At 40.0% G+C, this 144179-nt stretch overlaps 4 protein-coding genes across 26 annotated transcripts; all 4 read right to left on the bottom strand.

The window, feature by feature from the left end:
• On the bottom strand, positions 7573-7962 carry LOC109838849 (glycine-rich protein 5-like). Its single transcript, XM_020407279.1, has one exon. It carries the CDS (start codon positions 7960-7962, stop codon positions 7573-7575), a length of 390 nt encoding a protein of 129 aa, XP_020262868.1.
• Positions 23840-55615, bottom strand: LOC109837640. Of its 9 annotated transcripts, none has more exons than XR_002246366.1 (16): positions 55489-55615; positions 50458-50495; positions 49825-49909; positions 48445-48550; positions 48274-48344; positions 46207-46276; positions 44941-45003; positions 40471-40542; positions 40260-40361; positions 38987-39064; positions 27447-27569; positions 26802-26918; positions 26153-26209; positions 24987-25097; positions 24834-24881; positions 23840-24226 (listed from the first exon to the last, which is right to left on the bottom strand). XR_002246366.1 is itself a non-coding variant. In XM_020405964.1 (15 exons), the coding sequence occupies exons 2-14, from the start codon at positions 50462-50464 to the stop codon at positions 25035-25037; spliced, it is 1014 nt and encodes a 337-aa protein (XP_020261553.1). In that variant the 5' UTR covers positions 50465-50495; positions 55489-55615; the 3' UTR covers positions 23840-24226; positions 24987-25034. The 9 variants fall into 9 exon arrangements, 6 of the variants coding, with proteins under 6 accessions (XP_020261553.1, XP_020261556.1, XP_020261557.1 ...); XR_002246367.1 differs by having other exon boundaries at positions 24987-25074; XR_002246368.1 differs by having other exon boundaries at positions 24987-25074; positions 38987-39061.
• On the bottom strand, positions 56461-63384 carry LOC109837639 (probable protein phosphatase 2C 33). Its single transcript, XM_020405962.1, has 5 exons — positions 62834-63384; positions 60282-60665; positions 60081-60198; positions 57323-57546; positions 56461-57196 (listed from the first exon to the last, which is right to left on the bottom strand). Exons 1-5 carry the CDS (start codon positions 63077-63079, stop codon positions 56783-56785), a joined length of 1386 nt encoding a protein of 461 aa, XP_020261551.1. The 5' UTR covers positions 63080-63384; the 3' UTR covers positions 56461-56782.
• LOC109837637 (probable pectin methyltransferase QUA2) lies at positions 73506-79108 on the bottom strand. Of its 15 annotated transcripts, none has more exons than XR_002246355.1 (7): positions 78807-79108; positions 78505-78557; positions 78349-78426; positions 78193-78269; positions 77542-77944; positions 77168-77452; positions 74510-74992 (listed from the first exon to the last, which is right to left on the bottom strand). XR_002246355.1 is itself a non-coding variant. In XM_020405959.1 (3 exons), the coding sequence occupies exons 1-3, from the start codon at positions 77542-77544 to the stop codon at positions 74363-74365; spliced, it is 360 nt and encodes a 119-aa protein (XP_020261548.1). In that variant the 5' UTR covers positions 77545-78186; the 3' UTR covers positions 73506-74362. The 15 variants fall into 15 exon arrangements, 1 of the variants encoding a protein (XP_020261548.1); XR_002246361.1 differs by lacking the exon at positions 78505-78557 and having other exon boundaries at positions 77542-77614; positions 77901-77944; positions 78193-78241; positions 78349-78452; XR_002246354.1 differs by lacking the exon at positions 78505-78557 and having other exon boundaries at positions 77542-77614; positions 77901-77944; positions 78349-78452; positions 78807-79105.

Here is a 144179-nt window from a genome sequence, read left to right as displayed (position 1 = left end):
AATGGGCCTTCACACGTTAAACCTTTTTACATTTATTTATCAAAATTTTGCCATCGTTTTGTCTTGAGTGAGAAAATAATGCTATAAATACATTGCTATCACCAAAAAAGTCTTTTGCTTTACCACCAACATTTCCATATCACAAAGTGTTAACATTAGACTATGACAACCCACAAGGCAGTGTATAATGTTCTAGGATTTATATCAAGTAATTTTCTTTGTACCATTGGCTGTCTCCCTTTCATATTACACCCATTTATACATACCCTTGACCTCGTTACTTATTCAATATCAAGATTTAAGATCCTTTTTTAGATATTTTGCAATTCTTCAAAATTCCTTGTCGAGACTGTATCATTATATTTTTTTAAAATTTCTACAAAAAATTCTTTCTATTTTTATCGGGCTTGTAGAATATCGACACATCGTAATATTTTAAAGTCATTTGTTCTTGGTGACTTGCATCCGGAGTACAGAATCAAGTATTACTAAAAAATATTTAGCTTCTTTAATTTTTAAACTATTTACACATTTGATTTTAGAAGTAACATACTTATCAATTCATTATTGACATGCTATGGACCAGATAATGATAAATGAATATTCATCTTATGGTTAATACGTCGAACAATGTTCTTTCATTTACCGGATTTCCCATTCTTGCAATCATTTCAATTAGGCCTAAAAAATTTCCATTATTATTTTGATAAATTCTCTCATTTGTTCCTCGAAATTGCCAAGTTATGTTTAGCAAGATATTTTAACAACTAAATTTATTCTTTGTAATTACTTTCTTCCAATGTTCCTTCTCTTTATTAATTTGCTTTCTCTTTTTTGGGGGGGGAAATATTTTATCGATTGTTTTATTTTTCTTTAAATCTTATTGCGTAAATCAAGCCAAAGCTACTCATGTTAATGGATGTGCTTCATTACGTTGTTTCATTGATCTTTAAGCCTAGCACTAAGATGTTGCCAATATTAAACCTTCATTTATTAAAAACTTTCTTAAAACCATCTTTTAAACATTTACAACAAAATAGAATACTTTTATCGATATCTTTTGAATAAACTAACCATTCCCTATCGCCATTTCTCTCCAATTGATAAATGCCTAGTGCTAAAATGCTGTAAGATAAACATCTTCCTAATTTATCTTTAGGCATCTTTTTTCGAACTAATAGATTCTTTTATAGGGTCATTTTTAGTAAATCATCTCTAGATTTTGTGTCCAAATTATCCCAATTCTTGCCCGATCATAAATTATTTAAATTATGGCATGCGCACTTGATTAGGCTTAGTCATTGCCTAAAATAATTTTTATTTTTTATTTTCTTTTTCATTGTCAATAATCATTTTCTTTCTGATTTCTGATCTCATTTTTACTTTCATTTCATTTTCATTTTGATTCTCATTTTCATTCTCATTTTTCTTTTCATTCTTATTCTCATTTTCATTTTCATTTTCATTGTTCAATATTCCATTTCATTTCTGATTCTGATTCACATTTTTACTTTTTTATCATTTTCATTCTTAATTTCTCTCATTTTCATTATCATTTCCATTTTCATTCTGATTTCTCATTTTTCAGATCATTTTCTATTTTTCACTTTTTGATCCATCAACATTTTCATTATCATATTCATTCAAAGCCCAAATCCATTAATGTTTTTCATTTTTTCAATTGATTTTTCAACTAATCTTGTGTTTCCTCTACAATGTTAATTTATCAAGCGCTCCACTTTGAGTTTGGATAAATTGTTCAATTTTTCTTTTTTTTTTGCGTTTATCATATCCAGAAAGATTACTTTCTTGGAGCATTTCTATAATAAAACAATAAATACTACAATCAAATTGAAAGAAGCCGAAGATTCGAACAATACAAACCTGACCAGAGACTTCTTCGACGACGTCGGTCTCCAACTCTCCTTTGATCCGCTGAAGTTTAGAGCCAAAAAGTTTTATTTATGGAACCAGTTTAACAAATCCTGCAATAAACAAAATATGTGCCGAAACAAGAGTTGAGTACTTCTGGTTCATCTCAGTTAAGTTATACGTTTCAGAAATAACCACTATTAATCCACTCCCGACCGAGACTTTCCAGTCATGACAACAACATCAGACTAATAATTCTGCAAAATAAACACATATATTGCTGTGTCACAAGTACAGTGCTGCAAACTTAATTTACAGACTTAACAGGTGTACACATTAAAAAATCTATTCTGCATCCTCAAGAAGTGAAAAAACACATTCTTTATCAATTATCAGAAATGTGGTTCAGTTGTTTGTACACTCAATCAATAGCCAATTTTGATCCTGCACTACCGAAAATTAGGATTTTTTCAAAAACTAAAAATTAAATATATGATGCAATATTTTGAAGCAAAAAAAAAAACAAAAATTTGCTTTTTAAGTTATAAAGTTAGAAAATTGTACATACCCCTCCATATTCTGGAGAGTTACCTCTTGATGATCCTCGAGGGTTTCGCGGGCGACGATCAGTGGGGCACCCAGCCAAGCGAGGGTTCGGCGGGTGACGAGCGCGATGTCTGGCGATCGTGGGCAGCTGAGCGATCATGTTCGTGTGAGGCAGCGAGTTTTGGTGGCCGATCCCAGTGGGCAGCCGAGCGACGGGGTCCGCGCGTCGCGAGCTCCGAAGGCTTGGCGGAGGCGAGCGTAGCGGCGAGCGTCTTGGCCGACGAGGCGAGGCGAGCGGCGAGGTCTGGTAATTCCCCGGTGACGGCGATCGCGGGGACTGTCTGTGCAGAAGAGAGGAGGGGCACGCGTCCAGACGGAGAGGAGAGGGGGTCGGATGGATTTTGCGGTGGCTGAGCTTTTGGCGATTGAGGGTTTAAGCCTTGAAGGGATTTTAGTGGTTTTGAATATGAATGAACGACCGAGATTCAATTGAGAAGTAGAATGAACATGGTAGATATTATAGGTGAAGGGATATTTTGCGGGCCCCCTAATTTTTGGGGCCCTGTGCGGTCACTCATTTTGCACAAGCCAAAGCCTGGGCCTGGCAGCCTAAACGCTTGTAACCACGTTTTGCCAAACCATGACCTTAACAATACCGTTTGGGTGAGAAAAACAACTATTTTGGCCATGTGTCGTTGGGGCTGCCTTAGGTTTCAACGCGTAGCCCCAGTGGTTCGTGACTATTTGGCCCATCTGTCCAAATAATTTTACCCATGGGCCAAGTACTTTTTTTTGTTTTGTGTTTTTATGTACAAGAAGACCACAGTGGCCCAAATGTCCTGAGCAAAAGAGTAAGAATATTCTATAAAAAATCTCAAAAACTATATATGCATAAATTGCCATTTAATTGAGAGAATAAGTTTATTCGTGTAAAAACCTCCGTGAAAAACTTAAAATTATAATTAGAACCGTTGAAAATTAATAAATTACCATTTTTTTGATGTTAGTTTATCTAACAGAGAGTTTACTATGCCGATTGTGTGAGGTGTTAGCGGTTCTCAAACTTCTCAACGGACCTGTTCTTGAGCTGATAGACCCATCTTGCCATGAATAACATAAAAGACGGTCACGAGTTAGGATCTCAGTTGCGTTCCTCGACGGTCAAGTTTGTTATCAAGCTTGAGTTGGAGAAGTTAAGCTTGCAGAGTCCTTTAGGGCAGATTTTTGCTTACCTAAGCAGCACCATCACTCCCCTTTTATAGCCGAATCTTAAAATGGAAAATGGTAATTTAGGTCGATTCGAATTTGTGCGGTCATTGCGCGTTTACTTACAGGTGTTGGCTACTGATTGGGAATGAATCACCCAGGTATTTAATGTGATTGGTGACGCGGCGTGCGCGCGTACCGCATGAGGTCCTGATGAGCCATAAGCTTTTGAGGTTGGAGGTAATTGATGATTTTGATCATACGATTTTAAGGCAATAAAAATTACCTTCCCCTATCCCAAAATTGAGAAGTTCGCCTGCAATTACTTCACGCTGGCATGCTCCAATATCGTAATAACAAAAGCCCATTTTGCTTGTTCGCCTGCCATCAAACAAGCTAAGCTCGCCTGAACGTTTGATTCGCCCAGGTGATGAAGCGAAGTACACCTACGCAGAGTGGACTTCACCCAGCAAAGAACTTGAGCTCGCCTGACACGTTCAGTTCACATCCTGGCCAAAATTAGTTCGAATGAATGCTTAGCTCCGCCGCCCATGAACCAACGCTCGCCTGCAGAGAGTGTTTCGCATGCCGTTGAACAAAGCTCACCGACAGGGTCTAAGCTCAGCCTGAATACTCCTGAGGCTTCGCCTGACAACCCTCGCCTGTTCGCTATAGCTCGACATGCAAGCCTCGTCTGAGCATTTACTCGCCCTATGCTAAGCTTGGACTAGATCCGCCTGAGTGGTTAAAACCACTTCCACTGGTTGAGGGATTTGGGTATGGTTCTCCTCAGCTATAGTTGTGAGAATAGTCACTTCTCACGATTTAGGGAATGGTTATGCGTCACTCCTCAAACTATAATTGTTGTGCGAATTGGTCACTTCCACAATTTAATGGATTGATCATGACTCTTCCTTTAGCCATAAATAGCATGTTAGGCTACATGAAAAAGGGAGGCTCTCGCACTGAACTTGATTTTGCGATCATCTTTGAGATCACATTCTTGGCACTTGTTTGAACTCTTTTGGAAACCGGCGTCTTTTTGGAGATTTAAAAGAATTCGAATTTTTGCCTCTTGACATTCGGCCTTGATTCAGTCTTCGGGTTGTAATCGTAAAACTCTTCATCTTAAGTATTGCTACCACACCGCTGGAAACTTGCCCGGCCAATCTCGTTTCAAATCGTCCATGAGAATTTAAACTCGTGACGAGCATCGGTGATGGCATCCTATCGCTACCAAGAACCCACATTAAATCAAGATATCGAGATCGCCAACCAATTCTATTCGCTTCATGTAAAATGCCTGATTTATTGCATTTGTAATACAATTTTAATTAATACAAATTCAGAATTAAATTTTACGAGCCGACATAATTTAATCGATGGCGATCCAACTTTTGGCGGGCGCGTCCGAGGATGCTACATCCATTTCGACGTTCGTCTTAACTGTCGAGGTCGACGAGTACCGCCTGTTTAGTCGGCCGCGAAGGTTGTACGCCAAGCGTACATGGTCGAGTATTAAAAGTGCGCGGGTCGGCTTAATGGCAGTGGCGTCAAGGCGTATTTTCCCGCTTTCGAACTGGCGAGCGAAGTCGACAACACCGCCTTTTCTAGTCGAGTCTCGCAAGTTGTCATCCCGACCTTTGGACCGCCTTAGATCGTCCCTGCTCGCGCGTGAGACCGAACTGAGGATTAGTAAATCAAGGGCACCATGATCGGTTTTGTAGAGCGCGGATTGATACTTAGAATATTCATGGCGAATATAAGACACCATTATTATGATGTTTTTCTACCAAAAGTTATTTAGGAGGTTAAGTGAGGGAAACTAAAAAAATCCATTCTGATTATGTTGTTATTTACGTTATAGGGGGAAAAACTCCAAACTAAAGTTTATTTACTTTTTGGAGGAGCAACATCCAATACAAAATTCAGGTACAATTTAAATTTTATAATGAGGGTAATTTCAAAATTTTTTAGATGAAAAACCATAACAAAAAAGGAATTCATAGAGAACAAATAAATTAGATATACAAATTAAAAAAAACCAAATCAACCCATGCGAATATATATTCACTATTCAATAAATAAAAGTTGGAAGAAAAAGACATAAGAAGAAAACGGAAGACGAAAATATTGAAGAAAAGAAAAGAAAAAAATAACTGAAAAAATAAAAGTAAAAGAGAGTTGAAAACATGATCATTAAATCTTCTTAATTATGGAAGTTACAGTTTAATTAGTATTGTAAATATTTAATATTTGATTGGCAGAATTTTTAGTTATGAGTAATTTTAATTTGATGAGAATTTTTACATGAAGATGGTGATCAGATGCGCGAAGGATAGTTATAATTTGATTAGGATCAAGAAAAAAATTAATATTATACTATTAGAATTTTCTAATTATAAATAGTTTTAATTTAATGAGAATTTCTAGGTGAAGATATACAGTACTAGGTGCATGCGTGTCATTTTCTAAATAGAATAGCAAACCACAGACTTCTTTTTATTGTATACTCAGGAAGGATTTCAAGTGATCTGTTGTTGGGTGCGTTTGAGATGTTGACAATTTCGAACATGTATTCCGTGTTTGTTAGTACCGTACTTTATGTCCCCTCGTTGCAACCCTGAGACTATAGACAAACATGCAACAACTCGTTCGGCTTGGTTAATTAAATCCATAGGTAATTTGTTATGGGTTGAGATTCCTAAAACTTTGTTTGTTTCAACAATATTTTGGGATTTGGAATACTATAATTTGTAATATTTTTGTTTGTTTTAAACTTTTTAGAATTTGAAATCTATAATTTGTATAAATCTTTTGAAGTCCACCTCACATCCCACATGAAAAAGAGGATTTTACTAATCCTTAAATATATTATTATTTTTTATTATTTGGGGATTAAAAAAACCCCACCCAAAAAAAAAAAAAAAAAAAAAAAAAAAAAAAAAAAAAAACCTAAAGGTATTCTGATTCCAACAGGGCATCTAAACAAAGGAGGGCAATAGTCTCAGCCAGTTGGGACTCCTTTTCCTACCAAGATTTAAACCAACTCCCTAATTGCTTTTGTGTACGAGGACTCCCCTAAAAGTTCGCATAAATACCCCCCAGCAGCTTCGCCCCAGGATCATAAGCAATACGTTCTCCTCCTCGATCAAGCAGCGCTGCAGCTTGGTTGTTGAAGGCGATGGCCTCCTCCTCCTCCAAAGTTTCGGTGGCGCTCGTGGTGACCGCACTGTGCGTGCTGCTGCTGCCCCAAGCAGCTCACGCGCACTTCTGTGGCGCCGTACCACCACAAATTGGCCACGCCGTCTGCCACCGCTCACCACCAACATAAAAGGCCGCCTCGCCAGCTGGCTTTTTCACAGGGCGCACCGCTCCTTAGACCGTCGTATACCACGCTGACGACTCCGCGGGCCAGATATGCGCCCGCATTCAATCCTCCGTCCGCCGTACTCCGCCGACATCACCGTCCGATGCTCCTTTCGCCAACCGCCCACCGGCTCGTCGCGCAGTACGCGTCCGAGGCTACTAGCGCCATGCACACAGCCCCCTTCGCAGCGTCGCCGTCCGCGATTCCTACTCCGTCGGTCGCCCCCTCGCGTCGCCTTTCCGGGGGGGGTGCCTGCCCTCAGCCTCTAGCTCGCTAGCAACTCCAGCCGCAGTCCCCACTCCACTCTCTCGCCTCCGCCTCCACGCGCAAAACGCACGCTCCGAAAGCATCGTCGAGTCCCCACAAGACGTCTGCCGCGCTCCTACCCAAGAATCCCACGACCCCGTCACCCGCCGCCTATTCGCGCCGTCACCTTCCGTGGTCCCTACCCCACTACCGACTCCGTCGCCATCACCGTCCACGGTTCCTACCCCGTCACCCGGCCCTTCGCCATTGCCGTCACCTTCCGTGGTCCCTGCCCCATCACCGTCCGCGGTTCCTACCCCGTCACCTGCCCCTTATCGAATGCCATCACCGTCGGACGAGGTTCCTAGTACACCATCACCGACGCCTTCGCCTTCGCCATCCAAGACTCCGCCCCCAGCACCAACCCCATCCCCACACCCATCGCCGTCCAAGGCTCCTACTCCATCAGCCACCCCTTCGCCATCGCCGCCGCCCGAGGTTCCGCCCCCATCCCCGACCCCGTCGCCATCAGAAGCACATCCCCCATCATCACCGTCACCACCAAAGGCTCCTACTCCACCACCATCACGACCACCGTCAGCGGCCCCACCCTCATCACCACCATCGAAGGCGCCACCGAAGACTCTGCCTACACCACCGAAACCGCCGTCACCTTCGTCGGCTCCATCGCCACCTACAACGCCGCCGCAGCAGCCGCCCATCCGTGCCGACCCCCTTCCGATTAACCTGCAACAACTACTTTAACCTCACATATATTCTGAATTATATTTATCCGCGACCCCGGAACGAACAGATGACGAATCTGCACGGTTCCGCCCTCCGGCTCCGGCTCCAGAACCCCGGCTGACCAGTCCATCGCAGCGACTGTCCGCCTCCGACCTCGCCAACAAGTTCCTCCTTCACGCTGAGACAACAACATATCTATCTCGTCGACAGCCTGGCCGTTTGCCGTGGGTTTGGGAGTCGCGCTGCTTTTTTTTCTTCTGCTTGCTCTTCTGGGAGTAGTGGCCGCCCCTGCGTTCTTCTCTCGTTTTTGACTTTGCTAATTTTTTTGAGTGACGGAAGGGTTTCAGATGACTGAGCTAGCTAGCGCGAATTCCTCTTCATTTGTTTGAATTTTTATCTTCGGCATAGGTTTTGTCGTGAGTTTAAGGTGATACACTAGTGTAAATTTCTCTTCACGTATTTGAATATTTTTTATTTATTTCGGACATAGTTTTGTCGTGAGTTTATTACGCGTATTGTGCATGGTTACGTGATGTTTTATTGCTGATGATATAATGCTACTGACACCAAGAACCAAGCGCGCGTGTGAGGGTTATTTTTTTAATACATTATTGCGTTAATTGCTCCCTTATATTATGAGTATTTGCAAAAGTACTCTCCAAATCTTAGTATTTACAAAAGTACCCTTCAAATCATCAATTCTGAAAAAATTAGCCTCAAAGTAATTAATCATCAACTTTAATAAGTTAATTTCTAATTGCAGTGTAAAAATTATCAACAATATAGTGAAATTTTAAGCATTATGTTGAAGATTTGTTGATTATAGAGATTTGTTTTTCCTCACCAAGTCGATAACTTGCTAGATGGTTTTGCAAACGCTAAGATTTAAAGGGTATTTTTGAAAGTACCCATGACTTAAAAAGTATATATATGCAAAATAACTCTATATTAATATGTTGCAACGAAGAGTTATATCTCTATAAACGTTATTCGGATCACAAATTTCTAATTTGCTTTCTTCAGATTAACTTCCCTTTGGTACAACCACGTCGGCCTGAACTTCTCGAATCAAAGACATCTAAATGAAGATAACAGTTGGGGAAAGTTTTATTGGTTGGCATTACCAAGTTTAGAAAGAAGAGATTAGTATATTTATATTCTTGTAACACTATACAAAATTTATTTTTATTATTAATTTCTCATCTACATTAAGTTTAATCAGAGCCCTTAATTATTACTCCTTTTTACCCAGAAATCTGTTATGGACTTTAATACCGCAATTTCACCAATAATAAAAATCCTGTATCGTGTAACTTTCCATGGTACTTTGTAATCGAAATATATAAACCAAACTACATATTCAATTTCTAAAAGCGAAGTTACCAAGGACTTTGTTCAGCTAAAAAGAACGACGTCACTCACTTCATGGTAGTGGCATAAATAATTCATGAAAATGTATACTATTCATAGTAAAGTTATATTTCAAGTTAATTGATAAAATTATTCCAACAACATTCTCTTAACAGAACTGAACTGTGGAGACATACACCCTTTCTAGGCTTCATCTGCATCACACTCATTGCCTTCTTTTCTTTGAGCTCTGCCATTTGTTCCCCAGCGTCTGCAAGGTTTTGAAAATCAAAACATTAGGTTTAGACTTATATTTTCCATTACATTATTGATAATTCGGTTCGTATAGTAATCTAGATTAGTGATGCCGCTTAATTCGAGTAGCAAATGCTGTCATCTCCATTCTCATATGAACCTTCCTAGTCTAAATAATTCTTAATAGGGAAAACTTAACAAACTTCTTGATGAGTGAGATGATCACTGTTCTTGATTAATTTATATATGTTGGGTTGCAAAACGAGCAACAAACTATGTTAATCTACTTGAATCCAATTGACTCCAAATGGTTTAGTCCTATTGACTCGTGAGTCCAAACATATTTATCTATATATCCATCTATACCCTGCTCAAGAGAGCGGGACTATATCTCATCACCATATATACTATATATATATATATAATTTTTATATATTATATATATTATGATATATTATATATATATATATATATGTAGAGCAGAGAGTGAGAGAGAGAGCAAGACTCCTATCAACTTAAGTTGATGTCCACCAAAGTCTCATAGCCACACATTTATTATATATAAAACACCTTTTATATAATAGCAAAGGATCCGCTAAGCAATATGAGCCTGGTTAAAAAGCTTTGGTGTTGGCACACTGACCTCCCTATCCACTTAAGTGACGACCAGTTTTCAAAACCTGTATATATATATATATATATATATATATATATCATATATATATAATATATAATATTATATATATATATATATATATATATATATAATATATGAATTTAAACTTACAAAATTAGGATTGAATTGGAAGCGATAGAAGTACTAAAAGGTAGGGAGAGGACCTTGTCATCACTAACCCTTAAACTACTACATCGCTTCCAAACCTCCTAGAGAAACTGAAAATTAAGTATAACTTAGCTGAACTTTTAGCTATATAAACCTTCCAAAATCAACAAAACCCAATATAACACATAGTGAAAAGTAGGGATAACTAAGAACTTAAGTAGACTGTTAACACAAGATAAGAACTGAGAGACTGAAATATGATGGAGCATAAATTAGTTCCCTACGGAGAAGTTGTCACCCACTGCATCATCCACACCGCATTTGGTCTGATCCTTCAAGCCCAACTCGATTGCAGCCTTAAGCAACCTGGTTGCTTTTCTGCTCCTAGAAGCTCCTGTCCAGAATAAGGTAAACCGAGCAACGTTAGATGCTATTAGTTGTGAAGTAATTGGAACTTCGTTGAATATGAGGTTGTTATGACGATTCCATATCCACCAACAGAAGCATGGAAGGAGGACCCTCCAAAGAGCTCGGAGATCGTTACTGACCAGGAAGTTACCCTTAACTAAAATCAGGGAATCCACACCCTGAGGCCAGTTCCCTAAGGTTTCTTGAGAGAGAAGGATGAACCATGCAGCTCTAGTGAAGGGGCAGGTGATGAATAAGTGATCATGAGACTCTATATCCAGGTTGCATAGAGGGCAATTGAGGTCACCAGTCCACCCTTTTTTGGACAAGATATCCCTGATTTGTAGTCTTCGTTTACTGAGGATCCAGCAAAAGACCTTGACCTTCAATGGGACTAGGGATTTCCAGATGAAGTTGTGGAGATGAAAGAGGGTACCTCCGTGATTGAGGATAGAGTAGGACTTGACTGTATAGATGCCCGATGGATGATATTGCCACCTGATACTATGTTGGATAGAGGCTCCCGAGGGCTTGATAAGATCAAGGAGAGAGTGGAGCGCTGTAATTTCAGATCTTTCCTCTGCTGAAGTACCTCTTCTAAGGATAGGGTGCCACCTCCAAGAGTTGTGAAATATGAAACCTTGAGATTAGGTGGAACATGTGCGGGAAAAAGCTAGTTGATGAGCCCTAAGGAAGAGGTTGCTGAGAGAGTTGGCACATGATCATTTGTCTACCCAGAATCTGCAAGTATTGCCAACACCTAGATCCCATCGAACATGACTAAAGAAAGTGTGGTGAATAGAGTACAAGTCATGGATCAATTTAGAACCTTTGGGAGGATTTCAAATAGGGTTGGAATTGTTGATTGAATATATGGAGAAGATGACTTTGTAATGTAGGAATTTCTATCAAGGATTTTCCGAATCCATTTGGAGGAGAGCTTGGTTGAATGTTTGCATATTGATGATGCCAAGACCACCTTCTTGTTTGGCTTTATAAATGTTACCCCATTTAACGAGACATTTTGTATTAGATGTCTGTTGATGACCATCCCATAGGAAGTTACACCTGATTTTGTCAATAGCCTTGATGAGCCAAATAGGTAATTTGAAGAAGGACATAAAGTATAGGGGAAGAGAGAACGGAGTTGAGTAGAGTAAGTCTACCTCCAATGGAAATGAATTTATTTTTCAAGAGAGCTAGTTTTTTGGAGAAAGAATCCAAGAGGGGTTGCCATTCACGTCTTGTGAGAGATCCTCTCTTGAGTGGGAGGCCAAGGTAGGTGAACGGGAGGAAGCCTACAGAACAATTTAGGATATTTGCTAGACGGACTCCTTTGTGAGGACTTTAACCAAGGTAGAAGAGATTTGTTTTGGTGTAGTTGACGTATGAGACCAGAGATGTTGATAAAGATGTAAAGGATGAATTTGAGGGTGATAATATCTCTTGAGGAAGCTTTGCTAAAGATTAGAGTATCATCAGCGAATTGGAGGGATCTTATAGAGTTGAGCTCTGCTTTAAGGTTGAGCTCAAAGAGGTCCCCCGAGAATACACTAGTCTTGAGCATCTTGTTAAGCACATCAACAATTAACAGGAACAGCATTGGGAAGAGGGAATCATCCTGCTTAAGACCTCTTTGGCACTTGAAGAAGTTGGTAGGGGAGTCATTGACCAGCACAACAGATTTAGAAGAAGACATGGCATGATAAATCCAAAGGAAAACTTATGATTAAAGCCTCTGGCTTTGAGGAGAGAAAGAAAAAAGTTCCAGTTAACACAATCAAAGGCTTTGAAGAAATCCACTTTAATAGCACACAATTCCTTTTTGCCTAAGGAGCATTGGTTAATCATTTCATGGGCTAGAAGGATGGAGTTGAGGGAGGACTTGCCGCTTTGAAAAGTTGTCTGAGAACAATCAATGAGAGATGAGAGAAAGGGGCTGAATCTGTTTGCTAGAATTTTGGTGAAGATTTTGAGTGAACCGTTGATCAGACTTATAGGTCTGAGATCTTTGGGATTATTCGCACCATTCTTCTTTGGAATGAGGCAAATATAGAAGTAATTGATGTTGTGGAGAAGATGAGCATCTGAATGTACAGATTGGATGAAAGAGATGACATCATGTTGTATGGTGGACCAGAAACTTTGAAAAAAGAGTATGGGTAGGTCATCCGGCCCTGGAGATTTGTCTAGGTGGAGGTCAAAAATCGCCTTCTTGATTTCATCTAAGGTGAATGGAGAGTCCAAAGATGATAGGTCGATAAAGTTGGATGGATAAAAAAGATTCCAATTGACCTCAAGCTTGGAGTCTGCTTTTGAGAAGAAGAGGTTAGAGAAATATTCATAGAAGGCCTGTTTAATGTCTTTGTCGGAGCAAAGGTGGGTGTTGTTGATGTAGAGGTGAGGAATGAAGTTTTTTCTTTTATGGGAAGGAGGCTGATTTGTGAAAGAAAGCAGTATTATTGTCTCCTTCTTTGAGCCATTGAATCTTGGATCTTTGTTTCCAATGGATTTCTTCGCATGTTCTTTCAGATTAAGTCTAAGCTGAGATTCTAGATTAGAGAGGACTCTAGATTCCTCTAATCGATCGAGGGAGTCTAGTTTGGCTGTGACCAGTGATTTTAAAGGCGCAACGAGGCGCGCGCCTCGGGCGCGAGGTGCTTCAGCGCAGTGGAATAGCGCCCCGCAGCAGGTGCGGGGCGCTACACTTTCGCCGGGCGCGCGCCTGGATAGCGCCCCGCTGCGCTTACCGCCTTTGACGAGGCGCGCGCGTGAAGAACAGGAAGAAACCCACTTTTATTCTGTGGGTTATTGGGTATAAACCCGCTTCCCACTTAAACCCGACTTCATTTTAGGGTTCTTTCGCTCCTTCTCCACTCCCGAATCCCGATTCCTTTGTGGCGATAGGCGACGACAAGCGGTGACAGGCGACGGCGATCGGTGAGCGGCGACTATGAATTTAAACTTACAAAATTAGGATTGAATTGGAAGCGATAGAAGTACTAAAAGGTAGGGAGAGGACCTTGTCATCACTAACCCTTAAACTACTACATCGCTTCCAAACCTCCTAGAGAAACTGAAAATTAAGTATAACTTAGCTGAACTTTTAGCTATATAAACCTTCCAAAATCAACAAAACCCAATATAACACATAGTGAAAAGTAGGGATAACTAAGAACTTAAGTAGACTGTTAACACAAGATAAGAACTGAGAGACTGAAATATGATGGAGCATAAATTAGTTCCCTACGGAGAAGTTGTCACCCACTGCATCATCCACACCGCATTTGGTCTGATCCTTCAAGCCCAACTCGATTGCAGCCTTAAGCAACCTGGTTGCTTTTCTGCTCCTAGAAGCTCCTGTCCAGAATAAGGTAAACCGAGCAACGTTAGATGCTATTAGTTGTGAAGTAATTGGAACTTCGTTGAATATGAGGTTGTTATGACGATTCCATATCCACCAACAGAAGCATGGAAGGAGGACCCTCCAAAGAGCTCGGAGATCGTTACTGACCAGGAAGTTACCCTTAACTAAAATCAGGGAATCCACACCCTGAGGCCAGTTCCCTAAGGTTTCTTGAGAGAGAAGGATGAACCATGCAGCTCTAGTGAAGGGGCAGGTGATGAATAAGTGATCATGAGACTCTATATCCAGGTTGCATAGAGGGCAATTGAGGTCACCAGTCCACCCTTTTTTGGACAAGATATCCCTGATTTGTAGTCTTCGTTTACTGAGGATCCAGCAAAAGACCTTGACCTTCAATGGGACTAGGGATTTCCAGATGAAGTTGTGGAGATGAAAGAGGGTACCTCCGTGATTGAGGATAGAGTAGGACTTGACTGTATAGATGCCCGATGGATGATATTGCCACCTGATACTATGTTGGATAGAGGCTCCCGAGGGCTTGATAAGATCAAGGAGAGAGTGGAGCGCTGTAATTTCAGATCTTTCCTCTGCTGAAGTACCTCTTCTAAGGATAGGGTGCCACCTCCAAGAGTTGTGAAATATGAAACCTTGAGATTAGGTGGAACATGTGCGGGAAAAAGCTAGTTGATGAGCCCTAAGGAAGAGGTTGCTGAGAGAGTTGGCACATGATCATTTGTCTACCCAGAATCTGCAAGTATTGCCAACACCTAGATCCCATCGAACATGACTAAAGAAAGTGTGGTGAATAGAGTACAAGTCATGGATCAATTTAGAACCTTTGGGAGGATTTCAAATAGGGTTGGAATTGTTGATTGAATATATGGAGAAGATGACTTTGTAATGTAGGAATTTCTATCAAGGATTTTCCGAATCCATTTGGAGGAGAGCTTGGTTGAATGTTTGCATATTGATGATGCCAAGACCACCTTCTTGTTTGGCTTTATAAATGTTACCCCATTTAACGAGACATTTTGTATTAGATGTCTGTTGATGACCATCCCATAGGAAGTTACACCTGATTTTGTCAATAGCCTTGATGAGCCAAATAGGTAATTTGAAGAAGGACATAAAGTATAGGGGAAGAGAGAACGGAGTTGAGTAGAGTAAGTCTACCTCCAATGGAAATGAATTTATTTTTCAAGAGAGCTAGTTTTTTGGAGAAAGAATCCAAGAGGGGTTGCCATTCACGTCTTGTGAGAGATCCTCTCTTGAGTGGGAGGCCAAGGTAGGTGAACGGGAGGAAGCCTACAGAACAATTTAGGATATTTGCTAGACGGACTCCTTTGTGAGGACTTTAACCAAGGTAGAAGAGATTTGTTTTGGTGTAGTTGACGTATGAGACCAGAGATGTTGATAAAGATGTAAAGGATGGATTTGAGGGTGATAATATCTCTTGAGGAAGCTTTGCTAAAGATTAGAGTATCATCAGCGAATTGGAGGGATCTTATAGAGTTGAGCTCTGCTTTAAGGTTGAGCTCAAAGAGGTCCCCCGAGAATACACTAGTCTTGAGCATCTTGTTAAGCACATCAACAATTAACAGGAACAGCATTGGGAAGAGGGAATCATCCTGCTTAAGACCTCTTTGGCACTTGAAGAAGTTGGTAGGGGAGTCATTGACCAGCACAACAGATTTAGAAGAAGACATGGCATGATAAATCCAAAGGAAAACTTATGATTAAAGCCTCTGGCTTTGAGGAGAGAAAGAAAAAAGTTCCAGTTAACACAATCAAAGGCTTTGAAGAAATCCACTTTAATAGCACACAATTCCTTTTTGCCTAAGGAGCATTGGTTAATCATTTCATGGGCTAGAAGGATGGAGTTGAGGGAGGACTTGCCGCTTTGAAAAGTTGTCTGAGAACAATCAATGAGAGATGAGAGAAAGGGGCTGAATCTGTTTGCTAGAATTTTGGTGAAGATTTTGAGTGAACCGTTGATCAGACTTATAGGTCTGAGATCTTTGGGATTATTCGCACCATTCTTCTTTGGAATGAGGCAAATATAGAAGTAATTGATGTTGTGGAGAAGATGAGCATCTGAATGTACAGATTGGATGAAAGAGATGACATCATGTTGTATGGTGGACCAGAAACTTTGAAAAAAGAGTATGGGTAGGTCATCCGGCCCTGGAGATTTGTCTAGGTGGAGGTCAAAAATCGCCTTCTTGATTTCATCTAAGGTGAATGGAGAGTCCAAAGATGATAGGTCGATAAAGTTGGATGGATAAAAAAGATTCCAATTGACCTCAAGCTTGGAGTCTGCTTTTGAGAAGAAGAGGTTAGAGAAATATTCATAGAAGGCCTGTTTAATGTCTTTGTCGGAGCAAAGGTGGGTGTTGTTGATGTAGAGGTGAGGAATGAAGTTTTTTCTTTTATGGGAAGGAGGCTGATTTGTGAAAGAAAGCAGTATTATTGTCTCCTTCTTTGAGCCATTGAATCTTGGATCTTTGTTTCCAATGGATTTCTTCGCATGTTCTTTCAGATTAAGTCTAAGCTGAGATTCTAGATTAGAGAGGACTCTAGATTCCTCTAATCGATCGAGGGAGTCTAGTTTGGCTGTGACCAGTGATTTTAAAGGCGCAACGAGGCGCGCGCCTCGGGCGCGAGGTGCTTCGGCGCAGTGGAATAGCGCCCCGCAGCAGGTGCGGGGCGCTACACTTTCGCCGGGCGCGCGCCTGGATAGCGCCCCGCTGCGCTTACCGCCTTTGACGAGGCGCGCGCGTGAAGAACAGGAAGAAACCCACTTTTATTCTGTGGGTTATTGGGTATAAACCCGCTTCCCACTTAAACCCGACTTCATTTTAGGGTTCTGTCTAGGGTTCTGTCGCTCCTTCTCCACTCCCGAATCCCGATTCCTTTGTGGGGATAGGCAACGACAAGCGGTGACAGGCGACGGCGATCGGTGAGCGGCGACTGGCGACGGCGATCAGCGACGACGAGCGGCGACGGCGATCAGGTACGTTCTCCTCAGCGATGTTTTTTCTGCTTTTTTTTCTTTTCGTTTTTGTGTTTTCTTTTTTTCTTTTCTTTTCTTTTCTCCTTAGCGAGTTCTGTGTTCTCGTTCTTTTTCTTTTCTTTTTTCTTTTCTTTTCGTTTTTTGCGTTCTCTTTCTTTGCTCCTCAGTGATGTTTTTTCATTTGTTTTCTTTTCATTTTTTGTTCTCTGCTTTTTTTTTCTTTTCTTTTTTGTGTTTTCTTTTTTTCTTTTCTTTTCTCCTCAGCGAGTTCTGCGTTCTTGTTCTTTTTCTTTTCTTTTCTTTTCTTTTTTTCTTTTCTTTTCGTTTTTGCGTTCTCTTTCTTTGCTCCTCAGCGGTGTTTTTTTCGTTTGTTTTCTTTTCTTTTTCTTTCTTTTTTTGTTCTCTTAATTAAGGACAACGAACATGTGTTTTCTTTTTTCTTTTCTGATGTTCTAAAATCTGAGTTTTTAGTAAGCTGACTGTTAAGTGTAAACTATTAATTAAGTTCATATTTAATGTTAACTAACTCATTATTCCTAGCTGTTAGATCTTAATATAATTTTTTTTTATCGCTCTTGACTGATAACTGTTTTTTTCTTTGGCTTAATATCAAAATGTAGAGTCATGATATTATGAACTAATTGCTTGCTTCTTATTAATACATATCAGTCATAATTGTTAAAAATTTTCAAGCTTATTAATGTAGTACTTGTGCTACTATTTGATTTCCTGTGTAAGACTGCGAGTATTGAGTCTTGCTATTTGAGCTAGGTGTAGTGCTACTAGTTGGAAGTTGAAACTTAAAACTTGATTTGCCATTTGTAACCTGTGAAGAGGAAAATAAAACTTAGTAATATAGTTGTTAGTGATGCAATATACTAGTATGTAAGTTTGAATAATTTGCATAATTGAATGAAAATTAACGTATAAGTTTTGTGTGCCTCGCTTCACTCGGGCGCGCGCATCGCATTGCGCTTTGCGCATGTGCGCATAAACTGACTTTGCGCGCCGCACTGCGCCTCGCGCATTGAAAACACTGGTTGTGACATTGCGTTTGTGATGATTTTTGGATCCAAGAAAGTGTTTTTTCCACCATTTATTTCTCCTACGAATGAGCTTAAGCTTAAAGGGGCGGGAGATCGATTGTTCTCTATTGAAGGAGAAGGAGTTCCAACATGAATGAAAGGGGGTGAATGATGGAAAAATAAGGCAGGATTTTTCAAATCTGAACACTAGAAAATGCTGGGGGCCTCCTGAGTCTAGGATGATGGGGACAGTGATCAGAGCATGGAGATTGGTAAGCGAATTGTATCAAATATGGGAAGTGGGTTTCAAAGTCTAGTGAAAGAAGGAACCTATCGAGCCTAATTAGAACAAAATTGGCTCTTAGATTGGACCAAGTGAATTTTCTACCACTGAGGAGGAGGTCAATGAGTTGGATAGAATCGATGAGGTTTTTGAAGGAGAAAATATCTCTAATGGAATCAGATCTACCACTTCTCTCTTCTAGACTTGAGTCATGTTGAAATCGCCAAAGACCACTCAAGGCAAGGAGTAAGAAGATCTAATCCTAGCAAGTTCCCACCAGCAGACCTCACGATCTTCTATATCATGTGGGGTGTATATGAAAGTAGCTACAAATTGCCAGTTGGAAGGTCTGTGAATAAAGACTGCCGTCACAGAGAAAATACCAATGGATGAGGAGCAGGAGAAGATAGACTCGTTCCAACCCAATAGGATACCCCTCCTAGATTCAGATGCTTCTAAGGAAATCCAAGATGTAATACTAATACTCCCCAGACTTTTAAGGATATTAAGTCTGATGGAATTAAGCTTGGTTTCCTGGAGACCCACTAGATCTACTTTAGCGAATTGGATACAGTCTCACTAATCTACGTTTAGTAGGGTTGTTTAACCCTCTCACGTTCTAAGATCCGATCCTCATTTGAGGATTGGAGGGGACCAACTTGGGAAGAGAGGGCAGTTAGGTTAGCTTATCCCCTTCTTTCTCCATGGCTTGGATCTCTACCAAACCTAAACGGTCAACCGGTTCTTTGATGCCATAATTGATAGATATGTCGCATAATTGTTGCAAATTTAGCGAATTAATGTGTAGGGGAGGAAGAGGAAGATTTACCCTTAGAGCCACCTAGAGGGAAGCTCCTCTTCATAATTGAAAGGTGCTTCCTGTAGGGAAGATGAGCCAGCATTCTTCTGGATGATTTTCTCCTTGATTTCTTCTTGACATTCTCAAAACCTGGGGGAGGGTCGGAGGAAGATGCAACATCCATGGAGTCGGAGGAACTACTGATATTAAGAGGAGAGTATGAGAGCTGGGGATGTGGGGTACAAGGGAGACTTCTGCTTGGTGAGGGAATGCAACTGTAAGAAGATTCCAGTAATCTTTTGTGATCCTAATTGGGACCCCCTTACAGACGACATCTATGAGCTCAGGCTGGACCACCTCCTGGTAAGCTGGGAGTGGAATATGGGGAGAGGTGGGGTTGAGCGTGACTAAAGTGGTCCCCCAACATCTGCCATGGGCTTTTTTTCCTTTAGGGTCCAAGGATGCCCCTCTTTACGAACAAAATTTTCAAAGTACTCCAAACATTTTCCTTTCCTTTCAAGAAGAGGTTTGCCCACTACCTTAAGCTGGACCGTACCCTCCATCAAGTGCACATCGTCAGGGGATGGATACCAAAAAGTAATTGTTTTAGGGATCTCTGATATATCTCAGACGCTGAGCATGACCTTGCATTCTTTAGCATGTTTTTTTATCATGACATTATCGAAGACTGTAATGACATCTCTTATGTCTTCTAACAGCTGCATGAGAAACTCCGAATCCCATAGATGGAAGGGGAGGTTGATGATTTCGACCCAGACATAAACAAACTTGGGGAGAGCATTGAGCCATATCTTCTCTGACCATGGGGAGAAAACTCCACCAAAGTTACCCATGTCAAAATACTCCTTAGAGCATGCTAGATCTAGAGTCTCTTTGTTAGGGAATTGAATGAAGTAGGATGAAGGGGAGGTTCGTCTGATGTCGTACTTTCATCCGTTTACCTTGAGATGGAACTCCAGATTTTCAATGAGCTCTTCATAGGATGAGTTACCTACTTGCAATTTGAAGAATCCATAATAGGAACATGGCTCTATGTTACTAATCATTGAAGGGGGCAAGGTGATGTTAGGGATGAACAGGGGAGGAGGAAACATAGAGTTAGGAGTGATATTAAACAAAGGAGGGTTGCTTTTGTTGGGACAACAAATCGATGTGTGACCGACTCTGTTACAAGCGAAGCACTTGAGATCACCTAGGAAACCATTTATTGCCATATGTGCTTTATCTTTACAAAGAAAGCACTTGAGGGGTTTGGGAGGGTGATGAAGGTGAATGGAACTGAAGGAGGACTTGGGTCTCTTGGATCGTCTTTTGTAGGACACTTTGATTCAGCCTTCTTTTGGAAGAGGGAGGATCCCCTTTTGAGGGGAAGGGATGGAAAGATGAGACGGGGGAGACTGTATGCCCTTAAAAAGATTTGCAAAGGGGGAGAAAAGGGGTGGTGGGTGTTGGTGGGGTAGAGGATTTGGCTGGCAGTGGGTTGATGGGGTAATAGAGAAGGTATTACTGGGAGGAGGGGGAAGAAGGGGAAAGGCAGTTTCGGGTGGAACTGTGAGCGGAGGGGCTGACTTGGGCGGCACTATAGACGGAGGGATAGGAGACAGAGGAGTAATGGTGATATTACTGTTGTTGAAAGAGACCATTCGTCGCTTTGGGAATCGCGCCGCCGCCTGTTCGCTTCTTCCGCCTGGTCGCCTACCTAATTGCCTTTTCGCCTCCATCCTATAATCCTCATCACCGGATTTTGCTAGACCAAACATATACTTAAGTCAAACACACACTTAAACTGAATGGATGTGTAACTCCTAACGATATGCTTTTTTAGATTTAGATTCTGTAACCTTGGATATGCACATGAGCAACTGTGAGAACATGGCAGTTATGTCGTGCAAGTACAAGAACAACATTGAGAAAACAATGGATAGATCTACAAGAAACCAATAAACTTGTCGTTGACTCTATTTGGAATTTCATGTGGAAGTATAGAGTAGGCCTGGCCACTGGTTTGGTTTCAGTTCTAAACCTTGTTTCTTCAGATATTCTGGTTTTTATTTCTATAAATGCATTACGTAGATCACATTATTAACATTGCCTTGGCGGATGATGGTTGTAATGAAGAGAAAACTGATCCAAGGTTGCCATGTGTTTTTTGGGAGCGCTTTGCGATCAATAGAGTGAAAAGGCCTAGATGGATGATCAGAATGAAAGAGAACTTTTCCAGGGTTGCCATACATTTCCTAGGATGCTTTATTCAGTAGGACATATACATTCTTGTTGAAGAATAATAGGCCAAACTAAGAAAACTCACGTGTTGATCCGCAATATTAGAACTTCGTGATTGTGCTTTTACAAGATAGGAGTGGTCCTGTAGGCAGGTCCCAAGATGGTGGTGGTGGCCCTGCACAGAATAGAGGCCGAGAACGATATTTAGGGCTAAGAAAGGAGAGAGCGAGAGAGTCTATGGAAGGAGAAAATGAGAGATAGTCAACTGAAAGAAAAAATTGAACTTAGGATGTACTGTCTCTTTCTGGAAATGAATAAGTTCCCATGTAATTGGTTTGGCGCGTTATGAGCTGGTTGTGATAGAAAACGATACCTGTCAAGGCAACACTAATTTCAACAAGGTTTTCGGATTGTCGGTGGAAACCCTGTCTTCAACTGTATGGACTACAGAGCAAGGACCAGGGATGAGATAATCAGGCACGGTTTCCAGGTAAACCAAGAAGGACCATCTGATGACCAGTATAATTGGGTCGCTTATGGCCAACATCACCGGTTCAACCATAACGAACGTGATCATTTGCATATAGATCTTCATGCAAATCAAGAAGTACCGTCGGACGACCGACGTAATCGGGTCACTTACGGCCAACATACCGGGGTTCAACCATAACGAACGTGATCATTTGCACATCCGGTCAAACAGTAACGAGACCGACCATAGGTCGCCTGATCAGGTTGACAGGTTAGACAAATAGAACCAGCACACTGGCTAGAGCCCAACCATAAGTCGAATGTAATCAGCCGCACATAATTAATGCCCAACTAAATTTAACCTAACAACACATGATCCCGAACAAGACCCCTGTATTTCATCAGGCTGCGTCCCCGCAATCAAATCAAAAAGGGATTCGCTGAATAATGAGTTTTTTTTTCATAAAAAACAAAAGAAATACTAAACAGAATTATCTTTACCCAGAAAAGCATCAATCATTCATCCTTGAGGACCTCATCCGCACGGGCGGCGGCGGAAGAGGGGTCGGCGGCATCAGCAGCGGTTCTCGCGGCGTCTTCCTCCTTCAGAATCTTCTCCATGTCGCTCAATCTCGTCCTCACGACGCTGGTGATCAAAACTGAGCCCAAGAAAGCAAGGGCCAAAAGAGTTCAGTTACTAGGGTTTAATGGGGGGCGAGATGGGGGGGTGTAATAAAAGAGTCTTACTTGCGGCGGTGCCAAAGGTCCAAACCCAGAGGATCTTGAGGCCGGGGCCTTTCTCGCTCCACCGCGTCACCATTGAATTTCTCCGATTCGATTCGATTCGGTTCAGAGCTCGGTGGTGGTGGTGGTGATGATGAGGATGGGCTGCGCTCTCCAACTTCTGCTCACAGTCGTCGGGAGCGGGCCTCTTGTCAGGATGATGGGCAGTCTTAAGGTTTTAAAGTGATGTGGGCCTAGGTAAACCCAGCAGCCCATTTAATCGAGATGGCTTTTCACATGTAACATGTACTGGGCCAGGCCTTACTTGCCATGCTATCATTAGAAGACGAACCGCGTCGAGCGAAAATAGCCTGACAATTTCATCCTTAAGTAAGTGTAATTTTGTTGGAATTTTGAGAATAAAGTTAAATTCTTCAAGTCATTTCTCATTTTAACTTTGATACCACACTGTTCTTTTGCCCAAAAATATTTCACTTCGTTTTTCACTTTTACCCCGAAGTTCTTTCTTGCCACAAAAAAAAAAAAAAAAAAACCCTCTAAACCCCGAAGTTCTTTCTTGCCACAAAAAAAAAAAAAAAAAAACCCTCTAACGTTCTTCGATATTTAACTTCGATGCTCTAAAGTTCCACAAAATTTAACCTTTGATCCCTAAATTTCAGTAAAATTTATTTTTTGACACCTAAAGTTCAGTGAAGTAGCAAATCAGTAAATTTTCTTCTTTTCTGAACAGGTGCGTCTGCCTCCAAGAAGGCTATCAAACTGAAGAATATCCTCCAATCATCGGGCCTCCCAGAGATTCTGGAATCAAGTGGAGACAGCAACAGGCTCCCATGATAATTCATCTACCCTTCAGCTTGCCAGCAGAAAGCCTTTCCAAGGGCTCCTTTTGGTTTTTCTTTTGTCGTTATGATTTTGGTAAGTGGGTGGGAACATTGAAGATGTCTCCTTATCGGTGACGGCAAGGCAGATCAAATTGTCTCCTTACCTGTGAAGAAGTGCATAAACAACTCAAACGTAAATATTTGTCTTCTCAATGGAAATGCGAAGCACACAACACTCGAAAGAAAGCAAGCAGATCAAAATGCTGCAATGAGTCGGAAAGCTGCAGCTGTTGCAAAGTTAGTCTCTACCTTAGATGAAAATAAAATATCATCCCTACACATTTTCACATGATAAATTTCTTCACGTTGTTATATTGAATTCAGTTGTGTCAATGTTCTGTACGTCCTGCTGACATTTCTGCTAGATGTATCCTCGACCTGACATACATTCAGGCCACGACACGAATGTATACGTTCACACTTATATGCGTGGTGTCTTCGCAGCACAAATCCTGATCGCCAACCATGACCAAATACTGATAATCTGAAATGTGGAAGTTTGGATGTGCCACATTAATGTCATACCAACAATGAGCCTGAAGGGGTACCCTTACATCATCCTCCATTCACTCGCGAAATCATGATTGACGTGGTGTTCTTCGCTTAACTTAGTACCTGTCAATTACAAATATGAAATATTTGTGAAAAATAAACAGGAATTATTACACCATTTTATTTGTTTGAGTAATTATGATTCTGTAATTACAAATATTAGTAACTACAAATCTGAAATATAACTTTATTTTTTGTTTTATTACATGTGGGTGGTTGAACTGTACACTAAATAATGACGGAATCATCAGAATATCAGGAATTAATTCGATGTGGTGTCCCTTCACTGATGAATCTGAAAAAGTGACAGATAATCTTTGCCCAGAAGGAGAATTTTCTATTTCAATTCAGTTGTCAGGACTAGCAGATCCAACAAAATTCATTGTGCTGAAGAATGACCTTGGAGTTCTAGAAAGAGCAATAGGAAGAAAGTAAAAACTTTTCTGTTATTGTTGTCCACCTGAAGAAGTGTTGCCAAATGCAAATGATTTTGTATTGTTGATTTTCTGAACCTTCTTGAAATCGTTAGCAAGACTACTTTATTTATTCTCTAAGCTGCCATTAACTCATTAACAAAGTATAGTTACTCTTGATTTCAAAACTGTCTTTACATATTACAATACATGTTATATGTAGTTTTGATAAGCACTGATACAAATGCAAAAAATACTTGTGATGCAGCTGCGTAGCATTGTAAAAATCTTCTGATCCTTGCCCCCTATTAAAAAAAGCGTAGAAGAAATAAAAGAAAAAGGATCAATCTCACCCAAACTACACATTTTATAGATAGCTTCACAGAGAACAATAGGAAGAAGAGATGTACCCAGGTGCTCTTCACTACATACGGACTATTTCTATCTGGAATATCGATCTACAAGTGACTTTGCTTTCTCTGGAGCAAAAAATTTTGCCTGCATATAACATACAAAAATGGCTGTCACAAGACATTTTCCTGAAGAGTGGTGCTACTGCTAGGAGGACCCAAATAAGGGACAGATTTAGCGGACAGGTGACATGGCGTATACAGCTGTTCATTGAGTCATAAGCATCATTGGTAATTCAATGCATCATCTCTTCCCATCTATGATTGCTGCAGTCCCGAAAAACTTTTTTCCCAAATCCACCACCATCCATGATGCCGCCATCGCGCTATCATTGTCTAGTCTATCATCATATGATTCGTACAATTCGATCGCTGTCAGCATTCAATTTAAAGTTTTGGATTCTTATTTCTAGCATTCTATTGTCATGGAAGTTACAACAGCCTCATAAAATCACTCCCTTCTCCTATTGACTGCAGAACAATCGCTCTTCCTTCTCCTTTGCTAAAACAGACTACATTTTATTGAGCTTCATAGAGTGCAGAACTTGCTTTCGTATGATACCAAATTAGCCTATTACCCAATTTGCCAAGAAATAAATCTTAGATCTTGATGGTTGAGCACGCCACAAGCTCTTCCTTGTCTTTACTTATGAACAGGAAGGGGAAAATTGTTTTTTCTATCTTTTTATTTTTGGTTTGAGAAACTTGAACTTATGATAAAATCAAGTTGGAGGACATTGTTAATCTGAGGACAAAGTATGAAGGGCTACCAGCTGATTGCAAGAGAAATCAATGGTGAAATAGAGGGAATTAGTACGAAGACATTTGAGTAAAGCTCCAACTTCAAGCTCCCTGTAGCAGAGGTTAAAAGATTACTGAAACGTTAGTTGTTAGAGGCCTTTGGGGTAGGGATGGAGAGAGGGGAGTTGCGAGAGAGAGAAACTTCAGGAGTTAACTTTCCAGCATGGAATTAAAAATAGTGCAAATAATTTCCATGTCACCTGTCCCTTAGAATGGTCCCATATTTTGGGTCCAAAAAGAATTATTCTTTCCTGGAAATAACAACACATAAAAACTCCTATTTTTCAATGAATTCACAAAGGCATGCTAGAGAATTATAGTTATAATTTCCGGAAAGAAGTGAGAAGAATGAGAAAGTTCCATACCTGAATAAACATCCTTTCTGCATCGCCAAGTTTACCATTTTCTTTTAATATGATTCCCTGATACGGAAAAGAAGCTTCTATCATGAAATAGGTATATCAAAGATTACAAACCGTTCATTATTACCTATTTCAAGTGAGTTACATAATAACTTAAATATCAGAAGTGGAGGATGCACATGCTGCCCTTGTCAGTGTGAAATCTTAATAGATTTCTAAGCGTTACTGGTTTCTTACAGCCAAATATAATTGTTGTTTCTAAACTTCCTACCACATTTCACATTAAAATTCTGAAGCTATAATGAGGCAACAAATAGGAGGAATATCTAGAAGAATATTCAGTGGAAAAAAATTGAAGATAATAAGAACATGTTGTGGAAGAAATCCATCTTAGCTGTCAAATGGACTGAAAGGGGAAATCTGAAGAATCTCTAAAGGAAAATTACGAAGCAACCTTGGTAATTATTCAACAGCATAGTGATGACAGTTAAGTTGAAGAGGATATTTACAGAAAGAAGTATAAAAAAACCCATATACTTTTGTTTATCGTATGGTACTATAAGTGATGACCATGGCTGTGACAGTCATTTGTAAGTGAAAATTTTACATACCTTTTCAAAGAAATAACAAAACATGGATATTTAGAGTGCACCTTAGCCAAGTAACCACGGAAGTCATTTGGATACTTGGAAATAAGCTGATCGTAAACAGCAACAGCATCACTAACATGACCCCAATCAGAATAAGCCTTTCCTAGAAGCAACTCAACCTGCATATGAAATGTTAAATTAACATCAAAATATTTTTTTTTGCTACAGAAAGATATATCTATATGTATGTATAATTGTTTTATTTTAACCATAGCTGTTTTGTCAACTCTTATTTGATAATACAGGTTTATCGTAAACAAACTATATTACTTGCAAGCAGGAAGACCATGAATCCAGGCTACATCATTATCCTATTACAACTGCCGCAGGGCCTGTACCATTATAGAGGTGGTCCCCACCACATGGTCCCTAGAGTTCAAGACTTGTCTTTTCAATTCTTTCTAGTAGTTAAGACACTGTCCCTGCTACAGTCCAATTTCTTCCTGATACTATTGTGTACACTATATGGTCTAGCCTGATAAGAAGGCATGACATTTTGTAGGAAACAGATGAGGCAACAGTGCTATAAGCATGTTTTCCTGAATCATGGTATGTTATTGGTTAAAGATCCACAAATAAAGAAACATATATGAACTTAGAAACAGTCATTCATAACATTGAGTACACTTCTAAGTAGAGGCCTTTACCTGGACTGGATCAACCTTCTGCATTGTCTGCTCCAGATTACTGCTTGCATCAGGTAAAATATTGGAGGCATCAGAACTGCCACCATTTAACTGCCCTCTAGATGACAAAAGGACTTGAACAGCCTACAACATTCACGAGCTGCAATGGTGTTATATACAAAATATGAACCATAAAAATCGACATATTCTATTACATGTGACAATAGCCACAGTTTTCAAAGGACATGGATAATTCAGTCATTATGCTGGAGAAGTTCCATCTGTGTAATGAACAATAGAAAACCTCAAATTCTGACAGAAACAAGAGAAGTACAGAATTAGATATACCTCTAGTATGCATGTAAATAAATATATGAGTTTTGGGGGTTGGTATACCTCCATGCTCATAGCTGGTGTGTTGCTGACATGATGTAATCCAAACCGCCACAATCCAGTATTCCAGATCATTAACATATCCAGATAATACCTAACAATCTGAATGTGTGTCATGTCAGCTATGCACCAGTCAGGAGCATTGATGATCATGTCAGCTATGCAGCAGTCGGGAGCATTGATGGTCCCCCCCTCACCCCACCCCTCCCCTAGGAATTGTAATCATGCTTGACCTACATCCACTAGGAATATAAGGTGTTAACCACATACATTTACGATTTAGTCTAACACGCATCCGTACGGACACGTACCCATACCCGTATCCAAACTATTTAAAATAGTGGTCATACATTTTTCGAACGTATATCCTACACTTCATATCCATTTCTTGATAGTTGTTGGACATAGGTCAGATTCAGATTCTGAATTATGATTTTGACGGAACATTTAGATGTCTAGTTCAAAAACTATTTTTCAATTTATAATCCACTTAATACAAGAAACATAAACTTTTATAGGAAATTTAATTCTCATCCTTGTCCTTATATAATTCTCATCTTTGTCCTCATATAATTATTAATTCCAATATATAATATGTGTATATAAATATTTATATAGTTGTGTCTGTGTACCCTACTTTTTACAAATTTATCGTGTCTCGAACCTATACTGGTACCGATACCTGTACCCATACACATACCCATACCCAGGTAACAGAGGTCTAAACCATCTTGACATTTGATTAGTTCATCCTAAACATTTTGTCACGTCACGCCTCGTTTGGTACGCGGGAATGGACAGACTTGGGAATGGAATGGAAGAAGGAATGGAATGGATTGCATGTGGGAATGGAATGGTCATTCTCATTCTCTTGTTTGGGTGCATTCGTAGAATGAAGCTAGAATGAAAATCTCATTCACATTCCCATGTTTGGTATCATTAGTACACAAGTGAGAATGAAATCTCATTTTCTAATAATGCCCTTACAATAACATAGATTTAAAATAAGATAAAAAATAAACATTAATGATAATAACTAAATAATTTTATATACGCATATGTTATATTAATCTAGGTATGTGTTATACTAATGCTCGTGTTATCCATCAGGTGTATGTTTCGTTTATATTTTTTAAACAATACTCGCTATTTCTTAGTCTTAAAAATTAAAGAAAAATAAAAAAAAAGATTATCGTATCTTTCATAGGTCCAAAAAAAAAGAATGATATCCACAATCCACAGTTCTAGATATATAAATTAACTTATTTGATAAAGTATCAAAATCACTCAATTCATAATAGCAAAAATCCATAAAACAATACCAACTAAAATAATAATTTTCGAAATAGCAAAATGATATACTAGCCTAAATTGTCAATCTAAAATTGTCCACTTGCATAGGCCTCACCCAAACATTCTTTATTATTAATATGGATATAATTGAAAAATACCTAACTAGTTTTTGATTCTCACTTGAATGGGAATGACCATTCCTTATCTTCTCACTTGGAATGCTCATTCCCACAAATAGTGGGAATGATCATTCCTAGGGAATGGTCATTCCAACATCTAAAATATTGGTGTGTTTGGTATGAGGGAATGGGAAGTGGGAATTGCATTCCATTCCTCCTCATTCCAGCGTACCAAACGAGGCGTCAAAGATTGAACAATTGCTCAGAGTGCATGAAAACATCAAATTGCCTATATATTTGTTCCTCTTAGTTATATGGGATATAGGATTATTTCTTCGAAAATTTTGTTAACATTGTTCATTATATTTTTACTTGGTTTTTTATATATAGCATAATTCCTTAACTTATTTAGGAGAACAGCTCAACCCACTATAGTTTCTCTAGCAGAAATAAACAAGTTTTGACCAGATGAACAATATAGGCTTGACAATATATTTTGGGATTCTCTTTGAGATGGATACCTCTAGACTATTGATACTTGGAAGTTATGGACATGATCATAAATGCCTTTAGGATTTTACAGGCTAAATTATGTATAGCTTTAAGATTCTACTATCAAATATTTGAAATATATATTTGTTAGAAATAAATTTACTATATCGTGCAATTTGGCTTTTATGCTAACTTGTCGTGGTTTTTAGCTTTTATGATAAAAATTTTATAAAAATCATATGGGTAAAATAGTTTTGCTTGGTCAAACCTAGCTTATTCAGATAAGCTTGTAAGCTAGTTTTTCAAAGTTGGAGAAGCCCAACCTTTTTAAATAGGACATAAAAGCTAGCTTACTTGGAATGTTATCAAACATGTAAGTATGACAAAGCTAGCTTAAAAGCTGATTTGACAAAAAAATAAGCTCCCTCACAATTGTTTTAAAAAGCAGTCTGCGCACCAACCTAAGCCTTCACAGTGCTTAGACCGCCCAACTAGATCCTCGAAGCGCTTAAGGGAGCATGAGTTGCTTATGCAGATCGATTTATATAAAAAATGGGTATATTACTCGCTTAGGCATAATAAGTAAATAACGGATGAAGAGAATGAGTCAAGTCAAAATGGATCGGACCAAAACTTTGTATTCAAGTCCATCTTAGGTAGACAATGAGTGTAAGATTTTGAATATTTGAGAAGTATCCTTCTCTATTGATGCTAAAAACATCTACGTCCCGCTTAAGCGCTCGCCAGGGTGCCTGGGCACTAGGTGCTTGGTCTGGCACCTGGAAGCACCTAGCACTTCCTAGAACATTGCCCTAAACATCCTCTTATGATTTTGGAAAGAATTGATGATTGTAATTATTCCGTCATTGGATGTTGTCATGTACTTGAGTAAGTGATCTCATAATTCTGTCAGCATCAATATTGCATTGTCACGAGAAAGGATAATAAGCTTCCTAAAAGTTGAAAAAGGCATCTGAAACTTCTGGCAAGATAAAACTCCTGACAAAATGCGTACATCTTATGGTCAAGAGAAATAACAAAAATCTATTAAAGGAAAAAGTATTATCTCCATTATATCTAGAGTTATTAGAAAGCATGGACATAGTTGAAATTAGTATTTGCTTCCATAATGACTTTTAAATAAATCATCCTGGTATATATAAATTATTTTCTGATGAAACTATACTTGTGTAAGTTTTTTGATTTATTTCTTACTCTTATCTGTAGGATTCCACCTTCAAATAGGTTAACAAACCATGCTCAAACAAACCATTTTCTGCAAAACAGTGTTTGGCGTATTTGCACATGCATTCAAAGAAAATGGTTATGTTATCCTATTATGCCTACAGGCTAAAGGAAATGCCCCAAGTATTTTAAAGTATTTTTATTGGACTCATAATGAATGATATAGTAGAAGACTTGGATCTTCTATTACCTAAAATAGACTAGGGGTGGAAATGAACCAAATAATTAACAAATAGTTCGATAATTGTTCAAGTTACTATTCGGTCATATTCGATTCAGTAGTTAATTTATCTCTAAACAAATATTTTTTAATATTTGAGTTTACTAACGAATAGAATTTAACCAGATGTATATTCGATTTGTTTCTCTATCAAATATTTGTTTAAATTTTGATCACTTAATATTTATATTATTGCACATATAATGTTATATTTTTAACCTACTTATCATTTCTACTTGAGTTTTACGTACTATATATATATATATATATATATATATATATCATAAAGGAATAATTTTTATTTATGAATTTAAATACTATTTGAAAATCAAATTCTCTAGCGGAATAAATATGCTTTGATATTCGATAAGTATTCGTGAATATTCATGAATATTTATCAAATACCAAGTATTTGAGTTTGAATTCGAAACTCCATATATGAATATTAGAGTCTGCATTCGAATTCGATAATTTTAAACAAATACAAATACGAACGCTTTAGTATTCGATTCGATTCGATCGTTTACTACCTAGAGAGCATTAGCTAGAAGAAGCCCTTACGTACATTATCAATATGATGTGCAATACATATATAAACTAGATATCCACATAACGGACTCTATTATTACTTTTGATGCACGATCAGTTAATCATAATCTTCATCTTGTTCCAACATTTATGGCTAAAAGTCATTTTGTTATGCAGCATGATATGTGACAAAAACAACACTTCAAGGAATAAGAGGCCTCCAACAAGGGTGGGTCCTAGGATACATGGGTCTCCTACAAGAAATCTCAGTGCAAAGAATAAAAGTAACTTAAGGACGAACTAGGGGAGTATTTAGGCAAGAAACTTTCAACCAGAACAAATATTGCACTACTTTATGCGTAAATAGAAATTTCCAATGGAAAGAGGATTCTAGCCCACACAAGTTATATTCTCCAAACATCATGACGATGGAAGCAGGGAGGCAATTCGATAGGCGATTGGAGAGGCGATCAGGAAATTCAAATTTTCAGGCGACGGTTCGTGTCCCTAGGCAGAGAAAAGTCTCCTTCAGCAACGGTAAAGTCACTATCTCTCATCTGACGCCTATCCCCGAGTGCCACTCAAACCAGCTTCTCAACCTTCAAACTCACCTATTGTTTTCTCTTTTCCCCCTCCTCCCTCAAATACTACTCTCTCTAAGCATCTTTATACTCCTGCTCCACCTTTTTCTTCTTTTGCAAATCTGTTCAAGAGCCTAAATCGCCCCTCTACCTCCTCCCCTAAGCCGGCCTCTTCCTCCAAGGGCATTCTCCCCCTCCCTCCTCCTTCAGAAGAGGGCTGGAAGATTGTCTCATGTAGAAAACGTCCTAAGCCATCTCCTTTTCCCCCTCTCCCTTCTAAACCCCTCAGGTGTTATCTCTGTGGTGATAAAAGACACATGGCAAAGAACTGTTCTTTGGGCGATTTTAAATGTTTTGCTTGTAATAGGGTAGGCCACACCTCGGCTACCTGCCAAAACAAGAAGAATCCTCCTCTCTACAACATTACCCCTCCAACTCCTTCCCCACCCCCTCTCTTCATTCCCAATATAGAATTGCCCCCTTTTGTTATCAGTAATATGGAAGAATATTCCTCCTAAGGCTTCTTTGAGCTCCAGGTGGGCAATCCATCCATCTCTGAACTTATAGAAAATCTTGAGTATCATCAAAATGTAGAGAACTGGACATTCAAAATCAAGCGTTCTTCTCGCTCCTTCTTTCTTCAGTTCCCCAATGAGGACACTCTAGCCTTAGCGTATTCTAAAGAGTTTTTTGATATGGGTTCTTTTGGAGGTGTTTTCTCATGTTGGTCAGATCAAAAGGGACTTAAGGTCCTGCCTAAGTTCATGTATGTTTGGATCGAGATTCTGGAGCTCCTCATTCATCTATGGGACTTCGAGTTCATCTCTAACCTGCTTGGGGACATCGGAGATGTCATCACGGTCTCTGATGACGTTATGATTAAATCGAATGCTAGAGACTGTAAGGTTATGTTGGGTGTTCGAGACCCCTCTGAGATTCTCAGATCGGTGATTTTTCGTTGTTCCTCTCCAGATGATATCCACATTCTAGAGGGCTCTATGCAGCTCAGGATAGCGGGTAAACCTCTACCTAGCCATAAAGATAAATGTCTGGAATATTTTGAGCTCTTCGTCAGATTTGAAGGAGTCCCTCCATCATCATTTAAGACTCATATCTCTTAGAAAATCGTCTTCAGAAGCTCAAAAGGCTTCGGTGGAAGGTAATCATCTTCTCCCAGATTGTCCTCTTATTCCCCCTTATTCTAAAGGTAAACAGGTCGTTCAAGCGGAGGGTGAACCCTCTCAGACTTCTCCTAAGGGCTCTATGGCCCCCCCTCCATCGCAGCCCCCTCTTCCTAAGCCGGCATCAGTCCATGATGAGCTCATGAAAGTCACTTTCAAGAGGGTCCCCATCAAGATCATCAGAGCATCATGGGCTATGTTATCTGCTACTATCCCCGATCTGGCTGTGAATTCTTCAGTTGCCTCATTCCCTTCCAATGATACTCCCCCAGTAATGGTTAGTAGCTCCTCGGATTCTTTGGATGGGGCATCTTCCTCCGCTCCCCCTCCAGGCTTTGAACATGTCAAGAGAACCTCCAGGAAGATATCGTCCAAGAGGATGCTGGCTCACCTCCCCCACAGGAAGCATTTAGCCATCATGAAAAGATGTTTCCCCTATGTGGTAAGGGTAAATCTGCATCCTCATCTTTGCCAATTTCTTCTAGTAGTCTCGACAAGCTCTAAGATATAGCTATTAACTGTGGCATCCTAGAACCGATTGATCCAGCAGGTCTCTCTGACATTCAAGTCATGAAGAAAGAAGGGTCAATACCCTTACCATAGAGATAGTTTGATTTTTTGTTTATTGGTTTAAGTTGCTCCAAGTTGGGTCATTTTCTTTAGATATGAAGATAGGTTCATGGAATGTCAGAGGTCTTAACAACCCTGCTAAACATAGATTAGTGAGAGATTGTATCATAACTGTTAAGTTAGACCTTGTGGGGCTTCAGGAAACTAAGCTCTCTTCCTCCAATCCTAGAACCCTTTTCAGTTTGGGAAGTAGTAGATTTTCCTGGTCTGTTTTAGATGCCTCAGATTCTAGAGATATAACGTTAGGGTGGAAGGAGTCCTTATTCAACTGCTCTGACTCCAATATAGGTATTTTTTTCTGTCACTGTCTTTCTCACCCATAAACCCTCTAACTGGGCTTTATGCCCCCCATAATAAAGAAGATGTCTTCCTCACCCATAAACCCTCTAACTGGGCTTTATGCCCCCTATAATAAAGAAGATAGAGAAGTTTGTTGGTGGGAACTTGCTAGGATTCATCAATCCTTATCCTTGTCATGGGTGGTCTTTGGGGATTTTAATGTGACCTTAAGCCTTGACGAGAGAAGTAGTAGAATTGGTTCTATTAGGAAGATTTCTACCTTCAAATCGCTCATCAATTTTATCAATCTTTCTGATCTTCCTCTAAGTGGTAGAAAGTTCACTTGGTCTAACCTTAGAGCTAATCCATCTCTTGTCAGGTTAAACAGATTTCTTATTTCTCAAGACTTTGAATCTCAATTTCCTCTTTTGGTTCAATTTGCCTTTCCTTCCACGTGCTCAGATCATTGTCCCATCATTTTGGACTCAGGGGGTCCTCCTCCATCTAAAGTGTTCAGGCTTGAAAACTCATGGTTTATCCATCAATCATTCTTTCCATTTGTTCAATCTTGTTGGTCTTCTTTCTCTGTCCAAGGTGAACTCCCAGCTCCTTTGCCCCTTAAGATCAAACTCATTAAAAGAAGAATCAAGTGGATGGTCAAAAATGTTCTGGATAACATATCCCTGTCAAAATCTAAGGCTTCTTCTAACCTTCATTATCTTAACTGTCTTGAAGAAACCTGACCTCTCTCTGCTTCTGAACTTGCCTCTAGAGTTGAACTCAGAGTTCTCTTGTTCTCCCTTGCTAAAGAGGAAGAGATTAAATGGAAGCAGAGATCCAGGATCTAATGACTCAAAGAGGAAGATAATAATTCTGTTTTTTTTCATAGAGTAGCTTCCCATCGTAGAAGAATCAATTTCATCCTATACCTTTTTTATAATAATCTTTCCCTGACGTCAGCCCTGGATATCAAAAAAAGCTTTTCTGGATTTCTTCTCCAATCTCTTCAGTGAGCAACCGGCTTCCAAATTCAGTATTAACTGGAATTATCTATATCCCTCTAATCCCACTTGTCTGTCCTCCCTGGATGATCCATTCTCCAAAGAAGAAATACATAAGGCTGTCTTTGACCTTCATCGAGACAAATCTCCAGGACCGGATGGCCTCCCAATGTGGTTCTTCCAGAAATTTTTAGTTGTTATTCAAAATGATGTCACATCCTTCATTCAATCTCTTTTTTATGATGCTAGACCCCTCCACAACATTAACTTTTCTTTTGTTTGCCTCATGGCTAAGGAGGGAGCAAGTTCACCATTTGATTTCAGAGCCATTAGCCTTCTTAACAGCTCTGTTAAGATTTTCACCAAAATCTTAGCCAACCGTCTCAAACCCCTTATTCTTTCTCTGGTTGATCAATCTCAATCAGCTTTTCAAAACGGCAAATCATCTCGACTCTGTTCTTCTAGCCCACGAAATGATCAACAGCTGCTCTTCAGGGAAAAATGAACTTTGCACAATTAAAGTGGACTTCTTCAAAACCTTAGATTGTGTTAATTGGAGTTTTCTCTTATCTCTCCTCAAAGCCAGAGGATTCAGCTCCATATGGTGTCACTAGATCTCCTACATCCTCTCCTTTAAATCTGTAGTTCTTGTTAATGGTTCACCTTCTTTCTTTTTTCAATGTCACCGTGGCCTTAAACAGGGAGACCCCCTCTTGCATATGTTCTTTCTGTTGGTAGTGGACGTGCTCAATAAGATGATGACAGCCAGTTTCATAGTTGGTGATCTTCAAATCTTAATCTTAAAGGAGAGCTCAACTCTATCAGGTCTCTCTAATTTGCTGATGACACCCTCATTTTCTGCAAAGCTGACACTAAAGATATTTTCACCCTCAAATCTATCTTGTTCATGTTTGAAAACATCTCTGGTCTCCACATTAATCTATCTAAATCCACCCTCTTCTATTTTGGAAAAATTCATAGCAGAGGTGTCCATTTGGCTAATAAACTCAACTGCACTATCGATTCTCTTCCATTCATTTATCTTGGTCTCCCCCTCAAAAAAGGTTCATTGTCTAGAACGTAATGGTAACTCCTACTAGATTCTTTTTCGAGAAAGTTGGCATTATAGAAAAACAAGTCCCTTTCCATAAGGGATAGACTCACGCTGGTGAATTCAGTTCTATCCTTTTTCCCGTTATACTGTATGTCATTTTTTAAACTCCCTAATTGGCTTCTCAAGGCTATGGACAAAATTAGAAGAAACTTTCTTTGGGGTTCCTACCAACAATTTTCAAAATCTAAAACTTTGGTGAAATAGAGTATTGTTTGTAAAGCTAAGGATGAAGGAGGACTAGGTGTCATTAATCTGCAACCCTTTAACTTAGCTTTGTTATCTAAATGGATTTGGAAGATCCTTGACAAAGAATCCTATATTGGTAAAGTGATCATGTCTATTTATTCTGTTAATAGCTCTAACCACATAACTAACCCCCCTAAATCTTCAGCTTCTAAACAGATTAAGGACTTATTCTCTATTCATGATCCTTTCTTTCACTTGTTTCAATGGAAACTGGGGGATGGTAAACTTTGTAGATTTTGACAAGATAAATAGTTGAGGGACAACACCCTCAGTAGTCTGTTCCCCAGAGTGCATCAGCTTGCTTTTGCCAATTCCACATCCACCAATTATCAAGGCTTTCTCATCAATAATTCCTGGAAGTGACACCCAATTATCAAAAGAGGTAACTCTGACGATAACAGAAACCAGATTGACCAGCTATATCTTAAGCTTGAGTCTGCTAAATCACCAGAAGTAGCCATCAGAGATGAAATTACCTGACATCTCCACCATTCAGGCAAGTTTACAGTCAAATCTCTCTCCTCTTTTCTTAACTCAGGAGGTACATTCTCCCACTTACAAAATTTTATCTAGAAGTCGCCTACTCCGCTTAAGGTCAAGATCTTTTGATCCCTGAGTTTGCACAAACTAAACACGAGATGTCTTAGTTAAGAAGGGTTAGACGGGGGATACAGTTTGCCCCATGTGCAGTTCAGATACTGAAACTCACGATCACCTGTTCAATGATTGTTCCTTTACCAGATCGGTTTGGGCCCTCCTCATCCCAAATGGTCAGTCTGGTTACTGACCACAGGGGATTGACTCTCTAATCACTACTCAAGGTGATTTCTTCCTCAACAAGAACATCAAGACTATGGAAAGTCATCCTCCCCTGCATGTCCATGTCTATGAAAGAAAACAGGAACATCCAGTAATTTCACGTTCCAAAATGATGTTTGGGTTCCCAACATCCCCTTCAAATGAAATATGAAAAAAACTAATTCCATCATCAAAATACAGATAATAATACAAATTGTAGTTCTTGTAGGGTCTTGAGTATATGATAAGGTCATTCAATACTCCATGTTTTACCTTTAAGGCTGGAGTTATATATAGATATAGAACAATTTTTCAAAACAGATCCCTTTAGAGTTTTATTTTTCAAAATCGACCGGTTTTTTTTTATTTACCAAAACCGACCCGATTTTATGATTAACAGCCTAATCACCATCCTAAATAGTCGGGGTTGCCAATCCTAAAAAGTCGGGGTTGGCAACCCCGACTATTTAGGAGGGTAAGGCTGGAGTTATATATAGATATAGAACAATTTTTCAAAACAGATCCCTTTAGAGTTTTATTTTTCAAAATCGACCGGTTTTTTTTTATTTACCAAAACCGACCCGATTTTATGATTAACAGCCTAATCACCATCCTAAATAGTCGGGGTTGCCAATCCTAAAAAGTCGGGGTTGGCAACCCGTCGGGGTTGACAACCCCGACTATTTAGGAGGGTATTAAACCCTGATTAGATGCCTTAAACACTAAAAATTAAGGTCCTAAATAGTCGGGGTTGCCAACCCCGACTATTTAGGAAGGTGATTAGCTGGTTAATCACAAAATCGGGTCGGTTTTGATAAATAAATAAAAAACCGGTCGATTTTGAAAAATAAAACTCTAAATGGGGCTGTTTTAAAAATTTGTTCATAGATATATTTGTACTATAATATCATCTGCTTAGACATTGAAGAGTATGATGCAAATGTAACCTTACTTTTCTAGGAACCAACCACCAAAATATGGAGGTGTCATTGTTACATAAATAAAGAGCTGATTCTGTTGATAAAGAAGCAAAATGTCCCAGGGCCCTAGGAGTTCACATGGAGATTTAGGACAACTCCTAGGGGAATTAAGCTGTTAAGATTGAAGTTTGACCCTGTGCACAACAGCTGAATCTTATCGAGGTATCTAAGAAAAAATTAATTCTGATTTCTGATTTGGCCAATTATTCCCTTCAACTGGGGAACTATACAAATAAAATGAAATATCAGCATTGAGTAAAATATAGGTCTAATGAAGTCCGACTTGCCACACTCCCGATATCAAATGATTATAGAGATTATTCAACGGTAGTTGACAAACTTGGGAATGATATAACATATCAGAACAATAAAGCATATATAACATATCAGAACAATAAAGCATATATAACATATCAGAACAATAAAGCATATAAATAAACTATAGCAATTTGGAAACAAACCTCACTAGGCTTTTTTGCAGCGAGCAATGAGTTTGTGAGCCCACGAAGAACTTCAAAATTGATACCATCAGAGGCCTTCTAACCAAAAACAAGAGAGGAAACAATACAATTATCACGAACAGCAGATCAAAGAGGGAAAATAAATAAAGAAATATTGTTGACGTGTGGCTCAAAATTAAGCGGTGCAAAGAAGCAGCAACAACGGAAGACGGTAACAGTAGCAGAAAACAGCAGTGGTAGCATGACCAGTGGTGGGGCTGGCTGGTCCCACTGGTGGGCGACTGGCTGGTCCACCACCAATGGGATTTTGACGGTGGGACCTACTGGTCTTACTGCCCGTCAGACAGTTTTTGGGTGGTCTGGCCCCCTGTGGGACTGCTCGGGTGTGTTTCTGCACAGTTAGCACAGTTAACATCCTATTGACTGAGATTTTATGGTTCTACCCTATGAAAAGGGGTATACTCTCAGATGTAGGATTTCAGGATGAGAAGAGAGAGGGTAGCCAAAAAGAAAGAGACCAAAAGGTCAAACTGTCAAGGTCAAGAAAATGAAGAAAAAGAAAATGAAGAAAAGGAGACAACTCTTGTAAGGGTTCACAAGAGAAAAGTTATTATTCTTGTGAGGAATTACAAGAAACCGGAGAGATTACTCTTGTGATGTGTCAATAAGAGAAAAAGTAATCATGCATCTTCTTCTTGAAGTAATAAAAGCACTCTCTCCTTCTCCCGTGAACATAGACACGTTGCCGAACCACGTAAATTTTCTTGTGTTTTATCTTATGACTGTTTGTTTGTTTTGATTCTTTCCCACAAAACCCAAAAGTTAAGTTTGTGATCTAAAGTAAAATCCTTACAATTGGTGTCATAGCGATACCAGTTGAAAAGCAAGATCCCTAAGGATCCTAACAATTATACTAGGTTTGACAGGATGAGCAATTGTTTTGAGCAATATGGATGTAATTCAGCACACTGTTTAATGTTTCTCAAACATTTGTTTATTTACTTAGTTTGAGTGGTATTAATGTAATACTACATTTGAAAGAATGAACAATTTGTTTGAGCAATATAGATGTAATTCAGACATTGTTTAATGATTCTCGAACATTTATTTATTTACTTAGTCATAGACCAATGAGGTAAAAAAGCTAAACTAGCTTGCGCAAACTATGGCAAAACCATTTCTAAAATAAAGTGATAACCATGCCATAATAAATGTTTTATCTAGTGTAATTGATCTCGCTAACTATGGCCTGGTGAAAAATGAATATACTAACGGATAAAGCAGTTCTATATGTTGAAGCGCTCCCTTCAAAATCCTTCAGCTCATACTTCACTTCTCCTAGTAACCGAAAAGCTTCAATGTCATTTGGTCTTTCCTGGATATCAAAAGAGGAAAAAAAAATATCAAAAACTTCATTTGAGGACTAAGATCACGAATACTTATCAACAGTATTTGTTTGCAGTGGGATAAATACAAATTCAAACCTTTATCAACTTTTCAAGAAAAGAAGATGCCGGTTCATATTCTCCTAACTCTGCCAGAGTCACTGCTGCACCCTACAGAAATTGCCAAAACCACGTACAAATTGCTAGCAAAACAAACTAACAAAACAAACTGTGACAAGAGTAACAAATTTTTGAAAATAGTAAAAAGCAAGACGGTATGAAATAGATCTCTTAAAATTAATTTAAGCATTGTACAAAAATACAAACATTCGTACCCACTCTAAAATTCAGAGTGGTCACACAGGACATGATGAGAATGAATTAATTGGAAAACTATTATTTATCATAAACTTCCAAATGTGCAGCATGAGATGCATTGTTAAATTGGGAAAACTATTATTTTTCATACACGTTCAAACATCATTCCATTTACATAGATGTGGTCTTTGAAGCTTTTTGTTTAACATTGAACTAAAGAAAAAAGGACGACAAAACACACTAAATCAACTAACAAGTTGAGCTGAATAGATGCTGTTGTTCACGACATGAAGAAGAAAAAAAATTCATCAATGTCATTGCATTAAAATTTGAAAACATAAAACTGTATCCTCCTCAATTTGAAGTATGCCCTTGTTTCTCCTTGCTAACATTCACATAACCTCAATTCTTGGCCATTTTTAACTGCTTCCTGAATCTTATGTAATTTTAGATGGTATTGAAAGAAGTTAAGAAGATGATTATATAAGTAGAAATGCTTTAAATGTAAAATGTTGTGTGATTAAGAAACATTATGATAGAAAAGGGCAAACAACAGAGAAATGCTCAAAAATAGTAGAAGAAATGAGTTTATCCATAACATGTAAGATGTGGCTACAATTGGGGGAATTGGGAAATCTATATGTAATAGTTTAGACATGTCGAATGACTGACAAGTGAGATTATTAACAACAATGGATCCTTAATAATGAAGCCAAAGGATAAGGGTAGATCTAAAGCTAGATAAAAGGCTTTGGAGTTATTAAATTATCAGGGATGGTCCTAGTAAAGCTGAGCGAAGAAAAGTGATTCATGAAGCTGCCCCTAAAGATCTAGCATAAAGATTTGTTGCGACATCATGTTGTATAGCTAACCAAATTATATTATATACTAAAGTTATTGGAGACGAACAGTGTGTAACTACGGTTCATCTCCAATAACTTATCATTTAATATAAGGACCACAGAAATGATTAGTTAGGAAGTTGACCTAGTGGTACGTCATTCTAATTTAAGGTTGCAGGTTTTACGCACACTGAAGTCATTCTTTAAAGGGGGGAAAATGCCGCAGGTTCCTGGTTCGAATCTTGAAAACTCTTTATTTCTCTTTTTTTTTTGCCTTTTTACTAATAAACCCACCTTTGATCTCCCTTCTATTTTAAACTCACCCAGAGCTTCTTTTTCCTCATATATGCGTCTTTTTGCCTATAAACCCAATTTTTACACCTCTTTTATTTTTAAACCCTCTCACTTCTCAAAGAAAGTCTTTTTGCCTATAAACTCAAAAAAAAATCGTCACCTATGTTTAACCTCATTTTTTTTCATATTTGTGCCTATAAACTCAATTTTTAGCCCCCTTATACTTTTTGAACCTACCCAGAGCTCCTTTTACTAACATTTCTTTTTGTCTTTTTGCCTATCAATCCAATTTCAGCTCCCTTTTATTTTAAACTCATCCACTTCTCAAAGAAAGGCTTTTTGCCTATAAACCCAAAAAATTTTCCTCATTAATTGTTAAACCTATCCACATTAAAGTACTCCACCCATAGTTTTACAGTATTTTTTTTTAAAACCATGAACTTCCTTAAAGGTTATGGCTAAATTAATCCAAAGCTTTACCTACATCTATTTTGAACCCAAACACTTCTGAGATCACAATTAGATCAAAAATATTCACCAAAATTTTTTAAACTCACTTCGTATTTCAATAGTTTGTACATGTTGTAGGTTATTATAATCTGCTTTAGCTGGCAATTTTTTTGTTCAAAATGATTGAGTATGGTGTATTTTTTAACTAATTGCTTAAGTGATTATTTTTTAGACTTTTCACCGTAATGTATGGCATAACAAGCTGTATATAAGTTTCTGCTAACATGCCTAAAGTTTTAGCCCCATTTATTTTTAACCCCGCTCGCTTCCAAAGTTTTTTGCTTATAAATCCAAAATTTTACCATCAATTATTCTTGAAGCCACAAACTTCTGAAATCATTCTTATAGCCAAAATACACTACTGAGTTAATAAACACACTTTGCATTTATTCTTAAACATATGAGCTTCCATAATTACTCTTAAACGAAATATATTTTGTATTTTAGTAGTTTTTATATACGGTGTAAGATGTTATCATTGGCTATAACTTTGCTATATATTTGTTATAAATTGTTACATACATGATATTTTCAGACCCAAAACATTCTATTCAAAGTTTTACTATCATCTATTTTTAAAACCATCATTTCTAGAAAGAATTTTTGCTTATAAACCCAAAGTTTTACTCTATTAGATTTTAAACCCATCAACCTAAAAAATTACTTTTAGACCCAAAATACTCCGCTATGTTGCTATATTTTGTTGTAACTTGCTATATATTTTGGAAAATTTAAAAAAAAATCAAAATTTAACATTTAATTATGAAAATCAACCCCTTTTATATTTATTTAGCATTTTCAACCAACTTTGGCCACGCCAACCAAAAGTTGGACGTTGTGAAAACCTAAAATTTTGTAACTACTCGGGATCGGTGATCCCCTGCAGTTAACAAACTAAAAATTACACTAGAAAATAGATGTAAAGAACACACCTAGTTTTTTCAAGAAAAAGGAAACGGAAAAAAAAAATTCCGATTAATTTAAAGATAATTATGATTTGATTAGATTGCCAAAAAGTTGATTACAATGGTAGTTTTTAATTATGTATAGTTTTAATTTGATTTTGAATTATATATAGTTATGATTTGATTAGAATAGTTTTAAGGCTAAATTGCACAAAAACACCATAAAGTTTTCAGTTTTGACAATTAAATACCACAAATTGCATTTTGATATAAAAAATAACATAAAGTTTCCAAATTTGCATGTTACTATCATCGATCATGTAAACATGGAAATTTTCACCCTAATGTTTCACTATGATGCTTACATGCTAATTTTAGATCTTTCTAACCATTAATATTTGTTAAAAATTTTATTAGAAATGTCTCAATTCTATTTTAAAGTATAATTAAGATAAGTTTGAAAAAAAAAATTTGTTGATTTAATAACAAATTTAACAAATAATATTAGTTAAAAAGCTCTAAAATTAGTATGCAAGTATCGTAGAGAAACATTCAGGTGAAAATTTTTAAGTTTGCCTGATCGATGGTAGTAATATGCAAACTTTAGAAACTTTATTGTATTTTATTGTACCAAAATGCGACTTGGGTATTTAAATGTCAAAATGGAAAATTTTATGGCATTTTTGTGCAATTTAGCCTAGTTTTAATTATGGATAATTCTGATCTGATTAGGACAATTTAATTATGGAAGTTACGATTTGATTGTAATTACCTCAAATCTCATCTTCACTATTCAAAACATAACTATAATATCAAAAGCCATTATTCGTGATTAAATAGGTATCTACCCGGGATTGCCAATCTCAAGTAGTCAATAAAATTGATATTTTTCAAAACCGACCAATTTTTCATTGACTTGGTCAAAACTGGCCGAAAATACTAAATAAATAAAAAGTTAGTCGATTTTACTAATTAAATGTTAATACTAGGTGTTTTTTTAAAAAAATTCCATATATTTTAGTGCTTATATGTATTGTATATTTTTAAACCAAATGCTCAAACCGTTGTTATTTATTATTTTGTCCTCTGTCACACTAACGATGCGGTATTGTAAACTAAAGATAGGTGTTTTGCCTGAAAATCTAAAGGTTTACCCCTATTGATTTCTAAAACCCAATCATTTCGCGAAAAGGATTTTCTGCTTGTAAATCCCAGGTTTTAGCACCAGCCACTATTAGGCTCAAAATAATTCAACGAGTCAATCTTAAATTCACTTTGTATTTCAGAGGTTTAGTACAAGGCGTAAGTTCTTATATTTTGCTGCAATTTCTATTATTTTTCTTCTAACTGTATTTTTAAACTAAATGTTTAAACCATTATTTTTATGATTTTTTTCACACTAATGCCGCAGCATCGCGCAGGTAAACTTTCCTCATTTTAACTGAATTTTTTTAGATGAATAGAACTACAATTTTATAAATTTCATTAAAGATCCAGATGCCTCAACTTAGTAATGTAAACAGGTCAATTTAGAACGCAGTAATGCATGATGAATTAATGAATTAATTTATTTTAGGAACACAAGTTTCAGTATGATATTAACAACTAAAGAGCCTTATGCAAGTATTCAATATGTCCATCTGGAAAGGAAAATATTTGCTGCAGATTTCAACTAAATGCATACTGAGGATACGACTTACTTCAAGAGCAGTGGGATCCTCTGGTGAAGTGCTAAGCACTGCTTCAAATTGTTGAAGTCTTTCCTGGAGATAACCAAGAAGAAAAATAAACTAAGTTACCATATAATTCAGAATAGAAACATTTCTCACTAAGTTACCATATAATTCAGAATAGAAACATTTCTCATTCTGCCCAGAAAATTAGATCATTGCACACTCATATGCAAATTACTTAATAAAAAGTCTAAATCATACAAATTTTCTTCAATTTAATAGGTATTCAAATCAGATTAATAGGGTGAGTAACACGTGTTTGTTTAAGGTGTTAATCTGCTTTGGAATATCATAAAGTTTCCTAAACCACTTCCAGTGATCAATTAGCATTTTCAGGACTAGAAAGCCCAACAAGAATAGGATATCAGAAAATAGTGAATACTTATATTGAGAACTTCATTGGTGTGATTGTATTTCACCAAGTTACGATTAATTCTTCAACAACTATTGCTTAAAGGTCAAATTCATGTAGTACAATGAACAAATCATGGTTCCAGATCTAATCACTATGAAATTCTCACCTCCTAAAAAAATAAACATAAAAAAAAAAATCTCTCACCTCCTTGCATTGAATCTACATCTGGAAAAATTATATTAAAATAAGTTACATTTTTCTTTTGAACAGCGATAATGGACAACTTTTTGAACATTGAAATCTAATCAGAATGTGCATACAAAAGAAGTCCATTTTGATCCTATAGATGTATACTGGATAATTTGATGTAAAACCTGACAAAGTAAGATCATGACAGACAAAAGAAGGATAATTTGTTGTAAAGTCTGACAAAAAATATCATGACATAGACAAAGGTAAAAGAAAATTTCTCTTGATAAAATAAAGGATAAGACCATAAGTTTGGAAAAAAGCAAATTTCACAGAGGGGAAAACAAGAATCATGAAATGTTCATAAATACAGCAAAGGTTCCATAATCCATCATACAGGTTCCTCCCATTTTACTCTTCATTTTATCATTAGTTGCAACTTGCAACATGCTTTTGTGCCCCTTCATTGAGGAAATACTAAGTGAGATAATGGATGTCAGTCAGTGCAAAACACCTGATTGGCATTATTTTGAATACTTCTGCTTCCTGAGGAGTGTGTAATATGTGCATACTGAATTCACTAACTAAAAGTCTAAGACAGCAGGACTCGCTTCAGGTAGATAACATTGTATGTATTATCAATTAATCATAAGTATTGGTATGTCAATGAAAAAAGTAAAGATGACTACCTTAAGAGTTGCTTTCTCTTTGTCAGTAAGCTTCTTCTCAACTACAGCTGAATCATTGTTAGGCCCAACACTGCAACAAGCAAAATGAACAAAAAGAGATTCACAAATGCTAGTAGTTAAAGAAAACATCTTGAAGAACAAGAAATTAGAATAAGATAACAAAATGGAAACTCACATGAAAGAAAATCCAGGGAAAGTTTACACTGTCGTGTTACATGGTCAACAAGCGAGAAGTCTGAAATTCTTATAGATAGTTCAAGGGCAAAAAAAAAAATTGATACAACAGGAATGCAAAGACAGAAAATAACATATTTTTTATTACAGTTGAAAGAGAGAATTCGTTCAAGAATAACAAATTCCCCATGTCTGTTTGGAAAAAAGTAAAGAAAGAAAATAAATGGTCGATAGTAAATGACAAGATATAATAACAGCTCAAAAGGCAATGAGCTCGATATATCCAGCTCCAAAACACCATTAAAAACCAACAATAGTTTAAGGTCTAGAATATATATGGATTACTTACAAAGATATGGAGCATTATAGAACACGTATGGAGAATGCTTATTTGAACAAGAGACGTCTTTAAAGTAAAAGAAGATTCTTGATATTTTTCCTAAAATGCAAATCATAAGCTCAAAACAGAAAAGTTAATTTGCTGACAAGACAGCATGCTAAAGGTTAGTTGTTAGAGTTAGAAACCTCATGTGGAGGTTCTTGATTGTAAGTTAAATAGAGGTCAATCGCTATAATTCGTGAATAGATATGACATATCATATTTGTTTCTCAACCATTTTTAAAGGCTTAAATACCACTTTAGCCTATAAAGTGACACCCACTAACCGATATGGCCTCAAAAGTGACGCCAGTGATAATACCTATAAACTAACACATTAACCATTTACACCTGCCCCCGTCGCTGAAGATTTGATTTGAGCAGGAAAATTATGGAATTTTGCACATATACCCCCTCATATTTCTCACATTTACTGATTTACCCTCTAAAATTCAAAATATTTATAAAAAATCATTCCCCCCTCCCCTCCCTCTCCCATATCTCTCCCCATCATCTCCTTCATCCTCCTCTTCTCCCCTCTCACACACTTCACTTTCCCTCCTTCCCAAAATTACTCCCTCCCCCCCCCCCCCCCCCCCTCTCTCTCTCTCTCTCTCTCTCTCTCTCTCTCTCTCTCTCTCTCTCTCTTCCCCCCTCCCTCTCCCTCTCCCTCTCTCTCTCATCTGCTTCATCCTCCTCTTCTGACCTCTCTTACTCCATCTTCCCTTTTCTCCTTTCCAAAATCCTCACCCTCATCTCCCCTCTCCATCTCCCTCCTTCTCCATCCATGTTTCTCTACTCAACATTTCTCTATTTTCTCATCTCAGTCTTCTCTTCCCCTCCCTCCTCTCCTTTCCTCTCTCTCCTCTCTCCCCTCAAATATTAACTAAAAGTGAAGAAGGGAGGAAGAGGAGGAGAGAAGTGGAGGAAAGAGAGGAGGGTGAGAAAAGAGGTTGAGAAGAAAGAAAGAGTTGAGTTTTTATGCAAATATTTTAATTTGAAGGTTAAATCTATAAGTGTGAGAGATATGAGGGGTATATATACAAATATTCATAATCAAAACTCCGACGGACAGAGTAGATGTAAATGATTAAGTGTGTCAATTTATAGGTGTTATTGTCACCGGCGTCACTTTGTAGGCTTTATTGGTAAGAGGGTGTCACTTTATAGGCTAAACTGGTATTTTAGCCTTTATATTCTAATAGAAAAGAAAAACGGAAAATTATAGCTGAATAAAAATCTTCAAATCTGACAAAAGCTGAAATAGCCTGCCGAAACATAGCTAGCTCCTTGACATGTAATACTTTTATAAGTCAAATTCTTATGATTCATGGCATCACCATCATTGTTAGGTGGAACAATGCAGCATGAAATACTTATTTCCAGGTGAAGTGATTAATAATACAGTGTAAATGATAGACGTGGAACTACAATAACTTTCCATAAGTGCTGTAGTTCTTCCAGCAAGTACACAGCACATAAAATAATCTAGACATCCAAGAGTATGAATTTACCTTGTAGAGGGAAGAAAGTCTCCAAAAGCAAAAACCAATCCGAAAACCACAACAGCGATCCCAACTCCAACCTATTTTGCATTCAAATGGATAAAGTGAATTTTAAGGAAAGAAAAATCACCTAAAATCTGAATAATTTCCAGTCCGTATAATCAACTACATGAACTGAACCTTAGTGCCAAGTCCAGTTGTGCTTTGTTCTGTTTCAACGGGTGCATCATAATCAATTGCTTGATAGAGTTTGTCCTCCTCCACTTTTTTCAGCTCCCGCGCCGACCTGACATAGTATAACATGTGGTTAAAGAAAGATTTCAGTTTAAAATATCTTTATAAGAAGGAAATGCCTTCCATTTATACAGGGAGTTCACTGAGAAAGTAATTTAATAGACAAGTCAAACATTGGAATCAAGAATATCCCCACCTCTTGGTTAAATAAACAATTTAAGCTATGTACAAACTGAAAGTATATTGTTAATATTAAATCAATTTTTAGAATTCTCATTAGGAAAATGAATCACAGAGTACACCACGCCAACCCCCCAATCCTGTAAACTAACAAATCTTAGGAAAATAAATAAAATATTCTTGCACGCTACAGGACGATTCTTAATGTTGGTAGGTTTTCAGGGAGAAAAGTACTTTCCCAGATGCAAAAAAAAAAGGAAAACTCACAGAAGTAATCTTCAAGGAGAACAAGGTGCACTAAATAATGCAACAATCTATTCCTCCATACTTGAAGTTACTCTTCCTGCTACAGTAATTTACGTTTCATAAACAGTAAAGCAAATCAAATGTATTAAAACTTGGATCCTTCTTTAATTATAGAGGAGTAGATATGATTTCTAAATCAAATGTATTAAAATTTAGATCATTCTTTAAGTATAGATGAGTTAGATATGATTTCTAATTTTAAGCATATAATAATTAAATCAAATGTATTAAAACTTAGAGGGAGGTAAGTTCAAAATCCAGCGCTTAAAAACATAAGGGGCTGTGCTTTGCACGGGGTGCACACTAGTTAAAGGGAATAACTAAGCAACCATGCAGAACTGCAGTGAGCCAAAATAGGTATAACATTTAAAGCTACTACAAATTGGCCTTGACTTTGCAATATAGGGAGGGAAAATGAAATAGACTGAAAAGTTCAATGGAAGGAATACTAGGAATATAATTGTGATCGTGTATTAGGCATGACAATGAGTGAGATGCCAAGAATCTTCCAGAATAACTTCAAAGGAAGATTGGAATATAATTGTCGTAAGAATACAATTTGAGAAAAGTAACTAAGATCAGCAAACTTTAAAACAATAATAGAATTGCTATAAAACAAAGGAGTATTCAAGTTTTATCTTCAACTGCTTCTACCCACCACATTAATTGACTGTCTACAACAGATTTATTTGATTTCAGAAAATGGCAAGAAAAATATGTATATGAATGCATACAAAAACAGGGAAAAAGAAAATACTACTTAGGTTAAAATCTTTCTACAAGATTGTTGATTAATAATGTAAATAGCTGTTTAATAGACAAATGGGGAGATGAATTTACCTTCTCACCGCATCTACTTTTTCCAAGAATTTACGGTCTAAGATTCTTGACTTCTGGTCAAGACCAGTGGTTAGTTCAGGTGCCTCTACAAGCAGAAAAAATATATGAGATGTAGTACACTTCTCACAACATAAAATCGGCATGTCCGGCAGACATGGACAAGGAATCTGTGTACAAATGTGACAGACACTAGAAATTTCTCATGCTATTTATGTCAAAGTTTATGCAAAAGATGGAGTATGTTATGCTCCATTTGGAAGAAGGTAAATCTTGAATAGAGAAATTTACCAAAATTAGGTTCTCATATGATATTAACATAAATTTATAACATTCAAACATCCATAGATCCAAACAAAATAAACATAGCCATGTCATCACCATCACTAGATTTTGGACATTGCAGTGTCCGATACCCGAGTGCAGGATGTAGCATCTCATTCATTTCCATGTCAACAATCATAGAAAAATGCAGTAGATGTAGTTAAAATGTAAAGCATTAAGAGGTGTGTCAAAACCAAATCCATAATCCTAGTGAATAATGTTGTTTCCTATCTTTTAAGAGCAAGAAATATTAGTATCCATAATGTGATGTAAGAAATAGTAATAAGCAAGTGAAGATATATTAGAACTCACGTCGCATTCGTGTCTTAGGCGACTCAGAAACCAACTTGCTGCACCAAAATATGCACAGTATAAGATACTATCTGATAATAAACTCAGAAACCAGACGGTAAATTGCATCAAAAAGTAAGCTGTGTTTGATATTAGAGAGAAGGTGATATCTAAGATGGCCTAAGCTCTTCTTGTTAAGCTATCAAAATAATATATGCATATCCTTTCAGGGTAGCTCAGGATGAAATAAATGCTGATTCATTTGAAGTGACAACTAACAAACACAATAATGCAAATTCATTGTGCCATAATGCACTAAACTAAAGAAAAAACGAATACAAGAATACAACGCGTAGTATGATCTGTGGTCTGCATGAAGATCTCATCTTTTAAGATAGATTGAGACAGCGAGATAGACAAAGGAAAAAAAAGGTATATAGTTGATCTTTTATATCATATGTTGAACAAAAAGCAAGGCCTGATATGTGTCATGTTGATGGCTTCATGCTTCAGTGTGATTTACACGCAAGCCAAGATCTATATACAAGCTAGTAAGGATTACTAAAGATGAAACAGCTAACAAGAATGGATATTTTAATATGTAACTAGTATGTCACACGTACGTTGCACGTGGCGTACTTGGTTTAAGAAATTATTAGTTAATAGTATATTCTATATAATTTATTCTTAAATATGTACTTATGATATAATATTTACTTATGGTACAGTGATTCTCAATATATCATATACGAATGTTACAAAGGCCACTAAAATAAAAAGTTAATATTAAATGTCTAGAATCCTGTTGGAATAGCAAAAATTGTTATTAGATGCAAAATTACAAAAGCTATAATAGCAAAATGGAATCACAATCGATATAAAGATATTGTTTAAATAGTTCAGTTCATGGGAATTATATAAGTCGAAATTTTAATCCAAATTAAAGAATCTCAATCAAGAGACAAATTAATCCAGATTTCATATAAGAAATCAATTTTTTTATGCAAGTCAGTAAATATATCATATATAGGTTTTGTGTATTCTGACTTACTCAATGAACAGAGGATATATAGCTAATATGTTTTATTAGTTAGCTTTTGTAGCCTAAAGTTGATAGGAACAAAGAACTTATTGGTGATTAATAAAAAAGAAAACAAACAAAGTTTTATAATTAACATAATTATTTAAAAAAGAATATAAAATATGCTTAATAGAGGTAAGTAAATCAAACGGATAAGAAACATTAAAAGCGTTGGAGAGGCACCTTTAAACTTAAAGCGCATATGAACCTGAAAATTAGTTAAGAATTAAACCATGAATATATCTAATGAACAAGTAAGCAGAACTTATGACCTATGTTCAAAAGAAAAATCACAACTTATGATAAATAATACAAAATGATCCTTACAACATTGTGGAAGGGGGAAAAATCTTTAAATAGCTTTAAATAAACTCCAAAAATAAGATCATACATTCTTTCTAAGTATTAGAAGATCAATAAGAATCCTACCCAATCCAGAGAAAAAGGTACATATTGAAAACAATCTTTGGTTCCCAAATCAAATTTATATATACTCTTAAATATCAAGACTTTCAAATAATAACCTTCCTATAATCTATTGTCCTTCTCTTTTTCAATGATTCAAGAAACAAAACACAAATCAAAAGCTACGAATTGAACATTGGACATAGTCTTCAACTTCATAAAAAATAAATCTTTAAATCTACAAACTATTTGACAAATATTATCCAATATATGCACATGCACATACACATACATACACAACCTACGTACACTATAAACCATTTGACAAACTTTCCATATGACATATTTCAGAAACCATTGTGTTGGAGTAGGAATTTGGCTTAGTAGGTGATGTGGTGGGTTGAAGAGAATGGATGGCGAAAAAAAGGTTATGTAAAGGGGAAAATGAGAGAGTTGTTAGTTAACTGGATACATAACATATGCATTTAATTAAATAAGCTATGAAATCTTTAAGAGCCTAAGAAACTATGGAATCTTTACGAGCCTATGAAACTAATTAAATCTTATTATTATGATGATTTTTACTTGATTTAATTTAGTTTAATTTAAGACTTATTGAATGAGACTTTGAGATAAATTAGTTAAATCAATAAAATAATTAAAGTAGAGGGGTAAAAAGGATAATTAAAAGTTTTAGCACCCCAATCCTCTTTTATATGTAGTATAGATGTATGAACAATATGTTGGATAAAAAATGAAAATGCTAGGTATCTTCCTCCTAAATCAAATATGTACTAATAGGTGACTTCATAATTATTGTAGATAAAAAGTATAGCAGGAAAAATACAGATCATCTTTAAGCTTATCTAACTAGCAGTGTTTTAAATATCGGCCGCCATGTCGGACATGACGGCCGATATTGCGGATTCGGAGCCTAGCCGCCACGAAATTGTTGAATTTAATGCGTATGGTGTTTTTGATGTCATGTCGGGGACATGTCGGAAAATAGCGGATATATCGGGCGACATTTCGGCCATCAAATATCGGCCAAAATTCAGAAATATCGGTTTCACATTGACATGTTGAAATCATATGATTTGCAATATCTTTCACCTTCTATTTATGTAAAGTTTCACATTTTTTCCCATCCACTACCCATATGGGTGCTTGTTGTAGGTTTTAATTACTTGTTATTGCATGTGTTTTCTTTATAATGGAAGGCTATAAGAACACATGAATTTATTTGTATTAGGTGCACATATACTTCGGTTTTACTAGTTTCTTGTTTGGAGAAATGACAGATATATAATAAAAATCCTGCAATTGTTAGTCGATGCAGTTAAGTAGTTTAGAATAGCAATTACGAGTTTAATTTTCAATTTCAGTAGAATTTTCTTTTTGTTCCTACTAGTATAATGCACGCGCTTTGTATGTGAACATTTTTTTTGTAATCTTTTTCTTTGAGTGTAAAATTATGAAGTGACTTTTATAATAACATAAATTCTTTAATTGAACAATTAATAAATCTTTACATTAATAAATAAAGTTGTGTATAAAGAATTGTATTAGTAATTTTTATATTCTGGATAATTATTATACTTTAATAAGAATTGTCTAAACATATGCAGTTAAGCTGTTCTAGTGTCTATTTGGTTTTCTATGCAAAAGCAAAAACTTGGTGGTTGCTTGTGAAAATGAAGACCTTCTCATATGTACTTTTTCATATGTTTAGACTATAATTATCAAGTATGTGAAGATTCCATTTATGATATTATATCAACCTATCCGATATGGCAATCCGATATTTTTTTCATGTCCCCCGATATATCCCCGATTTCCGCTATCCGACATGAATTTTGGCCGAGCGACATGAACCCGACATCCGATATTTAAAACCTTGCTAACTCCAACTTGATAGCTTAGAAGGATGGAAACGGTTCTATTTAGACATTGGCCAGATTTGATTTCTCTACACTCAATCAAAAATCATTTGTCTTATTCCATGGGATATATCCAAGGTTACATCATTGGTGAATACTAATAGGCTAGAGTTATTCCCTGATGTATTTGAGATAGGGGCATTACTAAAACCGGGAAATACCTTAAATTATTGAGTGGATAAACTCTCTAGAAGACCCTTACAAGCTGGAGAAGCATATGAAAAAATAAAATGGGGGAATGCGCTGAGGCGCTAACCTAAAAGAACATAGACTATGAGGAACATAAATAAACATATTAAATATTATGCAAAATTCCTTCAGCAGTTTGAAACTGTATTAAAAGAATTTGTTAGTCATGGATAAGTGAACCATGGTCATTTACCAATAATGATTGGAATCATGAGGTCGTTTTTATCTCCCTAAGGCTGAAAATAACACAAAGTATTATCTATGGTAATATATCATGGAATATCAGTTACAGGCTGCAGCAGGGATCTTTGTTAACTATATGGAACAGAACAGATTGGAGAACTAAAATCCACAAAACTTCTTGGTGCTTACTACCTCAGCATTTACCTGATGGCTTCATCCTTCAGTTCTATGTCAAGAGAGTGATAATTACAGTCCATAGAAATACCCTCATCCAGCACCCCTCCTTTGAGGGCACCTCATGTCTCTCAGCACTGGTTCATCTGAAATCTCATTTACCAGGTTAGTAGCTTGACCGGACTCAAATTACAGCTGCCCCATGAATTCTTGACCAACAGTTTTGTTTTTCTAATATCAAGCTCCCATCAGGTCCACTTAATACAGACACTTTTAAACAGTCTATTCTAAGTGGCAATTTTCACACTTATGTACGGTTTGTTCATAGAAGTTTGTTTCTCACCACGTGGCAGATTATGCCACCATCCTTCGCTGACTTCCTTGGCGGGTGCACAACGTTACTTTCTCTTCCTCTGGTGTGAAGTTGCATACCTGCTCTGATGCTAATTGAACTGGTTATCCAAGGTATTGCTGGATGTTAGAACCTACACCGTCTTATAATACATGTTGTCTTCAGGAAGAGCAACAAAGAAAATTGTTCTAGTCAGAACTGCAACTAAAGTTGACATCCATGTGAGTTGATCTAGCTTCAACCACTTTTTGCGATATCATTTTCAAAGCACTAGCTGATGGTTACATGTGTCAAGAGACCCTGTCGGCTGTCACTACACCAGAACTACAAAGTTGTGTGGTGAGGGTTGAGGGACGTAACTTCATATACTCTGACATGCCCTGTCAGGTTGAGCGCTCATATTTAGGGGCCGAAACCTGGACCCGTCACTACACCAAAACTATGAAGTTGTGGTAAGGATTAAGGATTGTAATACTCTAACGACATCTGATTGTAAATGATCCCATGCCCTTAAGAAATTGAATGACCCTACTTTTGTGTTTGCTAACAAACCCCACCGATCAATAACCCACTTTAACTGCAACGTAGTAAATATTCCTTGGTTAAACACTTTTTCATGAGGCAAGCTGGTAGACTATAAAAGAAGGAGAGGGAAAAAAAACAATCTTTTTGCAAAGAATTGTCAAAGAGCAATCATATTCATCATATACCTCATCAGAAACACCTACCTTCTTTTTGACAGGGTCAGCCCCAAAACCTCGTTTTTCCGAAGCCAAACAGCGAACGCTGAGAGTCCTGGAGTGGCTTAAGTCGCTTCTCTTGATGATCGTGCCATGAATAAGTGATGGCGTGTATAGCTACAGCTTCAAGGGTTAACTTATCAGTGTTCAACTTCTTTGAAGGAGAGGGAATTGATGTATAAAACTAGAAAAAATAATAATAATAATGGAGGAAAAGAAAATTTGCTTGCCTGGAGATCGTCGGCAGTGATGGAGGCCTCGCCAAGCTGATGATCGCCGACGATGGAGACATGAAAACGGCGGACGATGATCGATGATGACGGAGATTTGGGAAAGAAGAGAAAAAGGGGGGGAATGGAGAAGACGAAACCCTATCAATTCGATTGAGATCAATGGTTAATGTTCTCATTTTTTGGCGGGTTTATCTGTTGACGATAATGATAGCATAAACAACTAGTTATCGACTTATCGGGTCTATAACCGATCCATTATCAAACTTTTCCACGGTAAAGAGGGAAGTGTACAGAATTTAATTAGTTTTCTGGTGAAATATTAAATTTCAGATGTTAGCTAAATGAGGAATGAACGAAATTACATGTTCATCACTGTATATTCTTCTTAGGATAGTTAGAAATAGTGTTGAGATAAGAGTTATATAAGCTCATAGGTTCAAATTGCTCATATTTTTGTTAGATGGGTATTTTATCCGCAGACTTAAAAAGCGCACCCTTAACTATGCGTGTTAAATTCATCAATGCATATTTCCAACAATATCCAATCCACTATTATTAACTTGTACTACGTATAAACTCCTTCTATGGTGTCTTGAGGGATATATTCCTCTTTTATTATGTTCTAATTTAACCAAAGTCTTCCATTTTCATTTGCCCATAGAGAACATTGTCAGAGCAAAAAGGTGGATAAATGAATTTCAATGCGACCAGAGGCTCACAGTACGAATATGGAATGGGGCACCAAGTGCCTCTATTTCCTTTAAGAAAAACATGAGAAGATCAGCAAAATACAGCTCAAGGACATCAAGACTACAACATAAACCCCCTTTTGTGATGATATCACAGAGTGATTACAACAATCAAACTATCCTGTAACTTGTACAGCAAAAAAATTCCATTCACACTTGACATGGAAATCAAGAAACAGGCAGGAGAGCAAATTACCCGATCAGACTAATAAACCCGGGTATACCCAGCTTACCCATAACATAACCAATACATACACAATGTGGGCATTCTTCAATAGTCCACAGAGTTGCTAAAAACTTTCATGTTGCTTTTTTGATCTTGGTATCAGGAACAAACCTCGGAAGTGTTAATAGTGTATCAACTCGGGCAACACCCTCTATTTCAATATTATCTCCTTGAACAGTCACAGGTGACCTAACTGTTCCTGATCGGTCTAGTGAGGTTGGAATCGAAGGATTTAGTTCAGTATTGTCATCAGCTTCTGTTGAGTTAAATGACCAACTATTACACGCTTCTTTGGAACTTGAAGCCGAGGTACTTTCATCTGCATTGAGGAAAAGGCAAACTACAGCACAATCATCTACTTTCGAGGTTGGATATTTGATCCTCCACGATCTAACTGCTGCTTCAACTAAGGAACGTGCTGCGTAAGACCGAACTTGAGTGGAGGCAACAATGTCTACCACTTCTTCATTGGATAGCACATCCCAGACCTGCTAGAGTTAGGGGCAAATCTTATTTTCTAAGAAATGAAACCACTGGCTATAAATCTATCAGAAAAATGATAGTTTTCTTTGTAATAGAAAAGGATAACAAAGATCAGATGAAGATTCCATTACCCCATCAGTGGCCAAGACAATAAACTTATCCTTTTCAGTGATGCGTCGATATGAAACATCAGGGACAGAGATCAGGCCGAAATCTTTGAGGCAAAAATCTCCAAAAGCTCTTGCCATTGCTAAGCCAGGGGAATCGTTATTCGGAAGCCAAACACGAGCCACCTCTGGCTCATCCTGAAGTGCAAAAACTCTGCCCTTACACCGCCTGATTCTCTCTGCTTCCCCTGTGCAGAATGACACATGAATTTAATGGACATATTCTTTTGCCTTTTCCTGCTACTGTATAGTTAAATGAATGGGCATACTGATAATAGCCACTGGAGAGAATAAAACCTTAATGAACAAATAGAATTCCATGTAGGTGGGTGGAAAAAGTTGTCTGTATCCACAAATATTTCCTTATTTGTTAGATTCAGATACGGTGAGCAAATGTCTATATCGGATAGGATAAGGGTACGGGATACAGAAATACAATGAAATACCTGGATCTGTATCTGAAATATGTAAATCTACGTTGATCATACAATAGCATTTGTTTTTATCATTAAATAAATAAATTAAGGTTAATTTTAATGATCCAGAAATCTAATCTTAGCTTCTCAGATCTGCCAAACAGATGAATGGACTGTGGTATCATATGACCTTTTTTTAAATCTTATATGCTTCTTTTTCGTATACATTTTGTATCTGTATATATTTTCTCTTATTTGATTAGTATCCGCATCTGATTTTGCCAAATATGAATACGAGTTTTCATAACCGAGACATGTATTTGTATCCATGTCCGTGATTGGTAAGCAGACACGGATATGGCAAGTATTATATCCGATCTGTATCTGATCCGTTTGCACCCTTTAAGTACACGACTCCCATGGAAATGTAGCCCATCCTTCTACACTAGGATCACTCCAGAAGCAATATTTAGTAGAGTTTGGCTTAGGCAATAAAATTGACTTCCATTTTCAAAGAGGACCTATGGACTCCAATGTATATAAACATGATAATCAACAGTCATGTAGTCATTGCATGATAAAACAAAGCAATCAAGTTTTTCAATGGCCTCAGGTAATGGATTGATGCAGTTACCCGTCACAATTATGATATTTTATCTGTAAGGATATGCATAATGGAAAAACCATGCATTTAATAAAGTCATTTACTTCTGATTTCACACCTTCAGTAAAAGAATAAGTAAAATAAAGTTATGTGCCTAATATCAACTGATTGCTGCAGAATCAATAATGCAAAATAATACTGAAACTTAGTCATTACCATACTATATTCGTTTTTAAAAAAAACACCCTCACCCGTGAACAACATATATAAAATTCAATAGCATGCTCTTGAAATTTGGATAAACTTCAGTTGTTTCTGTTAATACCAACATCACTAGCATCATGGAAGATCTTACTTTTAGATCTGGTTGGTTTGATGGACCCCATACAGTTCCCCATCAACAAGTTCTACAAATATCACATATCAAATGCCAGCATGGTTAAATTGATAAATCTTAGCTATCATTCTAGCTATGCTGATGAAAATTTTCCATGACATAATCGTTTGTTTGAAAGTATGGTTTCCATGTTAGGTTATTTTTTTGTTAATGATTCAATGCTAAATCACTGGATTTTATGATCATGATTAAGATGAAACTATGTATAATTATGATCATGATTAAGATAAAACTATCTCAATACAATCTCCTAGAATAATTCAACAATGAATACTGAATGCACGTGCACAGGAGGGCGCGCGACCGCACACGCACAGCTGGTAACACATGCAAAACGAATCACATACAACTGATACATAAACGTCCGTCAGAGGGTTGTGTTTACCTAAAAACAAATATTGGAGTTTCTGGTGACCTGCTTCATTATTAGCAGTTTCTCTTAATCAAATCTGTAAATTCATCAAGATCCAGGAAATTCTAAAAACAGTCTTTTTAAAAGAGGAATGAAAAGGGAAAATGTTGGAAGCTGCTAATATCGGAGGAAATAAACTTGCTACACCTAAATCTGGCGAGAAAAGGAATTAAGGCTACTATTGTTCACTCTTCATCTCTTGAAAGATCGCCATTCCATATGACTCGTGCATTAACTTACAGTTCCTTGGGAGACTCACCATTTTACACGATGTCACGCTTGAATTTACAACTTCATTCCTTTCATCGGTTTGATGTTCTCTGAGATATATGCTGATATTTCACAAGATTGAAATGTGATGTTTCATAGAATTTCATGGTTTACTCTAGGTTTTCAGGTCAATCATTTGCTTGATATTTATGTCCACTAGTGCGTAGATCTTAACCGATTAAGGTATTAATTCTCACCTACCATAAGAACAGTACATCCCCATGGTAATCTAAATGTGCATGGTGTAAACATCTTAATCCTATTTCTTCACGAACTACAGATTTTTCCACTTCATATAAATTCCATGTTTTCTTTGGAAAAAATATGGATGCACCCAAGAATGCAAATATAGAACCTCTAATCACATTCACAAATGAAATCTCTTGGAGTTCATAGGAAATTAGGAGAAGTGGAGAACCAATAAATAGTAAATGGAATTGCAATTCTAAAACACTCACTTAAAATGTTGCCAAATCTTATGCTTAATATAAATTACAAGCAACAAAAAGATCCCTGTAAATGAACACAATGCATATACATAAGAAATAACCATTAAACATTGGGAATCAGATAAAAATATTACAAACTACTTGTAATAATATGTAGAAGAGAAGAATACTTACTAGGAAGATTTGGCTTGAGGTCCACGGTCAATTGAACCGCAATCAACCTGTCATCTTGGTCTCGGGTACCTAGAATAGCTCTCGAATCACCGACATTACCGATTATGAGATCTTGACCCTACAAAAATGTTTAGAAGAAGTTAAAGGGGGTATTGTTCCCTGATGCAAACTATAAAATAAAATATTCCATTTACAAAATACCTGCTTGAGAAGGGTGACAGCTGTTGTCCCGCTACAGAAGCAATCAATATTTGGATGAACCCTAAGTTCTTTATCCATAACTTTAAAGGCCTTCAAGAATGATTGTTTCAGTCCCATAAACATCTCCGGATAATTATCTCTCTCTTCAAAATCAGCAGAAGCCCTAGATTCTTCCTCAAGATTAAGAGACAAAGAATCCTCTGAATTCATGCTTCCTGCAGTAGTTATACTGATGTTCTCTCTAACATTACCAACTTTTACTTCCAAATGAGAACTTAACTTCAGAGGGAGAGAATCTCTCACTCGTCTTGCAACCATATGTCCAAATGGTCCATGGCCGTCAAATACCCCGCAGAAAACTGTGTCACTTCTTGCACAAAAGTTCTGGAATGATTGAAAATTAGATTAGACGGTAGTCCAACCAATAACGAAAAGACAATTAACACCATATGCAAAGTTCTGCATAAATCAAGGCAGCAGGAAAAAGAGCGATTTCTGCATATAACATGTTCAGAAAAGGTGCAGGTATGCTGGTAATGTTATGATATAGAATTCAATAATAAGCATGTTCATAAGATGATTATATGCATTTCAAGACTTTAGCTTATCTGTGTGTGAGAGGATTTCTTTCTTTATTTTTTTTCTTTTTTCTTTTATTTAAATTTCTCATTTTCCATTGCGTATAATTGTTTTTGCTGGCAGTGAATTAGACCTTAACTATGCCATACTCCTTACAATTTCTGGATACCTTTTCAAGGCTGTGATCTTATCATATACAGGTCCAATGAATCCAACATAGAAAAATATTCTTCTTCTAACCATCACCATTCCTTGTGGCAGTTCTTATTGCCTGATACCTCTGTATCAAACAGAGCCTAGATACTGTAGGTCAAGCTATGCCTTGCTAAAGTGCATTATCTCAGGGATGGCACTTCTTATTGCCCACTACCTCTATCAAACAGAGCTAGATACGGTGCGGTAGGTCAAGCTATGTGTTGCTAAAGTGTACTACCTCACGGTTGAAAAGGACTAAGGTTTCAACCTCAGATGCAAATATCAGGGACTTCAGCTAAGAAACAATGGGCTTCACATCAGTAGGCATCATAATGCAACAGATGAGGTTCCTGGAACATAGAGATGAAGTACAACTTATCTAGATTCTAGTGATTCGGAGGATGCATCAAGAGGGTCAAGAAAGATTTTCCTAATAAATAGAGAAAAGGGTCCACATAGCTGGTCTATCTCAGGCGTAGCACCATCTCCCAACTATGTATTCTTCCACCATGCTCGGAGTGCTTTCTGTTTTCAGTATCACATTCCTTACTCTAGTTACTGTCTTCTGAGTGCTGACCGTGAAGTTCAAGTGTTATCAAAGAATTTTTCAACCAAAAGCCCACTTCGATTTATACCCCACTCCCCACATCGAGCACCTAAATATCAAAGTTCTAACTCATGAGAATTCGCTTCCACCCCATAAGCATTCTCCAATCTCTAAATTTGAAGTTACCAACTCATATGCATTCCCCAATCACTTTTGTCAGCCTTCGCCTATTCCTTCCATGTTAAGGCTCTGATAGTGCACTTGAAAATTCATGTTCTGTGATCATTTTGTTTTGACGTCTGAGCACCATAACCACCTATATTTGAAGTTCTACCTCCAACATCTGCTCCTCATTAAGACCACAGCCTGCCTGACATCCAAGCTTGATTGAAGCCTTGAAGTCTGTCATCATATGAAGTGTTACATAAATATTTCTCCTTCGCCACTAACATAATGATATCTTTATACTAGCAAGCTTCCAACTTTCGGTTCCCCACCTACTAGATTAGGTATTTTGCTGGATTTGAATATCTAAAAACTGTCAACTGATCTCCGCCATCTCATTCTTTGTTCGCTCAAGCGTTCAAGGTACCAGTCAGTTTTCAGATTCTGGCACATCTATTTATTATGAGACTTGGATCCATATTCTTCTCAAATTTAGACACGCGTCCATTCCACAATGCTATCAGCGAGTGCAACCCTAATGCTAATACATTGATTCTATCATCCCCAAATCAAACTCTTCAAGACAGTAGGGGGAAACTTGATACAATAGCATTGACATGTGTTTGATGATTCAATATTTTTTATAACGATACTTTACTATAAAGAAAAAATGGCCAGAGTAAGTAAATCACATGAAACCAAAAAGGCTTCTTTTATTATTCTCAACGAAAGTTGGCAATCCAGGAGCTATAAAGGTGCAAACTTGACCCACTCTCCAGACATAACAAAGAGCTGTCACCTAACCGCACTTACATTCAATACCATCACAGTTTCATCTCCTCACTTCCTCTATCTAACACTTGTTACCTAAAAAACTTGCATTTGTTAACTGCAAGCTGCCACTTTTGGTAGCGATTTCTTACTTTCCCCTTAAAATCAAACCTCGCCTCCATTTTCTAAACCATGGTAGATTTTCTACCACTTAATAAACGACTCCAATCAATCAAACGTAATTAAAAAGAAACCCATAAAACCAACCAAAAACCACAAGAATTATTAGGATTACCTCCCAAACAATCATGGCATCCTGATTAGTCCCCTTCTTCCCCTGCTGCGTGAACATCGACGCAATCCCACTCGCCCCGTTCAAGAACATCCTCCCCGGGATCTTGCGCAGCGCCTCATCGCTCTTCGCCTCGAAGGAGGCGCTCCTCCCCAGCGCCCTCCTCGCCCTCTTCTTCCTCGATCTCGGCGTCGCCGCCGACGAAGACGGCGAGGAGGCTTCGGAGGCGGTGGACAAGCAGGAGCCCATTCGAAGGGTCCTGATGATCGCTAGCAAGCACTCCAGTCCAGGATCGCACAGGGCGCCTCTCGATCGACGAGGATCCGTTATGAGATTAACCGTCGCCCGTCGAGATCGACGCTAGGTTAATGAGCAGAGGACGAGGAGGGATAGGCAGAGAGAGCGAGCGAGAGGGAGGGAGGGATCTGAGAGGAGAGGGAAAGGGAGAATATAGATCCAATACTCATTGATTCGCTCTTCTCTCCCTTTCATCCTTTTTCCCCCCTCCCCTTTTTTCTATTGGCTTTTTGGCTACTCGTTTCCTTTCCCCCCTTCAAATCCCGTGGCAATGGCTTTTTACTTTATTTCCCCTTTTTCCTTCCTTTTTTCTCTCTCTCAGCTACGTTATCTACGATCCGCCTTATTTTCTCGGGGTAAATAATACTTAGCATGCAAGAGCATCTCCAACAGCTTCCCTAAAAATTTCTCCAAAATAGGGAATCAAATATCATATTCTCCAAATTATTTTTGCTCCAACTCCAACAGCTTCCCCATTTTGAAGAATCATGCATTTATTACAATAATAAAAATATTCTACATCTTTGACTAATAAATAATAAATTATTTGTTATTTTGAAGAATCCCCATTTTGACCAAATTATTTATTATTATAATGAGGAGATGGAGTTGTTTTTTGTGGGTTGAGTCTAGAAGAACGTGAAAAAGTGCTTCCCCAAATATTTGCAGAATGCTGCAGATTTGGAGAAGGCTCTCTATTTTTCCTCTCCTATCTCCATTTTGGGGAATGAGATGGGGAATCTGTTGGACAAAAAAAAGCTCAAAATTCTCCAAATTTTAGAATACCAAGAAGATGGGGAAGCTGTTGGAGATGCTCTAATATATTTGTGATTAGCCCCTTCGTGTTCCGCAAGATGAACTGAGGGCAAATTTTGAAAACAGACCATTTTGCAAAAATATTCCCAAAAAAAGACCCGTTTTGAAAATATTCGCAAAAAATAACATAGTTTCAGACCTGAGCCCGTGAAGTTTTTTACATAATAAAATTTCGCAGGAAGTTTGAGAACTTTTTTTTAAAAAAAAACTGACCCAGTTTCAGCGCTGAGGTTAAAACTAGATCGTTTTTTAAAAATAAAGTGGAAACGAATCTTTTTTTTTTTAATATTTTTGCAAAGCGGTCCGTTTTCAACAAAATTTGTCCGATGAACTGATGATGCTCGACGCAGCACGTGCATGGCACAGAGTGTGGTGTGCTCGAGAGGGTCTTTCTCGTTTTTTATTTGGATATTTGCAAGTTGCGTGGTTTTTGTGAGTTTTAAAATGTTATAAGCTGTGGTGTGGTGGTATTTGATTTTGTATGCGACTCGCGTGACGAAAATGTTAGCTTAATCTGTGATAAATAAAATCGTCGGAGAGCTTAGTCTGTCATAAATTAGCTGGCTCTTCTATAAATAAGTACGAACATATCGGCCAAGAAGCTAATGACCAATTTAATTGAGATCATTAAGTGTAAGCCTTTGATTAGTCCAATTAATTAACTAAATCTACATTACACGTGTCACGTGCTCTCCTTGGACCACACTCGTCCACCTTATTCTCATGATAGCACCATAATCACATTCTCAATTTAAATGGTAATGATACTCTTTTAGGCATACAGGTCTTAGATCTCCTTAGATCTCCATCATGGGAAGTTTTAAGGAGATTACTTTTTGCTAGATGGCTGTTGTACAGTAAAAAGTGACTAGCTAATAGAATAAGTCAATCAATTTAAGAAGGTAGGAAGCTATAATTTAGCAATTATTTTTACTAATTATATAACACTACAATTTATATGTCAACTATAGTTTTGAGATCTATAATTACTGCTTAAGGATAGTTTAGTATGATAATGGGAACTTGTCTACGCGCGACAGGAGAATAAACAAGTTTCTAATGCGACAGCTGATGTTAAAGACGCATCAAAATATCTATTATTGTTGATTAGTAAATCTTCTAAATTTCTCTATGAAAAGTTAGTGTTTTATGATATTTTCAGTTATCGAGATAAGCATGGATAACTTTTAGTTTGCGATGTTGTGACTTATTGAAAAAACAATCATCATGTTTTTCAGTCATCTTTAGAAATGTATGATGATCACACTTTTTAAGTTCTATAGTTTCGGGTTTTCTGTGAATTCTCTTTCAATGAGATATGATGTGATTTATTGTGAGAATTTGTTAAATCCTTTCGTGCTACAAAACTTGCACAAATTCTTTGTTTCACCTGGCTAACAGACATTAGTAAAACAAATTAAATTTTAAAGAGACAGTTTATGGAAAATTAGGAGGCTGAATTGTCTTTTCCTAGGGTAAGAGTCCATCCTCTTTCATATTCTCCTCTGCAAGAGTATTAATACATCATCTTAATAATCTAAGGATCATGATTCAAAACATTTTGCAGTAACGGATCTAGTAGAACCCAAGTGTGTTTAGTTGCAAAAATCAGGGTCTGTGTTGATTTGCTGCATTACATATACTTCAAACTTCCAAAAAGAAAAAATTTACAAAGTTCAGAAGAACAAATGGGTTTTGTTAATGTTGACTACTGAACTTCATTTAAAATTTTAAAGACCAAAATTTAGTAAGATGCAGACATGTGCTTGAGACATATTCCATCAGAAATAGAGGGTATATATACTTTCTCCATAGATATGTCTTCAAAACATCTAAAAATATATTTACAGTAAATATTAGATATAGTGTTTGTGCGAGTTTGATCATATACAATTGTAGCAAACAACTAATAATGGCAATTAGATATTTATGGTTCGTCCTTAGGTTCTATGTCAATCACCTGGGACTTTGAAGTGCCAACAGTCCCAACACCATTAACCTTGGGCGTCCTAGCAATCATGGGTTTCTCATCAAAGGTAACATCCCTGCTGATCACGAACTTCCAATCTTCTGTACACCAAAGGCGATAGCCTTTTACACCCTTTGCATACCCCAAGAAAATTGCCTTCTTGGATCTTCTGTACACCAAAGGCGATAGCCTTTTACACCCTTTGCATACCCCAAGAAAATTGCCTTCTTGGCCCTCGCGTCAAGCTTTCCCCCCAAGAAAATTGCCTTCTTGGCCCTCGCGTCAAGCTTTCCCTCGTTGATGTGATAGTAGGCGGTACACCTAAAAATTTGGAGCCTCTCATAATTTGCATGCTCCCCTGACCACACCCGATAGAGTGTATCACCATCCAATGTAGAATGCGGGGATCGATTCACAATATAGTAAGCTGTAGCAATTGACTCTACCCACCATTCTTTGTCCAAACCAGCATATGATCACATACTCATTGCTTTCTCCCGCAGTGTTCGGTTCAGTCTCTCCGCGATCCATTTTGTTGTGGTGTAGATCTAACTGTCCAGTGTCTGGAAATCCCCTCCTGATCACAGAACTCCTTGAAGGCACCATGTGCATACTCTGTACCGTTGTCAGATCTCAATGTCTTTAATTTCTTTCCTGTCATGTTCTTAACCATCGCCTTCCACTTCTTGAATGTCTAAAATACATCATTCTTATGCTTCAAAAAATAAATCCAAGCATCTCTCGAATGATCATCTATGAATGAGACAAAATATCTGGAACCACCATTGGAAGTTGTCGAAGCCGGACCCCAAACATTCGTGTGCATATAATTTAGTATCTCTCTTCTCTTGTGATTGCTTGTCAGAAACCGGACCCTATGTGTCTTTCCATACACACAGTCCTCGCAAAAATCCATACAAGGCTTCTTCAGATTCTTCAATAAACCATCCTTACCAAGCAGATCTAGACCCTTCTCTGACATGTGCCCAAACCGCCTATGCCATAACCGTATGTGCTCACATGGGTCTCCACCACTTCCATCAGTTCCAACAGCTACATCTCCCGTCACCGTCGTACCCAAGAGAGTATATAGGTTACCATGACGAATGCGCTTCATCGCTACTAAGGAACCCCGAACAACCCTCTTCATTCTGTTCTCTGTTACAACCTTGCAACCCCCGGAGTCCAAAGCACCAACTAAGATAAGATTCTTCCGTAAGTCGGGAACGTGTTTTACATCCGTCAAGGTTCGAACCACTCCATCATGCATATTGATCTTGATATCACCTAGCCCCACAGTTTTACAAGCATGGTTGTTCCCTATCAATACAGTTCCACCATCAATGCTCCTGTAGGTAGTAAATCACTTCCTATTTGGACACATGTGGTAAGAGCAACCAGAATCAAGTATCCACTTCCCGGAGGTATCCTCGCCATCCGTGACGACATAGCATTCATTATCGTTCCCTTCCCTTGAAGCGTAGCTCGCCTCTTCCTTGCCTTCTCGTCTTTCATTCTTGTTGTTGTTCTTCTTCCCACCTACTCTTTTGTTAGGACAATTGACTTTGATCTGGACTTTCCTTCCTTGCATTTTCCTCTCTCATTACCCCTTCCTCTAGCAAAAACCCCATGCGTGTGTTCTTTGTTACCACCAGTGGTCATATCCTAGTTATAATTTTCCGAAGATCATCTGCTAGAAGCGCCATTCCAGTCTCATCCATCAACAAACTGTCACCCACAAGCATCAGTGTTTAAACCAGATTCTCATAAGACTTCGGCAGAGATAGAAGTAGTAGAAGTGTCTGATCATCGTCTTCCACTATCATCTCAATGTCTTTCAAATCCGATAAGATCCTATCGAACTTGTTGATATACTCCCGAATTGATGAGCCGTCCTCCATCTTGCAAGTGTACAATTTGGATTTTAAATAGATCCGGTTTGTTAGATTCTTCGTCATGAAGGTGCTCTCTAACTTTAACCACACGTTCGTAACCGTTTCCTCTCCATCCACCAAGAAAGCCACATCCCTTTCAAGACATATAATAATCGACGCTCGTGCTTCAAAATCTAGCTCTTCCCAATCCTCATCAGACATGTCCTTGTGCTTCTTCTCTTTTCCCGCCAAAGCTTTGTGCAACTTTTGCGAAATCAACAATTTTTTCATTTGCATCCTCCAATAAGAAAAATCATTCTTCCCATTGAATTTTTTAATCTCGTACTTTCTAACTTTAACTGTTTTACTTGTAGATGCTATTTTCCGCTTGTATTAATAAAACTGTTTCTCTTAGGAATTTTAACAAATACCTTGTGTTTTACCACACAATAACCAATCACCACCTCAAATCAGAAGTTCTACCACCACCAATCTGCTCAAGGGCTCTAATACCAATTATTGGGCAGAGTCACGCCCTCACGCCGCGGAAGCGATATCACCCGAGAGAAAGCCCTGTATTTTATTTCACAAAAGCTCAAGTCAACATCTATATTCTCGTTTCACAAAGGAAACAATAATAGAAGTGAAATATCTCAACAAAGTGAGATATACACTCTTCCTCTCAATAGTTCTAGGACTGAATTTCGAGGGAACCTACAAGCAATAGCCAACTCTTGTTCCAGCTCAACCTCTCATCAGTTCTAGGACTGACTTGTCGATGGAACCTACAAGCAAAACCAACTCACAGTTAAGACACGAGATTTACGTGGTTCGGCAAACTTGCCTACGTCCACGGGAGGGGGTTTTCACTATGAGGAAAATACCAAACTTGTACAACAAGCTCTCTCTCTTTCTCTCTCTCTCTCTCTTCCTCACTTCTCCTATTTATAGGCAAAGAAGAAGGGACAAGAGAGTATGGGTGAGCATGGAGGAAGCATGGGAGGAGCATGAGAGGTTCCACCATCTCTTGTCCCATCCCACATTCACACATTCCACATGAACCACGTTGATACAAGATACAAAACCATCCATGGTTTCCATCAACCAATTCAGGCTTCCCTCTGTACCATTAATTGAATAATAAATTTGGAATAGAAAAAGAAAAATAAAAATAGAAATTCAATCATTGAAGATCTCTATACAAGCTTTCCAAGCCATCCGACTAGAGAAAGGAAACAATCCTCAAAAACTCCAAAACACCTTAGAAAAGATGTGCAAGCCACGTTAAGATAATCCAAAAAAAAAAAGAGTTGTTGGGGATACTATCAATAGCAACCTAAATGAAACATGTAACCTTTGGGGGATCATAATTTTTTCAAATTAACGGCAGCCAATTAGAGGAAATATCAAGCTTGTGAGACTCTAAAATATCGCATGTATTTTTGATAGTACAAACGCCTTTTTAGAATTTGATGTTTATTGAATGAGATACTTTTTATTTGAGCTGATATATACACGCTCCAACAAACTCTTCAAATTCTCTAATTCTTACTCCTCTCATACAAGAAGTCTCCTTTTAAAATGAATACAACAACGGACACCGCCATTCTCAAAGAGGTAACAATCTTTTAAAATGATTACGACATTGTTGTTCTTAGAATTCCCTACGTAAAAAATTGGTTTCATGACAAAAGACGCCTTATGAAAAAGCAATTAATGGACCCGAGGTATCACTCGTCCAAGTCCGAGCCATACTTCTCCACTAAAAATTTGCACCACAGTGAATCACGTTCAGTCGCAAAATGCTGCTACCATTTACAGAGTAATATAATATTTAATATTCTCAAGGCGATGAGTACCAAGGCCACCTCAATCTTTACCATGCCGCCGCACCCGAGACCATCTCACCTTTACATAAACTTCTCTTTACCTTGCTGCCACGTACCCCATAAGAAGTTGCCTTTGAGTCTTCTCATGTTCCTTACGAACACCCACAACAATTAATCTTGAATAATGAGAGATAATATATGAGTAAATTCACCAAATTAAGCTAAATTAATGAGCATAGTCGTCCTCCCACAGAAACGTGGTTTCGTCTCCATGATGATACTTTTGATATGAAATTATTGCAAATGTCCTCCCAAACCTTCTTATTATTCTTTTGATAAAAACATAAAGTGAAGCCAAACTATTTAAGTAGAAGAGCTGTTGGCTTGCAATGGAGAGCTTCAGATGAAGTATATATTCTACTTACTTGACTGCTTAAGTAGAAGATATACTCTTGTGAAAATTTGATTCTAAGACTCGATACTAGTTCTAATTTTTAAACACTGGAGCACTCTCCTGATATTAACCAAGAAATAATGATAAGATGCACACAAAATAAAATGATGTTGTCCGTGAATTGAAGATGACTGATACTCTATTGATTGAGCTAATGCGTGCCCCCTAGTATAACTCGAGTTCCATCGCTTTCACTAGAAATACACTAAGACCTTCAGCCACCAAATTGAACAGCAAATGAGATAATTAAACATCCTTGATGTAAACCATGTCGCATTGGAAAATCACGGGTGAGATTTTCATTCACCAAAACTAAAAGAAAAGCATTGTCTAACAATCTTTAATCCACATTCTCCATTTATCGCCATATCCCATTGGAGACAACAACAAATCCAAAACCTCGTAATCAACACAATCGTAATTAAGCCTTCTCAAAATCCAACTTAATCACAGCCACTTCTTCCCCCTTCTGCTTCACTTCATCAGTAATTTCATAAGTCATCAAAATGTTATCTAAGGGCCTGTTTGGATTTGTAGGGGGTGAAGGGAAGTAATTAAGGGAAACTGAGGGTTTGTTTGGATTGAGGGGAATGAGGGTGAAGGGAAGTTAGGGGAACCATTCACCTCCATTCACCTTGTTTGGGAACACTTAGGAGGTGAAGTTAATTCACCTCCATTCACCTTGGTTCACCCCCTAATAGTATAAAAATTGTTACCCCCCAAATTGGGGTGTAACCAAGGGGAAGGGAATTCCCTTTCCTTCCCTTCCTTTCTCTTCCCTTCCCTTCACTCAGTTTCCCTTAACTTCCCTTCACCCCCTACGAATCCAAACAGGCCCTGAGTGAAGGGAAGGGAAGGGAAGGGAAGGGAATTCTCTTCCCCTTGGTTACACTCCAATTTGAGGGGTAACAATTTTTATACTATTAGGGGGTGAACCAAGGGGAACTAGGGTGAATTAACTTCACCTCCTAAGTGTTCCCAAACAAGGTGAATGGAGGTGAATAGTTCCCCTAACTTCCCTTCACCCTCATTCCCCTCAATCCAAACAAGCCCTAAAAGTTGCCTATTATATATCCAGAAAGCAAATTGAGTATTACTAACCAATTATTACTAATAAAACCCTTCAACCTGTTACCAAACAACTTGGTGATAATCTTATACATTGAAGACACGTGGCTAATATGCTATAATTTTTTCAAGCTAGCAGATGAATATGTCTTAGGAATTAATGCCCCTACCCATCGCGTGCGGGTGACCCCGACGGTTGGGAGGTTCCAATATGGTTCACATGGTCTATATATTCAGTTTCGAACTAGGTTATCAAAATAAAATCTCTTTCCCATATGATCATTTGTGAAAAACGTTGGGCGCAGCGGAAATTTCAGCAGAGTTTCTGGTGCACAATAAGAGAGAACGATCGCAATAAGAATACCCGTCTCATCAAGGAAACAAGAATCTGAAGCGAATATCTCAACAAGTGAGATATCAGCTTTTCCTCTCATCAGTTCTAGGACTGACCTGTCGAGGGAACCTAATAAACTATTACAATGGCCACAAACAGCAAATCACACAAGTTTTACGTGGTTCGGCAAATTGCCTACGTCCAAAGCACATACCCATTAGTGTCGAAGATTGATGGGTTCAGATGAGAATCTCAGTCTTTCTCAAATTTTTAATAAGTTAAGTGTATGTCTCCCCCCTTGGGAACTTCTTTCTTTTCAAATTTTAATATAAATATATTTGTTGAGTCAAAAAATGAAGGGGAAAAAAGAAAAACAATGCAATGAAGATGGGGAAACAATATGTGAAAAAAAAGAAAAAAAAAGAGTTTTACATTAATTATTAGAATATTAATTCAAATAATTAAATTTTAAAATTTAAGTCCTTAAGTTCTATCTTGAAGTTTATTTTAGTGATAAATATAACTTAGACTTATAAAACAAAAAATAATATATTCTCATGTTGTTGAATAGCCTCAATCCTATTTTCTCTACTTTTTCATTATTTTTCAACAATAACAAAGCAAATAATTAAATCAAAATAAAATAGAAAAACAAAAAAAGTCATTGGTAATTAAAAAGACAAATTATAATGCTGAAATGATGAACTTAAAAAAAATCTCTTCTTATATTTTATGATAGTCTCAATCATCGTTATCTAGACTTTTCCTAATTTTTCACTAATAACAAAATAAAAAAATTAGAAAATAGTAACATAGAGAGAGATTCCCAACCCTAAAAATTAAAAAAAATACTCATTGACAATTAAAAAAATTAAATTACAATATAGAAAGGATGGATTTGAAAATTTTCTTCCTACATTCTTTAATAGTCTCAATCATCTTTCTCTAATTTTTTCATTATTCTATCATTTGTAACAAAATAAATAATTGGAAAAAATAAATTAGAGAAAGATTCTCAGCACTAAAAAAGATTATTTTATTTTCTATTAATAGTTCAATTAGAACAATCAAGATAAAAATAGAAAAAAAAGATAAGAATGATCGAGATTGAAGATCGATTATTACCTTCATGAGACCATAACTTTGTACTACACATAATCTGATATTCGACCAGAAAAATGACAATAATGTTATAATATAAAATGTAAGAGTTATACCAAAATAAAAATTAATATAAATAATAACAAATAAAAATTAAAAATGATACATGTTAATAACACTACCACATATTTGCTCTAACGCAACGGTTTAAAACCGTTGCGCTAGCCATGGAACCGTCGCCCTTGAGCAAGTGCGACGGTTCTCAAACCGCCTCATATGTTGCTGTTGCCCTACCTCTATCGTAACGGCTTTGAACTCTATTACGACGGTTTTTTGAACCGTTGCCCCCGCATCTAACGCAACGGTTTTAAAAGGTAAGTGGTTTTTAAGCCATTGCAACGGTTTTGATTGAGCTATTGCGACGGTTTTTAAGCTATTGCAGCGGTTTTGATTGAGCTATTGCGACGGTTTTCAAGCTACTGCAGCGGTTTTTTTAGATATTACAACAGTTTAAAAAGACCTAACGCAACGGTTTTAGTAGGCTAAAGGTATGGTTTTGATAGAGCTACGGCAACAGTTGGAGCTATTGCAACAGTTTTAAAAGACCTAACGCAACGGTTTTAGTAGGCTATAAGTATGGTTTTGATAAAGCTACGGCGACAGTTGGAGCTATTGCAACAGTTTTAAAAGACCTAACGCAACAGTTTGGATTGAGCTATCACAACAGTTTGGATCGAGCTATCGCAGCGGTTTGGATCGAGCTATCGCAACGGTTTTAATCGAGTTATTGCAACTGCTCAATCGAAGTTGTTCTTGGTTTCCTACGTTAAAATAATTATAGTATTCAATTATCTGGACAATCTTTTTAAGAACATGGCCAAGTCAAATTTTAATACACAATATAAAAGTGATTATATTGAGCATAATCAATCATAATGATAAGTGCCAACATACATCAGTATAGTATAAAAACTACAAAGTATTAAATCCACACTACCAACATTTCAACTCAGAAAATATCGTACCGAACTAACATTCAAACAATGTACTTCAACATTTGATTACAAAACATGAAACTTCTCGGTCAAAGACTATATTCTCTATTTGTTTCCAAAAACTTGTTCCTCAATGTCAAATACTCACTAGGAACCTGTCAGTATCAATCTCAATCTTGGCTTTCATCATTTCCGTACATGTGTAAATTTCCATGAATCAGCATAATTTTTGCAATGATGATAATAAAATTGGGGAAAAAGATGTTTGAAAAGGAAGTTAAGAGAACAATGTACATCATGCTTGTTTGTTGCCACAACCAAATCCAACCATTTTAACAAAAAAGAGTTTCACTGCAATAACATATAGAAATAGAAGTAAATGATTCTCTTGATATGAATGCTGTAAATGTTCCAATACCGTGCTCATTGATGGTAGACTCATATACTAAATTTATTCCAATGCTTCTTTGGAGTCTTCTTGTGGTTAATATTAGTCAAAATTTATCAGTGTCATTTTGGAGTGCTTAAGTATTTTGGCTAGTATGAAAATCAGAATTAATTTATCAGATATGGTTAAGAAATTAAGCTATTATTGTATAAGTTCCAAAAATCCCTTGACATTTTGTTAAGTGATTCTTTGCATTAAATAGTATATAATGTAAAGGAGAGTAGGGATTGTTTCTACAAGAATTTGGGTGATCCGCACGAACTGACATGGCAGGCTCAATTTCAGCAGTCCAAGCAGCAGAATTTGGACTGAGCCAATCCAAGTGTGCAACCATATGTTTTCAAGGACTATAGTGATTCTACTGGTTTGTACAGAATAAACTGCGCATGAAGGGACCAAAATAAAGTGCATAGCTTTTGCTGCAGCAAATCAGAGAGCTAATTCCAAATGAAAAGCTTAAACATTGATTTGCACTATGGAATTTAATATCTCAAGGGATAAAATCATGTTCATCAACATGAAGGTCAAAATCAACTTCAATAGGCAACAACTTTTGAAACTATATGATGCACAGATGCATCCAAGATGTTCCCATCTGTACGGGTCAACATGTGTGCATTGGCTCTTTCACTAGTTTAATAAGAAAAATTACATAACAACTAAGCTTGTCCAACTATTTACAGCTAGTTATGAATTTTGCTCAATAATAGAGCAATCATGTATTATTTCAGTTTATAATACATGATGAAAGTACACTAAACAACAAAACATGCAGATGATTGTCCCTGAACTTCTTTCCTAGAACTCAGAAGAATGATCCTAATCTCAGAATCTTGAGCTCCACACCAAAGTCTCCTTTACAGGTCCATATCTAAGTTAACAATGTTCCGCATTTATATGTCAATTGAACCTTCCGACTTATCAGCCCCATGCTGGTCACAAGTGAACTCTTATGTTTCAGGAATAAAGATGGATTTCTGAATATAATCAATAAAATATGCCACATGTCAATTGCTTATATGAACCCTTTCTTGGCTCAAGAACATAAGATTATACTGATATTAGGCATGACTTATAAAAAGTGATATATAACATTATCTTCTTTGTGATGATAAGGATTATATATAGCATACAAGTTGTCTGCAACTCATTTAATTGGGGAACATGACTCAGATACACATCATAACAAATTATCAATTTTTTTGGGACAAAACTTGAGAAATAAAAGTGATATATAACATGCAATAACTAAGCGGGTCATTGAAAAGATTTCATATACATCATCACAGATTTCTCGGCTAATTTATATGCTAGTCAATAACTTTAAAAATCACTAAATTTAACTGGAAAAATCAATTTGAACTCAGAAAGCGGTAGTACGAATTGAGAAATCAAAATATCGTGAGAAAAGATAGGTGGAGCAAACCCTAGAAAGCTCCCGTTAGCGAGATCTGGGCTCGATTTCTGGAGCAACGAGAGTAGCTCGACGATGAAACGAACAAGATGAAAACGGCGACGAAAGTAAATGGACTCCGGCGAGGACTGAAAATGGTGACGAGACCAACGAGAGTAGGTCGACGACGAGAATGACAACAAGCTCGAAGATGATATCGGAGAGGAGATTGGAGATGAGATCCAATATGAAAACAGCGACGAATTCAGTGATGAGATCGTCGATTATATGAAGATCTTGGTCACGACGATTTTAGGGAGCGGAATTTTTTGGCTCGCACTAGTACAAAGCAGGGCTGCCCCAACGGTTGAAACCGTTGGGGCAAATCATGACCCCAACGGTTAGAACCGTGTTCGCTGGAAAATTCGTTGCTTTCTTTGTTATTGATTCCATTGTCATCTTGAGTTACAACTTTTTGAGTTACAAAAGATCCGGTCTTTTTATAAGATCCGGTTACAACGAAAATCAAATAAAAAATAAACAAAGATTACAACTTTTCTCCTTTTATGTCGAACGAATCGCGAGCTCCTGTTTTGCGGTCGCTCGCTTGGTGGGTTCTTTGCCTGCGCCGGGGTTATTTGCCGTGGACCACCGCGAGATCTAGATCCGGTCGGATCTACGCAGTACGACGGGTATTATTTCACCAAGGAAATAATAGCCGGGGAGGATTGTTTCACCAAGGAAACAATCGTCCAAGATGGCCGGCCACCTCAAGGTGGCTCGGCTCATGCCGAGCCACCAAGAGGTGGCTCGGCCGGCCACCTTGGTGGCTCGGCCACCGAGCCACCTCTTGGTGGCTCGGTGGTGGCCGAGCCACCTTGGTGGCCGCCGAGCCACCAAGGAGGTGGCTCGGCCTCCGAGCCACCATTTGGTGGCTCGGAGGTGGCCGAGCCACCCCAAGGTGGCTCGGCCACCGAGCCACCTAGGTGGCTCGGCCGAGCCACCACTTGGTGGCTCGGCCACCGAGCCTCCTTGGTGGCTCGGTGAGCCGACCTCCAGGTGTTTGTCGTTTTGCCTCTTTGTGCCCGTTTTCCGGTTCTGCGGTTGATTGGTTCGGATTCGATTTGCTGATCTGATTTGGCAGTAAATTCGGATCCCGATTAGGCAGTAAATCCGCTTCTGAGTTGGAGTCCGAAACCGATCTTGATTCGATCGTCATTCGTCCGAGTATGCCTTTGGTTGGATGACTCGTTGACTCCTCGAACCTTTGGCTTGATCCCGCACGCGAATGGATGTATTCCGTTGCTTGCGTGCGATTCGTCGATCTCGTCACCTCGTTGGTTTGTCGGTTCATGCCGAGCTGAGCTAAGGGACCTATAAGCAATTTTATATGCCTACAAACCGTTGGGGCTGAAAAAAGGACCGTTGGGACAAATTGCGTTGGGGCTGAGTCAGCCCCAACGGTTGCCAAGTTTGCCCCAACGGTTCCAACCGTTGGGGCAGTTAGGCAAATCAAATAAAAAAAAAGATATCAACCATTGGGGCTGGGCACCTTTGTACTGGGGCTCCTTGACAGGCATAGCAATAATAACCCATTGTCAGGCCAATATAGTTGGTGTTAGGCCAAGCCTTTACATCTTAGTAGATACAGGTAAATGTAAATCAACGATTGTCCTGACTTAGAACGCCGTGGTCCTAGTGAATATATTGTAAATAATACAAACTATGAAGATTTTCTTTAGAAGGTTTAAATGCATACCAGTCGTGCTGAAATAAATCCCATGTCAATGATGAGAGAGACATAATTTGGACCACTTGTGGGAACAACATTAATAACCCAAACAGATTTTCCTGCATTTAACAATGCAGCATAGAACCCGCCTAATCGAGCATTCATGTCAAGCACATTTCTGAGCATGTTAAAAGGTGGAGAGGGATCCTCATCACCAGGCCTCTTTGGATGATCCGAGAAAATCAGAGGTGAAAGAAGAGACCAATAGTTACGAATAGCAGAGTTCCAATTTAATGCGTCCTCGGCTAAGTCCTTTGAGTGCAAATTTGATGAACGAAAAATAAAATTGTCAATCGGTGTAAAAAGAAATTACAGTTTAAACTATGATCATTTCAAATTACCATGAATTGCAAGTTCAGTTGAGTTTGGATTAACCTAAGAAAAGTCTGTCCACTTGGACCAAGAAAATATCATCTGCATCAGTCAGTTCAAATGTTATTTATTCAACTTCATAATGCAAGATCCAAGATAAGCATTTCCCAACAAAAAAATATGCTGGATCCACTGTTACATAAGAATTGTTAGTATCTTAATGAGCATGTCATGATCAAAGCAAATGATTTAGTATCCAATTCAGTGAGGCATATTCACATTATAAGCCTACTTCATTGAATCTAAACATTTGTCTTAAGCTGATGTAATCTCTCTTATTGACCAATATGGGATATGTTAATGGTGATATTTTTAATGCATAACTTACCAATTCACATGTAGGTCCAACTATGCCTATAAAGCAATCAAGCCCTATTTACATGCAAGCATACATATCATATCGAGTCAGTTCTATACATGAGCCTCTGCTACTAATTTTTATGTAGACAGACACATCTATTTTTCTATTTTGATAACATAAGTAAAAGTTACATGCACAAATCAACTAGTAGAATGATTGATCAGTAGTTTTGCATTCAACTGAACCAGAAACGAAGTCAATCATCTAGAATTTACCACAAAGTCTGAATAAGAAATAAAGTATAAGAGAAAAAACATACCATTCTTCTCCCAGTCGATTCCACATCTTGCGATGCACATTGTTAGAAGCTGTTTTGAGAAAAGATGCGCTCCTAAGCTGCCGAAGCCACACCCAATATCTAACATAACTTATCTATTATATATGCTAATATATACAGGTGTATGCTAATATATACCTCTGAGATCAGAACAGAATTCTTGATACCACAAAGATTAGTTGCATAATGAAGTCCCCAATCTATGCGGTTAGCCACCTGTTCACTCAAGATGGAAGTGCAAGCTAAAACAAGAGCCATGTTAATGATTACACAAAGAAGTTGCAATGAACTAACCACAAACGAGCACTTCTATCTTAAAATCATCCACAAGCGCTATAATACAGCACCTACAATTTGTAAAATGAATATGAAGGAGAAAACAAAATCATATCCAAAGCTCTAACTGACAGAGTAAATCATATCATATCCAAAGCTCTAATTGACAGAGTAAATCATATCCAAAGCTCTAGTTGGCAGAGTTTTGGGTTTTAAAATTTATCTCCAACTGAATATATCTCAGCAATTAGAGGGAAAATGAAACTAATTACTGATGGAACAAATTATGTAATACTGAAAGGCAAGAAATAGACATGTACCTTTCAATGTAGAGGACAAAAGGCAGCAGCGACGAAGGAGGAGGAGGAGGAGGAGGAAGAGGAGCTCGAATCTACAAATGAAGGAGGAGGAGCTCGAATCAGAGGAGGAGCTCGAATTAGGGATTTTAGGGGAGGAGGAGGCGGCGAGAACTCCGACGACGGTGACGATGAGAGGAGGGCGGCGCTTGTTTTGGCTCGATCGGCGGTGATTTTAGGGAGCGGAATTTTTTTGGCTCGGCGGCGATTTTAGGGATTTGAGAGAGAGACAGATTTCCTTTGAGCGGTGCGGTCAAACCATGGGCTTTACTAAAGCTCTCCAAAGGCCACTAATAATTATTAAATCCAGAAACAATTATTAGACCTATGGCAACATTTTATATTAAATGTTGTATTAGACCCTGAAAATCGTTACGATAGATATCTAACGCAACAGTTAAAACCGTTGCGCCTTAACCGTTGTAATAGATCAATTATGTGGTAGTGACTTCCAAAATTTAAGGGTTTTTTTTTATTTAGATTTATTCTTTTTTTAGTCTGGTTAATGCTCGCCATGTTTTCATGCTGGCCTCATGCACGTTGCAGTGACGGGCGAATAGAGTGGGGATTAGAAAACTTGTGAAAAATGAAAATAAAATTCGGATATATATACATCTATTGTTTGATATATAACTTAGTATATTCTCTATTGAGAAAATCATTTTTTATGTTTCCACTATTAATACATCATTTATGTTTTTATTTTATAATCACATGATTATTTCTGTCCCATATTAATTATTTGTTTATTGTGCAGGCATATATTCAACTCAAAATAAGTAATTTTTAGGTCGAGAGGATTAATGTGGATCACTCATTAGAATCGGATAAGGATCATCTGTGCTAAAAGCAAAAATAGCTGAGAGATTATTATATTAATTATTGTTAATTTAATTACTTGAAGGTTATGATTCATTTTATATCTAACACCCACTATGTATACTCAAATGCAAATCACAACATTTAGTGCGGAGAACAACGAGTGTTATATATATAGCTAGACAATCAGCTGGCCAATGATCAAATTGTCAACAAATTAAATTTGATAAATTTGATACAATCAAGATCCAAAACTAAAAAGAACTAAGAATAGTCAAGATGAAAAATTGATTATTATCTTCTCAAGATTGGAACTTTCAAACTATACATAATCTGATATTCAATAAAAAATAACACAAATATTATAATTAAAATGCAAAAAAAGGATTAAAATAAAAAGTATTATAAATAATAATAAATAAAAACAATAAAATAACTTGTAACATACTAAGAACAATCAAATTGCTGAGTAAATTAAAATCAATACAATCAAGATCTAAATAACGAAAAATAAGAATAATCGAGATAGAAAATTTATTATTATCTTCTCAAGATCACAATTTTTGTACTATACATAATCTGATATTTAATTAAAAAAATAACATAGATATTATAATCAAAATTATAGAGTTGTGATTAATGTAAATAATAACAAATAGATAATAAAAAATTAAAATTGGAGCATACCATTAGTCAAAATAAAGAGAAAAGCACGCAAATACAGTTGAAAGCACCTTAAATATTCAAAAAAATAAGAATAAGAATTATTAAAAAATAGAGATCGACTTTGGAGAACTTTTTCTATGAAAAGAGAAAAAAATCATACATGAATCTTAAGAGATAAAAGACATGGTTAGTTACACTAGTAAGAAACAGAGTATTGGTGACGGAGATATCCGTCACTAGTACTAAGAAATTCGTCACCAATGAACATTGGTGAGGGGTTATAGACCATCGCTAATAAATTCGTCACTAATGTGCATCGATGACGAATAGACCCATCGCCAATACGTATTGGCGACAGATGACGTTAGCGATGGACAACAGTCTTCGCTAATGTATATTGGTGATGGACCAAGTCCATCGTTATTAGGAATTAGCGATGGGGATGTTGCACATCGGCAGAAGCGTGCACACGAACCAACACGAGTCTGCGAACAAGAGAGAAGAACAACCAACGAGTGCAATTCACAAAAGAACGGCACAAACCAATCACAAACACAGAGATTTTATGAAGTTTCGGTAAGTTGTCTACGTCCATGGGGAGAGGATGAAGAGATTTTACTATATGGAGAAGAAATACAATTGAATACAACTCTCTCAAACACTCAAAATAAGCCTAACCAACAATCTTTCACTCCTTCACAATAATCTCCCTCTCAAAGTGCTCAAAAGACTCTCTTTTCTCTCTCTACAAATCTCTTCTAAAACGTTTTATATATATAGAAACACTAAAACCAAAACAGACAAAGAATCCAATAATTCTAAAAAACCAATAACCTACTATCCAACAATTCTTCACCCCGACTAAGTGTTCCCAAAACTGAGCTGACACCAACAAGAGCACCAATTTGTCGTCTCTCTAAATCCGGCTGCACCAATATGGTTGCCTACGTATCCCCTCTCCTAAGGGAACAAATCGCCCGTAGTTCATCCAAATAGCGTCAAAAGGCCTCAACACGCACAAATCCACAATAAGTTTCTACAATAATCGAACTTGTTGCTAGGGACCACCTTTGTGAGCATATCTGCTGGATTGTCTCTTGTATGGACCTTCACGAGCTCCACATCCCTATCTTCAAGAACATCCCCGATGAAGTGATAACGAATATCAATGTACTTAGTCCATGCATGAAAAACCTAATTCTTGGCCAAATAGATAGCACTCCTTAACAGTCTCCGTAATCGCCAAGATCCTCCAACACACTAAGATCCTCCAAAAGTCCTCGAAGCCAAATCGCCTCCTTAATAATCTCTGTAATCATTATATACTCTGTCTCCATCGTCGACAAGCCACCGTAGACTACAAGGTGCATCTCCAACACACCGGCACACGAGTCAAAGTAAGCACATATCCCGTTATTAACCGGTGCTCATCAAAATCTCTAACATAGTCTAAATCTATGTATCCAATATATAGTTGTCCACCACTAGTGTCCCGCTCAAACACCAAACCAACGTTGAGAGTACCTCGAATGTACCTCAAAATCCACCTCACAACATCCTAATGACCCGGACCCGGGTCGTGCATGTATCGTGAAACTATGCTAACTGTCTGTGACAAATCCGGCCTTGTACAAACAATAACGTACATCAAGCTTCCCACTACGCTCGCATATGGAGTCATCGATATCAACTCTCTATCTTCAACTATTTTTGGTGAAAGATTAGTTAAAAGCTTCAATGGGCTCCCAAAGGTACACTGACTCGCTTCGTCTCCATGCTCACATTGAATTGCTGTAAAACTTTCTTCAAATAAGCCACTTATGTCAAACTAATTCTGCCCTTATCTCTGTCTCTGCCAGTCTCCATCCCTAAAATGCACTTCGTTTCACCCAAATCCTTCATCTCAAACTCGTTCGAAAGTTGAATCGTTAATCTATCTATGGCAGATCTGCAAATAGAAGCAACCAACATGTCATCGGTATAAAGTAATAAGTAAATGTACGCACCTTTATGCAACTTGTGATAGTACATGCAAGGATAAAACTGGCTCCTAATATACGAATGGCTGATCATGAACCCATCAAATCGCCTATACCACTGTCTTGGAGATTGCTTCACCCTGTATAGTGATTTTTTAATCCACACATCAATTTCTCCTTTCCGGCAACTCAAAACCCCAATGGCTGAGTCATGAATTTTTTCATCAAGATCACCATGAAGAAAAATTGTTTTCACATCCAACTGATCTAATTCCAAACCATACTGTTCCACCAAAGCTTGCAAGATCCGAATCAAAGAGTGTTTCACCACCGGATAAAAGACTTCATTGTAGTCAATGCCTTCTTCCTGTACATAATCCTTCACAACTAATCTAGACTTAAACCTCATAGGAGTGTCCTGAATGCCCTCCTTCTTTGTATATACCCATTTGCAATCAATAGCCTTCAACCCCTTTGGAAGATCAACAAGCTCCCATGTGTCCTTCCTGTGAAAAGACTCCATCTCCTCATGCATAGCCTCCTGCCACAAATCAACCCCTTTGAATATAGTAGAAACCATCTCATCGACACTCTCCATCGGAAGTTCATATGCAATGACTGTGTCCATATACCTTGCTGGCAATCGTATCTCTTCTGGTCTTCGAACTGCAATTGAATCCTGACACTGAGCCGTCGGTTCCTGATTCTGCTCTGCCATACATGTATCCTCCAAATCATCACCGTGCTTACTTGGCTTCACATCAGTCGACACTCTAATGGATACGGTTCTATCTGGACCCTGTGAAGCTACATCAATCTCCACCACCTGCTATATCTCCTCTGTCAAAGTACTATCCACCTGATGAGAGCTGGTAGGCTTCAAGATTAAAGCCTCATCGAATGTGACGTCTCTACTCAGCATAAATTTTTCTCAACTAGATCCCAAAGCTTATATCCTTTCACACCACGCTTGAATCCCACAAATATGGCATTCTTAGCTCGAGCTTCCAATTTATCAGTTCTGACATGATAAAATGCAAGGCACCCAAATATCTTGAACTGATCATAGTCGTGTGCTGACTCTCCTGACCACATCTCCATAGGGATTTTCCCCTTAATCACAGATGAAGATAACCTATTAATGAGGTAGCTCGTATATGAAAGTGCCTCAGTCCAAAAGATCTTCTTCAAACCACTCTGCGATAACAAACATCAGACCTTCTCTAGTAAAGACCGATTCAACCTCTTTACCACCCTATTCTACTGTGATGTATGACTAACTGTGAAGTGCCTCTCTATGCGCTCATCTCGACATAGCTGCTAAAAGGGGTCTGAAGTGTACTCGTCGCCGTTATCAGATCTTAACGTCTTGATCTTTCTCCATGTATGCAGTTCCAATATTCTCTTCCACTCTACAAATATCTCTAGGACTTTATTCTTCCTCTCCATAGTATACACCTAACAACGCCTAGAATAGTCATCTATAAACAGAACGAACCAATATCGATCACCAAGTAATACCGTTTTAGTGGGACCCCAAACATCCGTGTGTACATAGTACAAGATGTCTGTCATCCTATGAATGGTTATCCCGAACTTTATTTTAGTCTTCTTGCTAGGAACACAGTGCTCACAAAATTCAATTTTCCCACTCTTGGCTCCCTTCAATAGCTCCTGCTTGCACAACGTCTGCAATGATTTTTCACCCGTGTGCCCCAATCTGTAGTACCAAAGTCTGCTCGTGCCCGCCTCTGAAATTGTTGAAGCTACCTAGCTAATCTTGGTGCTTCCCTTCAGATAATATAGATTCCTACTGTGGACTCCCTTCATCACTATCAAAGATCCCTTAGTAACTTTTGCTACAACGCTCTCAAAAGTCACCTTGAATCCCTTTGCCTCCAAAGCTCCAACGGAAATAAGATTCTTCTTTAGCTGAGGAACAAATCTCACTTCATTCAACTCACGAACAACTTCGTTATGCATCCAAATCCTGATGGTACCTATCCTACAAATGCCACATGACTGATCGTTTCCTATGACCACCACACCCCTATCGAGCTTCTTGAAAGATGCAAACCAATCTCGTCAGGGAGTCACATAATAAGTAGCATCAGAATCTAGCGTCTAATCTGATGCATCAATATGGTTAACCTTTGGAGTAATTAATAGAGAAAATCACGAATCATCTGAATTATTACCACTATTAGCAACATTCACCTCGCTAGCCTTGGGGCCCTTCTTCTTGCTATTTCTCCTTCTCTCTGAGCTTCGGGTAATCTCTCTTCCAATATCCTTGTTCTTTGCAGAAAGCACTAATTGGTAGTTTCCGCTTAACTTTGACCTGTCTCTATTGCCACCTCTTGGATAGTGACTCCTACCTCTCGTCAACAAGGTCTCTCCTGAAGTGCTAGCTCTGGAAGATTCTTTATTCTTCCTGCTCAAGTCAAAATTCATCAACGCATTAGTCACTTCACTATATGTGATGGAAGATCTATTGTTCAACAAAGTAAGCATGAAGGTATCAAACTCGTCATCGGGTAAGGAGCCTAATAAAATAATCACCTTGTACTCATCCGATATCTTCTCATCCACATTCGTCAAGTCTGATAATAACTTTGTGTAGTTGTTCACATGATCTGCAAGTGAGGTACCTCTGGACATCTGGAATTTGAACAATTTTCACAGCTGTAGGAGTCTAAAAATGACTATAGGTATCGAAATATAGTTTGAGATGAAGAGAAGACGATGAACGTTATTATCTAAATCCAAATGAGATCATCCAAGGCCGTAAAGAAGCTAACGAGCGCATGAAGTAAGTCAGCAAAGCGTACAAGTTAACTAAATAACAAAAGACGCAACAAGTCCGGAAAAGTCAGAAAACGCCAAAACACTCCAAAGAGGCTCGCATGGGTGAGTCACCCTAAGGTGACCCGCGCCTATGTGGGTCACCAGGTACTGACCCGCACACGGTCGGGTCACCATGAGGTGGCCCGCGCTCGTGCGGGTCACTACGAAGTGACCCGCACAGGGCCGGGTCACCAGGACCTGACGAGCGCACGGACTTCCCAAAACACATTTTCGGGTGGTTTCTTCAGGATTTCTTCGTTCCAAAGTGTCCCAACTACTTTGATACGTGGTTAGGCTGTTGTCAACTGAAGATATGACCAAATTATTCATTCTTATCCAAATACCCTACATCCGAAGTCTTATAAATATAAGCCTTGGGCCTTCTTTCAGGGGGCGAATTTAATCAAAGAGGATGAGGTGCTGCCGAATTGTAGAGGAGGAAACATGAAATTCTAGAGGGGCTAGTAGATTTTTGGCAAACTTCAACATAAAGAGGAAGCTATTCAAAGGATCTGAGGCCCCGTTCTAGTATTCCTTGAGATCAAGCTTAGACTTGATCTCGAGAAGAGTAGTGATCTCGCTTGGTCGAGATCATTTACTTTAGCGATTACTTCCTTGGTGAAGTGAGAACTTTAACTAATCTTCTGTCAACTAGATCTGATCTGAGGTGGTCCATGGATAAACCCTAGTACCAACAAAGATCCTACATAAACAATAGGTGATAAACATCTATTGTGTGTAGTTTGGAAGAAAGTTGTAATAAATTTTCATTATGTAAAAGTCTTATAAAAAGATTATTTCTTTTGAATTTATTGTAATGCCCAAAGTTGTAATGAATTCGTCAATGAGAACAACTTTCACCCCAAACACACTGGCGATCATAGTGAGAGCCAACAACTTCTCTACAGAGGCTGTCGTGTCGCAACCTCGGATCCGGATCCCGATTGACGAAGTGGTCGAGTACGAGTTCGACCAACACAAATTCGAGGAATATTTGTCATCCTCCTCCTCTAGATCCTCCGCCCCTCACAAGTGTAGGAAGATCAAGGCCATCGTTGCTATTGCAATCTCACCTTGCAATGCCCCTCTGGCCTCCAACGAGGCTGGATTTGCAGACCTGGACTCCTCCTCAATCAAGGAGATAACTACTGGAAGCACACCCACTTTATCGAAGAGAGCTTGCCAAAGGCAGCGTCAATGCCTCGCGTGCTAATTCGTCAAGGCTTTGGAGCATGTTGATGGGATCTTCTATGAGGCAGATCTGAAACTCAGAAGGTGCCAAGTGCCCCAACAGCAAGCAAACGGCTCCTCCTCCAAACCAACAACAAATGAATGGATCCGAGTCAAAAAGACTCATTCAACTCTTGAAGAGTGTATCTACAAACACCGCACACTACTTGCGTACACGCAAATTCTTGTGTAAAGGGCACAAAATATGCAAAAAGAAGAAGTGGATAAGAAATCACGAAGACTGCATTAAATATGGAGGCCAAAGTCCGAAATAACGACCAAAAAGATCATAGAATGCGGGTCACACAAAGGTGACCCGCCACCTGTGGGTCACCCCGAGATGACCCAGTTATTAGCAGGTCACCTAGAGCTGACCCAACTGGTGGAGGGTCACCCTAAGGTGACTCGCGCCAGGGCCGAGCCAGGAGGTGTCACGCGTCTGTTTTTCCGACTCCGATGAATTTCACCCCTATTCCAATTGATCCCGCACATCCAGTGAAGCCCTGTGGTAGTGTGGACTTGTCCAAAGGCAAGAAAATGAGAGCGGATCGCCTTGGTCCTATGCACAAGGATCGAGGCAAAGTTCTAGTTAAAGAATGCTTAGGTTCGGTGACTGAACCCCAAACAACTCATCGAGCTGGGGTTGCACACGCCCTCGCAACAAGTCAGAGCCTCCTATAATAGGAAAACTCCTATAACAGGCCACCTCGGATGACGAGTCAAAATCCAAGAGCCTGTTAAGGTCTCGCATTCACGAAAGTGTGGTTCCAAGCATGCGACTCTTGAGAACGCCAACAAGGCGTTGCATCCTCAGAGGGAAATATGTTCATCTGATGATGATAACATTATACCTGGGAAGTTGTGCTAGCACATGTTAGGTTGCTCTGACAATCATGCCGATGAGTTGTACTATTGGGCTGGGGTACGAATAAATCTCGAAAGAGAAATACCCGGAAAGCAAACTCTCACTGTTCGTTTACCAAACTTATTAGGATAGTATTATCAGCGTGTAGCTTCCCCAAGACCGCTCTACAGAGGGTCTCGATATTCCAAAGGCTTTCCTTTGAAGCGTCGAAAACCAAGCCAAGATGTTTTCGTAAGAAACGATCAGCCATTCAAGATGGCGAACTTCCAGAAGTCATAATTAATATGGATGATAAGGGAAAGTCGACTCGACCTTCTAGTTTTGACCCCCTCATATCGCATTGTCTAACTCGGATACACGTAGGGACTAGTAGACATAGGAACTATCAAATGATGAATAGAGGATTATCCTTGAATGATAAAGCATCTGATGCCAACTTTATAGTCGCTTCTGACAATACGATATCCAACCTAGGATAATCCCGTGGGGTATTTATGATCAACACCGAGTAAATGAACAAAATTCTCAAGGATGCTCTAGCCAAGCAGAAAGAAGCATTCAAAATTAAAATGGAAATAACTATGCAGCAGATGAGGGAAATGCATGACCAATAGATTCGGGCTTTGTCTAATCAGATTGGCGAATCTAGTCGTCACAACAATGCCTACCGAGTAGGTGATGATTCAGACATGGACGAACACCTCGATACAGATAACCCTTCCATTGACCAAAACATTAGGGTGGCCACACTAAAGATAACGAAGCTGGGGGTGGTCCTACTGATGATGATAACACTGGGGGTGGCCGCGATGTTCCTCCTCAAAATCGACCAAGGAATGTACAAGCGAGGATGAGAAGATGAAGGACCTCGAGGGTAAAATCAATGCCTTGATGTCCATTAAGAAGGTAAAAAAGACCAGCATTCCATGTCCCTATCTAAGGGATTGGGAGTCGATCTCGTATCCGACGAAGTTTAACCTAATCAACTTCACGTTATTCGACGAGAAGGGTTCACACACTCAACACATGATTAATTTTAAGTCCCACTTGGGAGTAATCTTTGGCAACGAGCCTTTGATGGTCCAGTCATTCGTTGGCACCCTTCACGGGCCTACCTTCGATTGTTACCGTCGTCTCAAACCTAGAAGCATCAACAGCTGGGATGATATGGAAAGCTTATTCCTCGGCAATTTCTTTGATGATGACACCAAGGTATCAATCAGGATGCTCTTTGAGGAGAAACAGGAAGATGAAGAGACGTACGACGATTTCGTCAAGCGCTTCCGATATAAGGTGATGAATTAACAAGATCCAGTCACAGAGGACTTCATCCTCCAAACCTGTCATAACAACATGTCTATTGATATCTTAGAATTTATCGGAGTAGCACCATCCAAGACTTGGAAAGAGTTGAAGGTGCGTGGAGAGAAGGCCGAACGCTTCCTCAGAAGGAAGAAAGTCAAGAGAAGCCAACTGACGGCTAACCCTTCGAACTCGAACTTCGATTTCCGTGGTAAGGGGAAGGCACCTGCAGTAGCTGCTGATGTTAATCAGATGTCACATTAGCAACCTTGGAGATAGCGAAAGACTTCGGACCCGAGATTCCAAAAAGAGTACTCCTTTAAGATGAAGACGTTCCGGCCATTTTTAAATCCCTCCTTGAAACAACAAGATCAATCTCCCACCTATTATGAATCAGGAGGAAACTAACAACACTATGGATCCAAAGTACTGTGTGTATCACAGGAGGATCCTTCATCCCACCAAGACTTGCTTCATTCTCAAGAACAGTATTCAAGCCTTGGTTGATGCCAGACTCATAACACCAAAATAAGCCGAATGAGAACGGTAGACTCCGACGAGCATAAGAGTATAAACTGCTTCTCCCATGACTCCGACGAGTATAAGAGTATAAACTGCTTCTCCCATGACTCCGATGAGTATAAGAGTATAAACTGCTTCTCCCATGACTCCGAAGAGTATATGAGTATAAACTGCTTCTTAATCCTCCAATGAGTATAAGAGGTTAAACTATTTCTCTGTAATACTCTAATAGGTATATGAGTCTAAACTGTTTTCTACCTTTGATGGGAAGTTCCTAAAGAATTTTATACATAATATTCTTAAGGATAATCCGATCATGCAACTGAGTACAATGTTAGACCCAGTTTCACAAAGAAAGCTGGGGGTGGATAATTCATATAACGGGAAGTTCCCAAAAGAATGCTATATGGTGTATTCTTAGGGATAACACAGTCACTATAAAAAGTAATGAATAAAAAACTCCCACTTGGATTCTGAATACTTCCAAGAGTGAAACACATCCAATTGTCGGGATCAATTTCACCAACTTCCAAACACTCTTTTGCTGAGACGAGATTTGATCACTTTGTTGGATCAATCTTCCCTCACAAAAAACTCCCACTCGTGTTTGATGATTCACAATCTTCCACCATAAAATCCTTCACTGATCAAATTAATTAACGGCGGGTCCACTAAAATTCTTCCTAGTTTAATTCACTCAAACTGCCGCTATGTCTGTGCACTCAATACTCCCATTGTTAGAGTTCATATATAATGCTTGGAGTTTTAGTCTGCTAATCTTTGATAATTGTCAAACCCCTTCGTGTTAAGTTCTTATCATTTGACTCCAAGAACCCCCTACTGAGTGATTTGTATAAGTCAATAATCCCACTGCGATTTGTACTTCCACTCCTACTATTTATCTCGGTCAAACCTTCCTACAGTTAGGACCACAATCAAAATATCCTCTCGATTGCTTCCATGAACGAGAGGTCCACTTTCAAGTTGAGCAATCAAACCTATAAAAGTTAGAAATATTTCAAACCTCTACTCGGTCAAACCTTCCTACAGTTAGGGCCATAACCAAAATCTTCTTTCGATTCCTTCCATGAACGAGAGGTCCACTTTTAAATTGAGCGTTCAAACATTCCAACAGTCAGGGTCATCTTAAACCTCCCACTTGGTCAAACCTTCCTACAGTTAGGGCCAAAACTGAGGTTCCCTCCCGATAAACGAGAAATCCATCTTCATATTGGGTGATCAAACCTTCCGATAGTTGGGTTATCTGAATCTTTTTGATTCTCGAAGTGGAGATCCCTTTTGAGTTTCTTTTGCGATTGGAGATAGAATATAAAATTCTTCTTTTCCAGTATCGGGTTCGTCTTTGCCCCAAGAGAAGACACCGTTTTTTTTAACTCCCAAAATCCATGCTTCACACGCAAGGAGAATTTTATCTTGAAGCCTAAGTAGGGATAAGTCAATGTCTAACACGCGTTACCGGTTTAGTCTTTCACCGAGTAAAAAAGATACTAGAATCCAAGTCTGAGGACTTTTATTCCGAAGCCTAAGTAGGGATAAGTCAGCACTTAATGCGTATTGGTGGTTAGTTCTTGACCGTAAAAAGAACAAAAGCCTACATGTTCGATATTGTGGTAGGTTGTTATTCATAACGCTAAAATCCGTGCTTTACATGCACGGGAAATTTTATCTCGAACCCAAAGTAGAGATAAGTCAGTACCTGACATGCGTTACCGATTTAGTCTTTCGCTGTGTGAAAAAGACACCAGAATTTATCCCAGGGGACTTTATCTCGATCCCTAAATAGAGATAAGTCTGCATCTGACCTATGTTGTTGGGTAGCCTATTCCCATAATAATGGTGAAGTCTACGTATTCGATATTGTAATACTAAAAGAGTTAACTCTCTTAGCACAACGTTACATGTGAAAAGGGGTTTAAAAAATTCACATGCTAGCCCGATTTAAACGGTAATCGGTAAAGGCACATCAAATTCATTGAAGGTTGAGGGTTTGCCAAAAATCCTGAATTCTACGCCTGACACGCGTCGCTATTTAGTCTTTTCACATGAGAAAGACAAAGTTTACGTATTCAATATCATACCACTAAGAGAGTTAACTCTCTTAGCATAACGTTACATGTGAAACAAACTTGAATAATCCGCATGCTAGCCCGACTCAAACGGTAGTCAGTAAAGGCTCATCAAATCCGTTGATGGCTGAGGGTTTGCTAAAAATCCTATATATACGAAAGTCACTGACACATCAGCTTCATTAGTTGGTCTCGTGACATGAGCATCTAACAACTTCAGGATAAGATCCATACCTACAGATAAAATAACTTTAATAGTTAGTCCTGTAGCCCGACATTTGGGACTGACACGCTCTAATGCCTTAAGAGGTTAAACTATGTAGACTCCAACAGACGTACGAGTATAAACTGTGTTATCGCCGGTCAACGCATTATAGTAAAGGTCAACGCCGATCAACACGTTATAATAAAAGTCAACGTTGGACAACGCGTTATAGTAAAGGTCAACGCTGGTCAACGCATCGATAATTTTACCAAAATAAGGCTAACGAAAAAATTCCAGGTCAAAGGATGATTTCAGGGAGTTCAATCACATTCAGATACAAACTCCCAACAAAGATGATCAGTTCAAAGTCAACTTAATGACACGAGCTAAGTTCATAAACTTACACACCAACTTTAGTTTAAGACTTCGACAACGGTCAAATGATAAATGCAGCACCAAAAGAACTTTATCTATTCGACAAAATACTGAATAGACTGAAGGTTAAAAAAGTTAGGAATTGAAGCAATTCACAAGTCCTTCTACGCGATCTCCTCGATAAAATACTGAAGAGGTTGAAGACAGAGCCTATCTTATACAAAGCATTCCAGACTCCTCTATAAAAGAATGAGTCTAAAATATTTTAGAGGGGGTATCTGTAGGCGTCTAAGAATGCTTATAGGTATCCGAATATAGCTCGAGACGAAGAGAAGACGATGAACGTCATTATCTAAGTCCAAATGGGATCATCCAAGGCCATAAAGAAGCTAACTTGCGCATGAATCAAGTCAAGAAAGCGCGTACAAATCAACTAAATGATAAAAGACACAAAAGGACGGAAAATACAAGTCCTGAAAAGTCAAAAAATGCTAAAACACTCCAAAAAGGCTCGCACGGGTGAGTCACCTAAGGTGACCCGCGCCTATGCGGGTCACCACGAGGTGACCCACGTACATGCGGGTCACCAGGTGTTGACCTACGCACGGGCGGGTCACCACGAGGTGACCCGCGCCTGTGCAGGTCACCATGAGGTGACCCGCACAGGGCCAGGTCACCAGGACTTAACGCGTGCACCGACTTCACAAAACACGTTTTTGGATGGTTTCTTCAGGATTTCTTCGTTCTAGAGTGTCCCAACTACTTTGATACATGGTTAGGCCATTGTCAACTGAAGATATGACCAAATCATTCATTCTTATCCAAATACCCTACATCCGAATCCCTATAAATACAAGCCTAGGACCTTCTTTTAGGGGGGGCAAATTTAATCAAAGAGGACGAGGTGCTACCTAATTGTAGAGGAGGAAGTACAAAATTCTAGAGGTGCTTGCAGATTTCTGGCGAACTTTAACATAAAGAGGAAGCTATTTGAAGGATCTGAGGCCTCGTTCTAGTATTCCTTGAGATCAGACTTGGACTTGATCTCGATAATAGTAGTGATCTCGCTTGGTCGAGATTATTTACTTCAGCGATTACTTCATTGGTGAAGTGAGAGCTTTAACCAATCTTCTGTCAACCAGAAAAATACTGAAGAGGTTGAAGACAGAGCCTATCTTATACAAAGCATTCCAGACTCCTCTATAAAAGAATGAGTCTAAAATATTTTAGAGGGGGTATCTGTAGGCGTCTAAGAATGCTTATAGGTATCCGAATATAGCTCGAGACGAAGAGAAGACGATGAACGTCATTATCTAAGTCCAAATGGGATCATCCAAGGCCATAAAGAAGCTAACTTGCGCATGAATCAAGTCAAGAAAGCGCGTACAAATCAACTAAATGATAAAAGACACAAAAGGACGGAAAATACAAGTCCTGAAAAGTCAAAAAATGCTAAAACACTCCAAAAAGGCTCGCACGGGTGAGTCACCTAAGGTGACCCGCGCCTATGCGGGTCACCACGAGGTGACCCACGTACATGCGGGTCACCAGGTGTTGACCTACGCACGGGCGGGTCACCACGAGGTGACCCGCGCCTGTGCAGGTCACCATGAGGTGACCCGCACAGGGCCAGGTCACCAGGACTTAACGCGTGCACCGACTTCACAAAACACGTTTTTGGATGGTTTCTTCAGGATTTCTTCGTTCTAGAGTGTCCCAACTACTTTGATACATGGTTAGGCCATTGTCAACTGAAGATATGACCAAATCATTCATTCTTATCCAAATACCCTACATCCGAATCCCTATAAATACAAGCCTAGGACCTTCTTTTAGGGGGGGCAAATTTAATCAAAGAGGACGAGGTGCTACCTAATTGTAGAGGAGGAAGTACAAAATTCTAGAGGTGCTTGCAGATTTCTGGCGAACTTTAACATAAAGAGGAAGCTATTTGAAGGATCTGAGGCCTCGTTCTAGTATTCCTTGAGATCAGACTTGGACTTGATCTCGATAATAGTAGTGATCTCGCTTGGTCGAGATTATTTACTTCAGCGATTACTTCATTGGTGAAGTGAGAGCTTTAACCAATCTTCTGTCAACCAGATCTGATCCGAGACGGTCCACGGATAAACCTCGGCACCGGCAAAGATCCCACGCAAACAATAGGTGATAAACATCTATTATGTGTAGTTTGAAAGAAAGTTATAATAAATTTTCATTGTGTAAAAGTCTTATAAACAAACTATTTCTTTTGAATTTATTGTAACGCCCAAAGTTGTAATGAATTCGTCAATGAGAACAACTTTCACCCTAAACAGCAACAAGTACAACTGGTTCTAACACTCTTCGTAAGATATTTGTTATTGAGAATCCCCCACATCTTCATCATAGATGTCACACCGATCACATCGTACTTCAACTCTTGTTCCAAACAAGATCTTATTACCCCACAAGCATTTTGATTCATCTTGTCTCATATCGCCTCATCATACTTCGGTGACCTCTAAAACCAAAATCAAAACATACTAGGAATCCAAATAATTCTGAAACCAAAACCAAAACAGACTAGGAATTCTATTTGGTCCAATAACCTGCTATCCAACAGGGGAATCCCGTCAGCTAATGTTAGTAACATTTGTGACGGGTACACTCGTCGCCAATGCTTATATACCCTTAAAAATTATATTTGTTGGTACTTCCCTTACGGGAACACACATATAAGAACCTGTATCCATACATCAATCCAATCACAACAATGCATATCCAACAATCAATCACAACACATATTCACATTCAAAATATTCAGCAACAATTCAACCACATTATTCAACAACACTCATCCAATAATCCACCCACAATACATCTCCATACTCAAAAAATGTTCATCAACAAAGCAATAAAATCACAAATATAATACATATAGATAAAATCCAAAAGTCATAACATGTCTAACACAATCCAAAAGCACATAAATATAAGAACAAGTCTAACTCACTCCTCGTTATTATCGTCGTCCCTATTATTAGCGGCATCTCCATTAGAATGCCGCATCGTGTTGCTGTTCTCTACAAGCGTATCTCCTCTAACCTGAAAAGAATACAATTCAACATGAGAATATGTTTCAAAAAATTCATAATAAATACATATATGTTATATCATATATACCTCTCCACCACCAGTAACTCCATGCTCTACAAATGCTAACTTAGTGATAGCCACATATATAGGCCCCAAAAGAATCTCCTTTAAGGGCTCAGAATCAATGATGCGCTGCACAACATCCCATGTCGATTGTGCGCCCCTTAACTCGTGTAATAGTGGGAAAAAATTGGAAAGCCATAGGTTCAATATGGTCCAATAAATACTATTTGATTTTACTCATGATGTATGATGTCTCAAATAGTTGCTTCGAGGTCATGGATGAGTCGCTAGCCTTAGTCTTATTGGTGGAAAATTTCCTAAGTGTAGCACTTGATAAGGTACCCTCTCTTTTTTGTTTGGTCTGGAATCGTAAGCTCCATCAACAACTTTCTTCCACTGTTCTATGGTCATGCAGTTAGGATCAATAGAGCTCTATGCCTTAAGACTGGAGGGCCTAGGACAAAACAAAGTCTTGCAAAGCTTGTAGCGCCACTTGAATAACATATAGCAATAAAAATATATAAATTAGCAACTCTAATCAGAAATAATTATGTGCAAATGTGAAATTAAGCTTATACTTACATGCATATCATTTTCTCTACCTTTTTATCCTTATTATAGCCCTCTGGTAATGTATAAGCTCTTCTAGGAAGAAGGGTTGGTGGTTTAATCAAGGCATCTTGTGATATATCAAATTCCAAATTAATTCGATCAATATATGAAACTAGTCACATGTGTTAAGTTTTAATAATTTGATCATACCAGCTTCTCACTCAAATACTTATGCTCCTTCCGAGCATAAGGAGTAGCTCCTAGAAATTGATCATATAGCTTTCCATGGCGATTCTCTGATGCGGTTAAACATTTTCCCTTCAAAATAAAGTATTTTTTAGTATATGTTGTAGTAATATAATAAATTAAAATAACTCACCTTCTTCTCACCCTCTCACTCAACAAATGAGAGTCATCCAATTATATGGAGGAACCCTCTTAAAGCTCATGGATCCTCTTCCAGTCAACAGTTATCTCCATAATTTTTTTTGAGTTATTCCTCCACACAAGAAGCATCTTGGTCACTGTAGGCATTACATAATCACAAGAGTTCGGGTTGTCCACAAGACAATAACGATCCTGCAAATTACATGTGGAAAAAACATACACTATAAAATTAATCAAATAATATTTATTGAAAGAAGCACATATAATAAATAATTACCATGAGTCTCTCTCGTATTTTCTTTATGCCATTCTAATATTGTTCTTTAAAATTATGAGCAATGTTTATGGAGTGTGGGTCTCTGATTAAAGATCCGACCAAAATATTAAATTTGATAGTGTAATTCCCAACGGGAATGTTGTCCCTCCACACCAAAATAGCCCAGTAACCTTGAGGAGGTACTTTGGTATGCTGATCACTTCCATGCCTACTGAGCTTCTCATAGTCCTTATTCCCTCCAAAGAGAAAGAGAGAAATAATTTTTTCATAAACTTAAATAATCAAATAACCATGAAATATCAATAGTGTATATCATATTATTACACATTTCCCTCAACTGGCCTAACATTGCCTTTTGGAGTCTCTGCTTTATTACACGCTCCTTGTCTTTAATCTCATCTCTCCTCCTTTTATAGTTCCTCTGGCATTTTCTTTGCAATGCAATAGCTTTTTGTGGTAAAGGGATGTAGGTTACTGCTGGAGTCCATGGGCGGAGACACATAATCACCGCCTGAGAAGATCTTGAGAAAGACTCATGTTGGACCTTGTCATCATCGGATCCATCACCAACATCGTCTGGTGATGAATCTCGAGGATGAGGTGGACTCATAAGAGATGCATGTGTATATGTCCCTGCAATATCTAACAAAATGATAAATACAATATGAATAAGTAAATTTCTCAATGAACTTAATTCAATCAAAAAATTAATACCTTCAAGAGTGAGAATCCATGTAGAGATAATGGACTCTTAGAAGGTCATAAGAACATTCTTGCATAAATAAACAAAATTGTAAATACGATGTATGCATATCTATATCACAAACACAATTTATTGGAAAAAATTTAATACTTATACCTGATGATGAACCTGCTCGATCTTGGGAAACTTTCCCTATGCGCTTTTATCCTTTGGCTCATCTGCAACTTAAATTGTTAAATTTATATAATTAAAATATTATTCAATAAATGGAAGAAAAATAGGTGAATGTTGATGATTGCATTGATAAAATAATAAAAATGTATACATTAAAACTTGAAGTAACTATTTTTAAATTCTACAAGTACCAAATAAGTTACATCCAATCTCTTACATTACGCATGCCAAGCCAATTTTGTGGAGTATACATATTAAACTTGACATTTTGTAGGTATGAGTAATTAGGAAAAACTTCTCATTCGGGCTCATTTGAGTCATTAGAACCCTCTGTGTTTTCATCAAGAGAAAGTTGAACAAGAGTCGGCTCCGTATACAATACGACCCAAACCTTTGACTACCTATGATCTTTGTTATAAAAGCTCTAAGTAATCTGTTTTGTGAACATAAACTTTAAATCAGGGTATATCTCCTTGTCTAGATTTATAGATTAAAATTACATGCATCATTTGTTCAATTAGCATGACACCATCGAACCTTAAACATCACATAGTTACATATTTTTTGTACCATACACATAGAATATCTCCAGAATATATTCTAGTTGTCCATAATAAATTACATCACCAAGAAATGGATTCTAGATTGTCAAGCTTGAATAACATTCCTCAGAGAAGATAGTTGTGACCCCACTATTTTAGGTAACTCTCTCCTCCTCAATCCCTACCCATTGAAATAAACGCTCATTTATATGATATCCATTACATTGTTTAATTGTGTAGTATGACATGTATGTGAATTCTTATCTCCTCTAATATTGGCAAATCGGTAAAAAATTATCTTTCTACCTAACGTTGAACATAATAAAAAATGATCGTTAAAAGTTAATCTAAAATTTTTCTAAAATTAATTAAAATTAAAATACACAAAACTTACTTTGGCTACGACCCATCCAGTAAAATATGTGGCGGTCGGTTGTTGTGGTGCTGGCTCGGGCACAGTGGTTGTGTGTGTAGCACGTAGCAGGCGCAGTGCGGGCTCATGCATGGTGGACGTAGGTGGCAGGGCAGGCACAAGCTAGGGTTTGGTGGAAAATTTTAGAGAGAGAGAGAGAGAGAAGGATTTGAGATAATGTGGGATGTGGGATAGCTATGGTTTTGGGACTTATCTCATTTTTTTGTGGGGACCAAACATTAGCTACAGGGTGACCCATCACTAATGATTTTTGGCATCTAAATTAATTGGTGATGGGTCCAACCCATCGCCAATGTTCACATTGGCGAGGGGGTATTGGCAATGGAAGCCTACCCATCACCAATGTTCGTATTGGTAATGGGTCTAGCATCCATCGCCAATACCCACAACAGTCGGATTTCTATTAGCATTAGTTGGATAACTTCATATTCCTTAGTTGTAGTTATTCCAATTCAACATACCAGGTTGGAGATTAAAATTTATAACTGTATTTAACTAATATCTTAATCGATTTGACTTTATTATATGTAGATATTACTTAGGGTGATTTGATATCCTAAAGTTGTAGAGGGAATTCAAATAAAGAAGCATTATAATCTTAATCCATAATGTTAATAAATATTAGAGTATCCTTCATTTAAAACTCTCTCAATAAGAGATGACACATGTTATTTTTTAGTGTATTTTTATTTTTAGCGAGCAGCTAGATGAGGATGCAACATGACATTTTTATTTCTGAAAGAGGAATCTTATGTGGCATCCTCTAGTTTTTTTTAGGTTTTTAGGTTTTGATTAAAAATGTACACTAACAAAGATACCAAATAGAAGAAAGTAGAGAAGAGTTGTTTGGCTTGATGCAGTAATATAATCTTTATCATAAAATCAAGTTGAAGTAGGAACTACAAATTAATAGTTTTAGTGCAATGCTAACTGCACTAATAAAAGAGGTACAATATATGCTATATAGCTTTAAATAATGTTGACCGAACAATAGCATATAGAAGAACTAGATTGTTTTATACAGTTTAAACATTATTAATTTACTCATTGTTGGTAACTTGGACAATTGGGAGGTTCCAATATGGTTCATGACTTTGTTTTCGATTCCAGATCGTATTATAAGAAAATCATTAATTTCCAACTTTATCTATTAATATATTGATCTGATAATTGGCCAGGCTAGGCCTAGGGTGAGTCATTGGTAGGCCGGGTCATTTGTGGGCTGAGCCAAACTCTCTAGTCCTAGGCCTAGATCTAGACCCAGCCCAGCTAGGGAGCCCGCCTGTAAACTTGTAGGGTAGGACCCAGCCTATCATAAATTGAGGCGGGTTATTGCCCATAGCATGTTGTATTGGGTCTGGTTACATGCTGACTTAGCTAATATCCACCCCTATATTTAACCCTTTTAAAACACTATTCACATACATATAACCCAATATTTCCAATAACGTATTCAGTTATCCCTTATAGTTGAGAAACAAACACCTCAAGAGAAAATTTTGTTCTTACCCAAATATGTAGATATTGGAAACAAATATCTATTCAAGTGAATGTTTTTCATTGTTCTTATTCTCTTTAAAATTGATAAGAAGAGACCGTGATTCATAATCATATCAATTGCGGGTCTAGACATACACATTTGCACGCAGAGACCACTTAGCTAATATTGTAGTCATATTAAATGTATCAAACATTGAATGCAATATGAGAGGTCCATGAAAATTAAACCCCAAAGAAGTGAACAAAGCACCTAAAAGTCGAAAATTATAGCAACCTACATAGCAAAGAACTTCACCTTTCAAGCTACTCCAATTTCATCACTTAGATATTCTCGTTGTCAATGGACATCTTATTACGACGAAGAGGACATAGATTACTTTTCTCCAGACAAGGAACAATGCACTCACCATGGAATAGATGAGCGCAAGCTAAACTTGTCACACTCGTGCCCTCCACACAATCTTCCATACATATCGAACAAGCCTCCTTTTTTCCTTGAACCCCTTCATACCTTGATACTTTCAGATTTTCGATAAAAGACTTTGATGATGGAACTCCTCCAAAACCCTCTTCCATTGAGTTATCAAGAGCTTCCACCGTCTCTCCATCTACAACTTCCTCTTCATCATATTCCCTTCTTTCTGTGTAGCTGTACACATTTATTCTCAATAGACGATCACTACCTAGTAGGTAGTTAATAAATAACTCCTACATTGCATCATTTATCATTTCAATCAATCTCGGATATGTACCAAGAGAGATGAGAGGCCATAATCTTTAACTTTTGAAAGAGTAGATCATCATCATCGAGGTCATCTGGGGATATTTTGAACATTTGTGTCTTCCTATCACCAATGAGCTCATGACCAGAGGGCATAATGCTAATGTGCTCCACATAAAACTCAACGTAGAACTCTTCTGGATCTTCAGTCCAGATCTCAAAGACCAAAAAAATACGACATCGTAAGGGATTTATTTATTTTTGGTGGGGGGGGTGAGGGTTCTAAAATATGTAGTGGATTGAAGTTTTATAGGATGGATATAATCAATTATAGGTACGTAAGTTCTTTTTATAGAAAAACATTCTCATTTTGAACCAAATAGGTGTTTCCAAAATGAATCTAGAAACATCCGCAACCATATTTTGTGGTAAACCACTAGATAATGAGAACTAGCACTAGTGAAAAAATGACCAAACTAGACGGAACAACCTAGACGAAATTTTTTCAATCTAGGTTGATCCAAACTAGATGTAATTTATTCCGTCTAGGTTGTTCCGTCTAGTTTGGAGCATTCTAGACGGAATATTCCGTCTAGAATGACAAACTAGATGGAATATTTTATTTTTTAAAAATAAAAATTCAACCTAGATGGAATTCCGTCCAGGTTGCCAACCTAGACAGAAATTCTGTCTAGGTTGAATTTTTTTAATTTAAAAAAAAAGGCAACCTAGATAGAATTCCATCTAGGTTGGTCTTTATAAAATAAAAAAAAAACCTAGCTACTTTCATTCCCCCCCCCCCCTTTTAGTCGCACCCAACTAAACTCGCCCCCCAATTTCCCATGCCCCATCGCTAAGCCCCCACCGCCGTCCCCCCGCTGCCACACCCCTGCCCCTCCCCCCGCCTTCCCCCTACGCCCAGCATTCCCTCAGCCCCCTCTGTCTCCCTACCCCTTCCCCCGATTCGTTCCCCCACCCCTAGGCATCCCCCTCGCCCCCTCTTCCCCCCCTGCCCCACCATTCCCCTATCCCCACCCTCCTTCCCCCGCTCCGTCCTTCCTCCCTCACGTCGTCCCCTTGCTCCTAGCACCCCCCTCTGCCCCCTCTTTCCCCTACCCTCCCCTGCCACCCCCTATCCCTTATCCCCCTTTCCCCCTCCTCCCCCCTTCCCTCCGTCGGCTAGGGGGAGCCTGGGGGAGGTGCCAGATTGGTGGACCGGTGACCCAGCGGTGGCGGCGTGTTGATCCGGCGCCGGCTCCCCTGCCCTAATACCCCCTCACCCCGTCTCTTGCCCCCACCCTTCCCTCCCCGTTATCCCCACCCCTCTCCCCTCCGCCGTTGCCCCTCACTCCTCGCCCCTCCCCGCTGTCCCCCTACCCCTTGCCCCTGCAGCCCCGCACCCCTACCCCCACACCACCCTCCCCTCGCATCTCCCTTTCCCCTACCCCCTCTCTCTCTAACTCTCTCTATCTCGGCGTTCTCTCCCTCTCCCACTGTGCCTCTCTCATCGTCATCGCTCTCGTAAGTCCTCAACAACCCCTTCTCTTGCAGTCTCCATTCAGGTAAAATTTTTAATTTTTAAAATTTATGAACGGTTTTTAAACTTATTTATTGTTTCAATTAAATAGTTATTTAGTTTAATTAATTTGTCTAATTAAGTTATTTTTAGTTTAATATTGTAGGTGTGATTATTTAAGGTTGTAATGTGAAAATATGTGAAATAAAAAATTTCAAAAAATAGAGCGATATATAACACATTATAATTTGTAATAATGTGTTATATCCAATTTAGGTGAATGAAAAAATGACGTTATCCCTAGACTTCCGTCTAATAATTACGACCAATTCTTTTGACTTATAATATAAGATAGAGAATCATATTTGGGTAGGAGACGAAGTCTTCTCCCGGAAATGATCATTTATTTTATATTATATGAATAAAGAATTAGTACTGAAATTCATAATTATTGGATCTGTCCTTCTCGAACGAGTTAGGAATATAGTAGTGCATACATCCAACTTTGTATACTTTGTATATTTTTATTCTTGAAAGTTTGTGCAGCACATATTCATTGTTCTCCATGTATAATAAGCGTATATTATTCTACGTTTCAGGCTATTATTGATATGTATAAGAACAACCGCACAGTGTACAGGGAGAACGGTGGGTAGGTTCTGCTGAAATTTTTAAGAAATAAAAATATACAAAGTATATAAAGTTGGATGTAAGCATTACTATATTCTTAATGGATAGAAACATTCCTATGACAGCTGCTAGATATGTGTACTTAGTTAAATGATATATGAACATATGTTTGATGTGTGTTGAATGCATAAGAGTCATGAATGTACTAGTAGTTGTGAGATTAATCATAATTAATAATTATATATAATTTATAGATGATGATAATTCCTAACAAATTATGGATAGATATCTTATGGCTTTATAGATTTCATGACACACGATACAAGGAGGGATGTGACGCCTTCATACTTTATGCTGAAATGAATCCGAGAAATTTAAGAAGTGGTGATATGTATTATCCTTGTTGTAGGTGTAGGAATATGAAGCTACTGAATAGAAATGATATACGGATCCATCTAATAAAATCAGGTTTTGATAAAAAATATAAATATTGGAACTATCATGGGAAAGGTATCACTAAAGATGAGGATCTAAATGTGCGTGTTGGCACGTCCGGTGGCCAACGGATAGATGACACAGAAATAATGTTGAATGATATTTTTTCTCGACCTACAAAATATAATGTCGATGATAATATCGAGGATGATATCAGAGATAAAAATGAAGATGATATCCAAGTTGAAGTTGAAGAGGTAGGAGATGTTGAAAGTGTCAAAAATAATGATGATGCATTCCTCCGCGGAAATTAAGCTAATAATGGAGCTACTAGAAGATAGTGAAAATAACTTATATGAGAGATGTACCGAGTATTCCAGATTTTTATTTATGCTAAAACTCCTACATATTAAGACACTTAGCGGAATGTCAGATAATTATTTTGAAATGCTTCTTGATTTGCTTCGGACGATAATTTTTGGAGGAGAGAATAGCATACTGTAGGCGTCTAAAATTGTCTACGAGAGCCCGCACGAAACTCGAAGCAATGAATGAGCGAGTCAAGAAGATTCACCTAATCAGCTCGCGAGCGTCGCTTAGCGCACTCACACCATTCAGCCCGTGCGCGTCGGTCAGCGCGCGTACGTCAAACCAACTCGTGTGCGCTGGTCAACGCGCGCACGTCAATCAACTCATACGCACCGGTCAACGCGCGCACGTCAATCAACTCGTACGCGCCGGTCAACACGCGCACGTCAATCAGCCCGCGCGCATCGATCAGCACGCGTATATTAACCAACGCGCGTTCGATGATCGGTCTCGCGACAAAGCATACAAGTCAACAAATCGACCGAATACGCGACAAGAATAAGTCCCAGAAGAAAGAAAACAGAAAAAGGAAAAAGTCGGCGAACCCGCGCTAGCGCAGGACGGGATGATCCGACCCGCGCAAGCGCGGGACGGATTAAACCGACCAGCGCATGCGCGGGTCGGATCAATCCGACCCGCGCAAGCGCAGGTCAGACCAGTCTGCCGCGCAGTTTGGTACCCGAAATGCGTTTTGACGGTTTTAAAGTGGTTTTTCGCAGGATTCATCTGTTTCAGGGGTTCTTAACTGACTTGAGATCATCCCCAAACGTGGTTAGGCTGTTGTCAACTGAAGATAGAGCCAAATCACTTGTTCTCATCCAAATAACCGCATTCGAGGCCTATAAATATGAGCCAAAGGCCTCCATTTTCGAGATCTGGAATTTTATCAAGAGGACGAGGTGCTGCCGGATTGAAGAGTGAAGGAGCACGAAATTTCAGCGAAGGTCAACGAGATCCCGACGAACTTCGGAGCAAAGGAGAAGCCGTTCGAAGGATCCGAAGCCCGTACGTCCGTTCCTTGAGATTAGGCTTTGTCTTAATCTCGAGAAGAGCCCTGATTTCGCTTTGTCGATTTCAGGACTTCAAGCAAATACCCCCTTGGTGAGGTAGAAGCTCTGCCCAATTTCCCATCAACCGGATCTGATTCGCGGTCGTCCACGGATTAACCCCGGCACCGGCAAAGAACCCACGCAAGCAAGATCTGATAAACGGATCTTGTGATTATTTTCAAGAAAGTTGTAATCTTTTGTTCTTTTGTTATTTGAATTCATTTGTAACGCTTAAAGTTTAATGAAATCAATGACTAAGGTGACTTTCGACGGAAACAAACTGGCGACCACAGTGGGAGCCGACAGCCTTTCTGCGAAGGCTGACGTGTCGCAACCTCGGATCCCAATCCCGGTTGAAACGGAGGTCGAATATGAGTTCGACCAGCAGAAGTACGAGGAATACTTGTCCTCCTCCTCCAGATCGGCCTCTCCTCACAGATGCAGGAAGGCCTACTCCAGGAAGACCCGTTGAACTTCGGCTGCAAAAGCCCAAGAAGAGGATCTTCCCGCCACCGCTGCACCCATGGCTCACAACGCCCCGTCGGCATCCGACGAGGCTAAAACTACAGATCTGAACCCCTTAAGAAAAGGGTCAACTGTTGAGGATGTTCCCACTCTATCAAAGAGAGCACGTCAGAGGCGACGCCAACGCCTCGCACGCCAACTGGCCAAAGCCTTGATCAAAGAGAGCACGTCAGAGGCGACGCCAACGCCTCGCACGCCAACTGGCCAAAGCCTTGGAACCAGTAGATGGAATCCGCTATGAGGCGGATCTGAAGTATAGGAGGCGCCAACCATCACAACAGAGAATGGACAACCCCTCCCCTTTCAAACCAGCGAAGAACGAATGGGTTCGCGTCAAAAGGACCCGATCAACTCTTCAAGAGCGGATTCACAAACGCCGCGCATTACTTGCACAAGCAAAAATTCTTGTGCAAGAGGCCAAGAAATTGGAGAAAGAAGGAGTGGAACATAAGCCACAAAGACTGCACCAAGTATGGAGGCCAAAGTCTAAGACGACGACCAAAAAGATCGAAAATCACGGGTCACTCCAATCCGACCCGCCAAAGCGCGGGTCACTCCAATCCGACCCGCCGAAACGCGGGTCACTTCAATCCGACCCGCCGAAACGCGGGTCACTTCAATCCGACCCGTCGAAAAGCAGGTCACTTCAATCTGACCTGCCAAAACGCAGGTCACTTCAATCCGACCCGCCAAAACGCGGGTCACTCCTATCCGACCCGCCAAAACGCGGGTCACTCCAATCCGACCTTCCAGGCTGCGGGTCGTCCAAATCCGACCTTCCAACTTGCGGGTCACCCAAGTCTGACCCGCAACAGATTCAAGGCAGAAGATGTCCTGCACATATTTCTTCGATTCCTTCGAGTTCCACACCTCCGGTTGAGATTTGTGACAGTGTGGATTTGTCACATTTTAAGATGACCATCAAAGATCGCCTTGGCCCTTCACCCGATGATCGAGGCAAAGCTCCGGTCAAAGAGCGCTTAGGCCGATTGAATGAATCTCGAGCACATTGTCAGGCTGGAGGTCGTCATCCTAAGCAGTGGAGGAGAATGTATAACGGGAAAAGTCCTGCAAATGACCGCGTAGGATTGCGTGTTGAAATCCAGGAGCCTATTGAGGGCCGACATTCACAAAAACGTCACCTCAGACATGCGACTCCTGAAAATGCTAACAAAGCGTTGCATCCCCAGAAGGAAACGTATTCGTCAGACGAAGACATTATACCTGGGAAGTCGGGCCAACATACGATAGGTTGCTCCAATCATCAAACTGACGAGTTGTACTATCAAGCTGGGGGTGCGAACAAATCCAGGAAAATGAGTGCCTGGAATACAGATTCTCACTGTCCATGTGCCAAAATCATCAAGGCAGTGTTGTCAGAATGTTGCTGTTCCAAGACCACCCCGGAGAGAATTTTAGTATTTGAAAGAATCTCCACCAAAACGTCTGAATCCAGACCAAGACGTTTCCGAAAGAAGAGAGTTGTTCTCCAAGATGATGAATTTCCAAAAGTATCTGTCAACATGACCAGAAGAGGAAAGTCAACACGACACTTTAGTCCGGATCAGTTCACCGAGGTGTCCCAACGTATGACTCGATTGCGAACAGGGACCAGTAGGTGAAAGAACTACCAAAGAATACAGAAGGAACTTCCTTCAGAAGATGAAACTTTGGAGGTTTGCTCGGATGCCGGCTCGGATGCTTGCTCAGCGATGGCCTCCGATGACACCGCTTCAAGTGCAGGACAGCCCTACGAGTCACTCATGATTAGCGCCGAACAGGTGGCTAAGTTGCTCGAGGACGCTCTGACTAAGCAGAAGGAAAATTTCAAGTTCGAGATGGAGATGGCCATGCAACAGATGAGAGAAATGCATGACCAGCAAATCGCGGCACTAACAACTCACCAAGGGGAGTCTAGTCGTCGCAACAATCCGAATCAAGATGATAACGAGCGGGAGGAGGATAATGTCAACATGAATACCCCTCCCGTCAACAACAATAATGGGGGTGGCCCTTCGGATGATAACAACACAAAGGAGGATCACGTTACTTCTCCCCGAAATCACTCGAAAACGGATACGAGTGAAGATAAGAAAATGAGGGACTTGGAAAGCAAGATTAACGCATTGATGAGTGCCCAAGAAGTGAAAAGGTCTGGGATACCATGTCCATATCCAAGGGAATGGGAATCAATTCCATACCCGGCGAAATTCAACTTGATCAATTTTACGCCATTTGATGGGAAGGGCTCCCCAACCCAACATTTGATATATTTTAAGTCCCATTTAGGAATAATCTCCGGGAATGAACCCTTAATGGTGCGGTCATTCGTTGGCACTCTTCGCGGAGCAGCCTTCGATTGGTATCGCCGCCTCAAGCCAGGGAGTATCAGCAGTTGGGATGACATGGAGGACATGTTTCTGACAAACTTCTTCGACGACGATACCGAGATTTCAATCGGCACACTATTTGACGAGAAACAGAAAAATGGTGAGACGGTCGAAAACTTCGTGAAGAGATTCCGAAACAAAGCAATGAACTGCAGGGATCCGGTCAGCGAAGACTTCATTCTCGAGACTTGTCACAATAATCTTTCATTGGACATCCTCGAAGCTATGGGAATGGCACCACCGAAGACCTGGAAAGACTTAAAAGTGCGAGGAGAACGAGCCGAGCGATTCCTTAAGAGGAAGAAAGCAGAAAGAGGTCAGACGGCGAACAATGCTCCACAACAAAACTTTGTCCCTAAGGGCAAAGGAAAAGCACAAGCGAATGCGGTGGATGCGAACCAAAGGTTCGAAGTACAAGCACAACCGCAACAGCAGCAGCAGAAGGCGCCTCAACAGTCAAAGTGGAAACAACAGCCCCAGAAGCAAAAGGCCTCGGAGCTGAAATTCCCAAAGATCTATTCGTTCAAAGAGGATGAAGTCCCTGGTATTTTCAAATACCTCATAGAGAACAACAAAATCAAACTGCCTCCGGTCCAGGATCAAGAAGATGCTAAAAGAATTAGCGATCCAAAATACTGCACATTTCATAGAGCGGTACACCATCCTACCAAGGCGTGCTATGCCCTTAAAGATAAGATCCAAGCTCTAATCGACGTCGGGGTCATTACTATGAAGCAACCTAAGGAGAAGAAGGTGGGTGCAAATGCAGTATCGATTAGCTTCGGTTCTGTTCCCTCAAACTGGTTCCAGCATGAACCGGTAATAAATGCAGCAGTGAAAACTGTGAACGATGATCCTCACAAACAGCGCCAGAAAGGACTTGTACCGCACACAGCCCCGAATGGTGAGATTCTTTGGGTTCACCCAGATTTGATTGGAGATGAACAGTGGACTGGATCCTCTTCCAAGAAAAGGTCAAAAGGAAAAGGTAAGTCTTGTTACGGAGCTTCTGCTGTTCCAGGGGAAGATGACGAAGCAATGCCTGCTTTCTCATTTCCCGACAATGAACATGGGAATGAGTATGGTCGACTGGATGGGGTGGAGATGATTACAACTACCCCCGCACTCGCTGAGAGGACCCAACAGGAGCCCCTGCACCAAGATGTTCAAAACCCGAGGCAGTCTCGATTCAATCAGCAGATTGGAAGAGATAAACCGGGAGATTCAAACATTTCATACCACTTCGATGTTATGACCCAATTGGCTAACATCCTAGTAAAAGTGATTCTACACGAGTTATCACGTCTTTCTAAAAACACTAGAGATGCGTTCAACATTACTCCTGACCAGCTCACTCGAATAGTTCAAGAAGCATTAATCAAGCAGAAAGAAGAATTTGAGGGTAAGATGGAATTGGCTATGGGACAAATAAGAGAGTTGCAAGCTGAAAGGTGTAAAATTCCTAAATCTGATCATCAAGCTGGGTCTAGCTGTTGCGCTACACCAACCACGCCTATTCCAGATAGGACAAATAACAATGGTCCAAATTTGAATATGGTTGTCAAGACTGATTCACCCCTCGATAACACTGGGGGTGGTATGACCAGATCCTATCACGCCTACTCCAGATAGGACAAATAACAATGGTCCAAATTTGAATATGGTTGTCAAGACTGATTCACCCCTCGATAACACTGGGGGTGGTACGACTAGATCCTTCAATGACACTGGGGGTGGCCCAATTCCTACTTCTCAACATCATTCAAAGAAAAATGAAAGTGAAGACGAAAAGCAGAAAGAAGTCGAGTCTGTCACCACCTCGACTAGACGCTATCCTAAAAGAAAGAGGGTCGAGGAAAGCCAATCAGAGTTCGTACCCAGGTTCGCTGCTGATCAAACGTCACAACGACAGCCATGGGAACGATCGCCACAACAGTCGCTTCAGATGCAACGATACTCTTTCAAGGATGATGAAGTTCCAGCCATCCTCAAGTACCTCCTAAAAAACGACAAAATTAAGCTCCCACCTATTAAAAGCCAGGAGGAAGTCAGCGGGAGTTCAGACCCAAAATATTGTGAATACCACAGAAGGATCCATCATCCCACCAAGACTTGTATCACTCTCAAGAATACAATACAGGCCTTAGTTGAAGCCGGCGTCTCAATGGCAGAACAAACCGAGTGAGAATGACCACCACACTCCGAAAAGTATACGAGTATAAACTGCTTCTTTCAAAACTCCAACGGGCATATGAGTGTAAACTGTTTCCTTTGTATCTAACGGGAAGTTCCTGGAGAACATCATACGTGATATTCTTAAGGATAACCCGATATCAATAAAAAGAGGTTGGAAATAAAATATTGCTTATTGAATCAGTCTCTTGAAGTTTTTGATGATTCTCAATAAATTTGAACCCAAATGGGAGGGACCGTTCGTAGTAGAGACAGTTTACTCGAGTGGCGCATATCGCCTAGTCACCAAGGACGGCGACCGGCTTATGATGCCGATAAACGGCAAGTTCCTGAAAAAATACTATCCTTAGTATCTTCAGGATAACTAATGTATCGGGAAGTTCCCGGAAGAATACCACATGTGGCATTCTTAGGGATAACCCAGTCACTGTAGAATTGATAAATAAGGAATCCACGTTCGAACTCTGAATGTCGGAATGTTTCTTCTTATTATTGTCAAATTCTCTAACTCTAATGAGTTATTTTTGTGAGACGAGATCCAATCCTTTGACAGGTTAGTCTTTCCTCACCAAACCATATGTCGATCAAATTAATCGATGGTGGACTCACCAAAATTTCTATCCGCCAGTCATTGGCAATTCTCAGACTCAATATGTTAGGTCCTAATCACTTAGCATTAAAGTCATCCTTTGAGTGATAGTATGAGTTGACATTTTCATTGCTACCTGTATTCCACTCTCTTTGCTTTCAGGTCAAACCTATAAAAGTTAGGGCCAAAGCCAAATTCCTCTCTCGATTCCTTTCATGAACGAGAGGTCCACTTTCATTTCGAACAATCAAACCTATAAAAGTTAGGATTGTTCCCAATCTCACTTAGTCAAACCTACAAATAGTTAGGACTGAGACCGAGTTATTCCTTTTCGATAAACGAAAGTCTACCTTTGTTCCTTTTTCCACCAAGCCTATAAAAGTTATGGTCAAAATTGGGCTTCTCCTCAATGAATGAGGGATTCTTTTGGACCAAACGACCAATCCTATAAAAGTTAGGGTCGTTTGAATCTTTCCGATTCTCAGAGTGGAGATCCCACTCTTAGTTTCATCTTTTCGGATTCTGGTGGTGGAGATCCCACCTTGAGTTTCCTTTCCAACTGGAGATAGAATATAAAATTCTTCCTCTTCAGTGCAGGGAGATAGAATAAATAATTCTTCCTCTTCCATTTTCCAGTCCGTCTTTACTCTGAGAAAAGACACAATTCCCAACTTCCAATCCGTGCACTTTGTGCACGGGGAATTTTATCTCAACTCCTAAATAGAGATAAGCCTACGCCTAACACGCGTTGCCGGTTTAGTCTTTCACCGATTGAAAAAGATACCAGAGTTTAATTCTGGGAACTTTTATCCCAAATCCTAAGTAGGGATAAGTCAACGCCTAACACGCGTTGCTGGGTACCTTTTCCCATGAGAAATGGTAAAGTCTATGTATTCAAAATCATAGCACAAAGTCTAAGAGAAGTAATTCTTTTAGTGCAACGTCACATGTGAGACAGGTTTAAAATTTACATGCTAGCCCGATTCAAACAGTAATCGGTAAAGGCATATCAAACCCGTTGAAGGCTGGGGGTTTGCCAAAGATCCTAAAGTCTATGTCTAACACACATTGCCGGTCTTTCACCGATTGAAAAAGACACCAGAGTTTAAGTCTGGGGAATTTTATCCCGAAGCCTAAGCAGGGATAAGTCGGCGCCTAATACGTGCCGCCGGTTTGTCTTTTACCGTAAAAAGTGATCAAGTCTACGTATTCAAATTCGTAGCATTAAGTCTAAAGGGGTTCATCCCTTTAGCATAACGTTACTTGTGAAACGGACCCAGATAATTCACAGGCTAGCCCGATTCAAACGGTAATCGGTAAAGGCATATCAAATCCGTTGACGGCTGAGGATTTGCCAAAAATTCTATAAGTGTTATGGTTGATTATTCTAAACACAATGAGAAATCATAATGAGAATTGAAAAAAAAAAAGATTGAACAAAACACGCGTATCATTAAAAAAAAAGGAGTTCAGATATAACAGTCACAATCACTTTACATTGTATTTTTCACTAATAATTTCCTGCTCAAGTTTGTTTAACTCTTCAGCATAAGCACGTTCAAGCTCACGTTGTAGCTCAGTCTTGAAGGAGTCCTCGGAAGCGGATAAGAGTTGGGCGGCTTCTTCCTCCATCTTGGCTAACTTCTATTTCGAGAGCTCTAATTTTTCGGATATCACAACTTGTGAACGCTCCAAGTCGTCCTTCGTCATCCCTAAGATAGCCAAGGCCTCCACCTCTGCTTTGAGCTCCTCTTCGGGTCGCTCTATCTTAGCTTTACCCAACGTAATAGAGGATTTGAGTTGACGCGTAGATGTTTGTTTCTCAGCGAGGACGGCCTCCATTTGATCCACCTGACTTTGTTGTGTTTGAATCTCAAGTCCAGCAGAAGCCCGAGTGTCGTGCCATGCTTGTAGACGAGATTCCATCCGGATGGCTATGTACGTTGAAGTACCGGCAGTCTTCAACTCTTGTAACCGTCGGAATTCGCGCTCTAGCCGGTCCAAATCGTCGACATGGCTAATCTGTAATAAAGACCAACAGCTCGGTCAGATCAAGAATCAAGATACATGAATCAAAGACTAAAAGGGAAATTGCGAATCTTTAATTGAAATTCTACAAAATGGAATTTTCCAATTAAGGGTCCAATTAAACCTATACGACATTCGCGGTTCAAGTTAAGTGTCACAGAATCAAATATAAGGTCTCGATCATGTCAACATGTGGATTCACAAGCTCAATCATATACAAGAATAGCTCGAATTCAAGGCACATACGAGTTCGGTTACATATGAATTCGATAGTACAAGAGCTCAATTATATACAAATTCAAATTTGAATTATGTACAGAGTTCAACCATATGCAAGAGTTCAATCACATGTACAAATTCAAGGCGTATAAGGTTCTCAACCACATACAAGTTTGGATTCAGTCACATGAGAGTTTAACCATACACAAGTTCGGAATCAATACTCCAAGGAATTCAGTCATCTTGGCTATAGAAATGTCTTTAGCTTTCCGGACATCATGCTTCTCTGCCCCAAATAAACTATAAATAAATAAAGAGAAAATCGAGAGTTAAGGGTTTAATCATCATATAGTAGCTGATTCAAATATTCCAAATGATGATGTTAGCGGGATAACCAGCAAAGGTGCATCAACACCAATCCATAACAACACGTTTTTGCACGACACTCCTCAAAACTAGATATGGCAAGTATCAGTTTATAGAGTAGCTAATGGGTATTGCATCTCAGCATCACTTCTGTCCATAATAAACAAATGGGCAGTAATGAAATTCCCCTACCCAGGTGCCTTAACTGCCTTACAATACTTCACCAGTGCATTCAGTGTGCTGCTATGTGGCTGTTTAAAGCTCGTAGAGCATGACCGACTTAAGCTCCCGACTCTGTGGAGATTCTTACCTGCTGCTGTCATATTCTACCTCCCTCTGGTTGGGTGTTAAAATGAAGTTGATGCTAAGGAATTACTGTCCATGATTCAAGAGTCACCATTCCAAGGGATTCTGAAATTGCTGCCTATATTATCTATTGTATAAAGGAGTGCATAATTCTCCTATGACTCTTCTCAAATGCTATGTACAGCAAGTAATTGATGTCATAATGACAAACTCTATTAATTCAATGGAATTAACGACAAATGGGGAAGCCTTGATGCGTAAAAACACTTTGAAAAAAAACCGGCTAACAAAGGGTTTTAGCCATCAATTTCAGTCCTTTACACAAATTCAAGAATAAAGATCAAAAATTTCGGCCATCACAACAAAATCAAATCAAAATTCGGTTTTTTACCCAAATCCAAGAACTAGGGTTTCAAACATTGAATCAAAACAAGGGAATAGGAGTCATGGAAGAAGACTTACCCAAATTTCAAGAAGAGTGGAGCTTGAAGAAGAAGAAAATCCCAAACCCTAGATCTGAATTCCCCTTTGCTCGAATCCAAGTGGGAAGAAGAGGAGCTGATGTTTTTTTAAAGGGGGGGAAGCTTTGATTTGTTTAGAACTCTTGAGGAAGAAGAACTCTCAAAGAACTGGAACTCAAGTGAAGAAACCGAAAATTTTCTTTTGAGGAAGAAGGCCTGGAACCGGAGATAGAAGAAGGAGTTGGGGATTTTTATTCCCCTTTAACCCCGCTTCCGACCCGCGTTCTGCGCGTCGGATTCGTGTCCGACCCGCGTGAGCGCGGGTCGGATTAATCCGACCCGCGTTCCGCGGGTCGGATCCATCTGACCCGCGTGAACGCGGGTCGGATCCATCTGACCCGCGTGAACGCGGGTCAAACCCAGTTTGGTGCCTATTTTACTGTATTTTTGCCTGTTTTCGCCCGTTTTTCGAATGTTCGGGATACAACCTCGTCTCCCGGATAATTTCGCGGCATTTGGGCTCGTATTCAGAATGTTTGGGGTCCGGTGTCATACTCTTGGATGATCTCACGGCGTTTTGGAATACTCAAGACCTAATTTTAAATTTTGGGTGATTTCGCGGCATTTTCACTCGTGTTCGGAATTCTCAGAGTTCAATTTCATTTCCCGGATAATTTGGCGGCATTTTCACTCAGATGTGGAATCTTCGGAGTTCAATTCCGTATCCTAAATAATTTCGAGATATTCGAGACTCAATTTTATATTTTGGGTGATTTTGTGATTTTTCGCCTATTATCGGAATATTCGAAATTCAGACCCCAACGGGTACATGAGTCTAAACTGTTTCCCATTTTGACAGGAAGTTCCTAGAGAATATTACAGATAATAATTCTTAAGGATAACTTGGCAACCTCCGGCGGGTACACGAGGTTAAACTGATTCCTGAAACTCCCAGGAGTACACGAGTATAAACTGGTTCTCCTCAGGTTAACGCGAAACCCTAAGGTCAACGCTGGTCAACGCGTAGCCCTAGGTCAACGTCGGTCAACGCGTTGCGATGAAAGTCAACGCCGATCGATTCGAAACCCTAAGGTCAACGCCAGTCAACGCGTAGCCCTAGGTCAATGCCGGTCAACGCGTTGCGATGAAAGTCAACGCCGATCGATTCGAAACCCTAAGGCCAACGCCGGTCAACGCGTAGCCCTAGGTCAACGCCGGTCAACGCGTTGCGATGAGAGTCAACACCGATCGATTCGAAACCCTAAGGTCAACGCCGGTCAACGCGTAGCCCTAGGTCAACGCCTGTCAACGCGTTGCAATTGATCCAAAAGTCAACTCAATGACATATCAACAAAAATCTACTCACCAATTCTGGTTCAAGGCTTCAATAACGGTCAGACGATGAACGCAGTACCGAGAAAATCTTAGCTATTCGACAAAATACAGAATACGCTAAAATATGGAGAAGTCAAGAATCGAAACCATCTGTAGGTCCTTTAACACCGACTGAAGGTGGGGATCCATCATATCCAAAGCATTTCAGACTCCTCTATAAAAGAATGAGGCCGAAACACTTTAGAGGGGGTATCTGTAGGCGTCTAAAATTGTCTACGAGAGCCCGCACGAAACTCAAAGCAATGAATGGGTGAGTCAAGAAGATTCACCTAATCAGCTCGCGAGCATCGCTTAGCGCACTCACACCATTCAGCCCGTGCGCGTCGGTCAGCGCGCGTACGTCAAACCAACTCGTGCGTGCTGGTCAACGCGCGCACGTCAATCAACTCATACGCACCGGTCAACGCGCGCACGTCAATCAACTCGTACGCGTCGGTCAATGCGCGCACGTCAATCAGCCCGCGCGCATCGATCAGCACGCGTATATTAACCAACGCGCGTTCGATGATCGGTCTCGCGACAAAGCATACAAGTCAACAAATCGACCGAATACGCGACAAGAATAAGTCCCGGAAGAAAGAAAATAGAAAAGGGAAAAAGTCGGCGAACCCGCCTTAGCGCAGGACGGGATGATCTGACTCGCGCAAGCGCGGGACGGATCAATCCGACCCGCGCAAGCGCAGGTCGGAACGGATCAGTCTGCCGCGCAGTAATGTACCCAAAACGCGTTTTGACGGTTTTAAAGTGGTTTCTCATAGGATTCATCTATTCCAGGGGTTCTTAACTGACTTGAGATCATCCCCAAACGTGGTTAGGCTGTTGTCAACTGAAGATAGAGCCAAATCACTTGTTCTCATCCAAATAACCGCTTCCGAAGCCCTATAAATACAAGCCTAGGGCCTCCTTTCAGTAGGAGGATTGATTATTAAGACGAGGAGGTGCTGCCGGATTGTGGAGTCAAAGGAGCACGAATTTCAGCGAGGGTTAACAGATCTTGGCGAGTTCTTCGGCATAAAGAAGGAGAGTTCGAGAGATCCGATGCCCGTTCCTGTCCATCCCTTGAGATTAGGCTTGGTCTTAATCTCGAGAAGAGCCCTGATTTCGCTTGGACGATCTCAGCGCTTCAAATCAAATACTTCCTCGGTGAAGACGAAGCTCTGCCAAATTTTTCATCAACCGGATCCAGATCAAAGGCGGTCTACGGATAAACCCCGGCACAGGCAAAGATCCCACGCAAGTAGAAGACCGATAAACGATCTCCCTGCGTTTGTTTGATAAAGTTGTAAACTTGTTTTATTTTCATTGTGTTTGATAAAGTTGTAAACTTGTTTTATTTTCATTGTGTAAGGAGATCTTATAAAAAGATCAATTTTTTTTTATTTTATTCGAGTTTATTGTAATGACTAAAGTTGTAATAGATTCGATCGTAATGAATACAACAATTTTCGACGCAAACAAACTGGCGACCACAGTGGGAGCCAACAGCTTCGCTGCCGGAGCTGTCGTGTCGCAACCTCAGATCTGCATCCTGGTTGAAGAAGTGGTCGAGTACGAGTTCGACCAACAGAAGTTCGAGGAATATCTGTCGTCCTCCTCCTCCAGATCCTCCGCCTCTCACAAGCGAAGGAAGATCAACGCCCCCGTTATTGCGGTAGCTGAACCTTACAACGCCCTTCCGGCCTCCAATGAGTCTGGATCTACAGATCTGAACTCCTCCTCAATCAAGGAGTTGAGTACAGAAGGCGCGCCTATTTTATCAAAGAGAACTCGTCAAAGGCAGCGCCAACGCTGTGCGCGCCAACTCGCTAGAGCCTTGGAGTCAATTGACGGGATCCGTTACGAGGCGGATCTGAAAATTAGGCAACGCCAAGCACCCCAACAGCGGACAGATGTCCTCCCCTCCAAACCAATAGCAAATGAATGGATCCAAATCAAAAAGATCCGTTCAACTCTGGAGGAGCGAATTCAAAAGCGCTGCGCGCTTGCGCGCACGCGAATTCTTGTGCAAAAAGCACAAAAGATGCAGAAGAAGGACATAGCTAAGAAACAACCAAGACTGCATCAAACTTGGAGACCAAAATCTAAAACGGCAGCCGAAAAGATCGAGAATCGCGGGTCACTTGAATCCGACCCGCCGGCGCGCCAAAACGCAGGTCACTCCAACCCGCCCCGCCAATTTGTAGGTCACTTCAATCCGACCCGCTAATTTGCAGGTTACTTCAATCCGACCCGCCAATTTGCAGGTCACTCCAATCTGACCCGCCAATTTGCAGGTCACTTGGATCCGACCTTCCAAATCGCAGGTCACTTCGATCCGACCTTCCAAATCACAGGTCACTTGGATCCGACCCTCCACTTTGCAGGTCACTTGGATCCGACCTTCCAAATCGCAGGTCACTTGGATCCGACCTTCCAAATCGCAGGTCACTTGGATCCGACCTTCCAAATCGCAGGTCACTTGGATCCGACCTTCCAAATCGCAGGTCACTTATCGCCTGGGTCCTTTGCACGAGGATCGAGGCAAAGTTTTGATCGAAGGACACTTGGGTCCAATGATTGAACCCCGAATGACTCGTCGAGCTGGGGGTCGCACATGCCCTCACAAAAATTTCATGCCTTCGTATAAAGGGAAAACTCCAGTTTTTACCCACCTAGGGGTATGTGTTAAAATCCAAGAGCCCGTCAAAAGTTCACGCTTACAAATGCGTGACTCTAAACGCGTGACTCTTGAGAACGCCAACAAGGAGTTGCATACTCAGAAGAAAACGCGTAAGATAAACGAACGCATTATGTTGCTCCGGCGGCAACATCGATGAGTTGTACTATCGGGCTGGGGGTATGAACAAGTCTCGGAAGAGAAGTACCCGGGAATTGGAGTCTCACTACCCGTGTGCTAAGATAATCAGGACAGTATTATCAGCATGTAGTTGCCCCAAGACCGCTCCGCAGAGGATCTCGGTATCCGAGAGGATCTCCAACGGAATGACTAAGTCCAAACCATAGCGTCTTCGCAAAAAGCGATCGGTTGTTCAAGGTGACGAACTCCCGGAAGTCACAATAAATATGGCTGATAAGGGAAAGTCAATTCGACCTTCTAGCTCTGACCCGCTTATATCTCATCGTCTAACCCGGTTACGATCAGGGACCACTAGACGCAGGGACTACCAAAGAATGCAGAGAGGGTTATCGTCAGACGATGAAATATCGGATGCTAACTCTGCAGTCGCTTTTGACAATACGGTATCTAGCCCAGGGCAATCCCGCGAAGTGTTTATGATTAACACCGAAGAAGCAACTAAAATGGTTGAGGATGCTCTAGCCAAGCAGAAGCAAGCATTTAAATTCGAAATGGAAATGGCTATGTTACGGATGAGGGAAGAGCATGACCAACAGATCCGAGCCTTATCGAATCAGCTAGGTGAATCCGGTCATCGCAACAATGTTAGCCAAGCAGTTAGCGATTCAGACGTGGATGAATATATCAATGCTGATGAACCTCCCGTTGACCAGAACGCTGGGAGTGGTCCCACTAAAAATAATAACGTTGGGGGTGTTCCCACCAATGATGACAACACCGGGGGTGGCCCCGTTGTTCCTATCACAAATCATCCAAGCCCCGATACGAGCGATGATGAGAAAAAAAAAGATCTCGAGAGCAAAATCAACGCTCTAATGTCTGCTCAAGAGGTGAAAAGGACCGGCATTCCATGTCCCTATCCAAGAGAGTGGGATTCAATAGCATACCCGGTGAAGTTCAACCTGATTAACTTCATGCCGTTTGACGGCAATGGTTCGCCCACACAGCATCTGATCTACTTTAAGTCCCACTTGGGTATGATCTCCGGCAATGAAGCCTTGATGGTTCGGTCATTCGTTGGCACCCTTCGCGGGCCGGCCTTCAATTGGTACCGCCGTCTCAAGCCCGGAAGTATTAACAACTGGGACGATATGGAGAGCTCATTCCTCGGTAGTTTCTTTGATGACAACGACGAGGTATCCATCAGGACACTTTTCGATGAAAAACAAGAAGATGACGAAACAGTCGATGACTTCGTCAAACGCTTCAGGAATAAGGCAATGAATTGCCGAGATCCGATCACGGAGGACTCCATCCTCCAGACATGTCATAACAACCTATCTATTGAGATATTGGAAGTTATGGGAGTCGCACCATCCAACACTTGGAAAGACTTGAAGGTGCGCGGTGAACAAGCCGAACACTTCCTCCGAAGGAATAAGGCCGAAAGAAGCCAACTGACGGCTAATTCTTCGAAATCAAATTTCGTCTCCCGTAGTAAAGGAAAAACACCTGTAGCAGCTGTTGACGCTAATCAGACGTCGCAACAGCAACCCCGAAAACAGCAGAAGACTTCGGGTTCAAGACTCCAAAAGAGTACTCCTTCAAGGATGAAGATGTTCCAGCCATTTTCGAGTCCCTCCTTGAAAACAACAAGATCAAGCTGCCACCTGTCGTAAATCAGGAGGAAGCTGACAATACTGTGGATCCAAAATATTGTGCGTACCACAGGAGGATCTTTCATCCCATCAAGGATTGCTTTGCGCTCAAAAATAGCATCCAAACCTTGATTGAAGCCGGCGTTATATTGCTCAATTGAGACGAATGAAGACTCCGACAAGTATAAGAGTATAAATTGCTCCTTCTCACACTCCAAAGAGTATATGAGTATAAACTGCTTCTCGGTCATCCAACTAAGTACAATGTTAAACCCGGTTTCGCAAAGGAAGCTGGGGGTGGATGATTTATGTAACGGGAAGTTCCTGGAGAATCTTATATTCTTAAGGATAACCCGAACATGCGACTGAGGATAACGTACTCCTCGTTACACCCAGTTTTGCAAAGAAAGCTGGGGGTGGATAATTCATGTAACGGGAAGTTCCCGGAAGAATGTTAAATGTAATATTCTTAGGGATAACCTGATCATTATGAACAAAGTGATAAACACTAAACTCCTAGTATGACTTCCAAATACTCTTTTGCTGAGATGAGATTCGATCACTTCATTAGATCAATCTTCCCTCACAAAACTCTCATTGGTGCTTAACGACTCACGGTCTCCCACCACAAAATCCCCCACCGATCAGACTAATTGACGGTGGGACCACCAAAATTCTTTCCTGTTTAATCCATTCAAACTCCCGCTATGTTCGTACACTCAACACTTTCATAGTTAGAGTCCGGATATAATGCTTAGAATTTTAATCTGTCAATCCTTGACGAAATGTCAAACCCCTTCGTGCTAAGTCATTATCACTTGACACTAAGAACCCATACTGAGTGATTTGTATAAGTCAACACTCACATTGTGATTTGTACTCCCACTCCCACTGTCCATTTGGTTAAACCTTCCTACAGTTAGGACCACAATCAAAACCCCCTCTCGATTCCTTCAATAAACGAGAGGTCCGTTTTCAGATTGAGCGATCAAAACTTCCTACAGTTAGGATCGTCTCAAACCTCCCACTTGGTCAAACCTTCCTACAGTTAGGACCACAACCAAAATCCTCCTCTCAATTCCTTCAATGAACGAGAGATCCACAAAATCGAGCGATCAAACCTTCCTACAGTTAGGGTCACCTCAAACCTCCCACCTGGTCAAACCTTCCTACAGTTAGGACCAAAACCACAATTCCCTCTCGAAAAACGAGAAATCCATCTTTAGTTTGGTAATCAAACCTTCCGACAGTTAGGGTTATCCGAATCTTTTTGATTCTCGGAGTGGAGATCCCACTCTTAGTTTCACATTCCCGGATTCTTGAAGTGGAGATCCCACTTTGAGTTTCCTTTTATAACTGGAGATAGAATATAAAATTCTTCCTCTTCAGCTTTGGGAGATGGAATATAAAATTCTTCCTCTCCCATTTCGGGTTCGTCTTTGCCCTAAGAGAAGACACCACCTTTTCAACTCCTAAAATCCGTGTCTCACAGGCACGGGGAATTTTATCCCGAATCCTGAGTAGGGATAAGTCAATGCCTAACACGCGTTGCCGGTTTAGTCTTTCACCGATTGAAAAAGACACCAGAATCCAGTCTGGGGCATTTTATCCCGAAGCCTAAGTAGGGATAAGTCAATGCTTAACCCGCGTTGCTGGGTGGTTCATTCCCGTAAAAACAACCGAGTCTACATATTCAACATTGTAGCAACAAAAATCCATGTCTTTTATGCACGGGGAATTTTATCCCGAATCCTGAGCAGGGATAAGTCAACGCCTAACACGCGTTGCCGGTTAGCTCTTAACCGTAAAAAGAACAAAAGCCCACATATTCGATATTGTGGTAGGTTGTTATTCATAACGCCAAAATCCGTGCTTCACACGTACGAGGAATTTTATCCCGAATCCTGAGCAGGGATAAGTCAACGCCTAACACGCGTTGGCGGTTAGTCTTTTGCCGTAAAAATGACAAGAGCCCACATATTCGACATTGTGGCAGGCCGCTATTAATAACACCAAAATCTGCGCCTCACACGCGCGGGGAATTTTATCCCGAACCCTAAGTAGGGATAAGTCAACGTCTAACTCGCGTTGCCGGTTTAGTCTTTCACCGATTGAAGAAGACACCAGGATTCCAATCTGGGGACTTTTATCCCGAAGCCTAAGTAGGGATAGATCAGCGTCTAATACACGTTACCGGATAGCCTACTCCCGTAACAATGGCGAAGTCTACGTATTCAATATCGTAGCATCAAGTCTAAGGGAGTTCATTCCTTTAGCACAACGTCACATGCGGAACGGACTTAAACAATCCGCATGCAAGCCCGATTCAAACAGTAATCGGTAAAGGCACGCCAAATCCGTTGAAGGCTGAGGGTTTGCCAAAAAACCTTAAAGTCTACGTCTGATACATGTCGCTGTTTAGTCTTTTCACAGGAGAAAGACGAAGTCTACGTATTCAATATCGTAGCACTAAAAGAGTTAACTCTTTTAGCATAACGTTACATGCGGAACGGACTTAAACAATCCGCATGCTAGCCCAACTCAAACGGTAGTCAGTAAAGGCTTATCAAACCCGTTGATGGCTGGGAATTTGCCAAAAAATTCTATAAATGCGAGTCATTGACGTATCAGCTTCATTAGTTGGTCTCATGACTTGAACATCCAACAAACTTCAGGATGAGATCCACACGTGCAGATGAATCAGCTTTAATAGTTGGTCCTACAGCCCAACATTCAGGACCGTCACGCTCCAATGCCTTAAGAGCTTAAACTGTGTAAACTCTAACGGGTACATGAGTCTAAACTGTTTCCCATTTTGACAGGAAGTTCCTAGAGAATATTACAGATAATAATTCTTAAGGATAACCTGGCAACCTCCAGTGGGTACACAAGGTTAAACTGATTCCCAAAACTCCCAGGAGTACACGAGTATAAACTGGTTCTCCTCAGGTTAACGCGTAGCCTTAGGTCAACGCCGGTCAACGCGTTGCGATGAAAGTCAACGCCGATCGATTCGAAACCCTAAGGTCAACGCTGGTCAACGCGTAGCCCTAGGTCAACGCTGGTCGACGCGTTGCGATGAAAGTCAACGCCGATCAATTCGAAACCCTAAGGTCAACGTCGGTCAACGCGTAGCCCTAGGTCAACGCTGGTCAACGCGTTGCGATGAAAGTCAACGTAGATCAATTCGAAACCCTAAGGTCAACGCCGGTCAACGCGTAGCCCTAGGTCAACACCGGTCAACGCGTTGCGATGAAAGTCAACGCCAATCGATTCGAAACCCTAAGGTCAACGCCGGTCAACGCGCAGCCCTAGGTCAACACCAGTCAACGCGTTGCGATGAAAGTCAACGCCGATCGATTCGAAACCCTAAGGTCAACGCGTAGCCCTAGGTCAACGCCTGTCAACGCGTTGCAATTGATCTAAAAGTCAACTCAATGACATATCAACAAAAATCTACTCACCAATTCTGTTTCAAGGCTTCAATAACGGTCAGACGATAAACGCAATACCGATAAAATCTTAGCTATTCGACAAAATACAGAATACGCTAAAATATGGAGAAGTCAAGAATCGAAACCATCTGTAGGTCCTTTAACACCGACTGAAGGTGGGGATCCATCATATCCAAAGCATTTCAGACTCCTCTATAAAAGAATGAGGCTGAAACACTTTGGAGGGGGTATCTGTAGGCGTCTAAAATTGTCTACGAGAGCCCGCACGAAACTCGAAGCAATGAATGGGCAAGTCAAGAAGATTCACCTAATCAGCGCACGCGCGTCGCTCAGCGCACTTACACCATTCAACCCGTGTGCGTCGGTCAGCGTGCGTACGTCAAGCCAACTCGTACGCGCCGGTCAACGCACGTACATCAAGCCAACTCGTACGCACCGATCAACGCGCGCACGTCAATCAACCCGTGCGCGTCGGTCAGCGCGCGTACGTCAAGTCATCTCGTGCGCGTCAGTCATACGCGTGCACGTCAAACCAACTCGTACGCGTTGGTCAACGCGCGCACGTCAATCAACCCGTGCGCATCGGTCAGCGCGCGTACGTCAAGTCATCTCGTGCGCGTCAGTCAAACGCGTGCACGTCAAACCAACTCGTGCGCGCCGGTCAACGCGTGCATGTCAATCAACTCGTACGTGCCGGTCAACACGCGCACGTCAATCAACTCGTACGCGCCGGTCAACGTGCGCACGTCAATCAGCCCGCGCGCATCGATCAGCACACGTATATTAACCAACGCGCATTCGACGATCGGTCTAGCGACAAAGCATACAAGTCAACAAATCGACCGAATACGCGACAAGAATAAGTCCCGGAAGAAAGAAAACAGAAAAGGGATAAAGTCGGCGAACCCGCGCTAGCGTAGGACGGGATGATCCGACCCGCGCATGCGTGGGTCGGATGATTCCGACCCGCGCAAGCGCGGGACTGATCGGTCTGCCACGTAGTAATGTACCCAAAACGTGTTTTGACGGTTTTAAAGTGGTTTCTCGTAGGATTCATCTGTTCCAGGGGTTCTTAACCGACTTGAGATCATCCCTAAACATGGTTAGGCTGTTGTCAACTGAAGATAGAGCCAAATCACTTGTTCTCATCCAAATAACCGCTTCTGAAGCCCTATAAATACAAGCCTAGGGCCTCCTTTCAGCGGGAGGATTGATTATCAAGACGAGGAGGTGCTGTCGGATTGTGGAGTCAAAGGAGCACGAATTTCAGCGAGGGTTGACAAATCTTGGCGAGTTCTTTGGCATAAAGAAGGAGAGTTCGAGAGATCCGACGCCCGTTCCCATCCATCCCTTGAGATTAGGCTTGGTCTTAATCTCGAGAAGAGCCCTGATTTCGCTTGGTCGATCTCAGCGCTTCAAATCAAATACTTCCTCGGTGAAGACGAAGCTCTGCCAAAATTTTCATCAACCGGATCCAGATCAAAGGCGGTCCACGGATAAACCCCGGCACATGCAAAGATCCCACGCAAGCAGAAGATCGATAAACGATCTCCCTGCATTTGTTTGATAAAGTTGTAAACTTGTTTTATTTTTATTGTGTAAGAAGATCTTATAAAAAGATCAACTTTTTTTATTTTATTCGAGTTTATTGTAATGACTAAAGTTGTAATAGATTCGATCGCAATGAATACAACAATTTTCGACGCAAACACATACCTTCACACAGGTCATGCAAAGCAAATCTCGTCAACCAAGATGCATTCAAAGCGAGTGCAGAGAATGGCTCCTTTACGACAAGGAATCAACAGCTCGAAGATCAGAGTTGAGATCCAAAGTATTCCGAAAATTCATCACAGTCAACCGCGAACTTTCAAAAACTTTGGAGGGGGTTCTGTAGGCTGTCTAAAAATCACAATAGATAGCTGATCCCCCATCAAATGCTGATGATGAAGGTTACAATCTGACGACTTGTAGAATGTTACAATTTGAAGATTTTCACGTAGATCGATGAAGGTTACAATCTGACGACCTTCACAACAACTGATGAAAGCTCTAATCAACAGATGAAGGTTACAATCTGACGACCTTCACAACAACTGATGAAAGCTCTAATCAACAGCCTTCACAATTAATATTTGGAGTTATAATTTAACGACTCTCATAATTTGAAGGAACCAAGATGAAGATTACAAGATGGTGATCTTTGCAACACTATAGTAAAAGAGACTACAAATCGACAGTCTCTTCAAATTCAGACGCGGAGCTCACCTATAAGTCCCAGATTCAAAACGCATAGCTCATGGCCACGTTCCAAACTCCCAGAACAAAACGCGGAGGTCCTCTCCGTGTGTCAGCAACAAAACACTGGAGTCAGACCTACGTTGCAACACCAAAACGCGGAGGTCCTCCCCGTGTGTCAACATCAAAACGTCGGAGTCAGACCTGCATTGCAACATCAAAACGCGGGGGTCAGACCTGCGTTTTTTGTGTTTGACTAGTTCAAACAGAACCTATACGGTTTTAAAACGGTATCTCCACTTAATGGGGTCGGTTACACCCCATTATGGAGAGATTTTAGGGGGGATTGCACCCCTTAAACTCTTGAATAGTTCCAAAACTGTTTGCCACGATTTAGGGATGGTTACACCCCACTTAGGAGTGATTTAAGGGGCGATTACACCCCCTTAATCCCCTATAAATAAGAAGAAACTCAACTGAGTTAAAGGTTGGAACTTCTTGGCTCGGATTAACCCTTCGGCTTGGCATCAACATGAGAGATCCTTGGGCGAGCTTTTGAGGAGATCGGCATCATCCTCCAACGAGGATCATCTTCAACTTCGACAACAGAGAGCCCTTATCCTTGGCTTATAATCGACCTTCGGTTAAATCAACTCTTTGATAGAGTTTCAAACTCGTTCAGAGTTATTAACTCATCAAGAGTTTCAAACTTGCCACGCAAGTTCTCCATAGCGTCAAATCGTGAGAAGAAGACATCATTATAGTGAATCAATATGTTCGGATCGTCAACGGAGAGCAAATTCGACGCAAGCATTCGAAGGAGGCACTCCATCGCCACCGTGAAGAACCCAAAATTAAACAAAGGGGAGAATCCAGATCATTCTCTTCTCTTTTGTAATCAGGAAATCCAATTATAACTGAGATTGAAGGAATACAAATAAATTTTTCTTTTATTTCTCTTACTACAAATTTTCCAACAAACAAAAGATCACGACACGACTCTGCTGGGAATCTTCCTCTGATGAAGAAAGAGAGACAGAGAACGAGCAGAATCTCCAGTTTGCCAAAATGGAAGAATTAGAAGCCCACCTTAACGTCATTGCTAATAGAAGGGAGCTCCAAGATGAGGGAGTTGCTAGGCCCTATCCTGTCGAATGGTATTTAGCCCCTTATCCTCTAAAGTTCGAAGTCCCGACGTTACAAACTTTTAACGGCACGGGATCACCGAACCAACATATCTATCATTTCAAGTCACAGACTGGGAATGTGATATCAAATGACGTTATACTAGCTTGATTATTCATTGACACCCTCAAGGGAGTTGCCTTTGAATGGTTCAAGAAACTGCCTACCAGATGTATCTGAAAGTGGGCGGATCTATAGAGACTCTTCCTGTCAAGATTCTTTGAAGAGAATACAGAAGTCTCTATCCATACCCTTCTCGCCACTAAGCAAAAGAAGAGGGAGTCCGTCAAAGTCTTCGTCAAGAGGTTTCGAACCATGGCTCTCCGGTGTTCGTCAGGTTTGACACAATCTACCTTAGTAGAGACCTGTCGACACAACATACAGACCGACCTTCTAGCCCGAATAGGAGTTACAGAATGCCGTTCTTGGAGACAACTAATCTCTCAAGGCGAACATGCTTAAAAGATTATCGTCAGGATCAAAGCTGAAGAACAAAATAGGCAGGATCAGCCTGAGCAATCGGACCAAGCCCAATCTTCTCAGTCAGAAGGGGAAGATACTACGACCACTGAAGCTAATCCTCTTCAGTAGGATGTCAGGGTCTCCAATAACTATCACGTTAATAATTACCTCTGATAGTCAAACTCGTTAGATAGTGGCCCATTAGGCGATGTGCCATGTCTGCTCCTTTTTCCCCCTACACTTGTTCAAGACTGGGGGTTGGTTTATTTGTAGTTCATTTGATTATGAATAATAAATTTTCTGAGTTATCATGTTTAATAGAATACCTCTGTTAACCACGAAGTCTACCAAAACTATCACGTTAATGATCACCTCCGATAGTCTATCAATCTGCTAATCCGCTTCAATAGGATGGTAGATCCATAAAACTATCACGTTAATAACTACCCTTGATAGTCCATCAATCTGCCAATCCTCTTCAATAGGATGGCAGGACCACAAAACTATCACATTAACAGTTACCTCTTATAGTCTCTCAACTTGCTAATCTTCTTCAATAGGATGGCAGGACCACAAAACTATCACGTTAACATTTACCTCTGATAGTCCATCGGCTTGTAACTATCACGTTAACATTTACCTCTGATAGTCCATCGGCTTGTCAATCCTCTTCAATAGGATGGCAGGATCACAAAATTATCACGTTAATATTTACCTCTGATAGTCCATCGGCTTGCCAATCCTTTTCAATAGGATGGCAGGTCCACAAAACTATCACGTTAATATTTACCTCTGATAGTCCATCGTCTTGCCAATCCTCTTCAATAGGATGACAGGTCTACAAAACTATTACGTTAACATTTACCTCTGATAGTCCATCGGCTTGCTAATCCTCTTTAATAGGATGGCAAGTCCACAAAACTATCACGTTAACAGTTATCTTTGATAGTCTATCAATTCGCCAATCCTCTTCAATAGGACGGCAAGTCCGCAAAACTATCACGTTAACAGTTACCTTTGATAGTCTATCAATTCGCCAATCCTCTTCAATAGGATGGCAGGTCCACAAAACTATCATGTTAACAGTTACCTCTGATAGTCAAACGTATCAGATAATGGCCTACCAGGTAATGTGCTTCTATTTCGACTTCATGGCTAGTGCCCCACTAGGCGATGTGCCTTGTCTACCTCTTTTTATTCCCCTACTAAGTCTTAATCAAGACTGGGGGTTGGTTACTAGGAATCCATTGGATTAAGAGTAATGAATCTTTCACATTATCAAGTTAACATTACACTTCTGACGATCATCATCCCCACAGAGTATGCATTCAACTCGCATTGCTCTCAATTTGTCACGTTAACAACATACACCTCTGACAATCAACTTATCAATCATTACCAATAGGTTGATAGGTCCTCAAAATTGCGCAAATCGTAATCTTCCCCAACAAGACACTAAGTCTTTAAAATCTTATTCAAATCACAAGCATCAAAATTCATCACTTCTGGTGATAAACTCACCTAGCATGTTTCCCCAGCAGAGTCGCCATCTTTTGTTTGTGAAAAAATTTATTGTAAGAGAAATGAAATAAAAATTTTGATTTGTATTCCTTCAATCTCAGTTATAATTGGATTTCTTGATTACAAAAGAGAAGAGAATGATCTGAATTCTCCCCTTTGTTTAATTCTGGGTTCTTCACGGTGGCGATTGAGTGCCTCCTTCGAATGCTTGCGTCGAATTTGCTCTTCGTTGATGATCCAAACATCTTGATTCACTGGAACGATGTCTTCTCCTCACGATTTGACGTTGTGGAGAACTTGCGTGGCAAGTTTGAAACTCTTGATGAGTTGATAACTCTGAACGAGTTTGAAACTCTATGAAAGAGTTGATTTAACCGAAGGTCGATTATAAGCCAAGGATGAAGGCTCTCTGTTGTCGAAGTTGAAGATGATCTTCGTTGGAGGATGATGCCGATCTCCTCAAAAGCTCGCCTAAGGATCTCTCCTGTTGTTGCCAAGCTGAAGGGTCAATCCGAGCCAAGAAGTTCCAACCTTTAATTCAGTTGAGTTTCTTCTTATTTATAGGGGATTAAGGGGGTGTAACTGCCCCTTAAATCACTCCTAAGTAGGGTGTAACCGCCCCAAAATCATGGGAAACAGTTTTGGAACTGTTCAAGAGTTTAAGGGGTGCAATCCCCCCTAAAATCTCTCCATAATTGGGTTTAACCGACCCCATTAAGTGGAGCAACAGTTTTAAAACCGTATAGGTTCTGTTTGAACCAGTCAAACACAAAAAACGCAGGTCTGACCCCCGTGTTTTGATGTTGCAACGCAGGTCCGACTCCGATGTTTTGATGTTGACACGCGGGGAGGACCTCCGCGTTTTGGTGTTGCAACGCAGGTCTGACTCCAGCGTTTTGTTGCTGACACACGGGGAGGACCTCCGCGCTTTGTTCTGGGAGTTTGGAACGCGACCACGAGCTATGCGTTTTGAATCTGGGACGCATTGGGTGCTCCGCGTCTGAATTTGAAGAGACCGTCGATTTGTAGTCTCTTTTGCTAGAGCGTTGCAAAGATCACCATCTTGTAATCTTCATCTTGGCTCCTTGAAAATATGAGAGTCATTAAATTGTAACTCTCGATGTTGATTGTGAAGGCTGTTGATTAGAGCTTTCATTGGTTGTTGTGAAGGTCGTCAGATTGTAACCTTCATCGATCTACGTGAAAATTTTCAAATTGTATCCTTCTGGAAGTCGTCAGATTATAACCTTCATCATCGGCGTTTGATGGGGGATCAGCTATCTATTATGATTTTTAGACAGCCTACAATGGTTACCATATAATATATTGCACTAATTAAAATTAGTTTTTTTTCAAACCTCTACTTGATGGCAATAGAAGTTTGTAGATTGATCAACTTTGGAATTGCATTGAATTTAATTATGTCATTCCAAATGTTAGGACTTGATCTAACAGATATTAAAGATTTCAACTTATAATATTTTGAATGTCATGCCATATAGAAAATGATAATGCAATGGAAAGTCCATATTAAATCCATACTTAACAAATTTCACATTAGAAAAATAAAGGAATTTGGTTACAAGATACAATACATTAGTTTTATAAAACCTATATATCAAGATGTTACTAATTACTAATACAGAAAACTGGTATGATTTTCAAAATGGGTACATCATTTTCAAAAACTAAGTTCCCATAAAACTTAATTACACGTCACACGTTTATGCTACATGCAATAATATTAAGGCAAATTGACATCTTCCCTAAAAACATCAAAAGTATAAATTTTTTGACCTCTCCAAGTAAGTTTTCAAACTTTGAAAGATACTGTTCCCTTGTAGGAAAACTCTTATAGGTTGAAAAACACAATATCGCTCAAGGTGAAAGAAAGTACATACACAATTGACAATCAGATGAATTCGCTGTGATCCCAGAAAGATGATGTGAACATATAATCTACCCAAAAAAGAGCTCTCTTGGAATACTGTAGCATTTGTCGTAGTTTTTTCCAAGAGTTAATGAAGTTTACGGAAGTCTTTTTTAAAATTTCTTAAATGTCCCGTGAACGTATAACCCATCCAAAGAGACCTCTACTTGGAAACTTGCAGCATTTGTTAATTTTATTCAAAGAGATAATGAAGTTTTAGGTGAGTCTTATTCAAAATTCTTCAAATGACGTGAGAATTTCTTAAATTATATTAAGATTGTGTTTGGATTCAAAAAATTAATTTCAGCTTTTAGATTTTAATTCTAGAATTTGAAAATTCAAAAGTAATTCTATTTCTATTGTTTGGGAATCGTTAGTACTTTAGTTCTAGAATTTTCAACTCTAAAGTTAATGTTTTGATATTTTCAGATTTTAAGGGGAGTTTGTAGAATTTGGTCTCTCTAGGAGCTTGTTTGCAATTTTTGATATTTGAGGAGTTGTTATTAATTTTGTTTGTAGATTTTGGTCTCTCTAGGAGCTTGTTTGCAATTTTTGATATTTGAGGAGTTGTTATTAATTTTTGAATTTTCATATTTTTAGGGATTATTATGTAATTTTTAAATGTTCACACGGGTTTTCATAACTTTCAAAACTTTTGTGGGGCTTTCTAATTACAAATTTTTCAGGGCTGATCAAAGTTTTAATATTTTACGTTGTTTTTTATAATTTTTAGATTATTTGGGCCATTTTATATAATTTGTAAGACTTTTCAAGATTATTTGTTATTTTTAAATTTTTAGTGGCTTTTTTAACTAGATTAATTGGAGGGATGATAGAAAGATTTTAGATTTTTAGGGTGTTCTTTAAAATTTTAGATTTCTATACTATTTTTTGTAAATTTCAAATTTTATGATGACTATTTGTAATTTTATAATTATCAAGATACGGTCTATAATTACATATTATTCACTGGACTTTTTAAAATTTTCTAATTTTAGGTTGTTTTCTATAATTTTTTATTTATTTTGTTGTTTTTTGTAACTTTTGATTTTTTGGGGGTCTGTTTATACCTTTAAATTTTTAACGTTGTCCTATGTAATTAATGATTGTTTCTTGGACAATTCTCTAATATTCAAGGTGTTTTTGGAAATTTTTTAAAATTTTAGCATGTTTTAATAATTATTAGATTTTTCAGAGGTGTTCGTAAGTTTTCTATTTTTTGGAAATTTTTAAATAAATATATTTAGTTGATTGGATTCTTGATTTAATTTGACCACATCATAGTAATGTTGAAAGTTTTAGGGACCCAATTACACAAATTTGACAAATAGCATATAATATAATTAAGTAGTTATAATAATTAACTTAGCTTAGTTAGGATTAGAATATAATATTAGAAAATAATTAAGTAATATTGTCCATTATATATATATATATATATATATATATAATTTGATAAAAAAACATGATGGTGAGCTTATATTTTTATCTTGAGCTAGCCCAATAGCCTACTCGAAACGATGATCGGCACCGTTCATCGTGAATTGCACTCATCATGATCTATATGTAGAAAAAAATATATTGTTTTGAAAATTTTAATCATTGTTTTAGTATGTGTAAAAGGGACGGTTGTTAAACTGCTTGGAAAATCAACATATCAAACTAGTTTGAATCATATTCTAGAAGACTCCAAATTATGTGAAATTTTTATCACATACATTTCATGACGTGTTAGAACAAGATGTACGGTGCCAATCATGAATTTGATCCGATTAGTCTAGCTCACGATAAGATTTGAGCTCACCATCTCACAATTTCATTCATGTGTGCGTCACTAGTAGAATTCTGAGCATCCTAGACGAAATATCTGTAGGCGTCTAAAATTGCCTATGAGAGCCCGCACGAAACTCGAAGCAAAGAGTAGACGAATCAAGAAGGTTCACGGCATTCAGCTCGCGCGCGTCGGTTAGCACGCTGTTTGGGTGGAAAATTGATTTCTTTGATGAGTCCATTACAGCTTCAAACACTTACAATAAACTCAGAAAAATAGCCTTTTTATAAGACTTTTAAATCAAAAGTTATAATTTTCTCTCAAACTACACGCAATAGAAGTTTATCACCTATTACTTGTGCGGGATCGTTGCCGGTGCCGGGGTTTATCCGTGGACTGCCTACAGATCAGATCCGGTGAGCAGAAGTTGGATGATCAATGCTCTCGCTTCACGAAGGAAGTGATTGCGGTAGCGGTGATTTTGACTAAGCAAAATCACGGCTCTTCTCGAGATTTAAGACTAATCTTAAATCCGGAGGAAAAGGGAATGAGTCTCAGATCTCTCGAACTCTCACTTTGTCGAAGAACTCCACCAAGATCTGCTAACTCTCTGAAATTCGTGCTCCAATCTCCAATTTGACAGCACTTCGTCCTCTTGATTTCCAGATCCTCAAAAATGAACACTCGAGCTCTTATTTATAGGCTTGGTTGATGGTTTTTTCAGATCAAAACGAGAGATCCCCTCTATCTTCAGTTAACAACTGCATAACCACTGTATCAGATCAGTTGGAATGCCCAAATCTCGAAAGAATCCATAAAAGAACCGAAAAAAACTGATTCTAGCCAATTCACCAAAGTAGCTCGGCCTTGGCCGAGCCACCAAATGCTTGGTTGTAACCGATGTGCACGCGGGCTGCTCGGTTGAATCTTCTCGACTTGGATGACGATGTTTATCGCCTCCTCTTCGTCTATAGCCGTATACGGGAACTTATAGGCATTTTTACACGCCTACACACACGCGCGTCAATCAGCTCGTGCGCGTCGGTCACCACGCGCGCGTCAATCAGCTCGTGCGCGTCGGTCACCACGCGCGCGTCAATCAGCTCATGCGCGTCGGTCAGCACACGTACGTCAATCAGTTCGTGCGCGTCGATCAACACGCGCACGTCAACCAACGCGCGTTCGACGGTCAGTCTCGCGACGAAGCGTACAAGTTAACAAATCAACCAAATACACGAAAAGAACAAGTCCCGGAAGAAAAATATCAGGAAGAGAAAAAGTTGGCGGACCAGCGCTAGCGCAGGATGGGACAGACCGACCCGTTCAAGTGCGGGTCGGATCTCTGTCCGACCCGTGCAAGCACGGGTCGGATCAATCCGACCCACGCAAGCATGGGTCGGATTAAATCCGACCCGCATAAGCGCAGGTTGGATGATTCCGATATGCGCAAGCGCGGGTCGGATCTGTCCAACCAGCACCGCGCAGTCTGAAAACCGAAATGCGTTTTGACGGTTTTAAAGTGGTTTTTCATAGGATTTATCTGTTCCAGTGGTTTTAAAGTGGTTTTAAAGGAGAAGCCGTTCGAAGGATCTGAAGCCCGTACGTCCGTTCCTTGAGATTAGGCTTTGTCTTAATATCAAGAAGAGCTACTGATTTCGCTTAGTCGATCTCAGCGCTTCAAGCAAATACCCCCTTAGTGAGGTAGTAGCTCTGCCTAATTTTCTGAGAATCGGATCTGATTCGCGGTCGTCCACGGATTAACCCCGGCACCGACAAAGAACCCACGCAAGCAAGAGACGATAAACGGATCTTGTGTTTATTTTCAAGAGAGTTGTAATTGTTTTATTTTTGTTATTTGAATTCATTTGTAACGACTGAAGTTTAATGAAATAAATGATGAAGGCAGTTTTCAACGAAAATAAAGTGGCGACCACAGTGGGAGCCGACAGCCTTTCTGCGAAGGCTGACGTGTCGCAACCTCGGATCCTTATCCCGGTTGAAACGGAGGTCGAATATGAGTTCGACCAGCAGAAGTACGAGGAATACTTGTCCTCATCCTCCATATCGGCCTCTCCTCGCAGATGCAGGAAGGCCTACTCCAGAAAGACCCGTTGGACTTCAGCTGCAGAAGCCCAAGAAGGAGGTCTTCCCGCCACCGCTACACTCGTGGCTCACAACGTCCCACCGGTATCCGACGAGGATAAAGCTACAGATCTGAACCCCTTTGTAGGCATATAAAATTGCTTATAGGTCCCTTAGCACAGCTCAGCACAAACCGACGAACCATCGGACGACATATCCAAACACGAGCGTCAGTCCACAACGCCGAAGCCAAGTGACACGTAACAAAGCAGATTAACGAGGCGACGAGGTTAACAAATCGCATGCAAGCAACGGAATGCATCCATTCACGTGCGGAATCAAGCTAACGGGTTGAAGAGTCAACGAGTCATCCATCCAAGGGCGGACTCGGACGAATCACGATCGAATCAAGATCAGTTTCGGACTCGAACTCAGAAGTGGATTTACTGCCAAATCAGGAATCGGATTTACTGCCAAATCAGGTCAACGATTCAAGTCCGGATAAATCAAACCATAGAACCGGATCACGGACTGAACCGAAAATGGAAAACCACGCCTAAGGGGGCTCGGCCAAGGCCGAAGCCACCCATGGGTGGCTCGGGGCCAAGCCACCCATAGGTGGCTCGGACCAGAGCCGGCCACCTATAGGTGGCCGGCCCAGATCTGTGCGCGGGAACAGTTCAGAGAGCCTATAAATAGGCCCCATTGGTTCATTTTTCAGAGGTTGGATTTTTTGGAGGCGAAGCCCTGCTGGATTCGAAGCTCAGATCTAAAAAAGATTCAAGCTTTGGGACTTTGAAGACTTTCTCATCCAGATCCGGTGCTCGGCGATCGTCAACGCCAAATAAGGCAAGAGTTCGAGAGGAACCGGATCTCAAATCGGATCTCAGATCTACGCAGGCATACTCCGGATCAAAGCTTGGTCTTTGATCCCGAGAATTAAAGGCTACTATTTCCTTGGCGAAAAAAGGAGAAAGTTGTAATCTTTTTTTATTTTTCTTTGATTTTATTGTAACCGGATCTTATAAAAAGACCGGATATTTTGTAACTCAAAAAGCTGTTATTTAAGATGACAATGGAATCAACAATGAAGAAAGACACGATTTTCACCGTGAACAATCTGGCGACCACAGTGGGAGCCGCCGATTTCGCTGCCGAGATCGGAGCGTCGCAGCCGCGGATCTCAATCCCGGTCGTGGAGGAGGTCGAATACGAGTTCGACCAGCAGAAGTTCGAGGAATACTTGTCGTCCTCGTCCGGATCAACCTCCCCCCGCAAGTCCAAAAAGTTCTCCTCCAGGAGAAAAACTCGTTGGTATGAAGACGTTGAAAACACCAACGAAGATCTCGCCCCGTTTGATGCCAAAGTCGCATCAGGTGAGATTCCTCCAATTCCTAACCAGGGCAGATCTACTCTAGCCAACCCTTCTGCCGCAGGGGGGCGTGGTGACTCTCTCGAAGAGAGCCCGCCAAAGGCAACGTCAACGCCTTGCGAAACAATTCGCAAAGGCCATGGAGTCTGTTGACGGGATCCGCTACAACGTGGATCTGAAGAACAGAGGAGGCAAACAGCCTCAACAACTGAAGAATAGCAGCTCCTCCAAGCCGCCAACGAACGAATGGATCCGGGTCAAACGGAACCGTTCGACACTTGAAGAGCGGATTCACAAACGCCGCGCGTTACTCGCACAAGCAAAAATTCTTGTGCAGGAGGCCAAGAAATTGGAGGGAGAAAGAATGGCCAAGAAGCTGCCATCAACCCGCCAAGTGTGGAGGCCGAAGCAGCCTCCAACCAAAGTTCAACCCCCGGCAAAACAACCCATATCTTCGATAATTCCAATAGCTTCTCCGGGAGATCATGCAGAATCATCCCGAAAGAAGATGCCAGTTTTGGAGCGCCTTGGTCCAATTCACGATGAGAGAGGCAAAGCTCCAGTCCAAGAACGTTTGGGCCCGATGAAGAAGCCCCGAACGAATCAACATGATGGGGGTCGCCGCAACCCTCAACATGATAAAGAAATCATGGCACCCAAGCGCACTACTTTGCGTATCGAAGTTCAGGAGCCCGTTGAGAATTCACGCCCACAAAGGCGCGTTTCGATGCGTGTGACTCTCGAAAGTCCGAAGAAGGTAATTCATTCTCAGAAGGAAACGTTATCGTCTGATGATGATTGCGTTATACCTGAGAAATCGTGCCAACACACGATAGGTTGCTCTGACTTTCAAACGGAAGAGCTGTACTATCGTGCTGGGGGTACGAGCAAAGCCAGAAAGAGAAGTCCTCGAAGGCTAGAAACTCAGTGCCTTTGTTCAAAGCTCATTCGGGCAGTACTGTCTGAGTGCAACTGCACCAAGGCAGTCCTCGAGAGAATTTTAGTGTTCGAAAGGCTTAGTACCGAAACGCCAAAACCAAGGCATAGGCATTTCCGACAAAGAAGAACGGTGGTTGAAGATGGAGAATTTTCGAGGGTCACCACCAACATGACCAGCAGAGGGACATCGACGCGAGATAATCTCGAGTCAATTCTGAAAGCATCCCGGCCTAGAACTCATCTGCAGTCCGGAACCATCAAGCGAGCAACCTATGGTAGGGTTCGGACAAGACTCCCTTCAGAAGATGAAAAATCTGATGCCGGCTCCGCGGTTGCATCAGATAATACGGTATCCAGCGAGGGACAACCCCGCGAGGCACTTATGATAAGTACGGAGCAAGTGGCCAAAATGCTTGAAGACGCCTTAGCTAAGCAACAGGAAACCTTCAGGTTCGAAATGCAGATGGCCATGCAAAACATGAGAGAAATGCATGACCAACAAATCCAAGCATTGACGAACCAGCAAGGCGAGCCAAGTCGTCGTAACCCGGTTAATCTGGAAGACGAGGATACGAATGAAGCTCGTAATACCAATAATCCCCCCGTCAATGCAGGGGATGGTAACGAGAATGCTAGTGAAAACACAGATGAAAATCTGAAAATTAAAAATCTCGAGAGCAAAATCAATACATTGATTTCCGCTCAAGAGACGAAGAAAACAGGCATTCCTTGCCCATACCCAAGAGAATGGGAATCGATCCCATATCCGGCGAAGTTTAATCTAATTAACTATTCCTTGTCCATACCCAAGAGAGTGGGAATCGATCCCATACCCGGTGAAGTTCAACCTAATTAACTTCACGCCGTTTGATGGGAAGGGTTCGCCCACTCAGCATGTGATTTATTTCAAATCACACCTGGGGGTAATCTCTGGCAATGAGCCTCTGATGGTGCGGTCATTCGTCGGCACTCTTCGCGGAGCCGCCTTCGATTGGTATCGCCGCCTCAAGCCAGGTAGCGTGAACAGCTGGGACGATATGGAGACCATGTTCCTCACCAATTTCTTCGACGACGACACCGAGATATCTATCGGATCATTGCTCGATGAGAAGCAGAAGGACGGGGAGTTAGTCGACACCTTCGTCAAAAGGTTCCGGAACAAGGCGATGAACTGCCGGGACCCGATCACCGAGGAATTCATTCTCCAGACCTGCCATAATAATCTGTCCTTGGACGTGTTGGAAGCAATGGGGACAGCACCGTCCAAAACGTGGAAGGATCTAAAGGTCCGAGGGGAGCAGGATGAGCCATTCCTTAGGAGAAAGAAGGCGGAGAGAGGCCAACAGGCGACAAATGCTCCAGCACATAATTTCAACCCAAGGGGGAAAGGTAAGGCACATGCTAATGCAGTTGATGCTAATCAAACCTTTCAATTGCAACCTCAGCAACAGCAGCAGCAAAGAGCGCCACAACAATCGCAGTAATCGCAGTCACAATGGCAACAACGGCCTCAGAAGCAGAAGTCTTCAGAGCCAAGATTTCCCAAAGTGTACTCCTTCAAAGATGACGAAGTTCCCGGCATCTTTAAGTACTTGTTGGAGAACAACAAAATTCAGCTGCCAGCGATTGTGGATCAAGAGGGAGGTAGCAAAAGTGACGGATCCGGATATTGGCATACCATAAGAGCGGTCCACGCACCCTACGAAGTCAATGCTTTCCACCTCGGATAAGATCCAGGCATAATTGATGTGGCTCATAACCCAGCCCCTCGGGACCAGGACCCGAATCCTGCGGCAAGAATGTGGGAGCAAATGCAGTGTCAATCAGCTTTGGCATTGCGGTGCCTGACAACATGGTTCGAGCCGAAACGTGTCCACCAAGTGGGAATGAAGAGCGATGAATGATGACGGCCACATGGAGCAGCGCCAAAAGGGGCTTGTGCCAAGCACACAGCCCAAACGGCGAAAATCCTCTGGGTTCACGATCCCCGAGCCTGGTTGAAGATGAACATGGGCGAGCGCGGATCAGTCATCCCAAGAAGAAATCCAAATAGGTAAAGGAAAGTCTGCTGGGACGGAGTCTCGATGCTATGCCCAGGAGAAGATGACGAAAGAATCGGCTAACTTTCGCCCGCTCTCAGAAGAAGAACAAGAAGTCTTCGCCAGCTAGATAGCGGAAATGAGTATGCGCTACAATTATCGCACTACTAGTGAGCAGGGGATGAATAAACGGGAGCGCAGCCAAAACTCTGCACATCTAGCTGGGGGTGATTTACGAGTCCTACACGGGCGAAGAGGCTCAAAAGCAGCCTGGTGAATAAGCCGAAAAGTAAGGATCGCCAGGAAGTTCAGAAAGCGCCGAAGCAGGTTCTCGTTTCAGTCAGCAGCCGATTGGAAGAGATCAAACCGGAGAGTTTCGAAAACTCCGGCAGCATTTTCGATATCATGGCTCAATTAGCCAATATTCCAGCGCGGATAACGTTGTATGAGTTGCTGCGGTTGTCTAAGGAGACTAGGGAAGCCTTACGAGAAGCCTTGGCTGATTCTGAAGCATTCCTCACTCGGACCAAGCCAGTACCGGAAGAGCCAGAACCGTCAGTTCAACAATGCAATATAGCGGCCAAGAACCTTCCCTGCATCACCTTCACCAAAGAGGATATGCAGACAAAGAATTCGAATCATGATCGGCCCCTATATTTCATCGGATACATTGGCTCCAGCGAAGTCAACCGAATCCAAGTGGATCCGGGTTCCGCTGTGAGTATTATGCCGCTTCGCCTTATGCATAGCCTTGGCATTCCAGTCAGCAAATTAGCGTCTACAGGCACGGGGCGTCCACAGGCACTGTTATCTACGGGTTCAATACCAGCGGGTCAAGACCTTTAGGTAAAATCCGGATAAAGTGTCAAATGGGAGATTTGAAGACAGAAGTCACATGTTATGTGATTGATGCTGAGACGTCGTATAACTTACTATTGGGTTGACCTTGGATCCATAGTAACGTTATAATCCCCTCCACTCTTCATCAGTGTTTGAAATATGTCGACACTGATAATAGGGTTAGAACGGTGGTCGCGGATAAGCAACCATTTAAAGGGTATGAGAATTATTTCACTGATTCTCTCCTTTATGGTAACGAATCCGATACTGAATCATCGGCCCATGGCACGGACAGCGGAGAAGAAGCTGATACCGAAGCCGGATTTGATTATAATGGAGGTTATGTTTTAAACGACATTGTACCCTTTGTAATCAACCTTGACGATGATCAAACGTCAGAGGGCAGTTGTAACTGGCAACTTGCCAATAATGAAATAAATGACGATTTAGAGTACTCCCTGTCTCTTGATGATGTGATAAAAGAGTTGTATGATAATCCTGATTTGTATATGCCGCTTCGGTCGTCCTATGTAACAAAGGAACGCCTCCAGCATTCTTTCGGAACAACCATGATCATCCCGAATAAGATAGGAGGTTCAAAAGAAGTAATTTACGGTAAAGGAAAAAGCTCTCCGTTACCAGATCATTTCCTAAGTGAAGATGAAGATGATGACAAACCTGATCGGCATTTATCTAAGTATAGTCCGGAAGCACGCAAGCTCATGGAAAAGCAGGGATACGATTTCACACTCGGAGAAGGTCTATACTTCGATCGAGGTCCTCGTAATCCAGCCAAAGCAGTATATGTACCAAAAGGGAAACCTGAGGATTATTATAAATACGGCTGAACATGCAGTATGGTGATAGGTTCGAACAGAGAGAACCCCCCACTGAAGATAAAATAATCCAAGTTAACATGGGTGACGAGGCCAACCCGAAGCCCATATTCATCAGTGACAGCCTTCCCCCAAATGAGAAGGAGGAGTTAATTGCTCTCATCAGGGAGTATATCGATGTCTTCGCGTGGAACTATGAAGATATGCCAGGGCTCGACCCCAATGTGGCAATGCACCGCCTCGATATCAAGCCGGATGCCAAACCTGTCAAACAACAGCAAAGACGGTTTCGTCCGCAGATTATGGAAGCCATTGAGGCAGAGGTTAAGAAATTGATCGAATCGGGATTTATCCGAGAGGAACAACATCCAGATTGGCTAGCCAATATCGTTCCAGTCATGAAGAAGAATGGTAAAATCAGGATTTGCATTGACTTCAGAGACCTGAATACGGCATGTCCAAAAGACGACTTCTCTCTCCCGATCACGGATGTCATTATCGACAATACATGTGGATTTGAGAGAATGTCTTTTATGGATGGTTTTTCAGGATATAACCAAATCAAGATGCACCCAGATGACGAGAAGCATACAGCATTCAGAACGCCCCTCGGTGTATTCTGCTACACGGTGATGCCATTAGGTCTAAAGAACGCAGGCGCCACATATCAGCGAGCAATGACTAAGATTTTCCAAGAACATCTCAGGAAAACAGTTGAGTGCTACGTTGATGATTTGGTCGTAAAAAGCAGCAACAAAGAAGATCACATCAAGGACTTGAAGACGATGTTCGATCTCATAAGGAGTCATCAATTGAAGATGAACCCCACCAAATCCTTCCTTGGAATGTCCAGCGGAAAATTCCTTGGATTCGTCGTCACCACTAAAGGTATACATATCGATCCCGATAAAGTAAAGGCGATACATGAACTGCAACCTCCTAGAAATCTAAGAAAGCTCAGAGGATTGCAAGGGAGATTAGCTTACATTCGGCGGTTCATCTCAAATCTTTCTGGAAAGTGCCAACCGTTCTCTAAGCTAAATAAGAAAGGGGTGTCATTCATTTGGGATGATGCCTGCCAAAAAGCATTCGAAGATATCAAAACATATCTGGCGAATCCTCCTGTTCTCGTTGCACCAAAATCAGGTAGACCGTTCTTGATTTATCTCAAGGTGATGAACCACTCGATAAGTGCTTTACTAGCACAAGACGATGATAATGGTCACGAACTGGCAGTCTATTACCTAAGTCGGACCTTGATAGGCGCTGAGTCTCGATATCCGATGATCGAGAAAGAATGTCTCGCATTGGTATTTGCAATACAAAAGATGCGGCATTACTTGGTTGGACAGACGATTTATGTTATTTCTAACGTTAATCCAGTACGGGTGTTTATAATGCAACCGGCCTCTATGAATTGGCGATTAGCGAAGTGGGCCCTTCTCTTGTCCCAATACGATTTGCACTTCAAACAGCAGAAGTCGATCAAAGGACAGGCGATTTACGATCTTTTGGTGGCAAACCCGACAACAGATATGACAGAAGTATATGATGATTTGCCGGATGAAACCCACGAGGTTAACACCACGTCTCACCAACAAGTATGGCAATTATACTTTGATGGTGCTTCGAGAGCAGTTAATAGGGCAGTCGCCCCGGGGTGTCCCAAAGTCTCCTCTGGAGTTGGAGTAGTCTTAATTTCCCCGGGGAAGCATGTGATGCCTCGAGCTTATTCATTGACTAATCCGTGTTCCAATAACGTAGCCGAGTACAACGCGCTTCTCATTGGACTCAGTTTTGCCAAAGAGCTGGGGGTCGAATATCTCGAAGCTTTCGGGGACTCTCAACTGGTAGTCAACCAAGTCCGTGGAGAGTATGAAGTTAGGAACCAAGACCTGATCCCGTACCACCAGGAAGCCATCAAAATGGCAGATTCTTTTGAAGAATTCTACATTGAATACATCCCTCGTCTCCAGAACGCTTATGCGGATGCACTGGCAGCACTAGCGGTATCACTTGCGCAGCCTCTCGAAACTGAACTACTAGTCACAGTAAGGACGCATCAACTCTGCATGCCCATATACGATATGGAAATTGAAGAAGAAGAAGATGGAAACATAAACGCCAAGGAGGTGAATGCAACCCAAATTGGGTTTGAGTCCCGAGATTGGCGTTTTCCTATCATTGACTATGTCCAATATGGTATTTTACCCGAGGATGTAAAGGAAAGGGAATCAATCCGTCGAAGAGCGCCCAGATTCTTCTATAATACCGAGACCCATACATTATACCGTCGAGGGTACGATGGTTTGTTACTCCGATGCCTTTCGAACAAAGAAGCAGAAGAAGTTCTTAAGGAAACACACGAAGGAGAATGTGGTGCGCATCAGCCATGTCCCAAACTGTATGCCAACGATGGTTCGTGACGCAATCGAATACGCACGAGAATGCCACGCTTGTCAGGTACATGCGAATTATATGCATCAACCGTCAGAGCAGTTGCACACGTCAACCACGTCTTGGCCGTTCGAGACATGGGGTATGGACATTGTTGGTCCTATTTTTCCCCCTTCAGTCAAAGGTGATCGATTTATTCTCGCAATCACGGACTACTTTTCAAAGTGGGCTGAAACAATTCCGCTTAGAGAAGTGAAGACGAACAACGTCATCAATTTCATCAAGCATCATGTCATATACCGACACGGCGTGCCAAGAAGGATCATTCATTACAACGGTCCACAATTCATAAGCAACGCTTTCATCAAGTTTTGCGGCAAGTTCAAAATTAAAGATGTTTCGTCAACAGCTTATTATCCCGCTGCGAATGGATTAGCTGAGGCGTTTAACAAGACGATCATTAAAATCCTGTCAAAGCTTATGAAGACCAATAAACAAGACTGGGACGATAAACTCGGTAAAGCACTCTGGGCCTATCGCACCACCATACGCACACCTATAGGAGCCACCCCGTATTCGTTGGTATACGGATGTGAAGCTGTGCTACGATTGGAGATCCAAATCCCATCCCTTCGGATCGCCCTCGCGACTGAGATGACGACAGAGGAACAGCATTAAAAACGTCTCGAAGAACTCGAAAGGTTGGATGAAAAGCGCTTGGAGGCTCAACAACACATCGAGTTCTATCAAACCAGAATATCTCGGGCTTTCAACAAAAGAGTCCGACAAAGAAGCTTCAAGGAAGGAGATCTGGTCCTCGCTGCTCGCCGACTGATAATCCTCAATTCCAAGAAGAAAGGTAAATTCGAACCCAAATGGGAAGGACCGTTTGTGATAGACACAATCTACTCAAACGGCGCATATCGCCTGATTACTCAAGAGGGCACCAGGCAATTAATGCCAATAAATGGGAAGTTCCTAAAAAAGTACTACCCCTAGTACATTCAGGATAACCCATTTACCGGGAAGTTCCTTGAAGAATATTACACTTAATATTCTAGAGGATAACCCAAAATCATTTTTTCACCACCAAAATCCCTCGCTGATCAATTTTAATTGACAGTGAGTCCACCAAAAATGTCTTTCTGGCCCTCTTGACTCTTTTCACGAACAAGAGGTCCACCTTCAGTTCGGAGTCCCCTTTCGATAAACGAAAGAACTCCATTCTTTTTCTCTTCGGTTAAGCCTTTCATGGTTATAACCAGAGTTGAAACTTCATTTCGATAAACGAAAAACTCATCTTCCGACTAGATAACCAATCCTATAAAAGGTAAGTTTATCTAGATCTTCCAAATTCTCGGAGTGGAGGATCCTCTATTTTCGTGTTTGTCTTTGCTGGTCTGGAGGAGAATATAGGAGACGAATCGTGGGTATGTATGACTCCTGTGTTCTCCCTATGAAGTAACGTGAAAAATAGTAGAATGATAAATTCTCAGTCTTCTTGTATTCCACGACGGCTGGCCTTCAGCGTAGGACCCTAGAGAGGAAGACCGGACGCATAATATAAAATTTCTTCCTTTCCCGGCAAGCCGATCTTTCCAAATTTATCAATTTAAGATTCATACTAGGAATTTATGCCCGAATGCCTTCAAGCAAGAGGGGAATGAAATGCGCCTAACACGCGTCTGAGCGGTTTACGTAATTTTCTTGTAGAAAAGACACCAGAGTTTCGATTTCTGGGTATTCTATCCTGAAAACCTAAAGCAAGGATAAGATCTGCCGCTTAACCCGGCCTGCCCGTTAGTTCTTTAGCCGTTAAAGAACGCCCTCCCATATTCACATTGTGGCGGTTGTTATTAAATAACACCAAAATCCATGCCTTCCACTGTATGGGGAATTTCATCTGAATCGCATAAAAGGATATGCCAGGACGCCTAACACGGCGCCGGTTATCTTTCTCCGTGAAAACGACAGACCAGGAGTTCGATTCGGGTTCTATCGCGAAGCCTAATGTGGG

Source organism: Asparagus officinalis, chromosome 4 (genome assembly GCF_001876935.1).
Source record: "Asparagus officinalis chromosome 4, Aspof.V1, whole genome shotgun sequence".
Taxonomy (NCBI): domain Eukaryota; kingdom Viridiplantae; phylum Streptophyta; class Magnoliopsida; order Asparagales; family Asparagaceae; genus Asparagus; species Asparagus officinalis.
This window is presented reverse-complemented; position numbering and strand designations above follow the sequence as displayed.

Coding starts and splice junctions, on each gene's coding strand:
- LOC109838849 (XM_020407279.1), bottom strand. CDS start 7,962: ATGGGCGGCTGCTGCGGCGGCGTTGTAGGTGGCGATGGAGCCGACGAA.
- LOC109837640 (XM_020405964.1), bottom strand. Junction 46,277..48,273: donor GACTTTCTTCCCTCTACAAG/GTAAATTCATAC, acceptor TGCTTGTTGCAG/TGTTGGGCCTAACAATGATT. Junction 45,004..46,206: donor AAGAGAAAGCAACTCTTAAG/GTAGTCATCTTT, acceptor GGTTATCTCCAG/GAAAGACTTCAACAATTTGA.
- LOC109837639 (XM_020405962.1), bottom strand. CDS start 63,079: ATGGGCTCCTGCTTGTCCACCGCCTCCGAAGCCTCCTCGCCGTCTTCG. Junction 60,199..60,281: donor CTGTCACCCTTCTCAAGCAG/GTATTTTGTAAA, acceptor ACATTTTTGTAG/GGTCAAGATCTCATAATCGG. Junction 57,547..60,080: donor CCTCAAGCCAAATCTTCCTA/GTAAGTATTCTT, acceptor CATTCTGCACAG/GGGAAGCAGAGAGAATCAGG.
- LOC109837637 (XM_020405959.1), bottom strand. Junction 74,435..77,167: donor GATTTATTTCAGCACGACTG/GTATGCATTTAA, acceptor GATTTGCTGCAG/CAAAAGCTATGCACTTTATT.